A 116,008-nucleotide genomic window follows, 5' to 3' on the forward strand; every position below is an offset into this window, starting at 1 on the left:
TATTATATCACCAAAACTAAAATAGCTCAGTGTATGAGACAGATTTTACACAAGGAATCCCTTGTGAACAAGAGAATGCAAGTTTACAAAACAAAGTAGGACTAGAACACATTTTTATATCGGGGAAAAAGTCCCGTATTTGACACATGAATTTCATCAGATAGATATTTTTATTAAATTTATGGACTGGTCATTTCAAGTCTGTAGTTTCAGTGTAATGATGCAGTGTAGCCAAAGCTCTGGTAACATCACGTCACCACATCATGTGTGTATGTGCACAAATTTGACCACAGAGGGGCAGCAAGGAATCATCTTCTTTTTTTTTTCTTTTTCTTTTTTATATATGAATACATTGTGAGCAAGGTTAATGTCATCAATATAAATGACTACATATTAGTTATTTCTACTCACACTGTCCTTAGCATACTCTCAGAGGCTGGAATCTTAAATTTGAAAACAAAGATATTCTATTATATGTCCTCAGAAAAGTAAGGCCATTTTTTATAATTATAATCACCAATATTCATGGTTGAGGAACTAGTGAAATGTCCATTGCTGTGAATGAAAACAGGAAATCCTTAATGAAACGGACTGAAGTCCGTTTCTCATTTGACTCTCTGTTTTGTTTTTAGGAGATGTGCTAAACCAAACACGGCCAATGAATGTCCCGGCCCACACACACTGCGTAGGTCACGAATTATGAGGCAGTTAACAAAATATACTGTAGCACAAAAGGGAAATGATTTAGACCATAAAGCGTAGCTCAGCCAAGCCGTTAATCAGGCTGTAAACAGGAGTTTCTCGATCAATACCACAAACCTCAGGAGTACTCTCTTATCCCACAGTATCATGGAAATCTCCTTTTTGACTTTTATACATCATGGTATTGTTTTTTTATGGATGAAAAAAACAAAGCTGGAAGGCAGCAAGTACCACATGCTGTAATTTGACAGGCAAATCCACACTTCCATTCACAGAAACAGACGACATGCGACAGATGAAGCCATTCAATCAGGCACTGATTTCTGTATTCTTTTTTTTCCAGATTTGTCTCTCAAATGCATTCATGTGCAACACCACAATGACTTCTACCTGAATGTGTTTTAGCCTAAAGGTTTTCATGTCATAAATCAAATCTGCTTTATAATAATAATAATAATAATACTTATTATAATTCCTGCATATTTTCCTATTGTGGCGGGATTACACATCACTTGGAAATTATGTTCTTATTATTGCAGCCGTCCACTGCATCATAATCTGATCATAGCCTGTGACAAATTATGGCCGCCCTCATCTGTGGAGGAGAATGTGCCGCCCTGGGGTGAAGCGCTGAACATGCTCACACACAAAAACACATTTTGTCATGCTACATTAGGAAATGGTGTAATTTTATTATATTATCCGTGCGAAAGTATTATAAATGAAAAAAATATTTTCAACATGTACAATACAAATATTCATATTTATACAAAAGCAATACAGTATAGAAGATGAAGCCTGTTATGTTTCACTTGTAAAAACAAATGTATGTAATGGTAAATGATCTGTATTTATATTATATTATTAATATAATATAACAATTATTTGAGTCATTAATTGTCAAACAGATTCACTGATCATTGTAGCTCATATGTCGAGAGAGTATTGATTTGGCCTTGTAAACACTCAAACATATTAATGCCAATGTGTTCCTAAAAGGGTTCAAATGCTTGTCACTGGGGGCGCACATTTTTAAAAGAGAACAGAACTGTGTTCCTGTTGGTGAAAATCAGTTTTTGTATCTTATCTTATCTTTATATGGTACAGAAATGTACCAATTAAAAGGGCATGGTTTCTTTTGAAAGAGAAAAATGAACAACAATCTTCCTTTCTGTTTTACCATCATGTGGTAAAAACCATTGCTGTTTCTTTTCTTCTTCTTTTTTTTTTTTACATTTTAAAAGGCATATGTGCATATATGCAGTTATATACATTTTGGTATTGATATAAACTTTCTCTTTCCTCTTGATTTTATTCACTAGTGTTCTTGCCTTGTACCCCTATTTAGAGTGTATAAATATGCACTTGTACATCTCGTGGAACGCTCAGAACAAATATGCAAATAATTATTTAGTAAATTTAGTAATTTGGTCAATTTTGGTTATTGACCTAAAAAGAAAATCCACAGAAATAAAGCTGAAAAGGTCATAGTATATTACCCCAAATCCCTTGGAGCTGGATATTATGAGTATGCTGCATTGTTCACAACACTTTTGTATCTTGACCTTTAGCGATTGTTTTTGGGCCTGAAGGCGACTTTAGATCTAAATACAATTGACTGGCCTAAATTCCTCTCATTTTAACCTTTCACTCATGATTCATCACTGTCACCTCTTAACACATGCATCGATGACACGCATGACATTTAACTCATATTCCAATCAGTTTTCATATTGTGTTTACTGTGTCACTGATCATCGACGGCTGTGGTGTTTTTATTGCATTTTTAATGCTATTTTTAAAATATATCATACGCAGTCTGTGAAAGCATATGTGAATGCATGTGAAAGTATCAAACGTGCAGGTTCGTTTCTGCAAGATCAATGCGTAAGAATTAGGCACATCTAATGGTGAGACAAACATAGGACTCTTTCACAACACAGAACGGCGTAAAGTACATACATAATGTGCATTAGGGTGACAAAAACCCAATTATTATTTTATTGTAAAGCAATGATTCATTCATACAAACACTCTTAAAGGGTAGTATATTCAAATTTGCCAATAAACCCTCTGAAATGTTACTCACTGGACCTTTAGGTTTTGTGCAGAAGCTGATTGGGTCCTGCCTGGTCCCCGGTAATCAAGCTGAATGATGAAAGACTCATCAAAAACCACCCACCACAGCCATTGTCTGACAGACCTACTCCAGCAACTGGGTCTCCCCATGCTCACTGATCTAAAGTCGTCTGAATGTCATTAACTTCCTGATGGACTACTCTGCTACGTGACAGACATCAGGAAAACTCCTAAAGCACACCTTCTTTGTCACAGGGATGGGGGTTTGGAGAGGAGAGGAGGCGAGGTGGGGAGGGGGGGGTGTGATGCATCCTGTGGTGTGGGATCATTTGTGTGTGACTGACGTTCTCGATTCATCATTCACCAACCTTACAGGGTCAGCAAGGATATATAAGCTGGTGCACACCTGCTCTACAGTAACGACTCCAGACCTCCACCAGCTAACCTCAGCCTGTTACCAAAGTTCAGGGTAAGAGTCTTCTCTTTGGAGATTATGCTACTATGCTCTATATAGATATATTTATATTGTTTTATATATAAAATTCTAAAGATTCTAGTAAATGCAAGGCAGTAAGTTAATTAGGTAGATGTTTTATTTGGGACACGCAGTGACAAATGTGTTTATAATGGTCATGATTTTGTTTTGAAGTAAATTTTGTTTTTGTTTGTATTGTTTAAACGGCTTCATGTTTTCATCTCATATGAATAATGTCATGTTTGCACTGTGGGGTTGAGGTGTTTTTATAATTAAATGTTAACATAATTGGACATGTCTTGATTGTCATGATTTATACTGTGGGGAAAATAAACTATGGGAAGTATTTAAAGTGAAAATCTTTACTGATGTAAAATATACAATTATTTGAGAAGAAAATAATCCATCAGTGGACTCCAAAATCACCAACATGTTAGAGACTGATGATTAAGTGTTACCTTGTTTTTTTAGTGTTTCTTTCTTTCTTTCTTTCTTCAGGCTTTCTTTTTCTGACAGTTAGCGGTACCTCTTACTGAATCGTGTCCCTTCATCCTCTTTAGTGCCTTGTTTGACTCCACAGTATGCTGCCTGGGAGAGAGGCTGATGTCCAGCACTGCGTCCTGACGAGCCGCTGGCTGCCCGCAGCGTTGGTGCTGTTCCTCTTCCTCTCCTCCAGTTTCAGCAGTGCTCACAGCACCACAGTGGAGCACGACTTCCACATCGTTCACAATGTGGACAACAGAAGTAAGAATTTAAATGATAATCGAAAATCGTTTTTTGTTTCCTATAAAAGAAACTGCTGGATTTCTTGAATTTGGCAAGGAAATTATGCCACAGGTGTGGAGAAAGAACGTGAAGATCTGAGGAGGACATAGAAAACAGTTTTGAATTGAATCAGTTTTTATACATGTTAATATCTGTTTTGACCTTTCTCATCATCTGTTACATTTGATTTAATATTTAAATGTACAAGTGGATTTGCTCTAAATTTTTGCTCAAGGTTAATTATTCTTTTTTGTATCTTCCTTATATTTTACTTAGTCACAGTGGCTATTGTTGAACTGCTTATCAGTATCAAATTCCCAGTATGTGGTATCAGATATTTAAATGCAAAATGATTGCTAATGACTTATCATTGACAGCTTGTTTTCTTACCATATTATACTTTAATTAACAATTCTGTAATGCATTATAATCTATTTTTGTATTATTCAGAGCTGTTTCAGGATCTCTACAATTATTATATAAATGCCTGAATGGACTAAATCAAACAATTTCTTTTATTAATTTTAAAATTAACTGAAGCAACAAAATCTGTATTAAATCCATAACACAAAGCCCTGAAAATTCATACTGATCATGAGTTAAAATGTCTCAAAATTGTGTAGGACTTCACAAAATATACCGATAGATATTAAACCATCATAAAATATTTGTGTTTATGGCAGTAATTGGTTTTTCAACTGAAAAAAAATTCTTGTCTTTTATTTCCAGCAGTTAGGTTTTTGTTTAGGCACTCGTTTTCTCACAAACATGAATCCTGCTGCTTAACATGGATGTAAATGTTGAAAAATGTACTTGTGTTTGTGCTCCAGGTCCAGAGATAGACCCATTCTGGTACGTGGGGCGTGGGGTGAGACCCATCGGGCGCTTTGGGAAGAGGCACAGCAGTGTGGGTGCTCTGGGAAACGGGGAGATGCACCCTGTCGTCCGGACACTGGAGCTGCTCCTCAACAGCCTCAAAAACAAGCAGAAACTCGAGAAAGTGTTGAATGGAGAGGACAGGGATTGGTTACCGTGACGACGTGTCCTCCATCTGTAGCACATAACTGTTTTTCCCCTGTAATGTCTGTTCTGACGCCTTTGTTGTATCTGTAAATAAAATGTATTCTATATTGATTAAAAAATAAGGATGTGGTGGTAATATTTGTTGAACAAATGTTCTCTTTTACCGGAGGAACTTTTATGTTTGCAAATTTTATTCATTTCATAATACATTATTTTTACTGTGGCACATAGAGAATCTGTATTTTTTGCACATTGATATTTTCTCCAACATCTCATATGGATTGCAACACATAAAAGATGGAGCCGTGCACAGTGGACCTCTTTCTAGTCACTTGCACTGGATTTAAACAGGAACAAAAGTAATATTATCTTTTCTTATTTCTGGGATTAGAAAATAGGACATTCTGTATGAGTCCGACCTCACAAGTCATGACATTTATACATAGTCTCTTGCACACAACACCAAAAGATTGGTCAACTATGATTGGGCAATACACACGTTATTCTATGTCATATCCATCTTTTCACACATAAACATATATTAACAAATTCTTCGATAAGATGCTATTTTTTTTTACAATAGAAAAATACAGGACACTGATGATTGAACCCTTGTGGCTGTGCTTTTTTTAACATCCATTTGATAAAACCAGAAACATGCTGTTAATGTATACATCGACGCCTCTGGAGTACAAGGTCGACAAAAGTACAGGATCAATGTGCAAAACCAGAGATGTACAAGGATGTGATGAAAAGGTCACTATTAGTAGGGGCAGAGCATTCACACTGAACATCATCACACCTTGACATTCAAGCAGTCAAGCAGGCAATCTGACATTTAATCGCTGTGTACGTGGTTAACTAATGCTCTAACTAATATGGTCAAAGCAAAAGAAACAGAAAACAATGTAAGGCAATATTCTCAGATCTAATGTTGCAGAGGTACAAACACAGCACGGACTGTACTAGCCGCTCCTAAAATGCCTGTTGCCATGTGTGCATTTGCAGCATTTATCATTTTCAATACTGTCAGTATATCAAATGGTAAATGACATACACTGAGAGCACTTTGAGTCGCCGCATATGATAGGACTGACCGAGGAGGGCTCCTGTGAGGGGAGAATAAAGCCTTTTCATTTGCAAAAGTACTTCTTTCAATGGTATTGCATAAAAACATTCAGTAAGTAGAAAAATAAATTGTTTGTAACAAAATCATGGTTTTATGGCATTTGTAAAATAGCCCATCAGACTTTGTTATGTAAAAATCTTTACAGGGTTTTTCTGAATGCAACACAAAATTTCAAGGGAAAAACATGAAAATACCTTTTTGTTCCAAAAAGAAAAAAGTTTGAAATGTTTGAGCAAATAAAATGACAAAGAGAACCTAATGACTATGGGATGAAGAATACTGCATGCTAATGCTTGTATGTACTTTTCTGACCCTATAAAATTTTATAATTGTTTACTCGCATTTTAGAATACCAAATACTAATAACACTCTCTTGTCTGTATGCTAAAAATGAAGCTCATATTAGAAGCCTGTTAGCTTAGGTTAGCTTAAACAGCTGCCCAGGCTTTGTTCAAAGAAATCAAAAATCTTTCACAGCAACAACATGAAAAAGTAATAACTGATAAAAGATTTCAGATTTTGATTGATTAACTGTTGTGTTGAGTGTTTAGCATAGTTGTAGAATTTTTTTCACCTTTTAGAACAGATCAAGATGAGCTATCTTCAAGCTAAGCTAACCCGGCAAAGTATAAAAACATGAGAACATGAGATTCTTCATTTAACTCTGAGATTAAATAATATTCAAATCAATTCAAAATATTTGCGCTATTCTGTTAGATACTTTCTTTGTGGGTGACATACTGTAGTTCTCAAATGTGCTTCAACTTCCTTTATTGCCAAGAAGTGTGGCAGGAAAATATAGACTTTATACATTTAAATACTTATTTTGGGTGAGTGAAATCTTTTTTATTTATTTATTTTTTTTAAATATTGATATTCCAGAGGTGGGTTTGTGTATCCTGATAATTAACTAGAAAAAGGGCTGACAGTCAGTATGATGAAATGGTGAGAGAGAACATGCTGTATTAAACATGGCTCCATCTCTTTTTCAGACACTGAATCACATAAAATCTCAGGTGGTTTTGTCACATCTTCATTGAACATTAAATCACAATACTCTTGCAAACAGACAAAGGAGCAAACAGGTTTTTTTTTGTTTTCGTCTATGCCTGTACAGATATTCCTTTGGAGTTGAGTAACGGGGTGTTGCAGGTTTTAAGGCAGATACCAACTGTTGCGTCAACCTTCCTTGACAAAGTATTATGCAGGTGCTAATGAGGAGAAATGGAGGATAAAGTAGGAAAAAGGAAAAGAGACAGTCTTGTGTGAAGTGTTTCACTGACGTGGTACAGTGCCTGGCTTCGGGCTGAGTGCTTGGTGGGTCACACAGGGCAGGTGTTCGTCCCTGCTTGGCTTGGAGCTGGAGGCGGACGCTAGGTCAAGGCACTGGATGAGAATGGCCCCTGTCCCTGGGGCTCTGAAGGGGCCCTGGGGGACTTGATGTGCTGCTAACTGTCACTTTGGCAGACACACTTTCAGTTGCTGCTCTGGCTCCAACTTTTCTGAAATGCAAGAAAAGTACCACTTTAAAGTTGCATTGCGGAGTAATTACCAAAACGGTCTCTTATATGTGTTCCTAAATTACTCTGGTAAGTGTTGTGTTATCTGTATTTTATCGTAGCGTTACTTGTTCAGACTGCAGCCAGGACACTTAACTGGAGCTGCATGGTTGAAATGAACAGCAGCAGCTAGGAATGGTGCTCGTATGCAGGCACGTAGTCAGGCAGCTTTTCAGGGAATGCTTGATTGCTGATGGCGGTGCACACAATTTCAATATCACGTTTGTTACTTAACTTTCAGGTGTATTTTTAGCTGAAGGAACCACTTCTGAAACATTTAATGAACACTTCTTAGTGTTTTCAGCCTGAGTGCTGCTGTATGAAGCTCAGATGTGATAAAAAATGGTGACAACAAATAACAAACTACTACTGAGAAACACAGTCATGTGGAGCTGATGGGCGTTATCAGCATTGTGTGAACTCATTTAACTCAATAGTTTGAATGTAACAGACATTTGTTTATATTTAAATGTTGCATACTGCAGCTTTGAAAAATGTTTTTAACAGTAACACGTGATTCTGATGTACACAGCAGCCTTACTTTAAATATGACCACCTATATAATTTCACGGAAAGTAAGAGTATACTGTGACAGACTGATAAAAAGGACACTCTAAGTTGTGATCAATGATATTATTACATATCTTGGACACTGGTTTTGTCCAACGTGCTGTACTCATGGTCATAAAGCTAGCTGAAAAAGCAACGCTGAATCAGAGTTATTGTGTGAATGCTGATGAAGAAAAAAAAACAAGACCAAAAAATAAAAAAAGAAAGAAAGAAAAAGGCCATTCACTGACATGAAAAGGAACCGACTTCTTGTTGGTTGACAAAACAGCCTTTTCCTCCTGTGCTGTGTGCATTTCTATTTTGGCTGGTTTATGTCTAATGGAGCTTTTCATTTCCCTTTCCAGCAGATGCATTCACTTCTCCATCCATTCAGCAGCCGATCTCTTCTCTCAGGACAAAGCGTGAAATGTGTGATGTTAACTAAGGGTGAATAAAAGTGTCCCCTTGTGTCTGAGCAGGGTTTGTGATAAAGAGCGTATGAATTGATGTGGTATACTGTATGAGTCAGCACAGGTTAGTAGACTCAATTTTCTTTTGTTTAATCTGATGAGTGAAAATTATTAAGCAGGGAGAACATCACAGCAGTAAGTAAAGACCTTACCCATCCTAGAATGATGTAGAAAACTAAATTTTTCCCTTTCAATATATATATCAAAATCTTTCATCGTTTCATCGTCAATGTCTTAAACTGAACAAAATGAAAATTGTGTTGTTTCAGTGCTAATAACAGAATATTTTGCACACCACAAAGTAAGATAATTTATCCTTCTAATACTTTTTTTTTAACTTTTACATTCAATACAACATGTAATACACAGTCTTGCCCTAGCTGTTTAATGGATATATAAGGAATACAAGACATATATAGTATTTTTAAGATTGGTATTTTCTTTTCTTCACCTTTTACAATTTTACAATTGTTACATTTGTGTACTTTTTGGGTCTTTTCTCTGAATTGAGAAGCATTAACTTGTGTGGTGGTGACCTTTCAGAGGAGGTGCTGGAAGCTTCCGTCTTTGATGGCGTGATGAGTCAAGAGTGTGAGCCTGTAAAAAAAAAAAGAATCTGTATTATTCACTTCAACAATGAATCGAGTCCTGGTGGTTCAGAGCAGGTGTATCCATTTCGTTTTCATTCACACACAATCAATACTTGATGATAAAATTGACCTTAGACTAATTAAGATGTATGCATTAGTCATTCGGGAGCATGAAGGGCAGTGAGTTACCTTTGCCTTCGGCTTGCTCTTGGAGAAGCGATTGCAGACTGTCACATTTAACCCAGCTGTTTTCAGAGCTGATATCCTAGCCTCTATGTTTGATATCTAAAAACAAAGGGAAAAATGAGTGCAGTCGTTCAACAATTCTTCTAGTTTTGGAGCAATTAACTACACCCTAATTCTTTACTTCAGTCCAAGCTCTAATATCCTAGAATTTTACTTGGGAAATGTAAAACTGGGGTTCATAAAATGTGACACTGTGCTAGAAGAGTGTGTTAAGTCTCCTTTAGTACCTGTATTTCAGACTCCTGGACCTGAGCAGCAGCAGTAGCTACCTGGTCTTCCAGGAATGCCATCTCTGTGTCCGTTGTACCACTACTTATGCTGCGGGCACACTGCTCCAGGTCTCCCAGTGCCCCCTCAAGGCCATACACAGCACCAGCAGCAAGGTATACCTGCAATGAGAAGATAGACTCACACTGTTAATTCACACCGACACTCATCCAACATGTTGTGCTGTAGCTGCTGCTCACTAACTTACATTCTCCTCCATCTTGGTCAGCCTCTGGTCCAGCCTGCGGGTTTCGGAGCAGCTGGAGATCGGAGACGCGCTCATGGACTCGGTCGGCGTGCAGCTGTCGCCTCCCGCCTCACCGATCAGCTCCTCTGTAGCATTCAAAACCTTCAGCACCTCTGTGGTGATGCTGCAGAGAGAGGCCGCCGAGTACTTCTGCTTCATTTTATGAACAAACACACATACAGTACAAATGTGAGTAGGTGCATCCTGAAGGGCTTAGTGTGAAAGCATTTAATCGTGATGAATAAAAGTCAAGCAGCAGAACAAAATTAAGCAACGTATATAACTATGACAAAGAATTTATAATAAACACCACATTATAGAAAATAAAAAGGACTTAAAGCAGCATAATGACATCAACATCTCAACCTCATGTGTTCAAGCTGCATTTTATTTGCAGGTAAAGCATACATATACTTATATTCACATTTTCTACAAATAATCAGTTGTTTTGTTGAACGCACACCCATCTGCACATACTTGAGCAATTGGCAGCAGAAAATAAATGAGCTCAAGCAGGAAAATGCAGTTGTGAGGGAAGTGGAAGAGGACGCAACAAATTACTCTCTCTATATGTTTCCAATTGATTTCTATTAACAATTATTTATCCCAAATTAATTAGTTCATTTGGGAAAACTACCAGTTGGTCAATGATCAGCGCCCTGTTTGTCTAAATTAAAGCTTGCTTTCAGACTTTCATGAATAATGATCCACAGGTCAACACAGCTTCCTTAAGAACGGTAGCTGCTGTTGGTTTCCAAATAGATGAAAACAAAGCAGGGGAAGGAGCAGTTGTAAAGAGAGACAAATGTAAAGCTTTGATCAGAGGGGTTGTAGGCGTATTGATCCCTCTCAGCCAGACAACGCAAAGACGTCTGAAAGGCCCAGTTTGAGCCGGTGGCTGGAGAGGCAGGTAAGAATAACAGAGAGAGGAGGGTCAGTGCTTTGGTAATTAGGTGACAGATGAGAGGCTGAGGGACAGACCTCTCATCTTTCCTTTTTAATCACCATTCAGTGATCTTAAAAAGACTGCAAAGCATAGATGGATGCTCTTAGACATCGACTTTGTCTGGTCGATGTCTGGAGAAATGGATCTTTGGTGAGAGACTGACGTTCTCATCTCAGGAACATACATCACATTGCCAACTAATATGAAAACAATTGCTTTGTTCCTTCGAGGACAGATATATAATGAAAGTAAGACACATGTCCCCTTGCAATATAGGTGGATTTCTCATAGCTAAAAAGCAGAGGCAGGTTTAGAAACCTTGAAACCTTACAATGGGAAGTACAGACCGGTTTGTTTGGCATGTTTTAAAAAAACAAATATATATACAGTACATACATGGACATACTGTTTTACTTCCATGTTATTACATCTTTGTGGTTGGTTTAAGTCACCCTGTGTGTGTAACATGTTTCTGGTGATTGTGTAACCCTGTGGTTGCACAATCACCAACTCTGTGGTCACTTGTTCCTGTTTCAATGGATTTTTGGTTTGGTGAGTCTGCATAACTTTGTAGTTAAACGTGTTTCTTTCGTGAGCAGTAATGCTTAAGCATGTCTTGAATAAACGTGGCGTAATATATCTTTTTCTCAGTGTATATTTGTTGACATGAATTATCAGAACAAACAGTAACACTGATTAGGGTTTCGCTCCAGGTCACATTAAAGACTTGGTACTTTAACCCGTAGAAGCTGTTTTAGTTTTCTGAAAAATGTGTAAAACTGCATAAATGTTTCCCCATATTTTCTGGATGTGAAATAATTATATTGTATGGTCATTCAAGCATTGTTAACAAAATAATGGTGGCCTACGACCTTTGAACAATACTGCGAATACAAAATAGCCACAGATGTGACGTCATATTGATATAAGTCATTCTAATGAGTTTCTGTGAAAACCAGCGGAACTAGGTCACACTACACCCGTGTCATACGCTTTGTGAGGGACAAGCATTACTCACAGGAGCTCAGTCTGGCATATGACCAACACCTATTCACACACCTCAGATGAAACACTAGCTCATAACCTGAGCCCAGTACAACCCACGCTATGCTCATGAATGGAGTGGATTTAACTATGTGAAAATATCAATACTGTCACATGCTGCTTTTAATCAGTGTGAGCTCATCTGGCTTCAATTTATAATTCAATGAGGTTCGTCCATGATACACGTCGTCCCATATAACTGATGCAAAGCTGTGAAGTGACAGAATTTTATTATCATTTTTACAAAGCCTGAACGTGGCGCTCTTTAAGTGTCTGCATATATGCAAAAAAAATAAAAAACATCACAAATAACATTCAGCCACTATGCAAACAGAAAACTGGGCATGTCATTGAAAAGTATAGGGATGTGTGAATGAATGTGTACTGGGTTGTACGTCATAACGACATCCCAGGATGCCTTTGTTTTCCCGTTCATATCTCACCTGTTGCAAGAGAGAGGAGAGCAACTGAAGCCTCCGCTGTTGCTCCAAGTCATTCTGTCTCTCCTGAGACATAAACACACACGCATACAGACAGACAGCCAGACAGACAGACACGCACGCACACACACACACAGACAGCAGCAAAAAGAAGAAGAGAAGTACAAAGAGGAAAACCCCAGGAGGACGGACAAAGGACATTTGTGATTGGAAAACAAAAGATTGAAAATGAGAAGATGAAGTAGGCAAAACATGAGAGGAATCAGAATAAAATAATCAGTGTACAGACGGATGAACAGTACAGCTCAAGCAAAGCAGTGACAGACGGCATGGACGCACATATCAAATCTTTGATACTTCACATTTCCTCACCTGGTTGTCTGGCAGCACCACCTCGTGGGAAGAAGGTGTAACAGCAGGTGAACTGGCGCTTGAACCACTCCTCCCTCCTCCTCCTTTCTCCTTCTCCACGTCTCTTTTATGTTGTCTCTTACTATGTCTATTTGTCTCTCTCTTATCTCCTCTCATTGGCTCCCTCGCATCCACCCTCTCTTCCAAGCTTTCCACACCTTTCTCTAACCTCCTCTCCCTGACTCGTCCTTGCTCTCTCGTCAAAGGACTCTTAATTAGTCTCTCGCTGCTTTTCAATTCTTGTCCATTCACGTGTTCCACTGTATCACTTGCTGTCTCTCTTAACCTGTCGCTTAACCGCTGTCTCTCTCTTTCTGTGTCTTTTGCCCTTGTCTTCTCTCTCTGTCTGTCACTTGGTTTATCTGCCTGTCTCTCCGCGGGCCACTTCGTGCACTCGTCCTCAGATGAGCTGTTGCCTTTGCTGTTTGTACGTTTGACCAGCTGACTCAGCCTGGACCTTAATTCCTCTTCCAGAGGATCTCCAGGCCCTGAGCTGCTGGCCGAGTGCTGGGACACTGGAGGTAGAGAGTGGGGCTGTGGTGGACTTAGGGCAGCTGAATTTGGGGCAACTGTGTCCAAATCTTCTGGATCTGGTGTCATGGCATCTAATCCAAAAGTGTCCGATGCAGCTGTGGTCATTGGCACAGTGTCTGATGCTGGCTGTTCCTCGCTTAAACCCCTCTTGAGCAGCGCATTAAGCAGGAAACCACTGTTCTCCTTGAATTGACAGACACAGGATTAGATGCAGGGTAAGAAATACAGTCATAGAATATCTACTGTGAAATATACATGTTAAAGCTGAAGAGTGCACAAATGGATATGTGAAAAATATGTCCATCACATTTAATCCACTGTCAAATTAGTTCACGCAATGTTAATTAAGCCTATCAGCTACACACAAGTCTCTGTATTTCTCAGTATAGCTGTGTATATGGCACTTTTCCACTATACAGTACCGGCATGGCACGGCACGGCCTGACACGGCACGGCCTGACACGTAACTGTGACTCGTAAAGCAGTTATTTTCGGTGTACTGAATCATCAGACTCAGTTCATTAAAAATATTTGTTCAGTACGCAAACTCTGTCTGACACAGTTAATGAACTGAAATACGGCAGGTGGGGGTTGTGATGCTTGCTTGCCACTTGTGATCACCTGCTTTCAGTAGTGCCGTCACTAAATACACCAGACTCCTCTGTTAAATGTTGAGATTTTAGACATGCAAACAAGTTGGAGTATGACTGAAAACACCAAGGAAAACCCACTCTAGCACTCTAGTGCTAAAAAACCGCAGTCAATCAGCAGTTTCCTGTCAATCAGCAACATTCCCTCACTCAGGTCTGATAGTATTGTTTGACAGAGCCTGTTTTAAGTCTAAGGACGCAGCATACAAGGGATATAAAAACAAAATCATAAAACAAAATTGACAAAAGTTACGCATTGCAGCTTTAATAAAGGTAAAACAAAACCAAAACAAAATGCTTTAAAGAAAAAGAATATCTTACAACCACAAATATAGGGTTTTATTTTCAAACAAAGAGAATTGTGGTCAACTAAAGGTAATAATGAAGTGTGCTTGTGATAATTTACCTGTACTAATGGATAGATGGACTGTGTGTGGCTCTGGCCTCCAGCCTTGCTCTGCTCCGTTGAGGACTCTCTTTTGCTTTTTCGCCGCCGGCGCGACCTCTTAATGGGGTCGCTCTGACTCTCCTCAGCCTCGCTGCTGTCTCCCATCACCTGGGAACATTAAATGTAAAATGTAAGAGAACTTTTCACAAATGCAGGGCAGCAGTTTTCATTTTCCGAGTACAAACAATTCAATGTTTGTATTAGTCCCTGTGGTATAAAAAACAACGTACCTTAGGGTTGAAGTTCACATCCAGTGCCTCTGAATGTAGAGGATACGGGGAGAAGTTCTGGTGAAGGTGTTGGTGGTACAGTGGTTGGTGATGAGGGTGCAGGTGAGTATCCGGTGGTCCTTTTTTCCTCTGCAAGTGATGAGGAGGTTTGCGGGGACAAGCGGACAGCACAGACGAAGCTTCAGAGTCCGAGTTAAGAGTCTCTGTGTTGGTGTACTGGCCAGAGGACGGTGAGGTCACGGGAAGATGCTGCGTGTACGTCCATTCCGGGTCATGCTGCGAGTCAGTGTAGTAAGTTTCATCGGACAGTTTGCGCCGGAACTGTCTCAGTGCTGCGCCCCAGCCGCCCTCGTCCTCCTCCGAGTCCGATCCCATCTCGTCGTAAGCCGAGACGACGCCGGACTCCTTCTCCAGCACACTGAATACCAAGCTCTTCCTCTTGGTCAGCAGACTGGGCCGAGACAGCTGAGAACTGTGCAGCGCGATCCAGTTACCGTCTGGACTCTGCAGCACTGAGGATGCACCTGAAACATGACCACATGAAATTATGTTAAAATGACTTTTATTTCTATCTGTTCTATTTGATTTCTCAAATTGTGTGTGGTAACCAAAGTGAAAAGCTTCAAAATCCCTTTTTGCTACAGTTTCTTAGATTTCTTTCTGTTCCAGTTTAGTTTAGATCCCTTTGATTTGTTGTTAAGTTGCAAATGCTTAATATTTCTTGATGTTATTGATTATTCTTACCAGTATTTAATCTTTTTTTTCCCCGAATGCTTTTCAGTTAAACTGCCTTAACAGAAAATCCATAATTTCCCTCATTTGCTCATTTTTCTTGAAGGTGTAAAGTGATGCAATTTTTTCCTCTTAATAAAATCCTTAATATAAATGATTTGAAAGGTCCAACAAAAGGTTAAGCAAAAGGCTACAGAGTGCTACATATGTACATTGCAGGGAAACAGTAAATATGAAACAATATGTGAAATATTTTTTCCAATTGTCAATAATTAGTATCCAACAACGACGATAGAATAAATCGATGTTTCTACACAATCATGATGGTACTAGAAGGTTTATTTATATAGTTAATAATCTTGTGACCAAGGAGAGAATTTCTAAGTCATAGGTATAAATCCTACATAAAAGATTAGGAACCAGTCATGGGAACAGATATCTGGACTGCTGCCACATCCTAAACTATTGTAAAGTATTAGCAAGGTATTTGGAGGATGTGCTCCAATCGATCCTTAAATTAATCTTTGGCCAAATGCTTGGAAGACGGAAACTGACATCAGTGACTGCAACAACAGGAGAAATTCAATAACCACTTTGTGACAGCCTTTAGTGATATTTACTAGAGTTGTCCAGGCGATCAACACTCTTCCAGCTCGGTAGAGACGTGGCCTTGGCCTCCCTCTTCAGAGAAGAGTACTCCTGCAGGTCACCGCCTGCTCCTGCGCCCACCGCCTCTGGACCTTTCTCTGGGGAGTCGTCACTGGTGAGGGAAAACGCTGAGCGTGACCTCTGCACACACACACACACACACACACACACAGACACATTATCAGAATAAATAGCCTTCAGGCAGCCTATCAGTCAAAGCAGCCCCTGACTCCGACAAACACTGCAGTGGTGGCACAGCGGGTCATCATCAGATATAGTAATAGACACTTGATCAGTGAAGCGCGTGTGAAACTGTGGCTGTGAGTCTAAATTCTCATCAGCAGATGGCGCTAGTAAACAACAGAAAAACTCGACAGACAGAAGGGCGCTCTGCAAGTGAGAGAAAGAGTGAGGGAGCTTGTGTTATGAATGCAGAACCATTATGTCTTCATAAAGACGTGATGTGATGTGCATTGTTTCAAAAATAATAGAAAAAGAGCCTAAATCTTAGGAATGATCGCTGGAATTTGGATTTAGAGGCTGTTACACTGCTATAAGAGGGTTATTATAAGACATCAAATCTAGTGAACAGTCACTGAATAAGACTGATACACAGTCTATAAATCATACAGTAAATATGTTACCGTTCTATCGTATTACTCCAGAATAATGCAAGAAACAGAGATTCTGACAATAGGATGCATGATTCCAGTTAAAGCGCATTAAATATTGCGGGAATCTTTGAGTACGTATTTGCATACTTTGTGTCTCACTGTGTGTTTTTGCTGCTGTTAGAGCTGTTAAACACAGTTTGTCCCATGGGGCAATTGAGAAGGATGCCCCCGCCCCCTTCTCCCCAACACGCACACGCAAAGAGTTCACAGAACTTTGATCTTCGCCGAGTGAAACAAATGAGAAAAAGTGAGGAGCCCCAGGAAGCGGCGCTTTGATGCTTCCCTCACATCGGATAGAGACAAATCTCCACAAAACACAGCTGCTGCCAAGTGTATGTGCGCGGTGTGTAAGTGTGTGTATCTGAATCAGAGCACACAAACACTGTAAACTGCCCACCACAATGGTATTCAATCGGAAACACCTCGTCTGCCTTATTTTAGTATCTGCCACTTCACAAAGAAGGAAAAACGTGCCAATGTGCATTTGTTTTGGTCCAAGTTGCTGTTGCTACAGCAACATCTAGTGGCAGGAAATTGAAGTCTATAAACTTTAGAAATAAATCCACTGTGAAGTTCTTAGAAAACAGCAGAATAGTTTCATGACTACTTTAAATGGTCCATATTTACATAGCATTTTTCTACACTACACTTTTGTCACTTCCATATTCATGCATGATCTATTTGCAGGGCTTTTTCTACCACATGTCTGTCATATCCATTCACACACTGGCACAGCTGTCAGGAGCAACATGGGCTTAATTGTCTTGCACATGGGGACATAGACTTGCAACGCCAGGGATCAAACCCCCTGACTTTATGGTCAGGGTTTATTTTTTGTGCAAAAATAATAATTGTGGCATTATAGCTTTGCAAAAGGATTAATCCCGAAGTGAGACGGACGTGATCTCAGGCTATCGCTCCAGCAGCTACACAATCCATAAAAATAAATAAATGGGATCACATTGACACATGTGACTGGCGTGTTTGAAAAGTTCAAGTCATTTCCTGTCGACCACAACATTCCTGTGTTTTTCAAACCTGGCAAACACATGGAGACAATGGCTGATCGACACACCAAAACACACACACACAGACAGAGAAGCGTTATATATGTGCTGTGAAATAAAGTGAGGAATGTGCAGTGTGTGTGTGAACACTGGGAAAACAAACCAAACCGAGACCTTCTTTAAACACAAGCTGCAAAATCAAAGACCAAATCCTTCTGGTCAAGAATCAGCAGTTTGCAAACAGTGTTTTTGTTTTGACCTCACTTTAAATGTTTGGCACTTGCTGTGTTACACGTTTTAGTTTTAACAGTTTGAGTGGAAGTAGACACTGACGTTGAGGGAGTAAGAGGTTTTGAGGGGTTCCTGTGGTCCTTGAGAAGAAGTATGAGGTTGAGACGGAGAGGGAAGTTCACTGGTCTGGATCAGAGACTGAGGTTGAGGCCAGACAAAGTCATACTCTGTCTGCATTTCCGAATGCTTCCTCCTCTGGATGATCTGAAGTGAAAAGGAGGAAGGAAGTGAAATAAGACACAAACATGACAGCTGGGAGATATGTGCACACAGAGCAATCTTCATTTAAATAAAGAAGTGTAATAACCAAGGCAAATTGGAACGTTTCAATATAATTCAACAACATAATGTCGCACTTTGCCATGAACAATTTATTGTGATTGAAAAATTATTATTTATTTTTCATGCAAAATTATGCACCATCAACCTTATAAAGTGCAACTCTTTATTTTACTTTTAAAGACCCGACTACCAACACATTTTAAAAGCTAATTCTGTCTTCACTTATTGTTTTATAATTATTATAATAATATTGCACTGCAATATTATTAATAGCAATAATCATAGTGAGAGTAATATCATTTCAAAAGTTACTGAGCTGTTCCTCTACTTGGGAAAGACAAAGACAAGATGAAGATTGGAGCTTGATTTTCCACTCTGCATTTGCATGCGATTGAGGCTGATAACACCCCCCCTCGTACGAAAAAAGGAAAACAAGTCAATGCGCCAAAAATAAGAGGAACTCTGACTCAACCTACTTTTTGTACAATGGTTGTAGCAAGTTCCTCTATGAGCTCCTCTTTGTGGTCCCGCAGATATCGAGCCTCATTCTGCTTCTCCTACACACACACACACACACACACACAGACACAAAATTAGCAAAATGAGTGTCTGAGTCAAACGCCAGGCCTGCGTCCCACTGATACTGGAGAGAGTATGACAGCGGGGAAGAAGGATGAGGAACAGAGGGAGGATTCTCACCAAGCTGTCACTGAACTCCTCTGCCTTCGCGATGGCCTCTTCTATAGCCTCCTCAGCAACACGCAGGGCGACTGTGAGGGTCTCTGCCATACTGTGTCCTGTTATCACACACATACACCAAACATCTGTAAAAAAACATGATACACATCTAGAACACGGCTACACACTTTCCTGAACGTCCTACTTCACCCCGGGAACACGAGGAAGGCTAAAGGACACATGCATTCTGCCATGTGAGCAAAGATCTGTGGAAAGCAGCGTTTCTACAAATATTGGAGACATTTCCATTAAAGCTTGTAAGAGCATTCATTGTTCCCCGAGGATGAATCCTAACGACTTAAGTAATCCCTAACAGTCCCTGGCTTTTCCTCTTGTGCAAGTGGGAAATTTTACATTTGCAGTTATGGGTGAAATTGTTCACTGATTGCCACGTATGGACTGCCATGACATTTGGAAGACATATTTATGTTTCCCTGGGGGTAAAGTGAACGTGATTAGAGACTGGCGTCTGAAAAACAGCTCACGGAGGCAGTCGGAGGAGCTGAAGCAGCAACATGAACCATTTGTGACACGAAGACCACGACAGCATAAAATACGATGAACAGGACATGAAGCTTGGACAAGCGACTCGTCCCAGTTTCATTGTGATACGTAAAAGAAGAGCGAGCAAGTGACAGCATTTCAAGTAACCTCAGTGTTGTCAGTTATCTATTGGCATCTCAGTCCTGAGATAAAAAGTCAGGTTTAGTTAAATCACTTTGCCTCAAAAGGCTTTACAGTAAGTGACACCTTCTATCCTTAGACCCTCACATTGTGCAAAAAAAAAAACTTTTAACAGGGGGGAAAAAAATGGGAGAAACCACCTCTGGGTGGGTTCCTCTTCCAGGATGGACAGACGTGCAGTAGGTGTCACATGTACAGAAACAAGTTCATCATACAAACATATAAATTGACCTCATACTATTTATTTTACCCCTTTTTTTTTAATGTACAAATAATACTTTCGAAATTTTCTTTTGACATTTCAGGCAGACTAAAATGAAATAAAATATGTTTTATGAACTGATTTTAAACAACTAAAACTAGACAGATGCAACATGAGCAAAGTAAATGCAATCAAAGCAAACATTAAGAAGGTAAGAAGAAAAGGGGAAAACCTTGCACAGCTCTGCATGATATGTTTTATAGAACAATATTTATTAAAACATTGTGATTATGTTTGTTTATGACAACACATTTACATTTTACATTATATTTGGAGGAGAAATGTTAAGGTGTTGTCATAAACGATAAAGACATTACTCTTGTTGATATAGTCACAATTAGAGTATAATGAATCATATTTACTCACAAGTTTCACAACATTACCCTTTGAAAGTTAAAGTTGAATCTATTTATTCATTTAAATTGAAGCAGCACAGAATGTTTGATGTCTGTGAAAAAAGAAATCGCACCACAAAGTTGCACTTGGCAATAAAACAAACTTTCTCCGACACAATTACCTTCTCTATTCACTTAATAAGCGGCTGTAAATTACCAAGTCTTACTGCGACTCCCCCACTCATTAAAAATTGTCATTTAGTCCTATAGTGCTGAACCATTAGCTGAAGGAGAAAGAGTTTCTGTTGATACAGTCCATGTAATCACAACAACCTAATGGCAGCATCATTTATTTGTGAGCCTCTGAAGAGCTGCCATTAACGAAATGGCAGATCTCGATCATTGCATAAACAACCCATAATTACTGACGAAGAAATGAAATGAGCTTTATTTTTAGACTGGAGCTATTTCCTTGTTTTGAAAATGTATGTATGTGCATATGGTGTGTGTGTGTGTGTCTGTACGAGAGGTCAGCGCTGTTGTTTCTGTGTATGTGTGTGGATTTCAGTGTGTGCTCAATGTTAATGGGTGCCTCTGTGTGTTTGCCATTAACTTTAGTGTTGTGCTGCACAGAACAGATCCCCCCCACCTCCCCCCACACACTCTCCACCGAGTGGTGTCTATTTGTAAAAGCAGCATTTAATGGGCAATAAACACGAGACATCCTTTTAGGAAAATGGAAAAAGGGATGAATGGTGAAAAGAAAATCAATATTGTAAACATAATAACGGGCGACAGAGTACTATAATGTCACTTATGATTGTCGCTGAAATAAACCACGCGCCCCCCTGTTTTAAAACCCAGCCCTCTCACCTTCGCTCTGTCTGTAGAAGGCAGAGTCACTGCCACAGATGCTGCCATCGTTGTCGTTGCCGGTGCTTCCCTCGTGAACGCTGCTTTCTGCGAGAGAAACATAAAACAAACTGTCAGATAACGGCCTTCAGATAACTGACATATATATGGACTCCCGACTACATTTCGTCATCTTGTGTTGTTGTTTCTTTACTTCTACTTAGAGCCTTCCGTGCATGAAAGTAAAACAAAGTGACACCTGAAAGAAAAGGACAATTCATTTAACAGTGCCCTTTCCTTTCAAATAAGTCACTCGCTGGCACTTAAAACAAGCTCCGTCTCAGAGCACACAAGCGTCACCACAGCTCATTCAGGCTGAATACTCTGTGCATATTCTTCCAAACAAAACCCAGAATCTAGCGTTAACAACAACGAGACATCCATGTGACCCAAAATGGAAATTCTAGTGATTACAATTCTCAGACAAGGCTACTTTAACAGCAGGTGGTGCCCAAAGCAGACAGTGAAAGGCCAGCGAAGGTGTGTAGTGGTTATGACATCCCAGCCTTCTAAAAACTACATATTCCCGTCGAGGCCCATTAACTCTTGTTAGATTCCTCTCCTGCGATTCCCCATTTATTGTGGCTTTCTCATCAGTCCGGCTGTAAAAATGAAGAGGGTGGATGTGGCCATGCAGCTTATTAAGAAGACAAACTGTCAGGGAGCACAGGAGAGGGATTTGCAAGTCTACTGAGGCAGAATATAAAGCTAATGGAAGAGAGAGGCAAGTCCTCTGACTGACCCTTTTTTCTTATCCCCTGGTCATAGCACAGCATTGTCATACTTTGCAATCTGGCTAGTGCCATGTGTGCTATATTCTGCAACAGTGAGTTCAGAGGCGTCACCTACAACCAGGAACCTATGCACCCCGTCAGTCACACTAGCTTTCACTCATATGTGCCATGCTTTGCCTCTATTGACGAAGAATTGATTCATTTTTGTACTGTCGTGGAGTTTGCATATTCTCCCCACTTTTCTCTGGGTTTCCTCCCACAGTCCAAAAAACATGCAGATTTAGGGATTAGGCAAATTGGACACTCTTAATTGGCCGTAGGTCCGAGAGTGTGAGAGTACATGGTTGTCTGTCTCTATGTGGCTCTGTGTTGGATTGGCAACCTGTCCATGGTGTACTCTGCCTTTCACCCTATGTCATGACATGAAACCATCATGTGAGGGATAAAATGGTAGTAAGTGGAGTAAGTGATTTCCCTTTTGCAAACAGTGGAGTGACCCCTTTATATATTCTCACTTCCATTTCGCATGGTTTCAGGAGGCACCCGACATGTACAGTCCGTGATCCAGACAAAACACAAGAGCACCTTGTCTCAATTTCCACCTCTGGTCCGCACTTCACCTCATTTCCATTCACTAACCGGAGTCAAAACAAAACCCAGCCCACACCTCGGCCTCGCTCCAGTGCTTTGGTCCCTGTCCCAGACGAAACACAAGCACAACCAAACTCTCTGACTTCCATCCTTGGCTCGTCTCATCGGCTCCATAATTAATCTACTCAACAGTGTCCTGTTGCTGATCCTGCTGGACAGGCTGTAGACTCTGGTTAAATAAACAGAAACAACAGAACCATCCCAGTGGACTGGGGAAAGCCACAACCACTCACTGGCCTCTGCCATGGCGAAATGCAACTGAGAAACTGCCATTACACTGCCCTTTCTCTGCTACACCACAATGTTACTATTGGATGCAGATTTGCAAACACAAATTGTTTCAAGGAGGGTTTTTTCAAAGTCTAAGCCATTAAAACTCAAATCCAGACAAACAAATATATCAACTCAAATACTTTCCTTTTTTCCCTTGACAGGAGCAGGAAGACAGCCAGGTGTCAGATGAGATATGCAATACAATTTCAGCTTCTCTGCAACATTAAGGGCTGTTTGTCACAGCTCTTGTGGCGTTTTAGTGCCAAGCCTGCAAGCAAGCAATCTCAAACTCTTCCGTTACTTCACTGTGACATGCAGTGACATGCAGTAATATCAAGCAGAAAAGACAACGTTTGACGTGTTTTCTACATATCTAACTGCAGGTTACAATGGCCTCAACGGGAGCAGCACCTCATGTGTCCACTTTGAGCAGTGTGCACTGGTTTTAACGTCCCATTTACAGGCCCAGTCCTCCCAGCCACAGCGTGGTACAAGTCTCCAAACCATTATGCTCTCTGTTCGCATCATCACTTACAGGATTGTCTAACTCTAACTGAAGCAGTGTTCAACAGAGCTGTGGGGTTCTCGCTTGGTTAGAGCTGAATTATGGTTGCTGGCAGTGAGGAAGAGGACAATAGACGGTGAAATAACCTGCAACAGCTCAGGACAATGGAGACACAAAAGGGCTGTTGTCAGGGAAAGGGAGCTGCTTCACAGACATAGACTGACAGGTGGGCAGGTATGACAGTACCCACACATACAGAAGATGATACTAGAGATGCATTTAAAAATATCAATAATCTTGACAGATATTGCAATTCTGATACAATAAAAAATTGGCGTAACTTATCATTTTTACAATTTCCTCCTATACTGGAATCAAACAAAACACATATTCAGATCTGAAGAGCGGGACTTTTAAGGCCAGTCAGTGCCGCTCTGTCACAAATGTAATCTGAAACAAATAATTGCAGTGTCTTATCTTGTGATATTGATAATTTTACAGTTTTACATTCTCATGATAAATCATCCCACATCAGCACCAGCTCAGCACTGCTTATATACCAGGGGTTTAGGAATCTCTCTGTAATCAATTAAAGGTGTTATGTGTCCTTTTTTACGTGCTCCAGTTAAAAGACCCGCAGCAGCAGCATTCTGAACAAGCTAGAGATGTGAGGGGGAAGACTGGCAGACTCTAAAATAAAGTGCATTGCAGTAATCCAGCTGAGACATAATAAAGGCATGGATTATTGTCTGAAAGTGCTGCTTTGAAAGGATATGTTCTACCTGTTCCAACTGTCTTAAATGGAAAAAGCTGGACCTCAATATTGCACCGATTTGATGGTCCAATGAAATTGCTTTAAGAGTACATAAATCTGACTGTGAAAGAAGATACCGAATGTAACCCAAAGGAAGCAGGGACCCTAAAATTGAGCCTTGTGGGACCCCACATGACAGGGAAGCAGAGAAGGATTCACAACCAGCAAGCCTTACACACATAGTTTTATCTGTCAGATAGGACCTGAACCATTCTAGAGCATGACAACAAATGCCCACTAGATGCTGTAAGCGGGATAGTGAATGTCAAAAGTGACAGGAAAAACAGAAACCCCATCATTGTTTTTTTTTTCTCGTCAGTGTTTTCGTCCACGGCTTCTGCTCAAGACCCTGACATACATGAGTCATGGGACCTGTCATACACGGCAGCTACGATACAGTGACTCGTGAGACATAACAGAATGATACACTTCCATTTGCGGGCCCTGAATGGCACAGCTGCATCGTCACTACAGATGAAAGGCCAGTGTGTGTGTGTGTGTGTCATTCAAGTTCATTCATCCTCATGTACAACTTCAGTATATTCTCGCTGTGTCTCACCTTTGCCATTATTGCCTCTCGGAGGAGAAGAGGAAGACATTGTTCGATATCACCATGGTGACCAAGGGGTATGTCTTTTCCTTGTTATCAGTGCAACTGAAATAATTGAGATTTCAGACATTGTCGGTCTTGTTGTTGGTCCTTCCCTGCAGCAGTCTCCTGCATAACAACCCTTTAAAGTCAGGTATAGGGCTAGTTTTTAGAAAAACACTAAAAACTTGTGCTAATTGGCATGCTGCTCTTCGTTGAAACTTTTGTCATGCACACAAAACATACACCTTAGACTACTTCACCCTGACCATAGATAATTCATTTTAAAGGACAACTGTTCTGTCGTAAGCCAACTGTGTCTTATATTTCACTTTTATGAGGCAACAGTTGAGTAAAACCTTTATCTTCCAAAATTAAAGAGACAAATGAACTGGGAGCTAGTTTGTTGACTTTCCTCCCAGCCTGTCGTGATGCAAACAGACATCCTGTCGGTTTAGCCGTTGTTCTGAGGACGTTGTTTATTATGAGACTGTTTGTGCTGCCAGATGCTTCACTGTAATTGAAAGGAAACCGTCTGGACTCTACTTTGTCTTCCTTCTCCTGCTGCTGCTGCTGGCACTTCAGGAACATTTCTACTAAGTGGAGCTTTACAGGATTATTTATTTATCCACTCTGTCTCTCTTCTTTTCTTTTGCTCAAGACATTCTATTTATTTCACTCAAATTATTCCCCATACTGACTGTGCCTCTTTTTGGACAAAACATCAGAACATTTTATGATTTTGTGTACGTACTTGAGTGGTGGAAGATGATGGAGCTAAAAATCTGATTGCGGTTCTAAACTGGAAAGCAGGGCTGCACAATTTGGGTGAAATATCAGACTGAAATGCTTTTTGAACCAGTATGGCGATTACTATTTGATTTGCAATATCATTATTTTAAAGTTTGAGTTTATTAATCACTGTGGAACAGACTTAAAAACAGAAACAGGACCAGTATGTAGGGTTTAGTGGCATCTAAGGGTGGAGATTTATATTGCAACCAACTGTACAATCCCTGCACAACATGGCAGACGACATGGAAGGGGACTAAAAACACAACAACATTGAGCTGAACACCAACATCATTTTATATATTGTATCCAATATGTTCTTTGATGCTCCTAATTTCTACACAATGGAAACAATTTAATGACTTTAATTGCAATTAATTGTTCAGCCCTAAAGTCAAAGAATTGAACAGCTGCCAGAGTTTGTCCCGTGTCCTCCCATATCCGTGAAAGTGCACATAATGTGCGAGTGTGTCAGCATCGCACAGGACCAGCTGTGTCCTTGACAACACTGTGGGCCCTTCGTTAGCCTTATGACGGATTCCGGTTAACATGCCTGCCCTCCAAACACAGCACTGTACCCTGAGTCACCTTTAAGCTCTCAGCTCAGATAGCACATAGACATAGATCAGCCCAAATGTGACAACACACCCGTGAATAAACAATGGGGGCCATAAATACAGAGGTTTATGCTATGAAAAGCCTGAAATGTGTATAAAAAGGTCCATGAAAGGTCACATCAATTCAGTGGCATGGACTGAATCCTGTGATTTCATAGGTCACTGTTTGTGTTGTTTATACACCGACAACAATAAGCACATTTAACCCGGTTAGTGTTGAAGGTAGAAACTGTTTTTTAACTACAAATATTAACACCAGCTCAGTCACTCTGCTTAAAAAGTGTAATTTTCTTCACTTCCTTTTCGATTTTACTATTGTATCCACTATTTTGCAAGAATACTGGTCCCAGTCATAAAAGCATTGTATTAATTTAGCTTTGCTGCAACTGACAGGCGTGAAAATATTTCACTACACTTGAACAATTTAATTAAATTGGAGATTTATTGTCTGAATTTGGCTCTTCTAAATGAAATACAAATTATTGTCTCGCATAGCTATAAAAAATAAAATTGAAAAAACTGAACTTGGATTTTCAAAAGCGAACCGCAGAAAAGCAATCACTGGAGAAACAACCCTCGAAATAACACTGAACAATGATCCCCTTTATAAAGTGCCAGCTTTTCATAACAGTGTTTGTTTAGTTCACCCTGGATTAACGCACACAAAAATCCAAATAACCATTTCATGAGACAACAATAATCTGCCCACCCTTTTATTTTAAAGCTAAAATGACTGTGAAGTCTAAAGCAAATGTATAATCACTTTATTTTAGGTGGGTGCATTAGCTCATCTTTTGTAATTTGCATACTGACTGAGACCATAATTTACTGCAGCTCCATCCGACATACACAGCATACAAAATCAATAATGTAATAAAAATAATAAAGTCTTTTTACACGTATAAATCTCCAGGTTTTTCACTGATTTCTTGGTCACACACTGGTGTCGCTGAAGGTGTTTCTATGAATATTAATGTCAGACGTATAATGCAGACTCGCACACAAGGACGTGAACTTTTCATTTGACACAGAAAGGACAGCAGTGGAAAAAAAAGCTTCAAAACACTTCACATCTTTGCTGCGCTGCTTCTCTCAATTCTCAGACCAGAGAATAGTGTGCACGAGGGTCAAGGACTGGACGGGCAGGGAGCTTCCCACAGGCATGTTGTGAATCATTAATGAACGTCCTCAGATAAACTCTGCAATAGTGAGATCTGATCATATGTGGATCATTTAGTTAGTATAACTGGATAGTTTAGTTAGCTAATAACCACAAAAACAGATGCCTGATCGAGGTTTTCTGCCAGATTATTTCTTGACTTCTGGAGTTCTGTATCACCATGAGACGAGTCGAGCACATGCTCAGATGTATCCTCTTTACACCTTGGTTTAACATGGATAAGGCCAGGATATACATCTTGTTATGATCTCAGAAGTAGCCACAAAGTTTAAAAGTTTTTATCCACAAAATGCAATGATTTAAGTAACAAATGCACTGCTTTATTGTATTTTCAATGCTACAATTACAAGTCCAAGCCACGCAGGAGTGAAGAAATTTAATTTCACACGAAATCTGACCATCGGGCCAGACTGGACATGCCTGTCCTCGAGAGTCCAATAACATGTGTAAAACATGCAGTGTTATGAACTGTTTGTTGGTGCGAAGCTAAGCTGAATGACGACTCAATGAACTTTCATATTTACCACCACACGGACATTAGAGTGGTATAAATCTTTTCACTTCACTCTCTGCGAAAAAAAGCAAATGTCAAGCTATTCCGCACTCATTGCCCCAAGGGAACCTATATTTATATCGATCTGTCAATTCAATTTAATAATAATCTGTGAGACATCTGCTTATTTCACTTAAAATAAGTGTTTTCTCCTTTGACGTAAGTTTATTGTTTGCTCTTCTGCCGTCCAAGGCACGATCACTGATTTCACACATGAATCTGTCCTCGGCATCTGCAACATCTGCTCTCCTCTCACTCTAGTTGTGAAAAAAATGCTCCAAAAAGCAAAGGGATATATACATATATGTATATGTATATATATATATATATATATATGTATGTATATATACTTCTATCCATCCATTTTCTACCACTTTATTGTCCACATGAAGGTCGTGGGGGGTGCTGACAGCGATAGGCGGGGTACACCCTGGACAGTTCGTGATCCCAGGGCCACATAGAGATGAACAACCATCCACTCTTGCAGAAAGGCCCTTGCTCCAACCGGGTCTCAAACCTGAGTCTTCCTGCTGCAAAGGCAAGAGTGCTAACCTCTACACCAACCGTGTGGCCCTACCACCGCTTCATCCAGGTTAAATGTGGGGGCCACAGCTATCATGCAGAGCTACACTCTCACTTCCATTTGTTGCACACACACAGCAGACGGTATGATATTTGTAGCAGGTCACACAGGAACATTTCGTTCCACTAAGGACGATGGACATGTGCAAATGGCTCACTGCACATTGTCTTCCTGAAGGTCACACTTTCTCTCTGGGGATGTGATCGATGTAAAACAGTCACGTATGTGACTTGTCATGTTAGCTGCCATTTCACACTCATATAGAGCTGATTCCGTGGCCTCTTGGTGATAAATAAAAAATATAAACATTCTTTACAAGCACGTGTGTAAAGAGAGACTGTATTTCACATTTATGGGAACTGGTTTATGAGAATGCTTGAAATTTCTGTAGATACATTTTTTTTTTTGAATCAATGAAGAATGGAGATGCATATTAAAATTCCAAGGAGTTTTTGGGCTACAAAATAAAAGCTCTTTATCATAAAGGAAAGTAGATCAAGTGAGATGGCGCAACATAAAGAGTGACAACACTATCTAATTTAATTTACTCTCTGAAATAAAATGCCAAATATATTCTATTAAGCGAAAGCACAAAAGTCAAAATTGCTGAATAAGAAGCATGAAAGTGTAAGACATATAATAAAGCAACAATTATTTTTCGGTGTAATCCATTTATAACATAACATAGTTGAAGGATGAAAGAACTAAAAATTACATTACTCTACACAATGTCTTTCTCAGCTCATAAATCTGAGGTTTTTCCTGAGCAAAAACCAAAATATCTGACAGAAGCTTCCATATCCAGATACACAGGCCTTACACACAAATCACACTATAGTCACATGGCAGGTCAGCATGCCAGGGAGCAGTGATTTGGGAATTGGAACTGGTCTAATCTGCTGAGCTCATGTGAGCCAGAGGACCAGCAGCCAGTTCACAAAATCCCCCCCTCCTCCTCCTCCTCCTCTTCCTCCTCCACAGATGATAGAGGAGAAAGGAGAGGAGAAGAATAGAGAATGAGTGGGAAGGAAATATTAGACGCTTCAGTCACAACAAAAATCATGTTTGTCCAAGAAAAGCTTGCACCACGGGGAATTGCGAAATGTCAAAAAATGCCAAAAAATGCCAGTTGATGGGAAAATCAAAAGTTTGGCTTTCAAACACTGCAAACTACACGTGATTCATACTGCAAACCGATAAACATCTGCTATAGCATTTGATGCACTCTATACTTATAGTATATATGTGTGTGTGTGTGCAGTTTTACCTGACTTTTTTTAAAAACCTTTTATTCTTTGTTTTCAGTTAAAAACAAACAAACAATTGCTGCAGAATTGATTTCCTCTCACACTGTGTCATTAGGCCAGGTTAATCGAAATAAACCAAAGTTTTATTAGGGGTGGGATTTTATATACATAATATATACATATATATCCCTCTTCTCCAATTACGTGACTTGGCCATTTTCCTAATCATCCCCTCATCTCAATATCATCCTTAAATCTGAACTCACTTATTCCCTCTGTCGTGAGCCACAGCAGCACTGTATGCTGCTGCCAGGTTAAAGCAATATTCCAACTTTAAACAAGTATTTCACCAGTAGAAATGTATTAAACTGGCATTTACTGTCAGGTAGCAGCCTCTACAATGCATGATTTTATTGGCTTTGGCTCCGATCGTCATCAGTGGGAACTTACGACCCAGATGAATATGATCATTTCTTCTCTATTTTTGCCAGAGATTAATAACTTCCACTGCAACATGGATTCAACCTCCTGACAGTAGCATAGCCAAAGCCTTTGCTTTTCAAAATTTGGGGGCTGAGACTGAAGTAAACAACGCAAAATAGTAACATTATAATGTGATAAATTTTGCATACGGCACACCCATCGCAGTAAATATATATGTATATATATATATATATATATATACATAGTTGTGTTAAAATCAATTATATATATGTGTATATATATATATATATATATATATATATATAGTTGTGTTAAAATCAATTAAAACCAACATCACCCACACTGAGCTTAGCCTTTGAGAAGAGTGTATGTGGGGAAAAAAACCCTCTTCGCTTCAAAGGAAAAAGTAATTAATTTCAAAAGAACATGATGTGTGAAACAAAGTGACCAATCATTTAACAAAGCAAACTAATGAACAATCAAGTGAGCTTGTCTGTGATTTCACTCGGTTGAAAAAAAAAAAATTCTCAAGAGAGGCCATTTTAGTTGTAAGTGGAGGGAGATTAATATTATGTGTCTCGCTTTAATCACCAAATGACACAATATTGCCAAGAGATGCATCATTAACAAAAAAAACAAACAAAAAAAAAACAGCAAAAACATGACACAAATGTAGTTTGTGGCTGATTTAAAGAAACATTACCTGGGAGATCAGACAGCACACCTCTCTCGATAATGTGCTTTCTGTACAGAGTCTTCAAAACCTTGGCACTGCCAAACCTCTTGAATCGACTCTTCACGTTGTTGTAATACCATTCGAGGGACTGTGTTCTCAAAATCCTGCAGTCAAAAACAAGGAGGGAAGGAGGCAAGGAGGGAGGAGGGAAAGAGGGAAAAACAACAACATTAAGGCAAAAAGAACAGATGGCAAAGTCACTGGCAGAATCAAAACAGGATTTTAAATTCAAATTCAAGTCTTTGATTAGAATTTGCTCAGCGTATTTTAAATGTAACCAGACCTCACTGAGTTTTTCATTCATTTAAGAAAGAATAAAGCCTTTCTGATGTGTCGGGCAGCACAGTGACAACATGTTATTTTAAATGGAGGTTTGTGTTTTGTGTTGAATGTATGACAACTTTTCTAATGTGATGCTACATACTTCCAGGGCTTTTCCACTCATTTCTTCTCCCCTAGGCTGCTTGAATGTCATTTATCAACACAGTACAGATGATTCTATACAGTAACTAAGCAGATATTCACAACAGAGAGAGAGAGAGACGTACGGAAAGCATTAAATAATACATGCTCTCTCTGCAGCAGTGTTATGTCAGATTGCTTGAAACGCTGCCATCTATGTGTTTAGTCTGCCCTTTTTTTTGTTTTTTTCAGTCGTTCACATTAGTCAACACAAACATGTTGTTTATACACTGACAATAGTCATATTGCATTTATATTATTAAGGAGAATGTGTGGGACATTTAAATGTTTCATATTTTAAGTGTGCATTTGCAAATATTACATAGATAGATAGATAGATAGATAGATAGATAGATAGATAGCTAGATAGACAGATAGATAGACAGATAGATAGACAGATAGATAGATAGATAGATAGATAGATAGATAGACTGGTTTTCTTTCTTCAAAAATGTATCCAGACTTCAAGGGTGTATAAGACACAAAAAAAACATTTCAAGTTTGGTTCAAATCAGCGCACATAGGAGGTGTTTTACTTAAAAGCACATGCTTTATGTTTTCATAGATGGGATACAACACAAAAATGAACCCCATTCTCACTTCATCTGAGCTCACACATCAGACACACAGTCCGTGTTCCTCTGGAGTGCCATTAAAACGGCTCGTCTCTGGAGCTAATGGTAAAGTTCCTGAGCATAAAATATGTATAATTACTGCTGCTGTAAACACATTATAGAACAAATATGTATAAATCCACAACTGACAGTAATTTCCAACAAATGGATCATTTGCCTCTCTTTGGTTAAAAGTGTCATTGCCCAACGTAACTATTTTATCATACTTATAGAGAGGAGTCTAAGAGCTGAGGGTCATTCATAACAAAACTCCACGCCACGTACAACATGTCAAAGCGAGAAACTAATCGCACACACACGTCATATGACAGAGTGTGTGTGTGCATGTTAATGCCTCTGCTCAGTGAAAAGACAGGCTATTGAAGTAAGAGGGTGAAAATAGCCCTGATAATAAAGGGATTCTAAGTGTCCCTGAGGCTGCATCGGCTGCCACACTTTCTCAGCAGATTTATTGTCCTCTGCTACTATCAGCTGGCCTGCTCAATGGGCCTAACCTTCTTAGTTTTATGCCACGGGTCAACCTAGTCACTCTAATGGTGGCTGCCAGGCACCAGTGAAGAAGTCTGGCCCATTTTATTTCCCACTCGGCTCGGGGGGGAGTGCAACAATGAATCAGGAAGAGCAATGAAGCTTTGAGGAGACAACATGTAAGGAAGGCATAAATACACAAAATGTCAAATTTGTTCTAAAAATGAGCTCAAGCCACAAAGACAAACAGTGAAGAAGAGGTTACTCTGCATGGCATTTTATTTCCCTTTTAAAATGACTGTGGAATGTTTGCAACACAACCACAACAGGGACACAACGCATATGCCACTGTAGTTCGTGGAGTCGGTAACACACAGTCGTTTTGGCATTTTGATCAATATTTCCAGATTAAACCTTTCAGGATAATGTAAATCAAGTAATCTGAGAACTCGACCTTCTCTTGCTTCCATTTATAGCCTTGGGGAAATGGTCTGTGACAGGAGAATCTGACCAGTCACAAGGGAGTTTTAGTGAGAGAGGGCTTTTTCCAACACAGTTCCACTACAACTCGGCTTGAACACTTGCTTTTCCATTATGGATAGTATGTGGTACCTGCTGCTCTGATAAGGTTTCAAGCGAGCTGAGCCGACACTAAAGTGTGACGTCGACAGACTGCCGGTCACTGATGGGTCAGAGAACGTTGTCACTGGAAGAGTCATGAGAATCAAACCGAACAATGCAGAAGTGTAGATCAGTTAAAAGAAAAAGAAAGAAAGTGCTGAACTAATCTTTTTAATGAACTGATTCTAAGTCAAGACAAGAGTCAGTACACCGAAAATAACTGCTTCCCGCACTACTTTGTGTTTGTGTGTGTCGCATATAAATCAACATCATGGATGTTTTGTGCAGCCTTGCTATGACGACCCCGTCCACACTGAGGAGGTAAAACTAGTCGTACTAGAACAGTATAGTGGAAAAGTGTCATAAGTTGCTCTACATACAGGGCTAAAAAAATAAACTTAAAATAAGAAGACTACAAGATTTGCACAACATTAAAATAGAAATGTATCTGTTCCAAATGCTGAAGGACGACAGGAGGTGGGTGTGATCTGGTGTGCTTAAAACAATATGAGGTTTTACAGAAATTGGCAGTAAAAAGAGTAATAATGTTACATTATAAACAAAATTGCTCTTGTTGCAATTGTGTTTTTTACTGGGTCAGATCAATTGTCATCTTTAGAAGTGCATCCCCGTATTTTAGTAAGTAAGTTTGAGAAACACCGTTATGGGCCAGTTAGCCAGATATGCTAACACTAACACTTGCAATTTAGGTGAGAACATATAATAAACAAAATATTATTAAATGTTAAATTAGAAAATCACTGCAGCCCCATGCTTCTTTAACGCTTTGTCGGCATGCTGTGCCTAGTTACGGTTGCTAAGCTATGATTGGAGAATTACCGTCTGGTATAGTCATGCTTAATTGACAAGCCTATTTATAGTACCAGTACGCACAGCACATGCTCACGTTAAGTGCATTTTTAATGAGCTTAGTTTATACCGCTGTGATGCTCTCATACTGCCTGTCAACCAGAAACAAAAGAGTCAACACAAACTTCACTGCTTCCCTTATTGTCGAACACACACACAAATGGTCTGAAATTAGCCGAGCTTTCCCTCCCAGAAAAACTAAAAACGGAGTGGGATTAAGGACAGTGGGAGAGGCATAATGATGAATGAAGCATGACAATGCTTCCCTAGAGTGATCTGATCTAAAAAGAGAGAAGAAGGGAGGAGAGTCGAGCGGATAAGCACAGGCTTTCAAGCAAAAGCTGTGTGGACTTGGGCAAGTACACATTTCATAATGAGGCTGGGAGATTCCCTGATGTTCGGCTGCTGCATGAATAAGAAGGAGGGATTCCTGGGGATGGTCTCCTGACACTGGATCTATCCACTTCTCCTTCATCTCCTCACTTGCCTTATCGCTCAGCTCTGCATGCAGGCTTCAGGACCAACTCCTCCCTAATTATCCTCTTCTCTTCTCTCCAAACCGTTTGCTCTCTGCACTTCAGAGGACACATTTGCACATCTAAACGAGGTCTAAATAAAATATGTTGATCGTAGAGGAATATGTTGAAGGACTGCACAAAACTGTTCCTGCCTCCGCTGAATGTCCACCTCCCTTGACAGGAAGACATATTATCATATACTTCTTTCTGAACTTGCTGATGAATTGGTTGAGCTTCTGTTGATGCTGCTGTAAAAACACGACAGGAGAGAAAAAAGGGAGAAGAAAGAGAGGTGGGGGCTGACGAGCAGAGGATCAAATAGACTCTTTTCACTTCTAAAGACCTGCAGAGTGACTGCTCTAGTAAGTCGAATAAGGCAAAAAAAAAGTTTTCATTGATCACAGCCGCAGGGTGAGAACAAAGTACCTGATGTTACAACCCTCAAGTCTTAATTAAGAGGCTGGAGAAGTTGAATCGAAGTTGCACTGAACAAATATCTATTTCATGAAAAATTAAGGCTTCAGCTGGAGCCTAAAGGCTTATCTGGTAACTTTAAAGTATTAGTTAAAAGAAAACAATTAGCTAACAAAACATGCGCGGTATTATTCTGATTATTATCACGACATGGCGTGCTGATGAGAACGAGTGCAGTCGTTCGGTCTCTCGGATGCCAGGAGCAGGCCTTTAGATGGAGCAGCGGCTCTGAGTTTGATGCAACACAAGTGAAACACCCAGCATCGGCATAGTATGTACTGTACATGCAGGAAAGACGATAAATATGCAGGAGAAACGATGTGTCTCAAAACCATCAGCTATTTCTTAACCTGGAACAATCTACTGCATGTTTGTGTGTATATTATTTCTTGCTGATTGCAGGCCAGTTATCGCTGGTTATGTCTTCTCGTAAGTGTTGGAACGTGATTCCTCCAATATCAATAACCAGCTGTGTAAAATGAGTTTGCATGTGTTGCTGGAGAGAGAGAATAAATCACACCCTGTGTTTATTTTGTAGACCACAAAAGCTTTGTAAATGTTCCCAGTGAGGCTCATAAACGCTCAGGCTATGAAAAGTACATTAAAAGTGTTGATGATACTTCATGAAGTTGCAAATCCCTGAATACAAATTTGTATCTTCGCGAGCCAAAGGGCCAAAGGGCAGTCACAGGTCAGAGCAGCTAAAAATTCTCCTCAAGCGTCATTTATTGTAATACTGTATGCTTTCCTTTATCAATATTCTACACTGGCATCAGTTACACAAATATTTTCAACTGCTCGCTAAATGTGTCCTTGAAAAAACAAATCCAGCGCACAGTCGGGATGTGATGTTAGTCGTGATTAATTTCTGTTATGAGTACTCAAAGTAGATCCAACGACAAACAGGAATTAATAGCTTCCACGTCTTTTTGTGTGTTTTTTTGGCTGCATTGTGTATTTGTTCATTTTCTGAGCACATTTATGCCAGAGGGAGAAGTTGGGGAAAAAAGACAATTTACTGTATGCATGCTGTGAAAGTTAGTTTTAGGGCAGAACACTGAGATGTGTCTGAGCATTCTACTGGAGTGACACATCCTAATGTTTACTTCCTGCTGAGAATATGCAAATAAAACAAAACTTCATTATACTGCATGCATAAAAACCTCGACATAGCCAAGCCATTGTTTTGTATATTTATTGCAGAGACTGTCACTGAGCTATGCCATCTGTGCTGCTGTACCACAGAGATGCACGCACCGGATATGTATTCAGAAAAGGCTGAAGGACAAATAACAAGGTTGTGGGTCAACTGCTAAAAAGCCTTATGACATTTTTTAGCAAACCTGAGCACAGCCCACCTAACCTGTCGGTGTGATTTAAAACCACGTCTGGTTTGCAGGAGGTTACTCTTTTTACTGCGGCAGAATTGCACATAACCTTTTCCAGGAAGCAGCTGGAATATTGATGACCAGCCTGCTGTGATAGACATTTAGATAGACAGAAGTAAAGGAATACATCAAGAAGTCATCCTGTAATTAGCTGGACTTTCTAACTCTACCCTCTCCTCTCTCCGCTGTCATTTCATCACATTCAAACTTAAATACACGTTAAAGCAGCCAGGTTACTGCTCATTTAGACAAATGGTCTGCATTTCACAGTGCACAACCACAGTCTATAGAGAGCGTCTATTTCTATAACGCAGCAGCTGGCGGACTCTCCCATACAGAGCAGAGGGTCATTAAATGAACAGACCTCTGCGACTGGAGACATATTTACATGCTGCATGTGTTCCATGGCAGTTTAAGTTTGCACTGTAACATTTAACCTGGATAGCTACAACGGGTTCACAGTGAGGGTTTCTGTTAGATTATACCACCTTCCCTACACTAATACCTTCATCTGTAAAAAGCCCAGATTTAGGAGCAGCACAGCTCCAGGCAGTAGACAGGCAATTTACTCCGCTATCTCTCCCTCCTACCAGCTCTTTATCTCAAGACCTTAAGCTGTCATCTTTACTTTCTCCTCCCATCTCTGTCTTTTACCCCATTTCTCTCTACCTTTTTATCACGGCACTCTCTTCAGACCTTCACCAGCCAGGGTGTTACAGATGAGCGTTCATGTGGCACAGTATGGAAGACTGCGGATGAGTTATACAGAGTCGCAGAGCTCTCAGACAGAGCATGGATAGAGGGAATTGCAAACTGCTTCCCCGGTGTCTGGTTTTCTAAAGCAGTGGTTTTAGGAGTCAGACAGTCTGACCTGTACTGTTGCACCATTTCACAACCATTATTAATTATCTACTGTATCAGCTAATCAATGACAATTGAGATTAAATATGACTTTTTCACACCTAGTAGTCTGCTTGACTCTGCTTGGGGACCTTCAGCCGGTCTGAGTTTGCATTCACGCTGCACTAATGAAACAAATTGAAACTTTTGAATAACGTATTCCCCTCCCTGAGAGCTAAAATTTTAGGCGGACTAGAGTTTGCTTCTTAGGTGCATATTAGAGTTTGGTTGCGTGTCAGTGTCAAAGCTTACGATGAGTTGTGCCAACCAACGGCACATTTGAAGCTTTGGCAATCAAAGAAAAATTCAAGATTCAAGACCAAATGGGATCTTAACTCATCTAACATGACCACTGCAGATCAGAACAGTATTTTTCTTCAAATCCATGATTCACCATGCCATCTGCACAATCTGACTTGCCTCACATGATATCATACAACCTGACACATGCTACTTTACAACATTTTTATTTGACTCATCTGTCACCCTGGTGATACGCAGTACATTTATACAAGTGCAGCTGTTTAGACTACAGTTCAAAGTGCAGCTGAAAGTAGCAGTTGTCGTTTCAGTTTTCATTTTGAGCAATTTCGCTGTTTATGAAGTGAAAATAATCCTCAATGGGAATAAAAGGTAAAAACACCCATTAAGGGTTGATGTACACAACTGATGATGTGTCAGGCTGTTGGAAACATCATTATCAATGTCACTTCACCGTAGAACACATCTCCAACCATACTCAAAACTCAAGTGATTGAAACATCAATTCCTATGAAACAATTTGGAATTTGACATGTCCAATCTTTTGACTGCTTTTCATATGTGCCTGCAGTGCAACGCCAACATCTATATTAATTTTACTGTCACTCTGTGCAGAATAGAGTGTAATTAAATTTGAAGTCTTAACAGTATAATCTGGCAGTTGAGAGAATTAGCTGAAGGCGAGGACAACGCTTTGGTTCCACTGACAGCTGGTCAGATGTCACATGTACGTCAATTTCTGAGGAAGGTCTGTTCAAAAACCCTATCAAATATCGGTCACTTGGGATCGCTGAGACAACAAGTGAATGAAAACACACACACACACACACACACACACACACACACTGGCCTCATCTGCTTCTGCACAGCCAGGACATCGCATTTTTGGGGTTTAGCATGCACAGAAGCACAGGTTAGCGTGCAGCAGTGCAGCAATGTGGGAACTGTAGTAAGAGGACGTAATGCAGTCTTTCTCCATCAGGGAAATTCTGTGTGGCTAGTAAAAGCTGCGGCTCCCTGTAGCATTTATCTGAGCAATTATGTGAACCCTAAATCATTCAATATAACTGGAGGCTGGGAGAGGCAAATATCTGTCAACATAATTTATTGGTTGTCTTGTAAAAACAAGAACAACTTTTGTTTTGTATGTTTCTTTAGGTCAAAGTTAAGGTAGTAACCCTTGTTTTATGTCATCAAACCTTGGACAGGAGATGAAATTTCACTGGAATAACGGGATTTACGAGATTACACAACAGGTAAACCAAAATGCTCTATATTATTATTTTTTTTTTTTTTCATTGCACAACATACAAGGTGAGATGACTCATTTTGTGGCTGAGCTGTTGTCGAGATTCTTCTACACATCAAAAAGACCTCTGTGGGGGAATGCTCTTCAGGACACTACGCGTCTACGCGCTCAGTAATCAAAGCACAGCTCAGTGTGATAATGTAACCTGAATGTTTTCACTATGTAAAATATTAAGTGGTCATCGAGTGGAGACTAATACAACAAAGAGAGAGCATGCAGACGCTGCCACAGAATAATGTACTGACCACACCAGAGCACATACTGCTGCTGTCACCTGTTAAAGACTGCTGAGGGGGAAATGAGGACAGATGAGGACATGCAGGAAGGGGAACGAAGGACACGATAAGGATTTTGAGCAAAAAAAGGTTATTGTGTCGACTCGCATGCGGTTCCTTGGGATCTATATTTAGAAGTCTCCTTTCAAAGCACATTCCCGGTCTGTTAAATCTATGTGAATTGATCTTCAATGGAAAAGCGGGGGAAGCAATGAAAGCAACTTTGGCCACAGCTTCTCTTTTAAGAGTGTCTCTCTCTCCCTCTTTCCGTGTTAGTGTGTTTATGTCTGTATTTGATAAGCCAGGACACTGTGAAAGGAGGCTTTTTCAGGTGTTTTGCAGCAGCTCCAGACATCAAGGTTTGATATTTATGGCAATGACATTTACTGTGACCTGGTTGATCGGAATGGAAATGTCAAAGTTCACCTCGCGCAAAGGACATGACTGAAAAACGGGCTACAGATTAAATATTCTTCAGGATGCATTTCTGCTACAGAGAGAGAGCGAGAGGGCAAAGAGATCCTTGGATTTTAAGAAATCTCTCATACCAATGTCATGTACAACATGCACCAGAGTGGCCATTCAGTGCAGATTGTAGCTTGTCGCAGATTAAAACATGTCGATGCTTTGTGTCTGGATTTCAGACACAAGGGAAAAGAAATACTCAGACAGGCAAACAGTTTCAAAATCCATATCCACAGATCTGATCAGTGACACCAGCATATTTGGCTCAATTTAAAAGGGCATTCCATGAATAGTATGAACGGAGTTGCCAGAGAAGATCTCTGGTTTCCCTCTTTTTAATAGCTCACAAAAACAGCTCCTATTGGGATCATGTGTGATCATGCAAGAAGGGACTGTGCATGCTTCCATATTTTGAGTGCGTTTCATTGGCGGAAAGAAGAGGCCAAGCAATTAAGGACCCAGTGAATGGCCCCCTCTTTCCCAACAAGCCTCTGGCTGCCTTCATCCTGGGAGCAGTTCCAATCAAGTTAACCAAACAAGACCAGCTCAAAACTAAGATTATTCTCTGGCTCCGTCCCCCGTCTTTGATTTCCAAAATGATTAAATTCTCACTCGGACTGCCTGCCAAATGTTTCCTTTCACAAATTTGGGTTTATCATGCTGCCTACAAATACTTTAAGTTGCATTTACTTTGTATAAGAACAGGCGCATCGAAAGAATACAGGGGAACCAAAACTGCCTGACATAAAGCAGTTCTATCGTGTACAGGAGAATTACGAATATTTTAATCAAACAGAAAGCAAGTGACTCATAACTGTGGCATTGAAATGTTTCTCTTACAATAACAGCAGTAAGAGCTCCTGGGAACGGAGCTGCAATGTGCATAGTGGCCATGGATGGAACAATAGATTGTCTGAGAGCCGATGTTTGCATAATATATTTAATGCAAAAGAAGCTGCATAAAACATAGATACAGTATATGGGCACAATTAAGATGCAGGCAATCCACTGCTCTTCTGGAGAAGATAACTAATGTGTGTGCATTACAGGCCAAGAATGATTAAACCTCTAAAACCTTTAATGTGGGGTGACTGGATCACCAAATGTTTAGGGCACATTCTCTGTGGCTCTCTCTTGCTCTTGTCCAATTCCAACTTTTTATTCTTCACTGTGTGTGTCTGTTTGCATAAATGCAAAATGCAGGCAGCTCTATAATTAAATTCAAAAAGCGAACTTTCATTTGAATAACAAATGAGAAATTAGAGAGGAGACACAAGAAGTTTCCGAGAGAGAAAATGTGCAAGATTGCTGGAGAGTTCTTTTCACCTCAGAGACGAGATACGGTCGAGGATGCATAAATTAATAGAAATCATAAAGGGGAATCATGGGTAATTAGAAGGTGGTTGTTTTTAAGTAGTAGTTATAACTGCTGTGATGGTTGTTTTCAGTCTGTTGGCTCATCGCACAGCCGCAGTCATTTGTCGTTACTCATAACTTGACCTCGCACAAAGCCAAGGTTTTGAGTTGAAGGCAGCTGTCGATTCAACAGCATATGTTATGCAGTTCTGCTGCACTCACACGGAGTAAGGCCCCTGTAGTATCCCACTTAACCATCGGATGGCGGTACAAATCTGGAGGCAGGGAATAGGACACATCCCTACCACAGAGGAAGAGAATGATGCTACAGCTCCCTTGGACCCGTCAGGTTCGAGTGGCTCACAGCCGAAAGGGCCATCAGGCAGGTGGAGGTTGCCAGATTGAGGCTCGGATGACTATCCTTGGCGACTACATCTCCTGTTGTTGAAAAGTTTTTTCTGCTTGGTGAGCGGGGCTTAATACTCTGCACGCCCAACCTGCGTGTTGATGACGCAATTTGCGTAATTATCCCAGGGCCTTCAGTGGTTAGCAGAGCAGTTTATGTCATGGCTACTCACCACTGTTTGTTGCACTTTGTCCAACAATACATCAGTGACAAGAACAACTATTTCCAAGAGTGTTGAACATTTCTTATTTTGCAACAGACACCACTGCGACTCTTGATGCTGCCTCATTTAAAATGAATGAGAAGCTTCTCAGCTGAGGTGCATTATTGGCCATTGGCCACAGATCAGGAAGCCTGACAGTGTTGTTGTCCAGGCACATCACATGAAAATGATTTTTTTTTGTCATTTACTGGAGCTACAAAGTAATGGATGCCTTTCCTGTTTCAGTGATAAATCCAGTTGACTCACAAATCAGCATCACCATTACTCAGCGCGCTCATTTGCATGGCGAGAAGACACAGAAAAAAAACTGTGTGATGAAAATCAAGGGTAACTATATTCTCGTCGTGACACAACAAACTTCATAACTCCCATACACTTTTTAAAAGATACAATCTGTCGACTCAGGATGTCTTTATTACCTCCGTCTGACATGACATCCATTTCTCCTGCGCTGAATACGGCGCAGCTTCATTGCACTGAGGCCACATGTGACCACAACTTGAGCTCTGGTATCAAGCAAACAACAGCCTACCCGGCTCAGTCTGGCAGGCAGGGTGTGGGAGACGGATGGCTGATGAATCATTGATGCTCAGCACACAGATCACAAACAAAATACACAAGCGGACAAATACGTAAATGTACCAGATGCACGCAGACACGCACACAAACAGGCAAACACACATTCCCCATTAACGGTGTTTGTCTCCGTGCCATCAGTGATTCGGAGTGACAGAGACGGATGACACAGTGAGACTGAGAGGGCGATGGCTCAACAACAGGGGAGGAGGAACTAACTGTGTGTTTTTTTGGCTGTTCTTTGACTTGGAATTCCATTGCTCTTTGCAAGGTTTTTAGGTTTTTGTATCCATTTGTTTTTATTTGCTTTGCCCTTGTTTCTCCATTTTGCACTTTCAAACTGTCATAACACAAGGTTAAAGAACTACATCACATTTTGATGTTGAAACTTTACCGGGCGGACAGAAATGTGAAGAGTTGCAACATTCAAACAACGTTTCTGTTTGACGTATATGATGTTAGTCAGAGTGTAACGGCGTGGTCATGCACAGATGGCTCCTTTATAATCATGCTGGAGATCATAGGAGGGAGACTATGGGAAAAGGGTGATGGTGTAAAGGAGGTGTGAGGATAACAGATTGCACGTGGAGATGGATGCCGCACAGATGAAATACAACGCCATCCATCAACTGATGGCCCTTTTGACAGTCAACTCTACTGTGCATGATTTACAGACCACGATTTCACCCCGGGAGGAGTTTACCTTGGTGTGAGTCGACGAAATATCCCACCATGTGCTTAGATTGTAAGATTTTTACAAACTACACATTAACTGCCATTTTAATTACCCATTTATGACTCATTAGCATCAGAGAAGCCTGAGGCAAAAACATCTCAGGGCAAATAAGCTCCATCATAAACAGTATATAAAACAGAAGCAGAGAATAATAATAATAGTAACGATGATGATGATGGCAGCTAAGACGAAGGATCACACAAGGCTACATGTTGAGGAGATTGTACGAGTTCACAGATTGTCATTCGAACGACCAGTGAGCAGCACGCAGCAGTTTCAGCTGCTGTTTTCATTCCAGGTTGGCTTTGATTCATCGTAACAACCTCTGCTCTCATGTCACTGCACATTCACAGACATCCATACTGTAACACTCCAGGCCAGGGCAAAGGGCCGCTGCATTATTCATACTAATGTTGTCATACGGAGTAAATGAACCCATGAAGGGGAGGAGATAGGGCAGGGTGTGGAAGCCCCCCTCTCTCTCTCTCTCTCTCTCTCTCTCTCTCTCTCTCTCTCTCTCTCTCTCTCTCTCTCTCTCTCTCTCCTCTCTCTCTCTCTCTCTCTCTCTCTCTCTCTCTCTCTCTCTCTCTCTCTCTCTCTCTCTCTCTCTCTCTATCTCTCTCTCTCTCTCTCTCGTTGCCTTTCAGCAGAAATTGTTTGATCATTATCAATGACCTCTGAGTGAGATCAGTGCAGACATCAAGGTGACACTCTCCATCTGAGGGTGAAGCCAACGTCGGAAGAGACCGAGGAACCCAGAGGATGGACACACATGTAGCTGCACTGTTGCTTGTGCCCTTCACTGGAAGACTACATACATTTTAAATCTGAAGAATTACACATTTCTTACATGCTGTTTGACATGTAGTTGTCTAGAAGCACTATCAGAATGGCTAAAATGCAATAAAGGGGAATCAGGTTGTTTATGGGACACATAGCATTTATTTGCAGTGTCCACAGTTTGGATCTTTACCCGAGTTACCTCCCCTTTCTCCCTTCATGTCCTGTCTGTCAATATATAGTTTTAAAAACCACCATTTCCTATTTAAGCAGAGCTGTGGTTTAATGGGCACCATTCAGTAAAATAGGAAATCTCATTAAGGCAGGATGGAGGGAGGTTGTGTGATGTATATTCTGTGCCGTGTGGAGGTGGTGAAGAAAAGGATTAGCAAGCATGACGAGCTTCTCCAAAGATGTGTAGCCAAAGCTCTGAGTCAATCCTTCCCTCGCTCTCTTGTTTGTTTCCTCGTGTTTGTTTCGTTCTGTGTGTGTTCACACTCACATTCCTGTGTCTGTGCACATTTGCTTTTCGCAGTTGATAATTTTGTCCTACATGTTGTGTTATATCTGTGTGTCTGAGAGAGGATGTGTGTGTGTGGATGCAGACTGCAGAGATGTGTTTATCCGCCTGCAGGTGTTTGAGGCACTGACACCAGGCAAAGCCATTACATGGGCGCATGTCCACTGCAGGTAGACAGAGAGTCTAATATCTACCAAAGTGAGAGAGAGGAAGCAGGCAGCTTCAGAGGATGTCAAACTCACTCACTCACTTACTCAGTCCTGGTTGACAAAAAGTGTTTACTGAAACCAATCTACCCGAGATGTGCATATTCCAGAAAGTTTTGGCGTAAACACAAACAGAGGGTGGAGATTTTCATCCTGTGGTTGTTTGGTGGCGTGAAAAATTACCTTAGCTTAAAATGAGTGGGAAAAAAAATCATTGGATGCTTCTCAGAGGAATGCAGATATGAGAGAACGAGAGTAAGAGTGGAGGGTGGGGTGAGGTTAGAGCAGGGGTCGGGAACCTTTTTGACTCAGAGAGCCATGAAAGCAAAATATTTGCAAATTTATTTCAGTGAGAGCCATATAATATATTTTAAGACTGAATTTAACTAAATGTGAGTATAATAAGCCTCTGAATTTATTCTTTTAAATAATGTTGTTATAATACTCACCATTAATGCGACTTCTGGTTCTTGTGGACCCTTTTATTGGCAGAACAGCAAGACTTTCTTCGCGCAGTGTGTCACCAGCAGCATATCTTGCAATCACACTGAACTGCGACAAATGACTTACGTCTGTTGACTCATCCAAAGCCAGGGAATAGAACGGTGCTGCATTTATGTCATTCACTTGCGTTTCCTCCACTTCCAAAATCGATGGATGGATTAAAACAAGTGATAATATTTTATGTTTTATCTGAAAAGCCGAAATCTGCGAGCCAGATGCAATCATCAAAAGAGCCACACCTGGCTCGCGAGCCATAGGTTCCCTACCCCTGGGTTAGGGCAAAGATTCGAAGAGTGTCGTTCAAAACGCATCAATACATGGATCACTAGTGACCCTGCAGGGGCTTCTCTGACTCATCGCTGCAGATACACTTGACACAAATGGCATATAGTGGCAGAATGCATGCAATCACTTAGAATGATGGGATCATATGAAACGTGAAGTGAATTCTACTCATGGTATGATTCCATACAGTAAGTTAATGCACACTGATGCAACTAAGCAGAAGTCTTAAAGGTTTCAGTTAAAGTTAAACACATTGTTGGAGTTAATCAATATGTTTCCATGTACAGGTAAGCTGAGCTACAGTTATTGTTCAATGAACTCCTGCCCTTGTCCCAGGATACAAGCACGAGAGGGGAATGAATCGATTGACTGAAGTGTGTCAGCCTCCTCTCTGCTAGGTGGCAATAAAGTATGCCTTCTTAAAGCTTGTTTGTCAATGGTGGTTTCTGGTTATATAGTTGTTTAGATTTCTTACCATCCATTAATTTAGCACCTTGATATGAGGGTTGCAGCGAGGTACATCCTGGACAGGTCACCAGTCAATCACACTCCCACTCTCACACTCAAACCTACGGTCAATTTAGAGTGTCCAATTTGCCTAATCCCTAGATCAGCATGCATTGATTTACAAATATTCAAATCTGGGTGAGAATGGATTGGATTTAAAACATTTTCAGTCAGAGTAAAATGTTTTTATAGATCTGGTTTTACCTAGATTAAGACAATAATTATAATTTTTCTCTCTAATGTCATGTAAACGTACTGCATGATGCACACACTTATCCAATCAATGCAAATTATACAAAATAAAGATTTACAGAATGAATAACCAGCACAAAAATGTACAGATCGTAAACATAAATTAAGAATATTCTATGGAGGACACCGAGATTGGGCCTGAGCCAAACAACATCCTCTGTATTCTCCAGCAGAAAGTCTACAGAGACTTGAGACACAATGTATTAACAGACAGCAAGATCTTAATGTCAACCAAAGTGCTTTTGTTGCCCCTAGTATTACACTACTTAGTGTTGTGTACTCCTGCTAAAACGGTAATTATGCCATTTCAACATAATTGACAAAGCAATCAGAAGACAATAATCCTTGGGCCTGGAGAATAAGGTACCTCCACAAAATGTCTTTCCACTTTGTGCTCTCAGACTCCCAGACACATTTACACTGCGTGATGCAATCATGCACCAGTATTTGTGCGAGCGTGGACTCAGGGCTTCACTTTGTGTTTGGATGTGTGTGCCAACTGGGTATACATTCATGCATGCATACTATATGCGGCTGCTCTGTCACTTCAATATCTCTCCCATTGGCTGTCTTGGTATGAACGGCTGCTTTGATCCTTTCTGAACCAAACAGCATCACCAGTATCGCTCCCCGGCTGCTGCTGCTGCTGCTGCTGCTCTGAACAAACAGCCCAAAAGACAGAGGGAGGGAAATAATCTAGGATTCTTATTGGTGGATCTGGGTGACTGGGTTCAGAGGAAATGCAGCTACCTGCTGTACGACGCTGCGGGGAATTTCAGCTTCAGAACTCTTAATAATGGTAAAAAGCACGCATTCATCCATCAAGCATATGGATAATTTGGGTAGCATGTTGATGCACATATCCATCATGTCATTCTCTGCAGCAGAAACAGTTTGACGGCAAATGAGTGTTGGAAGGTTGGTGGCTGTTTACTGGAAAACTGACACATGATTTATTCCCAATTTCAGTGCATGAAAATCAAATGTGTCCCCTTTTCTTTCCTGCTTTGACAAACACCACCACAATCCCACAATGTTCAATGATGACAAATGATCGACCAGTGAGTTTTATAAAAAAATAATGAAGGACTGTGTACTGCTACAGTACATGGCAAACAACAGAGCTAGCAAAATATAGCACAAGTAAGGCAATAAAAATATGCAAGACCTTCCCAGGGTGCACTATGATTGTTGCAGACGGGGGCAAGAACTAAAGCAGAGAGAGAGATGGTCAGCACCAACATGCTAATTCAGGAGCCCGGAAGGTACAGACTTAATTACATTACATTACATGTCATTTAGCAGACGCTTTTATCCAAAGCGACTTACAATGGAATTGAGTACAATCAGCCAGGGGTGGAGTCGAACTTGCGACCATGATGTCTTTCGCACACAGGGTACCGGTCTTAACCACTGAGCCACTCCACCCCCGTCATCTAAAGATTTTAAACAAATGAGATCAAACAGCGCTCCTCGCCCAGGTGGGAAATCATGACAAACAAGGTGAGCAGAGTGCAGTCAGCGCTGCAGCAAAGCAACAACTAAGCCTCATTTAAAGCACTGAAAAATGGGAGAGGAGGTGCAATGAGAAGGAGGCCGGGAGCAATGAGCAACCATTGATATGCAGCAGAGCGAGAGAGAGTGGGAGAGGAAGCAATGAGTATATGTACACAAACAGTGTACACCATCATCCGAGGTCCCTGAGAACTCCAGTGGTACAAGGGAAGTGGGATACTGACATTAGCATAATCCGCTAATTTTTATTCATTTACACTGGCTCTATTTTTGAAGATGCTCACTCCATGGGTGAGATATATGCTACGCACATGCAGATGAGGCAAATATGAGCTTGTCAACAGTAACAAACCCTCTTTAAAGGGGTTTTCATACAAAGGTGTTTTGTTTGAAATCCTGGTACTTGACATTGAAATCTTCTCACTACCATGAGTATGGTAATAATTATCAATGTTGGATTTATGCCATTGTGTAATGGTAATTTAAACTTAACCAACCAGTTATGCAATAAAAGAAAGCATTTCAGTAACTATTAATAACGCTGACATATATATGTATATATCTATATATCTATATAGATATATACATATATATATACATATATACTGTATATCTGTACACAACTTCACCTAAATGACAAAGACAATTACAGAACAGTTCATGAAAACTAACCACTAATGAAGAGAGAAATCCAGCTCCTAGACAATCAACATTAGTCCACAACATTTTATATATAAGAGAATATAAGGGAAACTGACTAGGCCAAAAAAAAACAGATTCATAAGTATTAAACAAGTATGAGAAATTAATTTAAAAAAAAATGATGATGAAGTCAGAAAAAAGGGAAAAAAAAAAAAGATACATAAAAACATCAACTAAATAAAGTGCAAGGCACATTAAAATGAGTTATATACATTATTAATACACATAATTATTGCTCTATAAAGAAGAGACATATCTTATTTGAGGGTATTCTACAAATTGGGGAGATTTAAATTAGGAATGTCCTCAATCTTGCATCACAAAAAAATAACCGTAACAAACCCATTGATCCTTCTCAGCAGCTATTAAAAGTTGAATGTTAACAGCATGTGAGGGACTACAAGGGTACTGGAGGACAAAAAAGTAATATATCTCTTTCATAAAAGCAGCCTTGTGGGTTGACAATGAAGGAATGAACAACGAGTATGAAAATCCTGCAGTTCCAATATCGGTGTTCAGCAGCTCAGACTGTGTGATCTGCCCGGGGGAGGCACAAGGGCGCAAGAGACTGAGAGAAAATGTGAGCGGGTTAAAGACATGGAACATTTTAGAAAAGTTACTGTCATGGACCACAGGGACTGCAATTTATTTCATGTTTGTGAAAGACACTAAACATAATTCTTAATTAGAACACAGGCCCACTTCATTGATCTGTCAATCACGCAGTTCACAAGCCTGCACCAGCAAACGTCTCCTGATGTTTTTCCTCCTTCACATGTGCAAAACCAGCCGCATGTAGCCCTGAGCCAACAGTGAAGGGAGGGGAGGATTCACCAGGGAATAGAGATTCACTGTGGACATGAACATTTCTGTTGGAGTAAATCAGTGCAGAATAGTTACTGAGAACACATGTCTTTTACTTAATAAATGTTTGTAGACGGATTAAAAAAGTCATGACCTCTGACGCCACAATTGAAACATAACTGACTTATACGCTCCTGAGCTCCATATTAATCTGCAACAGTTATAAATCTCTTAGAGAATAAATTTGCCATCATTTTAAATATTTATCAACTGCTAACAAACCCCTTTTTTTTGTACGTATCTGTTGCATTTCTAGTGATATCTCTTGCAATTCTTATCCAAACACCACCAACGTTGGCACTGCACACACTGGCGCCCTTAGTAGGTCGCCTGCCAAGTTTAAAGCCAGTCAAGCGACCCGTTGGAGAGTAGTAGTTAGATTAACAGTCAGACGGACAAACGTTCCTTGCTTTTATAGATTTACGTTGTTTTAAAAAGCAGCTACTGCACAGCTCAGTGTTTTCTCCCTTTTATGGTCTGATGGTGACCAAACTGCCGAAACTCCTTGTTTGACAGATTGTTCTGTAACCTCAGGACAATGTTACCGATACAACATCAGATCACGCTGAGAAACAACACAAGGGGGGCTAGATTCATCAGCACAATAGTAGAGAAGAGTTGTAGGTTATCAGGAATAAACTGTACCAAAACACTCACCATCAGTCTCGGAAAGGTTTTTCAAGCTAAATGAGATCTTGACCTCACAATAGAGAACAGGACAGTTGTTACTGTTATGCCAACATAGGCTGCAGACTCAGTCAAGTCTTTTCAGTTGTTAGCTGTGACTAACATTTCCGTCTCCAACCCCACAATAAAAACAACAAGAGCTTTAGCTTCTGCTCTGATACACTTGCCAACTCGATGCATAAACCGATTTAGGAATCATGAGATTTTCCAGTCACTGCTGCGTGACCGCTGAGAGCCACAAATGACTCCATTCACGTGGCAACAGCGGCCAGTTTGCTCAGTCCTGGAACGGCACACGTTACAAAGGTATAGATCACAGAAACCACAGACTGTGCTGCCTCATTGTAACTGAGTTGTCAAGTGCAGTATGGAGTGGTGCTCACGTCAGATGGGAAACTGATTCATTCAAACCCACCAAACATACACGCACACACACACGGAGGAGGCCTGTGAGCTGGAGGCTGACCACTGATGTCAGAGAGACATTAATGACTCGGAGTCGTAACAGCAAAATCACACTTTACAGTATCCCCACGCCTGACAGGAACCAACACATCCACGAGAGTGAACATTCGAGATGCATCCTATGTGTGTGTGTCTGTGTGTGTGTGTGTGTGTGTGTTTGTACTTGCATGTTGCCATGAATTGCAATGATTTATCACCTGCTGTAGAACCTCAGTCCCTACAGAGGAAAATGCTTTCTGGCACACAAAGGTCAAACCATGGGGGGGCAGTTAAAATGCAGGCACACACACACACAATAGGATACAGGTAGATACACTGTGAGCTTGCCTCAAGGCTGGAAAACTCAGCAGTAATTAGATTTGAAGAAAAAAAACCCAGTGCAATAGTTAATTACAAGCATGGTTTCTGGTTTAGGTTTAACTCTGGACCACCTGGAGATGCCTGTACCTAACTCACCACTGTGGTCTGTGTGTGTGTGTGTGTGTGTGTGTGTGTGTGTGCGCAAGATCCTCCATTTGCGTCCGCTGCCACGTCTGACTGTCTATAAAGTGCAAATCACCATCAAGAATTACGACCAACTGCTGGCTTCAGTGTCAGCTGGGCTTTGAGACAAGGACACGAGAGAAGGATGTCGAGAAGTGGGGACGGAAGGAGATGGAGTGATTGGTGGCTTCTCCCTGCTGCACCTGCGACTCTCATGCGTTCTTCGAGCTGAATACATGAAGCGCTTGCTGGAAGCGTGGTTCATGTTCAGACACACCAACACTCTGCGCTCTTTAGAAAGAAATCGCTCTTTATAAAACCCCGAGCATGTTTGCTCTCATACTGTAGTACGACGGGGTATTCAAGAACAAAGTCGTCATTATTATTCAAGCTAAATCTCAGACGATCAGCTGCGACCTGCGTCAAGATGAGGAACACGGAGCATTTCGTGAAGTTCCATTTTAATCTTTTTGTCGCATCAGCACCAGATTATCTTTAGCATCAGGACTTTGAAAAGATTGTGCAAGACACGGAGTTTGTTTGGAAGAAAGAATCACACAGACTTGGAGGAAATCATCTCTTTTGGCTCGTGGTGGTCGACTGCAAGGTTATCGCTGGTTATATCTGCATTTGCATCATGCTTTTTATAATAATAATAATACATTAGATAATGATAAAAAAGAATCTCATAATATTAAGACTTTCTGCTCGTGAAATTACAACTTTATTCTCAAAAAATTACTGACTTTTTTTAATATTAAGACATTATTATCAAAAGATTCAACTGCTAATCACATTATTAGCTAGGAGTGTTGTCTTAGGGTAATAATGTAACAATGCCACGCTGCAAATTATAACAGCACAGCCTTATGACAAATGAGAGCATCATGGAGAAAAAAATGCATAAAAAGAAGCTTCTACGATCCATTTTTCCTTGCAGCTACTAAAACCCTAACAGAAAATGGAGCAAAGAGCAGCAAAGGACACAGAAATGTAAATGTCTTCTGAAAACTAAAAAGCCAGTGACAGTACATACACACACAGGCACACACGCATTTAATCTGCAGCCTGATACTGTAGGGCACATCCCTCCTGTACACTGATAAAAATACCCCCCCGCAAGGAGGACAGAAAAAGAAAACACTGAGACTCTGTGCACCTCCTATACCTGCAGGTGCTTGTCTCGCAGCAGCAGCAGCAGACGAGGTTCACAGAGTTTAGAACAATGGCGTTTTCTTAAACACACACAGTCTACTGCTCCTCTGGGTAAATGCTAATATATTCAAATTAATATAGGAACACATATCATCCACTCAAACCTCAAAGTCAAACAGAATTCTTGAACATGAGGTGTGCAAGCCTGTGTTTGCAACAGAGAAAAATAAAACCATATCGCAGCAGTGGCTACAACTTCATTAACTTTTGAGCGTTGATTAGATTAAAAAATAAATAAATAATATAAATAAAGGGCCACTGGTCAGACAATGTCAACTGAGAAGACGGTCTCTAAATCATCTTCATGCAGCTCAGATACGTGACCACGTTTGTCCTTCAAACCACCTCAGAATGTGGATCTTGTGATCGGATCTGAGGACACGTTCAGGGCCGGACTGTACTGTAGCGTGATCTGTCTGTGATAAGATCACTCAGGAGTCTCAGAGTCCACGCTGTCGGCCCTCTTATTAAACACCAGCTGCGAAAACCAAAATGTTGGCTTCCGCTGCGCACACCCTGCTTATATGCCAACCAATCATTACATGCACTCAGGATTAAACGAAGAAGTACTGTAAGGGCTACGGACGACCCGCTTTTATTATCCTTTCCGTCCACAACAACGTTATTTATTGAAGCCGTCGGTATGTGACGAGGAGTTCAACAAATAAGATATGAAGACGGTCTTTCAAAAATAAAATAGTGGACCTTAGCTTTAATATGGGGACAAGAAGAAAGGGACAGAAGCAACCAGACAGACGTGAGTAAAGGGGTTTTATGGCTGAATAGTTGTGGGACCTATTTTTCCCTCATTTGATTATAACCTTTGTGAACAAAAAAGTAGCAGGAGATTAATTCAACAATGTTAATCAGTTCAATCCATAAAGAGGGGGAGTAGAGGTGCCAGTATGTAACATATTCTGTGTTATATTATGTCGTATGTGGAATACACATCTAAGCTGATGTGCACTTAGTTAAATTGTGACCATATAAAGGGAGGACTTATATGAGACTAGAACTGGCTGTAAATGATGGTGATCACTACCTGGATTATCCTTTCGACTGAACATCCTGCTTGTGTCTGACAATCTGCTGATGCCACACATCCTGTAAATGCTCACATGTACAAAAAACAAAACAAAACCAAGGCGAAGAGTCTGAGAAAGAGACGGGAGCTGCTGCTCGTGACAGTCAGCGGATGTGACATCCATGCGATATGTGTAAACGCGAGTGCGTCTGTGAGCGTGCGCGCGAAACGTACCGGCACCTACATTTCAGAGTGCAAGTACACGCTTGTTTGCCCCCGAGCCAGCCACCTTCTGTTTGGCCTTTAGAAGACGGCAGCAGCAGCATCATCAGCGCAAAGGACCACATAATTAAAAGGTTTGTTTGTGTGCAGCTGTCTGTCAGCTGTGGTAGTTACACCGCCATGAGAGTGTGAGAGATGACCTAGGCTCAGACTGTTAATGTCACAGCTGCGGCTGCAGTGTTTGTGCGTTTGAAGGCCATTCGTCCCACAAGAGCGATAACATACCTCCATGTGTGAAAAATTAAAGCTGCATTTGATCTCCATGAACAGTAATGACGCAACATTGTTCGTATGCCGCGCCCTTCACGTGGAAACAGGCTCAGAGGAGCGATACTAACAGACCTGACATGTTTGTGAGTATGCAGCAGCAGCAGCAGCAGCAGCAGTGATGCACCGGGGCAAGAAGTGATTATCCCTTAAATTGCTGAATGACTGTTTTTTTTTTCTTCTAGTAGAATTGACTATATGCCGCCCATTTCCGGCAAGCTGTCAGCCAAATATGCAGAGATATTCTTACAGCCGGTGTCTGCAGAAGAATATTAAGCGACAAATTATAGAATTTCGAGGGGGCTGTGCACAGAGGGATGCAGCCGTGCTCAGCAGAAATTAAAACGCCCTTTTTACATTAGGCCATATTGAATCGTTCAGGGTTAACTACTGCAACTACTGAAAGACAACGTCAGGGTTTTTTTTTTATCAACATTAGACGATTTGATGCACTAAGGTTGCTTTACAAGGTTTTCCCTTAACCCTTTAACATAGAGCGTGTCGCAGATGACACATTTGCGCAAACACACATTTGCTTTGTGGTTATTACGCTACTGTCACTCACGCTGTTGCAGGAAGCTGACAAATCAGGGTATTTCTCACCAGAGAGGAGAGAGATGGAAAAACGCCTGTGCATAGTTTCTATTTTTTGTCCTGTTTTTGGACATTGAGACAAAAGCTCAAACAAATGTTATTTTAAATATGTTTCATACTGTTGCAATTTCAAATTTAACACGCAACATCTGGTGTTTGTGCACAACTACGGTGGTTTTTCCTCAAAAAAACTTTAGGTTTTCTTCATTCTAAATCATTAATGCACTATTTAATTACTAAATAACTACCAAATATTGAAAGTTATTCTGGAAAAATGGGCAAAAGCACTTTACAGGACATTTTCTGACTCTTTTTTTGGTAAAAATAAGCAAAAGAAAGAGGGAAATTTTGAGGCTTAGGTGTTAAACGGTTAAAGACAACTGGCCAGAAGTTAAGGAGCTGGCTTATATTTGAGCAAAATTGTAAGTGCATACAATCCATTCACTTCTGAAACTTTAATGTGAGGGCTTCTTTGTGTTTTCAGTCATACGCCGTCTCCCTCTGCTACCTTAATGTTGCCTCCATCTGTGACTACGGTACTCTAAATATTACTATGCTGAGAAGCGCTGATAAATGTCATCAGAATAGCATGAACTCATTTGACAATGGTCATATCAATATAAAAAAAAATTAAATACATTTAACTGAATTAAAATGGTGTTTTCTGCATGAAATTGAGATTCCATGTGCATGATCTCTATGCAGTTTGTTTGTATATAAACCTAGTTAAGTATTTTCTGCAGAAGATGCCATAATCTCCTCGCAGTCATACATTAGGATGAGAGTATGAAAGCAGTAAAGAGGTCAGGACAGTTTGTCACTTTGGCGTATTGCTCTTTTTGTGCATGCACATATCTACACGTGCACACACACACAGTGTACATACAATGAGGACTATATAGGGAGGCCACCGTCAATCCATTTCCACAGATTAAGCACAGAGAGGTGCGGTAGCTCGAATGTAAATGTGATGTGGAAAATGGAGACTTCATCAGGTTGAGAGTGGGGTGAGGTGTGTATATGTGTGGGGGGCGGGAGGTTGCCTACGAGAGAGGTAGAGCTGAAATATAAGGAAGGATGGGACGAGGAAAACAAAAAGACAGAGGCAGGAAGACAAGACAAGTGGGAACATAAACGCAGCTAAAGAAAACATTGAGATTACAGAGTGAACACGTACTGGATGTCATTTCCATTGTCAGATAACTGGGACAGGTGCTCTCCTCCTCTGCCATTCCCTGTCCAATACACACCCCCCCCCCACCCCTTCAAATCCACACACCCCCTTTCTCTTTTGACCTTCATCTTCCTTCATCTTTTTTTCTCCTGCTCCCCTTTAACATTCTTTGCACTGCTTCGGCTTTGGAGCCAAAATGGGGGAGAAATATTACTTTTCAGTTTCTGCCAAATTGCTCTGACTGCTATGTTCAACTAAATGTAGGATTAAACTCTATTATGGTATGTGTTCACAAAGAGCAGAGGTTGTGGAGCATAGTCCAGGGAAATTGTCCTGCTGGTCCTACTCACTCACGCTGTGTTTGGTGCATGTATACATGCATATGTATGTGTTTTACAGGACTGGAGAATAGAGCTGCAAGTAACAATTATCTTCATAATCAATTAACATGTCAATTATTCTCTCGATTAATCGCTTGGTCCATAAAATATCAGAAAACCTTAAAAATGACGTTTGTTTTGTCCACAAACCAAAATGATTAACTTTTAATGATTTCTTTGCTATCCAGAACAAAGAAATGAAGAAAATATTCACATTTAAGAAGCTTAAACAATGGAAATCTTGTTTTAATCATGAAAAAAGCTTCAAACCGATTAATTATCAAAATAGTTGTCGATTAATTTAGTAATCGATTAGTAATCGATACATCGATTCATCGTTTCAGCTCTACTGGAGAAGTGTTTCGACAAAGCGGCTATATCGTTACGTATTCTCTCTTCTTATAAGATCAACACTGAGACACAGCATCATGGTTATGTTCACTAACAAAGCGCTCAATGGAGTCTCAAGTACAGTTAACGGTTCAAAAAAATGGCACAAAGGAAACCGACACACACAAAAAGAAGATGATGTGGTATGAGAACTGAAATGTTCCCACTTGTGATTTCATTTCATGTATTCTCCACCACAAGGCCATTAACGAAGAAAAAGATGTGCGGCACAAAGACTCCTCTCTAAATAGAACTGCATTTCTCCCGACTGAAGTTATTTCCCAACAATTAGGCATCCAGCAATTATGCACTCCAGCTATTGCATTTATTTTTTATTTATTTTATAAAAATAATTCTCGTGTGGAAGCTGTATGTAACAATCATTCCAGGACACAACTCCACCAAGAGAGATAGAAATTCATGCTCAACCCAGAGTCGGCTCTGTTTAATACACTAATAAAAAATGATATATTTAAACATGGCTGTTATTCAGCAGTATAGTGACACCAGGCCCATCTGTGACTCAGTCTAAACCCCTAATGAGAACATTACAGAGCCCCAGGCAGAGATACACACAGGCGAAGAAGTGGAGGGATGGGCAAGCTGGGGATCGATGCAAACCTCGCTACCTCTGTTGACTGCCATCATCCCTTTTCTCCCTCCTCCTCCGACTCTCCACACTTTCTCCCGCTCCCACACCTCCCACCTCCTCCCCACTCCTGTCTCCTCACCAGGACTCAAGGCAGCGGGTCTAACTCAAAACAACATGCAGCGAAAATCAATGACAGACAGAAAGAGAGAAAGACTAGTGGCGGGTGATGGGGGGGGAAAACAAGGCCAAGTGGTGGGGACACATTTTTGAACTGCTATGTCAGTCGTGTGTTTGCCTCCATTCACACCTGCATTTTCATCATTAAATATCACACCAAAGCAAAGAAATTGACCTGTCGAGTATTGTACTATCATTTTGCGATTTCAATAGCTTTTAAAATATTTGCATATCCAAGATTCAAATCTGTCAATTAATTGAGTCATTAATCCTCAAACACTCCAGAACCACAGTATTTAAAACACTCCACACTCGCTGTTCAGACAGAGAAAGCTTAATATTCATCCAATGGTGAGTCGGGAGCACTAGAACAATTCCCAGGGCTTTGGACAGACATGCATGCATAAGCAGCCTGAGCAGCCACACGCATGTATGCACACACAACAGAGCTCATTTGCAAATACAACAAGCACTAGCACATTCCCCTGCCTCTTCCACTCCCCGGATTGTATTCTCTCATTCTACAAATCATAGATGTAATGCTCTCATATTCTTAAAATGGTAATGTTTACTTTTGAAGCAGACATGTGTCCAGGGGACTTGAAACAAGCAGGTTGAAATATCAAGTAAACAAACATTTCCCAGAGGTGCTTGGAGAAAATAAAAACTGGCACATGCTTTATTATTCATCTTCCCTTCACTCGTGTACATATATGTTCCCTCAATTTCTTCCCATCCTCTATACGCCCTTTTCATTACTGCCTCCTCTTATTGGACCCATATCTTCTCCCTCCTTTGCTGTGCAGCCAGCATCGATCTTAAAAAGTCAGGGAAAACGAGTTGGAATCCTTAAAAACACCCGTCAGTACATTCATCCTCGCAGCATTGACTCTGTCAAAGTCACTCATTCACTCTTTCCCCCTCACATCTGTCTCCTCCGGTCTACTCCCCACACACTGCTCTCAATTTCTTCCCTTCCCTTCTTTCCACCCATTTTTTATTTCCCTCCCGGGCTGCTGCCGTTTATTTTCTCAATGAATTGAGCAATCTTTTGGTCCATTAAATGTTGAAAAATGTTAATCAGTGTCTCCCAAACATAGAAATAATAGTGTCCACAAACCATAATGATTCAGTTTTAATGATTTTGTTGCGATATAGAGCAAAGAAGCCAGAGAATATTCACATTTAAGAAGCTGAAAACCTGTTTTAAATACAAAAAAAGCCCATCGATATATAAAATGTTGAATTTAGTAACTGATTATTTTCCTTCAATCAACCAATTCAGAGTTTCGACTGTATCTCCCGTCCCCATTCATTTCTCTCTTACTACACTTGTCTCCCAACTGTGTGTGTGTGAAAACACTAACCTGCCCTTCTGGCACACGGAGCAGAGCCAGGCTTTGTCCCTCTTGTCGTAGGCGCAGCAGTTCTTGCAGACGTTGTACTGACAGTCCAGGCACAGACGCTTGGGGTTGAGCAGAAAGGTGAAGGGCGCGCAGCAGCGGATACAGCAGTGCTCGTTGAAACGGTGCTGCTTGGAGAGGATGGAGCATCTGCTGCCCTCCTCCGCCAGCTCCTGCTTCATCTCACTGAAAGGGGGGAGAGAGAGAGAGAGAGAGAGAGAGAGAGAGAGAGAGAGAGAGAGAGAGAGGGAGAGAGTCAGGGGAAGGAGGGGGAGGCAGAGCGGAATGCTGGTGAGCGCCTGGTCGAGAGGTAGAAATGTGAAAACGGTGGCGAACATTGATGTGGAATAATTGAAGAGGCTGTAGCAAATGAAAAATTCAAATAAGGAGGTGGTGGGGGGGTGGTAATAAAAGGAGGACAGACGGGGTCATGGGTTTGGTGAAAACCCGTCCTGATGCCACGCTTCTCTCCCCCTCTCTGTCTCTCTATATCTCTCTTCCACTAATTCTGTGGAATGAATGTGATAGCTGGCATTTCAATTTGGGAGGACCTGTCCATGCCTTGTTTGCCCACATCAGTCACAACACAGCCGAGGAAGAGGACGGCGTGCACATCTCATCTCCCGCGTCTTCCACCGAAAACACATTCATTCTTCATTAAGGGGAGGAGTATAATGACTAAAAATTGACATAAGCCGGGTAAAGTTAAAGGTCAAACGCAGTGTCCAGCAGAGCTGTTTGGGCTCCAGTCCAAAAACGACAGTTTAAAGCTCCCACAGTGAGGGAGGACGACAGAGCAGCGTGGTCTGGATGATTCGATCGCCTCGGAGAACGATGTGAATATGCAGACTCTGTTGAAGAGGGGGGGAAATATATATATGTATGGCTGTAAGCACTGTTTGCTTCCTGTTTCTACTTTGATCAGTCACGTTGAGCTTCAGTTGCCCGCAGGTAAACTGTCTGTATGGAAAGTATAAATATAGACAGAAGTAGAACTGAAATGCATGAAAGCTGATAATATATATGAGCCAAATCTTTACTCCAGTCTTATCTTGCTCGCTGGACTGTGAACAAAATAAGACGAGTTTATTGTCTGTTTAAAAGACGGACAACGCTGTTAATCGCTGTGTTTTAACAGTAAAGCAGCAGTCCTATCCGTAGCATTTATTGACATAAATTATGTATATGGGTTTTATCTGTTGGATTTGTGCTGACCACATCATGTTCTGCACTGATACTACGTTTGCTATGCTTTAAAGTGAAGTACAATGAAGGTGGAAAACCCTTTAAAACACATTTATGCACGTTTGCAGTTGTGGTTACGCGCTGATCGAACCGCTGTTGCTGTGGAGGGTGTGAAAGTGAGTTTGGCTCAAATGGGCAGTGTGTAAATAATTTAGGGCGCTCATTTGTACGCTACACACACAGCCAGAGTGCAGCCTAAAGAAACACACATTAGATGCCATGTGTGGTAAACGCAGTTGACCTCCACTCAAACGTGTCTGAGGGTGTGCGCTGTATTCCTACGTTCAACAAAATTAAAATGCATCGCAATACAACATGCTTAACGCTGTATATTGCAAATGCCCTGTGTGTAATGTGTGTACGTGCTGTTGTGGAGCTGAGGGTGAGGAGGGCATCACAATCTCCCACTTCGCCCAAAGTTATTAACGTTGCTCCTCAAGCAGATCCACTGCTGCTTCACTGATTGCTTTTCATATGCATCATTAGATGCGGCATATTATCAAGATGAACAAACCATTTCATACTCAGTGTCACGTGAGTGTGTGTGCAAGCCCGTGTTAGGGGTTGAAGGGCAGAAATATGCATATTCACAAATATATGCCAGCCTGATCAAAAGTGCATTCATTTGCACGCAAGGCTATTCTGTAGCCGCTGGGAAGTGGTGGCCTTCGGTCAAATTTATTTAAATAAAATAACCTCTCTTTTTATTCAAGCTGCAGCATCTGTTTCCAAAAAAAGACCTGAAACAAATACTATATGCAAAACAGAGCAATGCACACATGCTCAGTGGACGGCACATTTATCTGTGACTTCAGGATCCACCCTTTTCCCCTCTGTGTGTGTGTGTGATTCGGTTTTAATGAACAGCCCGGTTAGACAATGGCTCACTCCAGCCATTTAATTAAACACACAGTTATATCCACAGACAACGGTGCCTCGTCATGCCCGATGTCCCCTCTAATTAACTCACATCTCCGCTATTGACGGACAGAGTGTCTGCACATACACCTGCGGCGTGCTGCGGGGCAATTAGCCCACAAGAAAGATCACGAGTTGCTCTCCTCTCAAGAGGTAATGTGGTTTTTCCCATTACATGAATGTGCAGTGTTAACAAGCCTTTATATGGTTAAGTCGGACTGAGTTAAAATCAATAGAGAATACAAAACTTTAACTGCATATTTTCATATTTCTCGTATTGCTCATTCGACATCCACTTCTGCATTAGTATTTTTTTATCCTCATATGTTTCTAATGCTTATTTTAGTATATTATTGCAGTAGTTTTTGTATTTTGTTACTTCTGACCCATTTGCTGCCGGAACGAGTGAATTTCCCCAGCGTGGAATCAATAAAATCTAATCTAATCATATTCAATCATAACTAATCAGCGTTAGAGTGGAAAAATCTTTGCAGTGTGTAACTTTATGCTACATTAAGATCAGCGACTAAGCGGAGGATCGACAAGGTCAACTATTTCTACGTGGCTGACAAAAGTGCATACAAACGTTATACATGAAACATCTACAGTGAAGAAAAAATAGCTCAGCTGCTGATGAGGAGCATATAAGACGATCAAAGGCTTCAAGAATGACTATGAAATTAAATTATTGAATAATTATACAGCGGGGGAGCAGCAGCAGCAGCCTCACTCACACACCTTGCTAGTGATATAACCCTGCAAAGCATTGCTGCTGTGGAGAACCTGGTTATCAGGTAATTGAAATAACGAATGTGAGCGACTTCATATTCATGCTCTCACTGCAACAAGATTAACCTCCGAATTAAACCAATTTTTTCTGATTCCCGTGAACTGTAATTGAGTAGTTTGATGATGATGATGAGGATGATGATGATGATGATGATGATGTCTTTTAATGAATTATTTAATAATTCTGTTGCTTAAACTGCAGAAATGATCTCCACCAATGGATTGAAATGACTCATTATGTCAGATTAACATTTAATGTCGATTACAATTACCATTGTCATTGCAACTAGACACAATTAGATTTATAAGAAACGGAGAAAAGTAGCAAATACTCACACTGTTCAAGCTGGAAATGCAGACTGGCACATATTTGAAACTTATAAAAAAGGAGAATTAAATGTCAAAATGGTTGCACACGCTAACTTTGTACTGACTAATTAATTAAGTGGTATAATTTCAGCTTCGGATTTGACCATTTTGTCATCGAATCATGGAACATTAGTAAGCACAATGCTGAAATTCCAAAGTTAGAAATATTTTCTGTTCAGAATTCCTATATAATACAACAATTTGTTTCAACAACATTGGCAGATGAGAAAATTGGGACAAAGCTTTATTTTCACCTGTGATCAAAGCCAGTTTTCTCTCTCCTGTGTCGCCACTAATGCTACACAATAACACGGTGTCAGGTTGACTCCAAAATAAAGGCTTTTAAAAACCTTAAAAACAGGCTCCAGGGGCCACATATTTAGCCTTGATACGAAATCTATCATGTTTATCAGACCATTGATTACTCGAGTCTGGCATTAATGCCACAGTGATCTATTGGCACCGCTCTGGATAAATTGTACGCCGTGCACTCAAAGGACTTTGTGTGCTGTATACTCAAAGTTTACAAGAAAACAAACTCTTCAATTAAAAACTATTGATTATGCAAATGACTCACTGCAGTGTATATGAACTGAGGGTTAAAGCAGAGTCAGCAAAAACCACTTTATTTTGTAATTTAACAACAGGACAACGGAACAATATCTGGATTTAATGATGTGCAATGTATTTCTGAAAGCCTGTCAAATGTTAAATATCGTTCATGCTGAAGATCTATTAGACCCCCCCACCCCCACCCACAATTCTCCTGCTGCTGACGCAGGCTGAGTCCTGTTTCTGAGTGAAGTAGAATTATATTACAGCCAGATTTGTAATCAAGATAATCTTGTTTTGAGGTCCAGTTGCAGCCACGGCTTCACAAGGAAAAACAAGTGCAGTTTTATTTTTAAAATTGATGTATTACTCACAGCTTTCAAAACCAATATACTGTACACTACTAGGCAGTGTATGTAGGTTCATGAGACCTAGTTTGGCATTTGTAGTAAATCTAGTTATTTGAATACACACGGCAATATAGATTTTTTAAATTGTGACTTCAACTTCTACCAAAGACATTTTTTGGTAAGATACTTTATACAAGACTGCAAATAACCCCAGAGTAGTATATGAAACTAGCTATTGAAAAATATTGAGGGTCAATTAAAGTGCCATTTCAGCAGCATCTACTGTTTACCAGTACACCAATAATGTATACAGAACAGAGGAGCTGGTTAAGTTTAGGGCCAAGGTTAGGGTTAGATATTAACTGGTTATGGTTAAGAAGAAGAAGAAGAAGCGCAAACCCGCGTGTGTGTGTTGAGTGTCTCTGTGATTGCATTTATTTATCTGGGTCGATGTGCATTTTCAAGCGTACAGTAGCTAAATGCACTTAGGTAATTGTGAATTGATTGTGGGCTTTCCAAGTGCTTAAGGTACTTGTATTTGAACGTGTTAAGATCTTGCCTTCCCACATGTGTGTAGATAAGAGTGTGGGTGTGTCATTTAAATCTGCTGGTCTTCAATCTGATTTTATTTATTAACGTGGCTTGTTTGGTGTGTATGCATTTATATCGTCTCTGTTTGTATTGAAATGTATTCAGTTTTATTTTCCTCAAGAGAGAGAAAAAAAAGAAATTAAAAAAGAGATTAAGAAATTATGGCTCAACTGATGCACAAATTTGCATTTGAGCCCCAGCTAGGTGCAGACAAGTGCCACAGTCATCCAGCTTAAACAACAACATCCAACAGAGAGCGGAGAGCCCGACTGTAGACAACCTCAACCCTCTTTCTCCTCTGCAATGCAGTGGCAGCCTGGGAACTGGGTCATAAATTTCCAGGCAAAGTGTTTCTGATGCTCAGATAACTAAGCTGTTGATTGAGTCACAGGTGTGGGGAGGCTGGAGAGACGAGATGATATTCCTCTCATTAGCATAAAATGCTGCTAAAGATAATAAATTAATATTAATAGTGATAAAATAAACCGAGAAAGGCTCCATGCTGTTGCAGGAGTTAGCAGTGTTGTCTCACAGCATGCAGGTATAGGTTTAGTGGAGACTCTGAGAGGGTATCAACAATGTACTATTCCCCCCCGCCCCACAGACTTTGGTCAGAAAATCACAGCAAGTGTCTCTGTGATGACAGATGAGACGGTTGGTAAATTTCCCCGACCAGTGCTCCATCTGAAGACAGCTCAAGAAGATGAATGATTTAAAAGGAGATACATAATCATCAAAGCATGTCAACTGTGGTTTACATCCAGAGGATCCCTCCACTCTTGCACACTGCAGGTTATTGACTTCAACATCTGGTTCACTTTGATTTAATAATGACCCGAGCGAAAGAGCAGGGTCAGTCGGATTTGAGGATTAATGACACATAATTCTGAATTACCGTGTGCACATTCATCAGCAAACACACAAAACAACATCTGCAATTAAAACCATGAAAGCTCAAAACCAGTAGGCAGTAAAGAGACCGAGATTCCCTTCAGCGATCAATAAATTAATTACAGATAGCCCGTGGTCTTTACGCTTTGGTGTATTATGTGAACATTTGCTCATTAGAAGAAAGCTCAGAGTGCAACTGAGGCTGATGGGAATTATGTTCGTTTTTAAAGATGTTGAAAATAATTTATGACGGCGCTAAAATCGGAATTAGAATTGTTTAAATTATTCAAATTCAGGGAGTGAATCAAAATCAATGTCATCCATCTAATAGTTGTTTTAACATAAGTTTCATCCATTTCTCGAGGAAAGGTCACGCAAGTGTATTACAGTTTTTGGTATCAACATTAATTTAACAGCTATACATCCAGTTGTCATTGACAATTTTATTGTCTGCACAGACGTGATCAACTGACATCAATATTGTGACTATGAGCGATGGGCTCCTCAGTCCATTTGTCTTTGGGTTGTGGAAACTTTAAATTTCTATACTTCACAGGTATAAAACTCAAATTTAAAAACAAACACAACACAAACCTCTTTGTATTTCGAGGACTATCCAATTTAAAACATACATTATCAATCATGTTCATTTTTCAGCGGAGGCCTTGGTGTGATTTATTCATGGGCTGCACGAATAAAAAGAAAACAGTCTGGCTGTCCTTTCTCACGGCACTATGTCTTTTTTCCCCCCACATACATTATCAATCATGTTCATTTTTCAGCGGAGGCCTTGGTGTGATTTATTCATGGGCTGCACGAATAAAAAGAAAACAGTCTGGCTGTCCTTTCTCACGGCACTATGTCTTTTTTCCCCCCATTAATGTTCTTTAAACTTCTCCCATCTCATTCTGCAGGTGGTGTATGTGAGACGCAGAAGAGGGTGACATGAGGCTGCCATCAGTTGAAGCTCTGCCTCCTTTCTCAGTTTACTCAGTTTTTACTTTCACACTAAAATTGGTGGGTATACCGGGGATTCGTGAACGCGGATGAACCCACTGAAAGGGAGTATTAACACGATTCTCATTGCCAGTGGTTGTTCTGTTCTGTGGTGTGTTTTTCCACTGTGTCAAACCTCAGGTTGTTTTTTGTCTTTGACCAGCGTGAATGGGTTATGACGTCCTGATGCGGAGGAGGATGCATGTGGAGGATAAAGTGGTGAGAAGACTTACGGACCAACTATACAGTATGTTTGAGTCTGTGTGCATGTGGAGATTTTCCACAGCATCACCAAGTGCACATATGGACCCACGCCGTCTCTTCACACGCATCACGTCCGCCCTGCAGGCTTTTCCAACCCATTGAGCTAAGAGGCATGTTAGTAAACACACACATCGTCTACATAATGCAGGTTTGCGACCATGAGTGGATGACCGCAGACATGCACACACATACTAAAGACACATGGGCACACTGGACTATTCCGTGATAAAAGGTGAACTCCTGATGGGAAAACTTGGGCTTGGTCTATTTTGATGAATGCCAGAGGAAAGGCGGCAGAAGAGGAGGATTATTAGATTTTTCAATTGATTCACTTCACCTAACATGATATATAGTAAGTGCATATGCCATTTAACTCCACGTTCAGATGAATTGATTTATCTGTGGAGCATTCATGACAGTATTCTCACACAGGTGATGCGTTCCACTTTGAGAAAGTCCCTCACTTTAGAAACTCAAGAGGTAACGATGTTTATGCAGCTGCAGCATGAGTGTTAATATTTATATGACCAGCATGACTTTTTTAATGCCAGCTTTGCTTTATAGCAAAGTCAGATATATGAATCAATTACAAACAGCTTCCAGGCAGAGCAGTGGTTTAAGATAATGCCACACTTATTTCTCAATCTTCTAACTTCAGTCTTCTACCCTTCTCTATACTTTTAAAAATGTAACACCCTCGGTCCAAGGCTGTCAGTGCACATGTCTGTGTCTTATACACTCTCCAACTGTATCTCCTCCACTGAGCTCCAAACACAGCGTCCTAAGCTTCTTTATTCTTCCTTTTACCCATCTCCTCTCCTCTGTGTGAACCTCTGAGCTGAAACAAAGCCACGGGGCGATGGGGCATTTGCTCTGAGCTAACTTTGGCTGGTGACAATTATCCAACAGGGCAATAATGAACCCTCACTTTGGGAAACTGTCCAAGTCAAATGTGTGTGCTCTACGCTGATAGTATTTCCACTCAGAATACTCAGCTTGCATTGCAACTCTGTGGGAAAAAAATGCAGGAGAATGACATGGATATTGTTTATCTCCCAAAGGTGATTATTGACCAACCAGCGGAAAAAAGCCATTTGTATTCAATTTAATCTTCTTTTCTCCGAGGTGCAGCAATGCCCTGGATTAAAGAGAGGAGACAACAGGACAGGACTTTGACGTTGATATGACAAAGTTCGTTGTTAAGAATCCAGATGCATTCACCCATACTTCTGAAGTAGAAGAAGTTAAGGTCAAAAAGCAAATAAAGCCAGCTTGCAGGATATTTATTAACCATGTTGCTTATCCATTTAGGGTTACACCATGACCACCATGTGCCATAGAGAGGTTCGCTTTTCTTTCATTGGGCTGAGAAATAAACAACCATTCATGCTCCCACTCACTTCTATGAGCAATATAGAGTAGTGCCGTCACTCTATAAGCAACATTGGGATAACTGGGAGGCCCAGAAGCACAGCAGACTGTCTGATGTAATTATTCCATGGTCCAGCAGAGGGCGCTGTGAGCACAACTTTGGCCTTATATTATATTTTGCTTGGAAACACAAGTAAGGTAGACCTTGAAATGTGGTGTATGGATGTATTTTGGGTTCTACACCATAGATAGCTGTTAGCTGTGTGTGTGGCAAGGGACAAAATCCACATTTCTCTGAAGAAAATATCTTGTTACATAATATTTTGTTCAAACTTAATTTTCAGGAAAAGGGACTGTTCTAATTTAGAGTTGACAGTCACCTTGAGCTGCATGTCTTAGGGTTGTCGGGGAATTTAGATTACCCAAGCAGCAAGGTGGTGACATGAGTTAAAGCATTTTATATATATATATATATATATTTATATATCAAATTAAAAATGTTGCTGCAAACTGCACGATGCACAGAACTCATGAAAAAATCTGGGTCATGCTAACTTTTCCTCCTTGACCGCACATCTCCGGCTGTTACAGATAATCGGCTGTAGCCCAAACATCGGGTGAATAATCTCTACTCACGCAGGAATATTGAATCCAATGTACCATGAAGGCAGCTTTGTAATTGTCAGCCACACCAAAAGATGTTAAGCGAGGGAGGAAAAGAGAGAGGGAGAGAAAGGGGGAATTGGCAACATCTGAGCACATATTCAACACCAGTGAGGGCGGAATGAAATGTTTGTACTGAATAGGGCAGAGTCAATCTTTTGTTATGCTGCAATAAGGGAACAATAACAGGCAGCAATATGCTGCAAATTGTCTAGACAGCGGAGTCAGGCAGCAGTTACACTAATACATTCTTTGGATCCACATTCCCATGTTTTTATGTGTTGCAGCTTCAGTCACTACAACTCAAGGCCATTTCAAATGAATTTCCATATTTTGGTGTATTTTCATACCTACTCATTTTTGGAACTCAAACACAATGTTTCTCAAAAACATAATCCAAATATGTGCAATATGAGCTTGTAATTAAACAACAGTGTTGTGGTTTTAAGCATGGACTAAGACTGCCAGGTTTATAAAGGATGTGCTGCTCTGTATTAAGGGACATCCGCCAGGGAACAAGTGGCTATTTCTGTGGGAACAAAGACACAAGGCTACAGAAGAACAATGCTCCAATTCCCCCGTGATGGAAAGAGAGCTGCTTGCAGGGGAAAAAATAAAGAGGAATGAAGTAGGGGAGAAAAGACAGACAGGGAGAAATAATTAGGGTCAAACTAAGTGGAAGAGAGGAGGGAGTTATTTTTGGCGATGCCAGTTCAATTACAGGGGAACTGGGTTTGGGTTTTGCTGGCTCTGATTTAATGGAGGCTCCAGGCTGACCAGGACTCCTCAATCCCATTAGACACTGATGGAGCCCCACATCTTCCCTGCTGTACTACTATACATATATACATATACATATATACATATACATATATATATATATATACATATATATATATATATATATATGAGAGAGAAGTGCATCACATCTGACAGATATGATGTTTGTTACATCATACCTCACACACTGTGTGCACACAAACGCACACTTATCAAATTAATCCTTTACACATGGCTTCAACAGCATGTGGGAGGACACGGTGACTCCACATACAAAGATACAGTGACAGAATCTCACACTCACACACACACACACACACAAACACACACACACACACACACACACACACACACACACAGCAAACACACAGCTTTTGTGCAGCTATTCCTGTTAAGACACTGCATTGATTTCCATCCATCATTTGGGCAGCCTTGTCACAATCTTATCGCTAACCATTAACAAAAACCACTTAGGGCCTTTTTTAACCTTAAAGGGGCTAAGATAATGTATGGAACTACATGTTTACCACAACAAAAAACACAACCGTAACATAAGAGTATTTTAAATTCAAATTTAAACTGCAAATAAACTGGCTGCACCATTGTTTTCAGTGGAGCCAGTATTTTAATTGGTCTCTGATGACATAGTGTGGTCATTATTTATGAAACTTTATTATTAATTAATTCACAGTTCCATCAGCATCTTTAGCCTAACCCAATTGATATCTTAATCTTTAACTAGAGCCTCAGGTTCTGCCTCATTAGGACCAGGCTTTGGTAACCATGAACACGACTGGTCCTGGAAAAGTCAGTGCTTATACCACCAAAGGTCCTGAAGAAGCACACACACACACACACACACACACACATCTGCGGAGTGATTGATGGCTGTGTGACATCCACCCCTGTGAGTCATTTTCAGGGTCCGGGAAAGCAGCTATTTGTCAGAGGTGATTTAGGTAAAGACAAGGGAGAATATAGTACCAGCTGAGGAAATCAAGTTATTGATCGCAGCCTGAAAAAGGTGGGTGTTTGTTACAGCATTGCATTTTTGATCTGAGCATCAGTGAGTCCCTCAATTAAACCGCAAAAGCATATTTTCCAATTGGTTATTTATGATGAGGGTGCAATTAAAGCAACACAGTGGGAAGATAAAGATGAAGAGGAAAAAAACAACAAAAAAAGGAGAGCCACTGATCATCCATGAAGCCCTGTTTGCCAACAGATCAGCGCTGATACAAAACTAACAAATCTAATGCACTTCCTGCAGACACGCACAGTGGCTTTATGGTAATACAGTGCAAGGTGCAGGTGGGCAAATCGATAGTATCAATATAACTGAGGCACTCACACTGTGCATTCCAAGCACTGTGAACTTGATTTAGCACATTTCAACCTGCAAGATACAAAGAAACCAAAAAGCAATACCTTTATTTACACTTTTATATTTATCCATCACGTGGAAAAGAAACAAAAACGGTGCTTGAATTGGTTTCATATTCTCAGTCAAACCCACGCCATCAACATGCACCTTTTTCAAGTTTTCAGCTTTTTAAGAAGTATATAATTTGAAAAGCAGAGGACTGAATATATTTGATTGGATTGACAAATAATATGAGAGTGTGGACTCATTCAGCATCTGATACATTTTGCACAAAAGTACCACAGCTTTAACCTTGTACCAAAGCTTTCTTATAATGGTTGCTGAACTCTCTTAATGTTCAAGTGCCCTTTGAAAACCCACACTTAAATACAATTACCTCAGCCCACACACACACACACACACACACACAAACTGTATTCTATTTATGATATCTGGGCAGCTTTACACCAGAGGGGGCCCTGGCCACTGTGGTCGTGTCCTTTCAAGCTACTCACTTTCATTTCCAGAGATTGTTTTCCTTTCTTTTTTTCTTAGATGGACACCGCAGCAGAGAGAGAGAGAGGGAGAGAGAGAGAGAGAGAGAGAGAGAGAGAGAGGGAGGGAGAGGGAGAGAGAGAAAGGCCTACGTGTAATCTTGCACTTAGACAAAAACATGGACAATAAGGCCACCAATTCAATGCATGTGCTCTCACACAGGCAAAACATTTGCAGAGTAAAGCCTCTGGGAGTTAGAGGGAAACATAGAAACAGAGAGTGTAAAAGCTTTATAAATGCACATACTTTGTCCTTGCTTTCATCACCTTGATTTTCATGTAACAGCTGGGATAGAGGGCAAAATAGATAGTGAAAGGGGGTGGGGGAGGAGATTTATTACAGTTTGTCAGGTGTGGCTGAAGCAGAGGTTGATTGAATGGTACCTGGACCGTTCCTGCAACATGAACGCATGACTTCCAAGTGTTTTCTCCAGCAGCGGCTGCATTTTAACTCACCGCACTTCCCTTTACTCAGAGACATGGACTTGATACTCTGATAATGTGCCCAGGTGATGCATGCGTCCTATAGCCTGCGCATCACATACAGTCCTTAAACCACTTTCCATACTGTACTGCAACCACAAGCCACGTAGAATAACAATGATATTGCATTCAGCTGGAGGGAAAATGACTCATTTTTCATGGGATTAGGCCACAGAGGAGGTCTCTTTGCATAAAGCATACGCGCCTGTCAAATTAAAATGCACGTCATCAATAATGTGCAGGGAAAGCAGAGAACTTATATTTTTTTATATCTACTTTATACAACTTATTTCAACCATTTCATATTCATTTGTAAAAGTATCATAACCAATATTTATATCTTCCCAACTCCTACAGTTCTTTCACATGAATATTAGTGATTTTTCAACCCAACATCATTCCCACTGTCAGTGTTTTTTTCTGCCCTGTGGAGCTTTTTCACCCAAGCAAAAATGTTGATACATTTTTGATGCAGAGCACAAAAGAAACTGGAGAAAGAAAAAAAAACAACACCACCACCACGGAGCTCACTGTCAGTGATATAGTGGTTACACCGCGCTGCACCATAAATTATGGAGGAATATGCATCGCTACCAGAAATGAAGCCGCTGAAGGACAAATTAGAAATTTAACCAGGGTCTTGCATTCCCACTAATGACAGTCGGAGCTGGAGAGCTGGATAAAAGGTTGTATAGTGTATGTAAAAGTTCACAGTAAAGAAAAACGTTTGCCCCGAAGTGTCTCAAACACCTCATTTGGAAGTATTTGTTTCAAATTGGAACAGCAGAGCCAATGTCATTGTTGATCAATCAAATATGACTGGACCAGTTGACCAATAAGAGCAGGTTGGGCTTTTTCATAAATTAGCTGCAGTGCCTCACACTGTAAATTAATATGTGTGGTTTAGGTTAAGTCAGTCTTGGACTTGACTGTGGCTTCTTGCTCGTATATCCCTGGACAGTCATCTATTCAATTACTCGATGTAACAACACACTCCAGTGACAGCGATGACAAGGACTGACAATGTCCTGACTCTCACATCCATTTCTTTTCAACGGTAACCTGACATTGACCCATATACGACACACTGTAGCTTACGGCTCCTCACGGGTGCCACTGTGTTTTGGTCAAGAGAGCAGTGTGTACAATGTTAGCAGTCACATAACTCAAATACACATTCTCTCAAGACAGAGCAGCCGAGGCTCTGATGGATGTTATGGTTGAATAATGTACAGCAAGACGTCAAAAAGCCTTAAAAGATCCTTCTGCATCGGCTGAGAAAGTAATAAAAGCTGTAAATATACTGCTGTCAAATTCCAACGCTTGTCATTATACGCATAATGTACTTTAATTGGTGCAATTACATGCATTGAACGTTAAAAGTCACCTCCATCCTTTATCAAGTAACAATTCCTGCTTCATGCAATAATGAACGCCATTACTGGATCTAACTCTTGGGTTTTATAACATTTTGGGCCATTTAAAGTGACATATTTTAAATGTGTTGACAGTCAGTATGAGTGTTACACTTCCTCTTCCCAGAATAATATTATTATAGTAGTTTTCCTCTCTTATACACTTAAATGCTCCATTCATGCTCATATGGCACATCCCTCAAACGCTCTGCTGAGATCCAGCCCTCTCAGATCATAGACTTGGCAGACTGTGCACTGTAGTCTACATGCGAGGACGGACTTTGTGTTTACTTCACCATCAGTGAGTGACAACCTTCACAACCTCAGCATCCAACTGAACAGACAGACTCCATGGCAGCCATTTATCTTCCCATCTAATTGCTGTTCGCCATCTCCCCAATACCACCAACTGATTACAAACTGTAACATAAACAGCTTTTGTAAACCTTTGAACAAGTTGCATATAAACATAAATGATAAAAAGAAACTAAAAAACATGTTTATATAATTAATTCCGCTGCTTTGGATCAGTGACTAATGGATTGGGATGAGAATAAAAATCCAGGCATCATTCAGAGAATTGGGTCGATCAAAGACTTCAGATTAATTTTCTAATTCAGATTTTCATAAAAACACTGTTTCAGTTTCTTGTCTTTGTCTGATGTCATTAACAATACAACCTAATATCTGTTAAAAAGAGGAAACATTCGTATAGTGTGGAGATTTATTTACTGATCTGGGTTTCTGGGTGTTTTACCCCGTAGTGCTCTAAATCACTTATGTTCAAAGAAGAAGAAAGTAGTTGTGATTTACAAAGCTAAATGTCAGCCAACAACAGCGATGAGAGAGCGAAGGAGAATGAAATTTCACACCCACAAAAAGTTGTTAGTCGTTTCAAACCGAGTATTGATCCTTGCTTGTAATAATTCAGCTGTGACCTTCCAAAGTGATAAGAGCCTCTTTTTTTTTTTCCCATTCCTTGTGATCCATTCTGAGAGGAGACAACACAGCTTGCAAAGAGACCGTAACAGTGATAACTGACAGCAAGGGCCTATTTGTTTAGTAGCTGCATTTAATGAGTTTAACTTCATTAAAAATGTAACCTGTAATGATGCGACAGTTCCACCGCCACATGATTAAATTCCTGCCACTTTCTTGTCCCAGCCAGTGCCCATTATATCGGGGAAATGCAGAGCTAATGCAGCTTTAAAAACAAAAGTCGGCTCCTCACCATTAATTTGAAAGATTTCAACTTGACATGTGACCTGCTTTGAACTTAAACAGTGATCCCAATTAGTTTTGCAAAATACATTTTCTTTCAAAGCTGCTACTGTAGATATCGAGCTTGGTTCCCTCACAATCAGCACACATGTACATGACAAAGTGTTCCCTTGAGCGCGATGTAGATTAACCTGGCTGGCATAGGCACAGACCGAGTGAGTTATTAGCCTCTGCGATGCTTAACTTCAAAACGATGTATGGATCAGCCTCTGATTTATCTGGAAAAATGGACACATCTCCTCAAGCATGACTGCAGATAACTCCAGGTCTTATCAGCCATTTAAAAAGCACTTAACTGCTTTGCAATAAAATCAATGTGTTTTCTTGTCGACATCCTTCCTTTTAAAACATTATCCCAATAAAAGTTAATGGATAAAGGAAAAAGACCTGGGCTACATCTTTAGGAACTAGGATTATTACCTTTCCTATTCAGAGTTTGATAAGAAAAATCCACGGTGATGTCAGTTCATAAAGCGACAGTGATGCTTAGGCTGAAATGTGTGCATTTTTAATACTGGAGTAAAAAGCTGCTCTTCATGGTACAAGGAATAAACCCCAGACATTTGCAAATATGATTATAATATTTACTGTGTTACTGACCAGAATGAGTACAGACAGTATAACGCTCCTTTCAAACATCGAGTGAAGTGCAGATATTCCCTGAAATATATGAGAGCACAAATGTCACCGCAGACCTCTTCCTGAAACTTTCCTATAAACCACCTTGTCAAATTGAGTCAAATTGAGCCCATATGTGAATAATATGGTGGGGAAAAAAGAAATTTGACAGCAAACTCGGGCTGCAAGCAGTTTGCATGCCAGTTTTGGAGCAACCAATTATTTGATGTGTCAGAATATAGCAAATGTAGACAACACCCTGAAAGCTTTATGTAAATGTAACAATGTTTGTTACTGAAGGTAACATCCTGGACCAATAGGCCCTAAAATGACGGTGGAAAAGAATAGGGATGGGTTGGAAACTTGCTGTGTACTATTCCTGCAAACTTTTGACCACTACCATGGTTGCCACGGTAACCCAGATCAAGAAAGGTCTGGGTGGAAGTGCCTGACAGTTCAAGTTTATTCTTCTTCCTCTTCTTCCAACAAGTTCCTGCAGGCGGTACACTGAGAGGTGCTGCCCTTCACACCGATCACACTTCTCCTTCTAATCATTTCCGACAGGCTGCGCATCGCCGCCTTCCACAGCTCCAAGTTCTCTATCACATTTGGAAAAACGTCTTTATCACAGTTCCCTTCATTTCCTCAGTCTCATCCTCTCCCCATCACTCTTTATCGCGGTCCAAAGCTCCATAACTAATTTCAAAGTTCTCCATCGCAACTCTCTCCTCTCTTAAGCCTCAATATCACAGTCTGAAGCTCTCCTTCATTCTTATCCTCATTCCTTAATCCCTTTGGATTATTCCTCTCTTCCTCTCTCTCAAAGCTCCTTTCTTCGTCGCTCCAGCTTCATTCCTTCTTCTTCTTCCAATAAGTTCCGGCAGAGTGTCCACTAAGAGGTGCAATGCTGCCCTCCACAGTTTGAAGTTCCCATTCACATATTCACAAATGGGTCCACAATCACAGTTTGAAGACCACATTTTCAAAAGATTTAAGAAGTTTAAGTCCTATTAAGGAAGATAACTCGGCTCCCACTCGTGCTGTTTGCCCGCTGGCTCCTGTTTTGCATCTATTGTCTAAGAGTATGAAAGAAAGGAAATAAATATTCCAGCTGTAAAGGTAATTATGTAAGCTGACCAAGTGACTGATCACTTACATTGTTGCACTGCTGTGAACATGTCGTCTGGGGGCGGAGTGACAGATGATGTGAGGACAACAACACCGCCGCCTTCTTGAGCCACAAACACACTGCAACACACAGAGGATCAGACAATCTCCACGCGGCAGGGAGAGACGGTCGGATTTGCCGAGATAAAAGAAAGTAGACAAGAGAAAGAGTGACTGATGGAGAGGCGAAGCAGAGGGGGAGAAAGGAATAGGCATTTCCAGATGAAAGTGGGTCGAGAACTGAGCAGAAATTGGATTATCATTTGGAAAGACTGTGCACAAAACACACGGATGAGTCATAGCTGGATGCATGCTGCTATATTCAGTGGAGAGGAAACACACTCACATTTTTGCATTGGGTTCAATTCAGGATTAAAGGAGACTGCCATAAAGGAGAGTGTGTACATTCAATATTTTTAATGTATAGCCTATCCTCTTTAAGCCACACCCTTTCAAAAACACGTGCATCTGTGTACATGTGTACACGGAGTTGGGATCTCATGCAGAGATGGAGCATCAGTGCACTGTGGCTTAATACTGAACAAATCGTTATCTAGACATTAATCCCCCTAGACGGGTTAAGCTGCTGTGTAATGATACCTTTCTGGGTATGAGCATAATATCGAGTGTCATTTCAGGCTCACGAGTCAACAGAGATTTTAGTTTCAACAGGTTATTTCTGTGTGAAAAATGCCATAAACTGTAGTATCCAATACAAGAAGGATAACCACAAATATCAATGTGGTGTTTGTGACAGAGGGCACGAAGACTTCATTAGCACCGGAAATGCAACAGCAGTTCATTGTGTCACTGTCGTTATAAGTTCACACGTGTCGACCATGCTGATGAATCTTTATCTTAAATCTACTGACGCACACACAAAAACCAAGCTTAATCTTATTCGTGGGTACAACTGTCGTTATGGCAACAGGATATGACTGACAAGATGGAGGTGAAGGGAGGGTAATTAAGGAGGGTGCTCTTAAAACACACACACACAGGATTGTGCAGCTATTCTTCTTAGGCCACCGCACTGACAGCCTTAACCTAAACCATAACCAGTTCATGCATAACCCTCATCTTAACCTAACCACAATCCAAATCCTAGCCCTAAATGACCTAAAAATGAAATTCTGAAACCAGGTTTTGGTCTCCATGAGGACTACTGGTCCTGACAAGGTCAGTGTTTATGCCAGAAGAATGTCCTAACAAGGTAACACACACACACACATACACACTTATTCTTTAAGCCTGAAACTCCACACAGTGGTGGGCTGTTATTACCCCATGAATCACTGCTGCTGTAGCTACACTCGTGTCCCACACAGTTCAGTTCAGACAGAGCTACAAGCCGTATCCCCCACAGCCCTCTACACCAAACTGCTACATCTAAATTTATTCTGTCTTCTTGCTGAGCCAACGAGGACCACTTTATCACCGTGGTTCAACATTTTAGGATATGTACTCATTCACTTTTATACTGAGAATTTTAATAAAGGATCAATACCACTCCCTTGATGTCCCTTTACGACCACATACTCATACCCAAAAAGAGTGAGAAAACCTTAGCCTGGCTTTGGTTTAGTGCATCACAGGCCAGACTTTTGCTTATTTTAACCATAAAAGGACCAGAAAATGTCCCGTAACTAAGTGCTTTTGCCCATTTTTCCAAAATATTAATGCATGTTTAAATGGTGTATTAACAATTCAAAAGGTTTTATTTAAAAAAACACTGCGGTTGTACATGTTAAATCTGAAATTTGAACAGGATAAAACATATTTTGTCCAAAAAATGGAAACTATGTACTATAAGAAGATATTATATTATGTATTATATTAACCTTTAACTCGTTTTGACACATTCTAATGTTAAGAAAACACATCATTTTTGTCCATCAATGCAGAAACTCTACTACCTTTGAACCACTTAGATTCAGCTACCATGTCTTTAAGGTTGACTCTCACTCTCGCTTTACCTCTCTAGCCATGAAATATGTTGTCCAGTGGGATGTCATAATGTCTGTCAACTGGGATAAAAGCATGAAACTGATTTGAAGGGGACTGCCAATGTCGTCGCATTATCAGAGTAATGCAGTAAATAGCCACATTAAACAAACAAGAAGTCACTAAAGCAGCGATTAAAAAAACAAATTCTCAGCCGAGGATCAAAATATTCTGGGGATCCATTCATGTATTTCCCTTGTTTGCCGATAAATGGTTCGATTAGGAAGTAACTTATGAACTATTTGAGATGACATAATGAACATTTATTTACCATAATTGGACCCTGATTTAAGAACCACAGCTCCAAAGCACAATCAAGCCTTTCCCTAAACTCTCTTACCACGTTTGTTTGACTTGATCCTGAAGCATTCAAGTGTGGTGACAAAGTATCAATAACACTGTAGTGCAGCTTACAATAGCCAAAGGTTGTAATAAAGGTTATGACCCATAATGCAAAGTCACTGTGAGACTCACAGAAACTCACGGTTAATTCAATTTGTGTCCCCGCAGCTACGGGCAAGCACAAAACAATCAAGCATTGGCACTTAGTCCAAACTGAAGTCATTACATACGACTGTAATGTCGGAAAATGATTTAAGAGGACAAAAGAGACACCAACAGGTGTAATGAGAGAGAGTGGACACATGTCATGAGTTTTAGTTATTATGCATTCCATCTGTGTCAAGACATCTCTTCATATCCAGTAAATGCCGGATCAAGCGCATCAGTCAGTCAGCTTCACGTCTTCGGCTGCACAAAGTTTATTTTTATCGCGTTTCAGTTATCAATCAGCGTTTGTTACTTCATCCGCAAATGTTCCGTAAATCACCGCACGCCACGTTTCTCATTACAAGGAGCTCATAAATATATCCAAGTTGAACTGCACGGGGATGGTGGAGTGAGAATAATAATTGCTGCCTCAACACCAACTGAAGCACTATGGATAATAAAGTGTCTGAAATACAAAGTGGGGTCATAAATTAGTGTAGCCCAGTTATCTGAGCCTCTGCAGCAAGATTTCTCACCGGCGGAGGACGTACATACATAACTTTGCTCAGCGTTACCTTGGGAACTGGCACAGTAGAATTACAACTTCATTCATCGGTCACATGAAGAGTAAGCACAAACAAGATCCGTGAATCAAGATGAATTAAATAGTCTGTACAGAAAAACACCTTTTACATAATGTTGTTTTAACAGATTGAATCAACGTTCATGTCAAGCTGTCATCATGTCTCGTTCAAAGTTTGTTTTGCTCGTCTAATTTAAAACCTGTTTTATATTATGCACCACTTATTAAAGCGCTTCTCCAAAGTAGTTGTTGTTTTTCCAGGAAATCCCAATGCAACCTAAAAGGCACAAGATAATCCACGAGAATGAACTGCGAAAGGGAATAAAACTCACTCAGTGCAAGCAATGAAAGCAATTTGTAGGGAAACATCCCGTCTTTCGTAAATTGCATTTGCAGACACACTGAGTTAATACAAAAGTGTAATCTATGCTTCCATGAAAAAACAACAACAACAACGACACCAAAATCCAGTTAAAAGCATATAAAAATGGAGCTAAAATTGATTCAGAACATCCTTGGCACCACTGATATTGACTTTTAAACAGCTTAAAAACACAAACAAATAACTTTGCTTCAAGGCAAATTAAAAATCAATGTCAACATATAGTGCTTACTTACTTTGAAGCAGCTTAACTTGCTATTGTCTTCTGAAATAGTTGTACAGGACAACAGCAATCTAATTTATCTGGACTTGTGCTGGTGGGCGCATGATAGCTGTTTGGGCTCAGAACAGCTTCCTGCTGTTGCAGCCAAAATAAAACTGATGAGAGCAGCAGTCTGGTTCATTTTTAGTTTTTATAGCACTATAGGAAGCCAAAAACAATGAGCTAAAAGAGACCATAACACTGCAGAGGGTGATATAAGTCCAGTCAGGTGACTGATTTCTGTCAAGTTGTCATGATGAGGGACAATCATGACGTAAACTGTATTATATGTAAGTCATAATTAAACTCGACATGAATCACAAACTACACCCTGTCACTAATTTTTTGTTTATTTATCAGAAATGATAAGGTTTCATAAGGTTTGCTCCATTTGTCATTAAATGTCCGAACACACTGAAGACAGCGTCCATCTGTGCGTAAAAAAAAAACATGACATGGTTCTTAAATGCACCAGGAGGACGGTGCATTGTCAACTGAACACCAATCCTCATGCATAAAATAAAAGTACAAAATATGCACACAATTAGAGGGGGAATTAAATATTAAAACTAAGGAGCAGTTGATTTACTGCCCTCCTGTAATATGCGTCAGTGCAGCTGTTTAGTATAAGGGTAAAGGTTCTTGTTTTCAGAGTTGCATATTGCTTCAAGCATGGGTAGAAAAGAAAAGCATAGAATGAAATGTCAGTATTTATTAATGTGAACATTATAAGGGCTTATTTAATAGCAAAACGAGATGGTATTATTATCCACAGAGACTATCAAGGCACATTACTCACTGGTGCGTGTAGCCTGTGGCTACAAACAAACACATGAACTTTTCATATTTACTTTCAAGGGAAACCAGCGAGACCGTTTTAGCAGCATGTAAAGAAAGTGTTTTGTTGTGTCGTGTACGACCTGAAGGGTTGCCAGTTAGAGTCCGTGTCAGGTTGGGGCGCCCCTGAGCAAGGTTTCCAATCTCCATTGTTCATTGTTAATTGGACACTTTGTGTACTGGTCACAAATATCTGCCAAATCAAATGTGCGGATCATCCGCTGTGGGAGAGAAATTAAAAAAAAAATGGAATTGGGCAAACTGTTCAGGGGCAAACTCATCTGTAGCCGCATGACTTTCCTGCTCTTTGAGGCAACAGGGTTCAGGTTCTGACGGGCCTTCAGCAGGAACATGAAATCCCACTGTAATCCCTTATGACATACGGTATGCACTCAAAATCTGATGGCTGTTCATAGCTTTTTGCTTCCCTCTCTATTGTGGTTGTTGTGTTGGCCCCGCCCCTGTCTGTTCCGGTGGGCCAATACATTTCAAGTACAGAGAAAACCAGGACTCACGACCCGGTCGGCACTAGGGCCTTTCTCCCCGTTTGTGCATGGGTTTCCTCCAGGTTGTCTTCTCACAGTCCAGAACACATTCAGATTTGAGGAAATTGGACTCTCTAAATTGACCTAGGTTCAGTGTAAGAGTAAATAGTTGTTTGTCTCTATGTGGCCCTGTGATGGACTGGCCAACCTCCAGACTCCACACCACAGTGTATCCCACGCCTTCGCCTTATGTCAGCTGGGATTGGCGGCCCCTGTGGCCCTCATGTGGAGGATAAAGCCGTGGAAGATGGATGAATAAAAGTACAGATTTGACTCCCTCCTGTGCAAACACAAATCTGTCTGACACCATAAGGAATCCAGTCAAACCAAACTGCCTGCCTAGGTCTCTGAACAGGACAGGTTAAATACAATTTCAGTGTGATTTATTTGGAGGCAGTGCTGCTGCATTGCAGCACAGTGACCCAGACCTCACATGTCACATCTCCGCTAACAGAAATGCAGCCAATTTAACTCTACACATCCACAGAGCATGCTTCTAAATCAGTGTTTAATCACTGGTATGACAAGCTCAGCTAATTATTGCTCCCCTCCTCCTCCTCACCCACATCCTTCGCTCTCTCTTCCTCATTCTGCATCACGCCGTCATCCCCCCGTGCTCAGGCAACGGCTGGCCCTATTTTGAGCGACACCGTCGTCTGGAGCTATGTTACAGTGTCTTTTTTCAGACTGCTAATTATTACGATCACAAAGATATGAATCACTGCCTACAGTATGTGTGTTGGAGCAAAACAAACAGCCTGTCTGTGCAGCGCGAGCTTACGGAAAGTGAAAACACGGTCGAGCTTTAACACCGAAGTGAACGCAGCATTAGTATTCCGAGAGCATTTCCAATCTTTCCAATAGCAAACTGAAATTCTCCACAGATTTACAAATCCGTCTGTCTTACCACAAGAAAAGCACACAGGCTTAGACTTGCATGAGCCCAGGAAAACCTTAACCAAGAAATGTGTATGTAATGTATGTGTATCCGGAAATTAAAGTACTGAGACATCATCCGTCTTTACAAACACAAAAACCACCACAAGCCGTGGTGTGACTCCCTTAACACACATACATAATCACATATGAGTGTGCCAGAGCATAAAAAAGCAAGTTATTTAATTTTTCAGGTTGACCTCTCACATGAAATTGCCATAAACACACTTTTAAATCTATACACATGCAGAAGTCATCTCTCATTTCTCACACGTGAGTGATAAAATGACGCCAACTACAACAAATAATCCCAAATATGAATAAACATCAAGCTAATGAGGACTGAAATGTGCAGTGACATATGACTCCAAAGGAGGGCACCAAAAGCAGCAGCGATTATAAATGATCACTGAATAGAATTAGGCATTTAAATGAGGATATATAATATAGTATATATATGATAGCAAACTTCTGACAGAGGAATCAACTAAAAACCTTAGTTATTGACCTTTTATACCTCAAAAAGGGAACAAATACATAAGGAGGAACCTCAATTAACAAAAACTAAATACTCAAAAATATAGACAATTATAAATTCTCATATAATTCAACATCTGAAAAACAGCTTTGTCAGCAAAGTTCAGCAGCGTCTGCGGACTTGGACTGTCCTCTAGGGTTTGAGCAGAGCTTTTAAAACTCTGATTTGAGCCTGTGGTTTAAAGAAAGACTGGTGGACGTGTTGTGTGTCAGTCCGTCTGGTCTGAGGCCTGTGGTCAGCCAGAGGGACCAACAAAGTGCAGCCATGTGTAAACGGTGCAGCCCAGTCCTGACAACGTGGACAACAGTGCTCCCTATGGGCCCAACAGAGAAGGTCATTTTCCAAGACTGATCACAGATGAAGGAGTGTTTTCAATATTTTACTTTTCCTGTTTGCGTTTGCTTGATTTGGGAAACTTTAGAGATCAGGGAAGGAAAGTATTTTGGAAATAAACCAGGGCCACTTTTGGTTTTGCATAAGACAGTGATGTGTTTTCACTACTCCTGGCTCAGCACACAGGATTTCATAACAAACAATGGCTTTAAAGTGCTGACTCTCAGCTTTAAGGGTGTTTGTGGGTATTCACATCTACATTGGCTAAAAATTGGTGCTCATGTTTCGTTATGTGACGGCAGGAAAACAGGCACATTATTTTTTCCTTCCAAATCCAGCGCACTGGAGTGTGGAACAGCGTTGTCTGCAATATTTGCACGCAGAATCATATGTTATTGTTCCATGTTATTTTAAGATCGCAGCCCCACTCACCGAACATATTTCCCTACTATTCTATTTTCACTATTCAGCCTGCGGTCAGACCTGGCAACTGCGTGAAAGAACAGTGGCAGGGCCCTGTGAGCATATTTGTATTAGCTTCTCACAACCTGGCAACTGAGGAGTGCAGCTGTGCAAAGTCCTAAATACGGACGACACAGCCATAAAACACTTAAACGGAGGGAAGTGACCAGTTTAACTCCGACACTCTAATAATAACAACAACAATAAAACTTGCTGCATATGTACTTGCAAGGAAGGACGAATGTCAAGTTTCCATAAATGACAACAAGAATTCTAATGTACTCTACATGTCTCCAGATGTCCTTGACTAGCCCACTGCTCTATTTCTCCCGACCACAGCTGTAATTGCAGATGTACAGCTTGCAGGGTTCCACCACACGATGTAATGTGCTTCAGAAGATGAGAAGCACTTCCAGGCATAATCCATGCACGCCGTGATATACCGCACAACACAGCCAAGCGTTTGCGATGACGAGAGTGATGGACTACGGAGGCGAGAGTGAGATATTTTGGCCGGAATTCAGCGCGTCCGCCTTTAAAATAACTGAAATATATGTAAGGCGAAGGTGCCAGCAGTGCTGCCAAAAACCCACCGTCATCATCATCATAAAGAGAAATGGACAGAGTGAAAACAGGAAAACAGGAGAGAAACTACAGTGATCAGACATTCACCAAAAGTGTGCAGCGTCATCACAAAACACACTCAGCTGCAGCCTGAGTGTTTTTGTTTTGTTTTTTTAATCAACTGTAACTGACACAGCAAGTAACTGGAGGTGAGTGTGGTCCTCTACGCTTATTGTTCCGCATGCAGGAGTCACATGGGTTACGAGACTTTGTTTCAGTCATGCATAACTGTTTATTGTGCTATTTCACCACATGGTTATATTAGGAAGGAAGGAAGGAAGAAGAGCAATGTCTGCAGGCTCCTAAGGCTGCTCCACTGAGTGTATACAGAGGACACATAATGAAGTAGCAGGAGTGGCCGCCTGCTGCTGTAGCTCGTCTGCTTCAAGGTTTCGAAATGTTCAAAGATGGTGTTCTGCATACCTACCTTGTAATGAGTGGTTATTTGAGTTCCTGTTGCCTTTCTATCATTTTGAACCAGTCTGGCTATTCTCCCCTGACCACACAGTATTTTGGTCAAAACAAACCCTTGTTTCCATAAACTGTGTATAAAAATGGAAGTAGTCTTCCCTTCAGGAAGTAGCAGGAGTGACTCTGCTGGCTGCAAAAAGAACTCAGTTTGAATCCAACTCTGTGGGAAAATGAACCTCGTTCTCTCTTGATTTATAACGTCAGGAAATATTCGCTTGAGGAGTTAATGATCTCAATCGATTGAGTTCTTCTCCAATAGATGATGTCAATTTTGTAAATTATGCTCCCATTTAGAGGGAAACAGATAATAAAGTAGGGCACTTGTGAGTGCACACAAGTGGATCTTAGAGCTATAGTAGCTGCCTGGTCGCAGGTGAAGTCTGTGATTTTCTGGTTTTAAAAGCTGACATGGTGATGGTCAAATACTGACACTTCAACTTGAAGACTATGTCCAATTTTCCAGTAGATCAGCAGTTTCTTAAACATTCAAACCAAACCCATCTGGCACCGACACAATGGCACATTCAAATGAACCTAATTCGCCTTTCTTTCCCATTATGATGCTCGGCTTGAACTTGAACAGGTTGTCCTGATCATCTCATGCGTTGGGGCTTTTCCTTAAAGCCCCAATTGCTTGTGTCCGAGACAAACCAGGCCCGTTAACGCAAAGCCCTGTCCACAGACACACAGACACCAAAAGAATAAAGTGAATACTTGCAAACATTTATATGCAAAAATAAACAGCAGTTGTAAGTTTTTGTTCCTATACTCACAGTAGATAACATTTTTCTTGTGCTTACATAAAATCAAAACCAAGGAAACACTTGAGATATTGCCTTGTTTTCTTTTAAATATCATAAGTTTTTGGTACTTTAAAGTTTTTTAGAGATGATAATTCGTTGTACAGATGCTGACAATAGGAACACAATCAGGTTTAGCTGCAAAGTCAAGTGAGAGCAGACGACCTCAAACCTCAGATCAGAACAAAGCTCTGCACCCCCATGTGATCTCTGGTGCCCCCTTGAGGGAGGTTGGAGCCCAGGTTGGGAACAATGGGGTTAGATGTTAATGTTACCAAGCAGTGGAAGAGGACAGGTGTAGCTAATAAAGTTGCCAGTGAGACGCAGCTTTAATGAAATACGGCTGTGCATATTAATCAGAGTTAAGCGAGCCATTTTTCATCGTCATGATGACGTCATGCTTCACCTGTTCAGTGGATTTCTCGCTGAGCATTTAAAAAAGATGCAGTTTGCACAAGAACAGATTTGATCAGAAACTCTTCTTCTCTTTCGTCCAAATGCACGGCAGCTGCTGTGACAAGCCAGCAGCAACCTCAGCTAATGAGGCAGAGCTCGCAGCATCTGCCTCTCCTGTCTCATCAAGGACGAGTAAAAAACATCCTCCAACAGTTTGTCTTTTCTCTCCTTTCTATCAACTCTCTCAACCCCCAATCCAGCACCCGAACCTTCTCGCTCCAACTCTTAAGTGCCGGGACCCTCCTCCTGGCCTCCTTTTCAGTCGCCACATCCTCCTCAACAAACCACACATCACAGGCAGACTTCACTTTTCAGCTGCAGCTTATCTCCAGTCCTCCAGTGGCAGTCTCATACAGACAGCAGAGTGGAAAGGGATGGAAAGTCTATACTTGCAGTTGAATGCTTCAAGCATATACATTACCAAACATTAAGAAGGGGATTTAATAGAGTGGAAAATGTCTGACGACATAAATGGCATCTAATAGGTTTTAAACCCTCCTTTCATGAGATATGAAACGCAGGGAATATCATTTAAAGGGAAGATGGTGCATGTCGTACTGTACAGGCGCTCCCATAATAGCTACTGAGTGATGATAACAGCAGCTGGATTTGTGATAAATTTCTTAAGAGCACTGGAGAGCATGTGGCTTTGGTATTTTGCACGGCACAAATTGATAATGGAATCACTTCTGCCGAGGTCAAGTCATCCTTTTGGGGTTTGTTTTACAAGCTCCCAAAAAAGTATGGATCACACTTGTATACAAACGCTTAACAGCACTGTGGCTGTCTTGCAATTTTGTAGCTACATATTCTAAATGGATGAGGGGATTTATTTATTGGACGTCTGTAACTAAAAGCTGCAGCGTGTAACTATTGGTGATTTTATTATTCTGTCTTCATCTGATATTATTGTCTATGTCAAGCAATACTATCAGACCTGACTGAGGGAGCATTTGTGTGTATACTGCAGATTACCAAATTAAGGCACTCTATAGTAAACAGTCCCTGCCAGTTTCACTCGCCTGCTCAAATAAATGAGAGAAACTTGAAAACTCAAAGCAGAGGGAGTTTGCAGCAGGATAATGGCGGAGAAAGCTACGTTAAGAGATGCCTCATCCACGTTAAATACATGGACTTTATGTACTTTGTTCTCCTTATTGTGAATAATAGAGAAATCCTGCACTTTTAACTTTTCACAGATCGTATCATGAGGTACCCTGTGATTCCCATCCCTTAAAGACTTTTTTTTTTTACACTACACTCTAGTTAGACTACAGTTTTAAGTCACACAAACACTTAGTTCGGCTCACAGCTCCTCTAAGGGTGTCATCTAACAGCATCAGATAAATAAATCACAAAACACAGAAGGAATCCACACTGGGAGAAACCGAATGATCCCGTCCCACTTCACAGGAGCAAGACTGAGAAACATGAAAAGACAGAAAACCAGATCAATCCGATGTGATCAGATTAATGGAGGTGTGTTGTTCGCAGACTTCACAGCATGTGATGTGGGGTAAAGGTTAATAAGGCTCGGAAAACGGCAATGAACTGAATTCCAATAAACCACCATTGGCAAACACTAGAAAAAGGAGGACCTGTGTTTAGTTTGCAGGTTTATCACCAAAGCAACAGTTTTATCAGAACACACGACTCCTGCAGTCATTAACAGAGGAGGGCGAAGCCAACCGCAGCCACAGCTGTGACTCATAACTTTCACAAACCAGCGAGTCGACCAGTGATGGTTCCTCTGGGAAATGCACACTATTTGATAAACAACCGCAGAAGCACCCACAAAAATGATCATGCAATAGACGGCCACTCCACCGTGTTCAGTTCTATTCAATTCAGCGGAGCATGTGCAAGAATTATCCAGATCGAGAGAGGATGAAAACTGAAATCTGATCAGATCGTCATCTTTAACCAGTGTGAAATTTAGAATTTGGAAGGCAACTTTAAAATCATAAAACAATGAATTAATCTAATGTATACTTTAAATACATCTCCACGAAAAAGACAATGCCGTCTGGCTTAACCTATCATATCCTGCCACAGCAGTCGGCGCCGGCTCCTCTCACCTCAGACCGCAGTAATGCTTAATGTTGGTGATGTAGATACTTTTGGACGACTTTAAACTGTTATTATTGGGTTGTTCTGATTACAAGTCATGGGTAAAGTCTTCATGGATGTCTGGCCAAATTAAGTCCAAATCCATGTTGTTTACTGCATCTCGATGCGTTTCTGGTTTGCTGAATGTGACTGAATACTGTAAATATGACGGTTCATTAAATCTATAAAATCTAGATTCATACATATTCTAAACATTTCTTGAAATTGGAGGGTTTTTTTAGTCTGATTAGAGGGCAAGACGGCGGTTAGTGAAGTTTCTAACAATAACACTTTACTTAGGACATCTTTAATTTGGATGCGCTGGAGGTAGCAATGATCTGGGATGTCCTGTCTGTATTTATTCTGATTGTGGCTGACAGGTCACGAGAAGTGTTTGAGAGAGTTCGGTCTTTCACTGGGGCTGTTTCAGCTCGATTTTATTCACACACACACACACGTTTGAAGGGTAAACAAATACCAAGAGACTCCAAGGTTTTCTAGCTTCTGTCAAAAATATCAACCATCACACGTCAAAGGAGCACAGTTCGCCGAGTGCACACAGTTATGGGTGAGGACACACACAAGACACTCCACTAAATGGTTTCTTTTTACTCTAAGATGTGTATTTCATTACTTTTTTGTAGTAAAAACGATTTGGGTTTAACAGCTTCTCATCATCGCACACATAAGGTGCACTATAAGAAGAACTTCAAAATAGTACACTGTACAATGCTTTACAGGATGGCGTATGAAACGCACAGAGAGCTAATAATAAGCACATGCAAAGAAAGCGGCAATAATAATAAAACAGGATTAACAAGAGGCACAAAATAAAAATTCGCTTTAAAGGAGCGACACCAGAAGGAAAGTGGGAAGGATCAAAAACCGTAAGATAAAAGCAAAATCATAAAAACGTCCACAGTACGTATGATGAGAAAGTAGAAAAACAAGTGGCTTTGGTTTCATTTAAAAGTGTTTCATGTGGTTCTCGCTGCAAGTAATGAGCTTTAATACAAAGGAGGGAGCGCAATGCTCCTCACCAAAAGCATATGAGCATGTATTAGCTACAAAAGGCCATTACCTCGACCTGTAAACGCGGAGAAGAGAGAGCGGCGGCTGCTGCTGCTGCACAAACGCTGTACACAAACATGCAGCGCTGCCATGACAATATTGATTTTCTTATGTGACAAATGGGGAGAAAATGCAAGGACGTTCGCTAAATGGGTCGAGGCAGCGAAAGATGACGAGAGGCAGGCCGACAAAAAGAAAAGAAAATGAAATTAAACACACACCGATCAGCTGAGCAGAAGTAAACCAGACATCTTTAATAAGAGGCAAAACATCCCCGACCCAACCTTCTGTCAGCACTCATCTGTTTGCACGCTCACAACCTCTTCCAATATGCCAACCTCATCATCAGCTCCAGGATCGATGTTACACATGAGCTGCACCGTCTCATACACTATATTGAGGGCAATCTCACATATTAAAGCTCCTGAGGTTTATGACGGTCAAAGATGCTGAATGAAGCACAGCACTCGGGTTAAAGCTCAACACTAATGTCATTTTGTGCGTTAGCGCGTGTCTCCTAGCATTTTAGCGGCGTCCCCCGCGCTGCCTCCATTATCGACGATGATTACCTCTGCTGCTCAACAAGCCTCAGCTGACGTATAAAGCTGACGTTCAGGAGCCTTCACAGGGAATTAGGCATTTCGTGGTTAATTGGTCTGCAAACTCAGGCATGCCAGTAAGCCCTGTTTGTAAAGGCGATGCCTCTTAATCTTTTCAAATCTGCAGCACACTTACGTACATGCAAAGAGTAAAACCCTACTTCTGTCTCATTAACATTTACAAGGTGGCTGCCAGAGATTACACACACATTTACAAAGTCATCCTAGACTGTGAAAGGGCATGAAACGTAAAAAAAAAAAGACTGCTGATACTAATCCAAAAAGGAATTCATTAGAAAATACCAAATGAAAATGGGCTCTGTCAAGCAATACTATCAGACGTGAATGTGTATACAGCAGCAGGTTGGAGGAAAGTGCAGTAGAATTCACCTCTTAAACATTTTGTGGGCGTTTCAATCATACACAGAGATGGGATGAGCAGCGTTAAAACACTGCGTTACTAAAGGTGTTATTTTTTTTCAGTTTCCATCGTTACAGTGCCGTTACAATAAAATGTGGCGTGTTACGATGATAGTTGCAGCCTGTTGAGGTGCCATAAATATCAAAAACATCTATTTTGTTGTTCTACTATTATAAACATAGTAATGAGGCAACATTAATAGAGCGTAGATGAGTGTACAATGAATTCTGTTAATAATTTATTATATTAAGTGTCAATATGAGAGGATTCAAATTCTTTGACATATGTGATCATTAAAAAAAGTAATGCAATAGTTACTTCCCATGGAATCGTCATGTGATACACGTCATTTTACAACTGTTTGAACCTGACAGACATTTATATTTAAAAGGTACATGCGAGCTAGATGAGGCAACACATTATCTACCGCTTTCCTCGTTACCAGTGAGGTCAGACAAGGTGGGATATTGTCTCCTGTTCTTTCTTATTTTTTTGTGGATCATTTGTCTCAGAAATTACAAGAGCGTAAGACTGGATGTATGGTGGAGGACAGGCTTGTTAATCATCTGATGTATGCTGATGATTTAATTATGTTGCCAAACAGGGCTGACCACCAGTTAGTTCTAATTATGGAATGAAGTATGACATCAAATTTAATCCCAAAAAGAATGTTTAGAATGTTTCTGCCAATTTATGATTGGCAGAACAAAAGAGAATAGGATGTTTTCCCCTTTTTTTTATTTAACTGAGCAAGAGCTGCCTGTTGTAACAAAGGTAAAATACATCCCATCATCAGGAATGACTTATGTGAAGATGATGATGATGATGATGTGATGTTGTAAATTGTATGCTCATGTGAATATGCTGTTCATGTGCACAAATGAAGTCAAAACAGCTGTTTTCAGAACATAGTGTACTCAACTCTACACTGCTCACCTACAGTGTAGTTATAGCAGAGCAAAGATTAATAAGATGAAGGTATCCAAGGTGGGGGCTATATATCTATAGCAGGTGCTATAGTTATATGTTGTTCTAATGTTCCCATTGTTCAGGCTATACTCAGGTACTTTATGTATACATGTATGTGTAAGTTAACTGAGTCAAGGAGTGGAATTATAATGTCCTTGACTGACCCGATGCAAAGTGACACACGATTCTCCTTGGACCTTGAGTCTGTGAATAAATTAAGTCACATACTACAGTTTTAAACCGGTGACGATATAAAGCTGGATGACATGTCTACACTAACTCCCACTGAACAAATAAGAGCTGCAGTATCAAGTCCACCGAGATACACCCACCTGACCATTAGAGCATCTCAATGACACACGAGCAGGATATGAAGTATCTAAAAAAGACAAAAATCACGTCTGTGTTATCTCATTTAATTTGCCTTTTTAGTTTTCCTCATCTTCTAACAGAAGGACGATGGGACTTGAAAGCTATGTAGCAGCCAACCACCGGGGTCCAATTGAGATTTTTTTCTTTTTCGAAACCTCACTTTTTGTGGATCTATATTGTGGTTTTTTTGTACGCAACACTTAGGTCGTTTTCACACCTAAGAGTCCTTGGTACGATTGGGGGTTGCAACATTCAGCCGGTCCGAGTTTGCGTTCACACTGCACTTCAGTGAAACGAACCAAACCTTTTGAATAAAGTATTATTGAGACGGCGCTGCATCAACAACTACTGAAGGAGAACTTCTATTGTCTATTTCTTCATACCGTGGAAACCTGTCCTTTCTATCTCCTGAACTACCACTAAGCACTAAGCAATACATGTCACGTATTTCTATATAATGTTGGTGTAGTTCTTTCCACCTGTGTGCGGCACTGCTCTACTGTGCGGGCAAATCCCAGAGCCTCCATTTTCCCGCTAATTACTTTAAAAACGTTGTCGTTCTTGTGGGTCCTTATAAGCAGTTGTGATATATTACAAACTCTTTGGAGTGCATCAGAGTTCAGTTGCGCATTCACGCCTCCCCAAACGAACCGGACTTTCCGACCAAACGAACTCGGGTTCGATTAAGAAGGGCTGGTGTGAATGCGATTCTTTTGCCAGCCTCTTAAGGACAACATGAAAAAAAGAATTCCAACTGCCATCACCCTCTCACGTCATCATTTACTGCTGCATACTACATTGAAATGCTTAAGGCTGGATGATGGCAGAAAAGACACCTCAGGGGAAGAACAAGACAACTGGAACGGAGAGAGAACATCGCCTGAATACAGAGAGTTTTTTAAGAACACCAGAGTGCAGCAGTTATACAAAGGGAAGAGGAGGATCCATTGTCTGTAAATGAGCCAGACTGCACCTTGTACAGAGTGTGCTGTCTGTCTCCCTCTCCTCACTGTAATCCCTCAGAGGATCCTTCACTCCTCACACAGAACTCTCACTCTAACTGACTGTGTCCGAACATTTGAACCTTGCTGCTAAACAAGCGAGCAAAACAGTAGCAACCCTCCCAAATTAACACGGCTGCAAAAGTTCAATCGCTTCAATGATCGCGCACGAGGTAAGGTTAATGGGAAGTAAATGAGTCGTGTGCTCCTCAGTAGACTGGATTGTGAAGTGTGTAAATTATTCAGACGAACCATCATCATTCATGAAGAGCCGCTCATCCATTAATGAGCTCAAGTTCAACAAAACCCCGCTACTGCTAATGAGGATCAACACAGGAAGGAATATGACAAATAAATGGAAATATGAGAGGGAGGTGAGAACATTTCTAAGGGGGTGAGGTAGAAAAATAGAACCATTCAAGAAAAACTGTGCTATCTTTTCCGTCTGCTTGCCACTGCATACCTGGACAAAAAAGTGCTCTGAGTCAGTGTGCAATTTAAAATTAGAAGTTAGAATAAAGACAAAAACCTGAATCTTTATTCTTTAATCTGCAAAGATGCAGCTTATGCTTCTAATATAATGTTAGCTTTACTGGAAAGTGGTCCCTGTTCAGTGTTCAGAGATAAATGGAACACTCCAAAGGTGGAATGGTGAACAGATTCATCTAAACAGAAGCTTTGACCTTCACCTGACCCCTCAGTGTGCAGGTGCTAAATGCCATCATAGACATAGACATTTGTACAGGCAAGGTTATAGAGGAGGAACTATTCAGTCAGCAGGTACATGAACTAGCGAGAATGCCACAAGTAGCCAGGACGGATTATTTTTCAGCAGTGCCAGACGACGGCAGCGCCGTGCAGCTCAGGGGAAATCAGGGACTTCCTCATTCAGATGCATAAAGCATTGTGTGTTTAGGACTTTTACTGTGGCTCTAGAGAGAGGCTGATAACTCACACACGCACACAAACTGAAGTGAAACATAACAAACAAACCCACGAGTCCTCCACCATCCAAATGAGATTTGAAGGTCCAGAATGTAATCTGTCCTGACACTCATTGGTGAGACAAAAGGTCTTTGCACACCAGATAAAAGTGCAAATGAACTATGGCTATGAAACCCAACAATTTTAATTTTAAAGCGATTATAATCTTCCACAAAGACAGGGTGAGTATATTCTACCTCTGCCAATGAACTCCTCTCAAAGTTAAACACTGGACATGTAGTGCGAAGTAGAGACTTCAGAAGTCTAGTTATTTTACACAGTAGTTGTAAAAGCTGTGAAATAAGAATATGTAGATTTTAATACGTGGATATAAAAAAGGATAGTTGACCTTTCTAACTTTTATTGCTATGACGTCAAGCTCTCTCCTTTGAGAAACAGCTGCTGCACCTGAGAGAGAGAGAGGAAGATGATGGAGACACTGAACACAATATGCATAAGCATGCCCATGTATAATTGCCATGGTCAGCGGGGCTATATTTCTGTCTGCTAATTAAGTTTAATTAGATTTAACATCATCGACTAAGGGCCATATTAAAATCTAATTTGAAATCTCAGAGTCAATGGTGGCTGTACGCATCACCTCATCAGACACAGACGCATGGAAGCAAATGAAAGCGTAACTGTGTTAAGCAGAAGTCGGCTTTCAAACCTTCTTTGCAAAAACAAAAAACACATTTACTTCGCTTAAATTGTCAGTGTCAATTTATTATTTAGTATCAAACATGCTAACAACTTGAAATAAGCAATTTCAAACGCAGGTTATTTACACTTTGACCTTTCTAGGCTTTTATCTGCTCGTCTTCCTGTCCGCCATGGTCATGTCTCATAGGAGGTTGACATTATGAAACAACACTGCGTAAAAGTCAAGCCAGCAGCTCAGATGGGAATAAAACATCTACTTGGTGGCGTTGCACTGACACAGCAGCGAGTCAACATATGACTTGTATGAATTGGATTTTTTAAATAAAAACATGACAAATAAGGTAAAAAAAAAAAGAAAATGTGTGCAGCCATTTTTAACAGTTCAAATCATTGTTGTTGTTATCACCAGCAGACTGAGAAAAAGGATGACTCACAAAACTACACTGGTAATACACCTGCCAATGTGATGAGATACAGAAAAAAGGTCAGAAAGATTTGTCCTTCCTGCTCGCTCTCCACACACACACACACACACACACACACACGCGTGCACTCAGTGATGATGAGATCGATATGTACATACACAGCACTTCCACCTCAAAAACAATCCACATCAACATGACTCAGACACATAATCACGCCGTAACACAACGAGAGAGAGAACACAACTGCCACAACAGCAGGCGGAATGAAAATAACTATCCAGACCTGCTTTCCTGGCTTTTACAAAAAAGCACATTTATCATTATTCTGCATCCTCAGTGAGTGTGTGATGTTGCACCCCTGCAGCTCTATAGGCTGAAACATGTAGAAGAATGTCACATGTTAAAATATCACTGTATGATTGCGCAGAATAAACACCTTTGACACTGAGAAGAAAGGAGTCATTTAAGTCTGTTCAACACAATGGAGGCTTTGAAGCACCTGCAAAGCTGCACTGGACTAGTTACACAATTTGTGGGTCAGTAGTTCACTCGTCTGGGAAAACAACTTCATTAGAGAAACAAATTATCAATACAACACAAAAGTTAGAGACAACAGGAGACAATCATGTATTTAGAGAAGCAACGGCACATGAATTAAACTATATACTGAAATTTGAGCAGGACACAACGAGGCCTGAGAGTGGAAGTTGTTTGGTCACCATTTAGTGCTATTTTAATAGAGGGGCTGGCAGTGCAGCCCAAAGGGACTGCCCTGCAGCAGAGTGCAATGTCCTCCAATTGCTTCTGCTGTGAAATCCAATTACTCCAATTTATCGATTGCCATCAATAAAGAGCCATTTGGGCTGAGCAGAGGCTGCAGACCGACTTTGATCCGGGCTCAAAAACAAAACACTTTGTCCTGTCTTTTTATTCGGCCACAGCTCCACGTGTGACTGGACTTGTGTGTCGTGTCCAGACAGAGAGGCAAGAGGACAAACAGGGGAGGAAAATAGAGGTCGGCTCCATTTGTGACAGAGTGACATTCACTTTCAAAAAGAAGCCTGACCTTCCTGCATGACTCCTGCCCCCTGTACCTGCACACCTGTCACACTCTCCCACATCTAAAACAAACAGCACACGGCACCATGACAGACAAAGAGATGCTAAGGAGACAAATTAAACCAAGGAGTCCAAAAGTGGAATCTATACACGAGCCGACATTGTGATAAAAGCGACAACTAGCTTGATTAAAACAAAGTCAAACAACAATAACCGCTTTCTAATTATCTCCATCGCTGTACGCCAGACTCACAACCTCATTACAGCACATTCAAGATTTTCCTGACAGATTAAAACTGCCAATTCATCACCCGATAAGAAGCCGTTACGACAAAGAGGACCGCATTCTAAATACCTTCACAAAAAAGAACGCACCAAAGATAAGAGTGATTACCAGGTGCACCGGTCCTCAGCTTCAAAAAAATAATTGAGACTTATCTACAGATCATTGTTCACTTTGCATATCCTCTTCTCTTTTTTTGGCTTATTCAACACTCATAAAGAAGCCGAGCAAATGCAGAGGCTTTCATAACAAAAATAAAAATGCCTGTCACAGCTGAAAACGAAATGAGTTTTGGGGCTGAGCATTTCAGCTACTGTAAATGGTTTATTCATACAAGGACCTGCCAGACAGACATGTAAAGTAGATGCTTCCTAACAATGAAAGCAAATGACTTATAAGAGTCACTAGCAGCTGGAGCTGCAGCCATCTTGTCACTGCTCACACAGACACACTAGTAAAAGACCATAATAATTTCTCCCTCAGGAGAGTGGTTGTAAGCCCCCGCCCGTGCTCCCCTGAGCTTCCTGTTGCCTAATAATGAGCCTCTCCAGCTGGATGGCTACTGAGACAGCGGAGGCCAGAGGTTGAGCCGCTCACCTTCTCTAATTGGCTGAATCACACGTTCACTCAGAGCACACAGAGCAGGAGTAAACAGAAGTTCCTAAAGATTGATTTTGTTTGATTTATTTATTTTTTTTGAACATTGCAAAACAAAACCTGTGCAGTCATTCACAGTTTAAGCCGTTAGGAGAAAACAAAAAAAGAAAGAAAGAGACGTGACCCGGAGAATATGTAACAGCAACATAACAACACGCAACACCTATGGAGGTACAAAAAAAAGGTGCCGCTTTTCTCACTTCAGAAAGAAAAGAGAGTCCTTTTTCATTTTAGTGGGCATCTGAAAGGTGGAAATGAGTCGCCCTGTGAGTGATCTGAGAGGTGATTACCCAGACTTAATGATTTATTCTGCACTCCGACATTATAGCTACATGCTGTGAAATGTTTCTTTATTATCACCGCCTCACTTTCACCAAGATTTCAGATCGCAGCTTAAAGGGAAAAGGTGCAGAGTCAGACCAGTGCAGACTCTGCAACTCTGCCAAAATAACATAGTCGATGGTGAATTTGTGGCTCGCCCTCGTGGTGTGTTTTTATCACTGCCAATCAGATCAGAGTGCAGAGAAAATTAATTAGTGGGTGTTGCAGTGGATTTTTTGACCAGTGGAAAAGTGGCTTAAATGTGGCCTGTGAAGTAAACCATTACACAACATCATACAACTCATCATTTGAGACCAATAATTCTCAGCTATAGAAGAAAGTGACCCAGCACAAGATGCTAACAAAATGGGAACCTGCTGAAATGACATGACATTTTTACAGGAAGCCTTTAACAGTAAGATTCTGCTGACATTTGACATTTGAGTGCCGGGCATGGAGCTCCTGAAAATCTCCAAAGTTTGTTTATCTGTGGTCTTATCCAGTTTCCACTTCACATGTTAATTTGTCCCAGAGAAACATGTGTTGTCATTAATAGTGGCGGTGTTCTACTTAAGTGTCCCAGTGAGCCGTGACAGTGAATCAGCACACACTCGGAAACTGAGGTGGCTGAAAGGAATTCAGGCGTCATTCATTTTATCATTTAGACCTGCACTCTCCCTACCGTGACATTAAAATGTACTTTCAGGCTCCAGTGGCTTTTGACCAGTGGAGAGGTGGCTTATATGTCAAATTCAATGTGAGGTACACCATACTTAAGTAAAGCAACATCACACAACTCTAATAATCTTCATCGGTTTGACCTAAAACCTCAACTACAGACAGATTAAACCGGACAATTGTCTCAAAACTACTTGCCCTGTTAATGTAGACACAACACTTAAAGAGCTGATTTAACACTGTGTCCAAGTGTATTTTGGTCCTTGGTGTTAAATTAAATCTTACCTAGAGGGACTTCTACTCAATCTGTTGCTGTAGTAAATCCGAAAGAGTCAATGAACTTTGACAGTGCAAAATTTACTGTGTATGGTATCAAATATGATTATTGCAGTTTATGTACAGTTTGAGATAATAACAATAAAAACAATAAAAAAAATAATAATAATAATAATAATAATAATAATAATAATAAACATGATAATCAGTGATACAAAACATTCTGGTGCGGACAACAAGCTTCAGCTGACCACCCTTAGGCTTAAAGTGGATTTCTTAAGTGTAGGTTGTCATTAATAAGTCCTCTGCGCATAATTTTACTCACAATTTTATGACGGTAAGGTATTTGCAAGAATTAAGGTAATATCATTTAAGTGTTTCAACAATTTTTATTATTCAGCATGGGGTTATAATGGCACATTTAAAACGCCAGCTGAGGCTTATAAATTATCCCATGAATCCTTCAATATGGTAATTTACAACTCTGCAGGGCTGACTTCAATTCAGGAAGAAAACAAATGTCAGCCATGCGTGGAAGAGAAAACTCGCAGGGGGAAGAGCTACCTGCTGAAACACTCGCCTACCATCTGCTGTAAACAAGCTTCCATATTCTTACTCATATGCCAGCGACTGCAAGGAACTTTGCACATTCCATATGGAGGACAAATGGGATTTTGTTCTCTTACTGTAACCTCAAACGATCAACGAGAAATGAATAATCAACAGTTTGCTCAGACAATGAATTGAATCTATACTACTTTAAATTTGACACAAGATAATAGTATCTTATGCAGAATTTATTTGAGGCAGATGTTTTTTTCTGTACTTTTATTAAATCAGCTTAAGTGACTCGTTCACAAGCTGCTTTACTTCATTAAGGAGTTGTGTCATTCTGAATAAATGAATAAAAAAACTAAATCCCAGCGAAATATGACAACTGATAATGAGAAAGCAGACACATCGAAAAGGTTTGCGCGAGGACACAAACAAATTCAAACGGCGACAGTAATAAAGACTAATTAAAACAGAAAGGGGAGGAACAAATGTGTGATTGCATTAAACGCATCAACAGTTTTAAACAGATAAAACAAGCTTTCCGACTGTCACTCTACATCTAATGTCTGCTTTTAAAGCATCTGACAAATCATAATAACGTAACAGAGCTGCACACAAAGGGCACGATTGTTGCTGTCGCATAAATATTTGCCTGTGATTAGATCTACATGAATCTTTCTGTAGTAAACAACAGTAATAACAGCCTCCAGAGACGTGCGTTTATGTTTGATCGTTCATGACAGCTTGGTGGGGGGAACATTTTCCAGCGCAGTCATTTTGGAACACACACATTTCTTGGAGAATAAAAAAAGTTTAGTGATTTCGAGCACCGCGGGCCTACGGCTGCTTTCTGGTTTGCGATGGAACCGTGTTTTGCTCCTCAGACTGCAGCTTAAGATGTTTGGAGCTCACAGGAAAGCAGCCTAATTACACCTGGCATCCAGTCAAGGACAAAAACCCAGCAAGGATCATCGTTCTAGTCTGAACAAAGACACTGGAGCCTGGTACGAAGTCAAAAGGAGCATACATGTGTTTGCAAAATCATAGGGAACCCTTGAATTTTGTTGTGATATTAGGAGGACTGGAGGCTTTCGTACTTATATACTTTAATACTCGATGTGGTCCTGCTAAAACAACACAAAACAGACTCACTGAGCTGAGCTGATCTGACCACACGATTGATGGCCAAACCCCCACAGAGGCTTGTCACAACCAATCTGATTTCCCTCCGACTACGAGCTTTCACATGGGGGTGGGAGGGTGACAGACGGGAGGTGAGCAGGGGGAAGCGGGCCGGCACTTGTCGAATGCTAAGTAAGAAGCTTTGACACGGAAGCATAAAGAGGCATCCTGAGGCTCGTGCCCACCTGACCTTCACACAACATCCTACAACCTGAAACCGTCTTTCTTTCAGCTTCACTGCAGCTCAAAACAATAGAGCCAATTTAAATTGATGTTTGAATGAGATGTCACAACAACAGAGTACACGAGCAAGCTCTGAAATAAATAGCTGAACTGCTGCAGATTATAAATGGCAACCAAGAAGATACAAGATACATATAATAATTGTAAAGTGGATGGTTTTGACTTGTTGAAACCTCGACTGCAAACACATAGCAATGTCACTCACATTTGTTTATGTGAGACCCTGATCGGACCTGGTCTTAACATCTAACCTCAGTGATCTGATCACAACCAGGTTGAGGTCTAAACACCCTCAAATTCGTCCTAAATGTGTCCTCAGATCTTATCACAGAAAACAATATAAACACTGACAGCCTTATGAGTTAAATATATATATACTGTATATATGTATATATATATATATATATATATACACATATATATACACACACATATATATACATATATACATGTATATGTGTATAGAGCCCCGGAAATGACACCAGTGTGTATTTGAATGAAAGTCAGGGTGGAAGTCAGATCCGATCATGCGTGTTCACAGGAGACACATCCAGGTGTGAACAGCCGCGCTAAGCACAACCTGCCTCATGTCAGATGTTAACACCAGGTCTGAATGGGGACCTAAAAAAGCATGTGCAAGTAAAGTCACTCCTTTTTCAATGCTGCATGATTTCAGTTACCACTATGCATGGTGTACAAAATAGCAAATTCTGGACTTACTCTGCTCACGACTCTCTTTCCCAAGTGTGTCGGGGAACTACGGTGGCATTTACATTCCAGAGAGGAGGTTGCTCTTTATTTGCATAGTAAGGTTCTGCTTCAGAATATTCGGGCTGCTGTAGAAACGTGGCAGCACGAGATAAAGCGAAGCCTGTATGTACAAGACTTAATTTCCACATTCCTCAGACAATTTTAATGCAAAAATAAATTAGGGATGAGCCGATATGATACTGGTCAAAATCACTGGATCGGTAATATGATTAAAAAATCCTATATCATCGCATGCTTCACTATGCACAGACTGTAAAAATGTAAATAAGAAATCAGCAACAGCTACAATTATGTCCTGATTTAGCCTAATGGTTTAAAAAGTCTAAAATGACTGTATGTACTTGAGACTCAAACAAGTGACAACCCTACAACAAATTGTCAACTAACATGACATAGTATCCTAATCTATTTTATATTTCTATATTCCAAGACATGCTATAATACATGACATGATATGATATGATGCTGTGCACCACTGATATTAAGTGGTCATTCTTGCTCAGAGGTGTATGTCATCGCCTCTTTATTATCTCCTCTCAAATCACTGTGTGACAGGTGTGTAAAAGAAAATGCTGTGAAAAAAAAAAAAAAGTGAGAATATTCCCCACTAACCTCAGCCTGTCTTCCTCCTTCTTTCGCAGCTTCATGTCCCGTTGGACCACCTTCAGGATGTGCTCCGCTTCATCATCCGTCAGCCCCGTCAGGTCCAGTTTCCTCCCCATCCTCCCTGGCCTCGCCACAGTGAGCTGCTGCTGCTGGTCCAACACAGGAGGAGAAGAAGGTGGAGGAGGAGGTGGAGGAGGAGGAGGAGGGGCCGAGGCAGGAAAAACCCTGGAGAAATAGACACATATAGAAAGAGTGTATTGGTGTAAACAATAATAGAGCTTAAATCAACTCGTTGGTGAACATGAAAACCTCTGGCAGTCAGTAACTCTCACCGACCGACAGAGCTCTGACATAAAGATCCAGTGAAAAGCCACTATCGTACTACTGTATGTAAATCATGCAGCAACGTTTGCTTTTAACAAACGTTGAAACAAATCTATCGCGGCGCCATGCAGTTGTTTGAATAAAACTTCATCTCTGAGCAGCTGAGAGTTGAATGAGTGTTTCCAAACCAAAGTGTTGTGGCTGGAAAGATTCTTCTTTTTACTGTTTTTAGGTCTTTGCCAGACTGATATTTGAACTAGAAAGGGGAAAAGAATCCTCTTCTCTGTCCACAATGTGCTTGTATAATGCTATATGTTGTAAACAGTAACTATGATATTTAAAATGTGATATGCACATAGACACAATTGCCATTTTCATTATTACACCTTGCAGAGAAAAGTCGACGACAACAACCTGCAATTAGTCATAATGAGCGTTATTATAATGATCAGTTTTGTTGGATCTGTTTGAGAGAAAGACAGTTTTTGAGTGACTATAATCATCATTTTATTGCAATATATCACATGAGATCTCAGACATCGGAAATCATCTGCATCCACATTTTCTTGGTGTTAAAATATGAAATAGGTGTGAAAATATGAACTGTATACACTTGGCTGTGAACCTGTGGCACATATTGCAGCCTTAATTAGTGTATTTTCCTCATCCATATGATTTACTCATTTAAATAACACATCGTGTTGGATTTTCACTTTTAATTAAACTGCACTTCAGTCTGGCTCATCGTCTAAAAAGGACGGATTAGTTTCAAAACTTGAAAAAAACAAACCCGACACTTGTTATTTGTAGGATGCAACAGACATGAGTAAATCCAGACACAGAGGCAAGACAGAAAGAAAGAGGGATGGAGAGGCAAGACGGCAGAGTGACCCAAGGGAATAAAACAGAGGGATGAAGAGAAAAACAGAAGCAGAGACAGATGAGGAGATGGACAGAAGGAGAAGGTCCATTAACCGCAGAGTCTAAACAAGATAGGAGAGCACCGGCAGTGCAGTGAGCAACGATGACTCAGAAGCCCAGAAAATGATGTGCGTTCTATCATTGGGAGAATAGCTTCATCGACAGTGCACCTCTCCTCTCGCTTCGATTATCACTCATTCCCTCATTTCAGCTAAGAGCCTGTGGACTGCTGTTCAGTTTGGTTAAATGTCATATATAATAGAAAGAGAAAACAAAAATCCAGCCTTTTTTTCACATACGTGAACGTATCAATTGTTGTATTTGTGACACAGCTCTGTTTATACTGTAAATCCAACTTCATTTCTTTTGTCATGTTGTCATCAGTAACCAGAAGAATGCTGGTCGTCATTTACTTTCATTAACTGCTCATAGTTATTTAAATGAGTATAGGAATATGTGACTCATGAGGGCAAATGCAACCGTGCACACACACACAAGTGTGAAAAATAGCTATTGTCACATTCTCAGCAACAGGGTAAAAGAAAAAGATATAAAATCTCTCAGACATCTGCTATCACACAGTAAATACAGACGACTCCATTCACAAACGCTCCTCCTTCTGGTATAATGTCTACAACGCACATTTATTTCTATGGTGGTGCTTTATCTCTTCCTCCTGATCATTTAAAAAAATCATGGGTATACCCGCTAATATTGGTGAGAAAGAGAGGAATGCTTAGTAACGAACAGGGAGTTAACAAATGATCACAGGAAGCACCTTGAATTATTTTCTACCAGCTGTGACACCTTATTTTGCGAGTGTGGGGAGACGAGGTGTAAAAGAGCACATTGCTTCAAGGAAAATGAAATAACACTTCCAAATGAACATGGAAACTCAATGTTTAGGCTTTAACGTTTGCCTAAATGTTGTTGATGCCTGTCATTTTATTTGTCATGTGGGCCATTGCTGCTTTTTATTATCAGCTAAACTACGCTTTGCTGCCAGCTTCAGTTTTATGTCGTTTATACGGAAAAAAAACCCTAAGCAACTGCAGTGCCATTCTATCTGGACTAATATACAGGATTTTTGTTACATTCAAAATGTATAAAGGAGATAAATGCACCATTACCATACGTCCATTACTGTATAGCCACAAGGGAAGGAAAGGCAATTATTCAGGCCTTCTTTTTATAGTGAGTGGTGTCAAGGACAGGCATGGAGCATCATTTATGTCTGCAAGAGTGTCTGCCTATGAAGCTTTGCTGACGCACAGACTTGGGGGCAGAAACAGACGCTGAAAACACAGTAAATCCATTTTCACTTGCAACAGTTTGTAACACACGGACATATTCACAAGCAAACATCAGTCACATGTCCTCTTTGATTCCAGCAGCACACTATCCTGCATCAACAGTCCCTGAGCCAGCAGTCACAGTAGAGATGAGCGTGGACTATTCCAACTGAAAAGCCCTCTTTTAATTGACCCTGGCTGAATCTGCCTCAGTTGTTCAATATTTTACCAGTTAGCTCAGGCTGCAGCGTGGAAACAGGTTGTGAGCTTAACTGAACAATGTTGGGTAAACGATGCGAAAGTGAACATTTGCCTCTCAGAGTTGAAAGATAGCTCATGCAGTGCATGATAGCCAAACAGCCATAATCTAGCTTCATATGTCTTGTTAGACAAAGACAAACAGCCTGGATTGATGCATACACACATTCAACTGCTTTTTAAAATATAAATTTTGGCTAATTTTGCTTTAGCTTCAGTAATTAAACTGTTGCTATGGCATTGTGAGTAATGTAGGTGCCAGGTGTGATGCCAATCTCTGGTCTCGTCAGATTATAAAAGGGAATGTAAGTGCTTTTATTTGCTTTCTGAATTCCTAGTCAGACATTCATGAAAATCAGCCAGATGACTGGAAGTCAGAATTATGAAATCCTTTTTTTTTTGTTAATCTAGCCATAACCTTTGCATGAGCTTTGTTGCATGTTGACCTGGCTTGAAAACACATAGAAATACCACGTCCGACACCGCACTGCCAACAACGTAGATCTGCTGCTGTCTATAACCTCAGAGAGGAGGCGGAGGACGGGTAAGCTGTGGACAAGGCCCTGTTGGGGCACAAAAAGGGCAGGTGCAGCCAAGCGCTAAATGAACCGCCTGCTTAAGACACTCGACATTGGGTCAGCATTTTGTCACAGCCAGAGGAAAAGAAATTTGAGAACGACTTCACTGAAGGTTGCAGTGAACTGACTTTGCAAGTGAAGCTATTAGTGGTTTTCTGGCATTAAACATTCATGTGTGGGATTTTATTTTATTTAGGCTGTCCAACGTTGTGGTTTAAAAATATGTGGATTTTTTTTTTGATTGAATGGTCATTTGTCTTCCTATAACCTCATGGCAGCAGAAACATACATAAGTGCACAATTTGTTCTTGCAACCCAGGATATGACCACAATCTGTCAAGATGACATCAAACTGCATTGTATGAGAGTAAAGTTAAGAGCCCATGTACTGCACTTTGTATTCTATTCCTCCTAAAGCTCCACTGCCTCAACAAGGAGCTGCAAAGACAGCGCGGAGTGTGGACAGGACTGTCATTAATGATCAATTTAGGGGTGTAACAATCAACCAAGGAGCCTAATTCATCCATAACATCCCTGAGGGAAGAGCAGTCTTTGCATAATAATATCTGATATCACTTTGACAGCGAGTGTGTATGAGTGCCTTATTTACACAAATTGCGATGTCACATACATGCACTTACGACTGGGTGACATGTCCCAACAATTAACATGTCAACAAGACAATTTCAAATCAGTTAAAAATGATAAAATGACGGATAGCTGAAGACTAAGTTTTGCTGCTTAGAGAATATTGAGAATATAGAGAAAACCCTGCAGTTAATGGGGGTTTTACATGTATTAATAGACAGAAAACAACATTTATTTTACATAGAAAGCTTTAGCAAAATTGAGGGAAACATTCAATGCCCTTATTTATGTATTTGTCTTTTGCAAAATGTTTCTATGTTTTGTGTCTGTTAAAAATTCTAAAACCAGAATGAATTGGTTTCTTCAACATTTTGTCGTAATAATAATCAATACCAACAGATATGAAACATTTTGGCCATATTGCCCAGCCCAAACTCAAATATAAAGACAGTTATTGATTGACAGGAAAGATCATGCATGCAGGTGCAAGCCAGCAGGTTCATGCCAAGTCAAAATAAACATACATAAACTATAACCCCTGCACCAAAAAACAACAAAAACAACAAAAAGCGACAGATAACGTATTTGATATAGATTTGCCTCCAAATAAAGGCTTTCTCTTATGCTACTGAACCCACATATTAGACAGTGGGAGGCAGTTACTGGACACTTTGTGGGGTCTTCCGCACCCCTTAATCATTTGTCACTGTTTGCCATCTACAGTACATGCTGTGTCACATCCATCACTACCTGGCAAATTACCACTCTGTGCAGGGCAACAGAGGTGAGACTGCCACACACACACACACACACTCACTGCAGATGCTCAGCACATGCTGTGCACGCAGACACACATTTAAAACGGATGCTAATTGAATCTGCCTCTGAGTCATCACGCATGTGACAAAATGTTGAGACGACTACTGTAACACAAACATTGAGAAATGGGGGCAGCGACGTCGGCTCGATGATCTCCCATCTCCTTGAATGGATTACTCAGAATAGCAATGACTGATTCATGCAGCGTGTGGGGTGAATGGATTCCTGGGGTCTTGCTAAAAAAGCTTTGGAGGGATTACCGAGGATCAACAGGTGACAGTGTGATCGGCACAGAACAAAAAGAGTTGTTGCGTGGGCCACGTGGGCCATAAAAACTTTCCAGATTCATCCATTACTATATTGGCCTGTATCACCTCAACCAAAGAGGTAATGTTTGGTGTGTCTATTTGACTGTTTGAGAGCAGCAGAATTCAAAAAGTTAAGAATTGATTTTATTGACATTACAGGGAGGATGAAGGTTTTGGCCCAAGTGAGATATGATTGGATTTTGGATCCAGAGTCAGGATTCTTTTTGTTTACCTTTGTATGATAGGGGGCGTGTACTGACTCTTTTTAACCGATTAGTGCTCTCCAAGTGCTTTCTCTCTCTCTTTTTTCAACACAATAAGCTTCAGACCATGAACTAGTTTAAAGATTACATTCCAATTGAATAATTTATCATCAAATCCATGAGAAACTGTGCTGAACACAACAAAGCACATGCAAAGAATCAGAGTTCAGGACTAATCAGGATTTTCAGCTAGCATTCCTTTGCCTCAACCATGACTTTGAGGGGGGGTAAGAACAAACTTTATTTGCAACATCTCATATTCACTGAATCTCAACGTCTGTGCACATGGACGAGCTGCACCACATGAACCAGAACTCAGCAACAACAACACCACCACCACAGCACAAATGTAGCCACCTCTTCCACATCCAGAAACAAGCACCTACACAGTCTTTATCCTCGGGCTGCCACGCTTGACAACATCTGTGTGCGGCACCTTCTTCATCAGCCACATGGGCAGAGAATTGGGAGAGCTGATCAAAGACACCTCACGTGCATTTGTTTAGAGTAAAGCGCGCAAACACGCAGACATCCACGCATGTAAAGCAGCAGCAGCAGGCATCTGACTGTGTTTCCATCCCCATTCATTCATTCACTCACTCACACACTCACTCAGCAGAACAGGCTACACAGTCACCTATATTCGCAGCGAGTTGATGTGGAAAAATCACTTACACAGGAGGATCAGTAGGAGCCGGGTGACCGGCAGTGACAGCCTCTCTCTCCCACGTTATTCCAAATGATGCTCAAAATAAATAAATACATAGATAAAGAGGGGGGGGGAGAGAAGACGCGGAGGGATGCGTCTCTGCAAGTGTAAACTTCCGCGACACCTGCCTGCTTGTTTTTTTTCCCACCACAGCAGCAGCAGCAGCAGACGCAGGCACCGCTGAATGGGCGATCACGAGGTTTGTATTACAAGCGAGAGAGGAGGAGGAGGAGGAGGAGGAGAGGGAGGAGGAAGGCGCATGGCGAGCGAGGTGAGGCACTGGCACCTTCAGTCCTCCTGTGTTCACGGTGGCACACGCACACATACACACAGAGAGAGAGAGCGTTTGCATGATGGGGGTGTGTATATGAGAGGAAATCTGATATAGCTTCTGTGCTTGTCTAATCTAATATCTAATCCCATTTTTCTTGCTGTTGACACCTGCGATTCAGTTTGGCACTGCTGCTCCAGGAGGAGGAGCAGGGACTGGCTCCTCCATTCACAGACAGTCACAGTGCAATTAACCCCAGACACAAATGAAAACATCCATGTTAATCCAGCATCTAATCTCTTACATCCTTGTGTCTCTATCACTTCACTGTTATATCTTAGCCTAATAAGAAATCTAATTCTACAAGAGTCAGTATTTCATCTATCCAACGTCACGTGGATTTTGACACCTGAATCAATGTGAGCAAACCAACCTCAAATCACTGAAACTGCAGGTGAAGACCCAAACTCTCCCTGAGCTGTGGTTTGGCAGAGAATCACAGATGATTCAGATCAGAGAGGAAAGACTTGGCCGTTTGTTCCCTTTACTGCCGCACACAGTGTTGCACAGTAAAACAAGCTGACTGTGGTGTATTGCAAAAACACTGTCTAGGATTTTTGTGCTTGCTCAGCAAGGTACAAATTCTGGCAAAGATAAAGAGCTCTCCTCACATTGCAATTAGAGGCCACTTTGTAGAGATTCTAAATCAGACTGAGCGGATGCTTCCTTTATCTTGGGTTTAATTAAATACATCATTTACCAAAGATGCTGGTGGGAAAAAAAGCATTGCATGTGAGACTATGTTTTTAATGACATATTACAATTTTGACTGACACTGACTGAGCACAAGTATCTTCAGATGCAGTGTACTTCTACTACTACTAATAATAATATAAGTAGGCGTAGAAGTCCTTCTCATCATTGCTGTTACTCAGGGAAATTTAATTGCAGTGTGGAGAAGCATCATCATATAAAACATCAAGTTAATAATGCAAAACAATGAAAAACACATGGCAGACAGACGAATAAATGCAAATGGAAGATCATTCAAAATGAAAACCAAGCCAGGGACAAAACCAGGCAAGTGCTAACATGCTGAATAAAAGTAGACTCATGTAAAAATATGTACTATACTTAAAAAAATGATATGACACGTATGAGGCAGTGCAACGGCAAAATGTACAAATTCAACATTTCCTCTGGGTTGAAGCAAGTGAAATAGTAACTTTTTCTGAGAAATGATTTCATCACCTTTCACTCTTGAATGTGGACTATTTATTTATTTATTCTGAGTAAATTCCATCTTTTAAAAATACCCATGTGACGATATATCATTTGAAACTGTATAGAAATAAATTATATTCTGCTGTATATACTGCTCCATCTACAGTGCAATGAGTGAAGATATCTATATGCAACAACAGTGATGCATTTCGAGGATAGAAATGGGACTTTTCTCCTTTGGTTTACTCAGATTTACTCAGGCATAGTAACAGACATAATATTTCTATCACTGGATATACATGCCACAGACCGAAGTTACATACTGGAGCTGAATGCACTTTAAAAATGAGCTTGCTTATCATGGCTCAATACTCATTGCTTAAATAACTCATTGTTTGTTATATTGCAGATTTACTAGCTTTGTTTGCAAGCTGGAGTTGTCGCTGCCATTGGACCCAAAACAAACCCGAATGGAAACTCTAAAGTGACAGTTTCCACTTAGACTTAACTAATCAACTAATGTGTACTTGATTGAGTGCAGCTGCTTCACGGAACAGAAAGGAAAGAGTGAAGTCCTAGTTTAGCCCCCAGTACAAATCCCAGTCATTTTCTCCAGAGTTTCACATGGTCACATGCACATTTAAGGCAACTGCTGGTCACACACATGTCGGAGTAAAGCTTATTAAAGGCTTCATGCTCCAGTAATTCTGGTGTTTATGCTTTTACTCAATGCTGCTGAGTCACTTGCAGCACGACCCCGCATTTACATCTGCAGCTCTGAGGTGAATAAAAATCCTCAAATCAAATCCTCAAAGCCTGCCAGGGAGTTATGATTGCTAAATTGGAATATTTAGAGTGGCTAAGTATCCCGGAACCTTCTATCCATGTCACATGCTGGGGCTACAGTGGTCTTGTGCTTCGTGTGTGCGGACATTGTCTGTCGCTGACATTCAGTTCTCTCGGCGCGTTTGGAGACGGATTAGAGCTCCTGTACGTTGGCATTTGAGTTTCCCTTTGTCTTTGGGCTTTGCTGCACACTATATGATCTCGTCCATCAACCAAATGTCAGCCCTCACAAGCATATAAATGGTCAATGAATCATAACCGCATGTTAGCAGCCGTGTACCGTGACATTATGCACGGGGGCGTTTGACAGGGAAATGTGAACCGATGATTCTGAAAAGAAAACAATATGTGCCATTCCTGGAACTTCACTCAGGCACCAAACACCAGTCGGTCAGGAATGTGTGCTTTCTGGACAATGAACAGGCAAACTGACAAGGTATGAGCAAATCTCAACCACCAGGGGGCGTCTAAAATATTGACTATCTATCAGAATCAAAGACAGCGTGGCATATTCTCTGGTGCATTTAAGGTTTTTCACCTGCAGCACTCAACACTGAGTTACTCTTCACTGATCCATGATCTGTACTGAGCTGCCTGTGTGGTCATTTTCCCCTTTGTGTGCTGCTGTGATTTCAGACTGTGTAGAGCTTTTCCAAAACACACTGTTCTGTGTGTAAAATATGTGCTCACACATGTGTTAGGGCGCTAATTTTCCACCGTAGAAAAAGACTGACGTCAGTAAGAGCCTTATAATGCAAGTGGTTTAAAGGGGTGAGTCAGATGTAAACAGCCTGTGAACAATGTTGTTTCTCACTCGTTTGAGCACAGTGAGTAACAAACGCCGTGATTCGTTGTATTTCATTAATGAAGCAAAATATCAAAGGCCTGAGTTACCACAGACCTCAGAGGTCAGAGAGTTGATTTTTGATTGAAGTATCTGCTGTAATGTGTGAACAAGAGAAACTATTTAGAAAATATTTCTCTCCCTCCGCTGATGTCGGCTCGTTCAGTCTTCACTGGCTTCAGCTTCTTCCATTTAAACATACATTGTCTTGTGTTTGTCATTGACGAGGTGGAGGTGAAGCCTCTGCCTACTCAGCATGACTAATTGCCCATAAGTGGCCATTGCAGTGTTGGAAACAAAGCATCACAGATAGCAAACAAACACAGTGAGTCACTCCGAGCATTATTCTGTTATTTACAGTTAGGGGTAAAGGGGAATTGCCATTAATTTCATATGGACAGAGGTGGGGCTTATTTCACATTTGATGTTTGTCACGTTTTGGCAACAGCTAAATTTGACTTAATTTTTTTTACATTTTATTAAAGGATTTTCAGAGGGTGGGAAAGTCTTGAAGCCGCTTAGTTGGAGTTGCATGTAAATAAAAGGAAAAGCAACCTCCTAATCTCCCATACAGAACTGCAACTGTGTGTTAGTAAAGACTGGGAAGATCTGGCCACTTTGCTCAGGTGCTGGAAAAACAGCCTCAGGGAAGATGTTAATGTGGAGTCATTTTATTAAGACATAAACAGAAATGTAATAAATGAGGACAGTGTGTGGAAAATGAAGACTAACTGTCTGGACGGCCAGGGAGCTCCTTTGGCTGCGAGTGCTGTTCTGGTCAGTCGCCATTTGAGAGTGTTTTTTTTTTGTTTATTCTGCAAAGCTTTTTATACTTTAAAAATGTTCCTTTGAGCCTCCGCTGCCTCCCAAACAATTCTTCTCTCTCTCTTTCAGTGTTTGGAAACCACAACATACTGGCAGTCTGGTCAATCTCCTCGCAGACAGCATTAGTCAAACAGCACAGAAGCCTGTTATGCCTCTTCCTTTTCCTGACATGTGGATGAGTGAGAGTAAATTTGCCAGCTTATTCCACTTCCCGCTTTGGCTGCCAGTCGTTTGTTTCCAGCCAAGTTTCGCCACAGCTGTTTACATTTGTGTTGCAAGTCACTCAGCTCCGTTTAAATATTTCTATAAAAGATCTGAGATTTAATTTAACTTCTTCACTCACACCACCAGCGAGGAAGCACTTACCCCCACAGCACGAATGCACAATGCAGCAAAGGTGAATGAATTAATGAAATGGCTCACCTTATTATAGGTTTTCTCTCAGTTCTACGGATCATGAGAACGTCTTGTGATAAATGGGTTGGATTTAATAGCCCACACATTTACTGTTTAGTTTCAAATCGTCGCAAAGCTCTGTAAAACACTACACAACATATAACCTGCTGAGCACCACGCAGCAGACAAATAAACATTAGGGAGTAGCTAGTCAACCTAGCGGATTTATTATTTAGCCAATAAAGAGCCAGCTGCATCTCAGGAGGTGGCAGAGGAAACCAGAAACAGAGCTGAGCATGGCCAGATTTATAAGCTAATTCTAAGAATTCTAGCCAGCCAATATTTGCTTATACAACCATTATTTGATGTATTATTTAGTCACTAAAGAGACAGATATGTGTCTCAGAAGGTGGCAGTGCAGAGCTGAGCGGGCTGACTGACAGTGAACACACCAGTGACTACAAAAGAATCTAGAATCTAGTCTAAGGGACTATAAACTTAAATTAACAGCTTCGACTGCATCGACATATTTACATGTGTATATTTACTTTATAAAGCCCACATTGTCATGAAATGAGAATATTGTGCTGTCCCAAAATATTATTTGATACAACCATATAACATTTACACATTATAGTAGTCATTTAGAAACATCTTTCTCACTCTGGGGAACCAGTTGTTTTGTTGCTGCTTGTGTCAAGTCCTGGCATTGACACAAAGTTATTAGATTTGTTGACTCTCGTTGTTGCATCATACGATTTCAGCTTCATTTTATGCCAAATATTCACAAAGACAAAATGGAACAATTCCCTTCCTATCTTTTATCTCTGAAAAATCCACGCCTGAATTAGATATTTCACATGTTTTGTACTATTACTGGAGTTTTAATCATCATCCATGACAGAGTGAGCTTGTCCATACCTTGTCTCGCCGCGGCAGGCTCTCATCTCTCATCAATGGCTTCAGCCCTCTGTGGCATTGTTTGAATCCAACTCATTGCTGCCATGGAAACCGGAGCAGAGAAAGGATGGGATAGAAATGAGACATAGTAAGGCCGTGACCTGTACTACCTGTGACACTCTTTCATGTTATTATGTTTCGTGTGGCTGCATGAACACGGTGGTGTGTGGAGATAAGGACTTGACAAGTTGGGTGTGATTTCCAATTTCCTTAACCGTAATTACATCAATAAAGAGACAATCAATACCATACGTGGTGTTTTTCTATACAACAGCAGATTTTCTGAAATAACTCCTGGTGCAGGGGGATTTGTTCATTTCCACACATTGTTATATTGCATTTTCAAAACATGTCGGCACTGAAAAAGGTAATCAATAAACATCAAACGCACTGCGGTGCATATTTTACAGGTGTGCAGCAGTCGGTGGACAGGACTTTTGGAGAAGATCAAAGAAACGCTGACACGTCTGAGCTCTGTGTGAGATGACAAACTAAGTGGAATCTATTCAGCTTTACAGCTTTTTCATGGCCACAGTTGCAAGAAAGAAAATCTATTACACGCAGTGTTATGGTACGCAGTCAGCCTAAGTGACTCTGCATCAGCACAGAAAACCATCTAAAGGATTCAGGTAAATTCAAGTGCATATAAGCTGCTCTACATACATCTGTAAATTCTAGGTAATGACTGAGAACAGACATTTTACCTCATTTCCATGAGTAATATCCGTTTTGTCAGTTCAATTTGGGGAGTTCGTGAGAAATTAGCTGCTGTAATTCATTTCAACATAAATGTGTGTAATCCAATAAATCATAATGTAAGCATGGACAGGAGAAATAGAAAAATCTTCATGTGTGTTTGTGTTGATTCATTTGAGATGCCACTGAAGTCCCAGCCACACTGACGTCTGGTTTAACTGATCATCTACAGATCTTCATCTTCCTGGGTGCTCACATGTCCACATTGATAATTTATGGTAAATTGCAGATGGATCAGGCTGCAGTTTAAATACATATATATATTTTATCCGTTTAGTGTGGAAAAATGAAAGCCGTCACCGCCCGAGTGCCTTTTCATCCCCTAAAATACTGCGGAGGAAGGAGGACCAGCAGACGGGGTACAGATGTGAAATTAAAGACAACTCAAGTGATGATATATTTAAATTTCATTTTTTGAGCCTAATGAGCTCTTTCTTCTGTTGAAGCAGCCAAGGACACGTACATTGAAAGTGAATACAATTACTCTTCATTCAGTGTTTACCACAGAAATTGCAGCAGTGTTTTTCCCTCAGCCTCCTCCTTGCCTTCCTCTGTTGTTTTCACCTGAGGGGACTGGATGGGAGTCTTGATGACTTTCTCTCCTTGGCACCTTCCTGTCAACAAAGAAGAGGACAGTGCGTTGTAAGAAGAAGAAGAAGTATTGATTCACATTCAGACCTATAAGCCTGTTCATTTGTACGGGCTTGACCTGACACACGGCACCGCGTGCAGTAACACAAAGACGAGATTGACAAATGGTATTTGGAGCTTGACTGAGTTTAGTTTGACCATTTCGACGTGGATAATGTGTCTGCTTTATTTTATCTGGATGCATCATCTATGGCCTCCAACGTAACGGTTGTGTCTGCTTTATTGTTAATGTACACACATAATTGCATAAAGTGCTGTGAGTCATGTGTATCATAGCAACAGAGACGCAGCGAGATGTATGGCGACAGGAGGATTCCACTCAGGCAGGGGGGAAAAAAGAAGATTGCAAAAATATAATTACATTATATTGATTTTTAAACTCATATGTGGTTGATAGAAAGTTGCATACATAGAAATACTATTGCAAAACAGCAAAACTGCATCTTTTACTCAACTGGGAAAGTGTGTAGTGTGTGGGGAAATACTGTATGTAAACAGTATAACCCTTAGCAACCCTAAGCTTTAATAAGCATTTCTTTCTGCATGAACTCCTTAAAAAAAGGCTTCAGATACCATTAAACATAGTCAAATATTAACAGTTTACTGTTGAACTTTGTAAATGCACTACATTTCACTTGGATCACAAGCAAAAACAAGCAGACCTCCATCTGGCTCTGTTTCAGAAGTGGATATCACACAACCCTCAAAAGTATCTGCATGGAAAGAGGCCAATTACGTGAGAACACTATATTTTTTCCCCGCAATTTGGGTAAACCACCACTAAAAGGTGGAGCAGTAAGGAGTTAATGTTGCGCTTACATAGTCCAAAATGTCCATCACTTTATGAGTCACGTCTCCTAATCCAGATGTTTACTCCAAAGGCATGTTTCTTGTTTTCTTTCATGCTGTTGACAAACATCTCTGTTGCTTTGCTCTCAGACATGTGTGTGTTTGTTACGCCGCTGCAGACGACTCCACTCTGCATATCTGGTCAGAGCAGACACTGCTTCAAGACATAAGTGTGTTGTTTGGCATTTTGTTGTTTCCGAAGATCCTCAGTTTTCTGACCATGCGGCGTCGTCCTCAGATGCAGCAGCTAAAAGCACAGCAGGGCAATTTTATATATATATGTAGCAATTTTGTACAGTTACTTCTGTGAGATGCTTTACAAAGTCACTGTAAACTTGAAACAATCCCAGCTGTCAATATGTCAACGTCACCACATTGTGGTTTCTGACGTAAATGAAAACTTGTAACCTTGGCAACATGATTTTTGACAAGGCTTATTAGAAGTCATTTGATGTTTTGCTAAACGACAGCACAGAAACTCAAAAGGAGTGACCAGGGCCGTTTCTAGCTTTGTGGGGGCCCTATGCAAGATGCTGTTGGGGGGGGGGGCCGAGTTAGCCAAACTATGATGGAGATATTCCTAACCCTTTAGATGATCCACGAGAAAAACAGACTACAGTCATGATAACCTCTTATATTAAAATTAAACCTTAATTTGAGCCACCGAAGCAAGTTAAACTGCTAAAAACTGATACAAGGAAAACAAATGAGAAAATAATTTTGGCTGTTTCTGAGAGTAAAAACACAGTGAGCCAGCATTCATATCAATGTGCAAACAATAAAGACAAAACACTTATGAATAATACTAATGTTGGATACTCATCAGTGGAGTAAGTGTTATTTATAAAGTCTATTTAGAGGCCTATAAATATATTAAACTTAATAAAATAATCATGAGTAATACTAAAGTAATGTTAAATGGCAAATATCTGAGAGACAACTGCCACTGGATGATGACACAGCAGACAGGTCATTTTAATTATCCTCAGATGAGACTGAACACACAGATTTGGGGCCCCCTGGTGGCCTGGAGGTCCCGCATACAGCAAGAAACAGCGATGGGAATGACAGTGAAAAAATAAACCCAGGGTCAGTCTGGTCAAATGGCTGACATGTTTGTGTACACGTCCATCTTGGACTGGCTGCCAAAGTAAAGCTGGTCTTGCAGTTTTGAGGTCACCCCCCCCACTAATAAGCCCCCTCCATCATTTCACATCATATCATTAGCTTGCAGCTGTCTACTCACTGGGTCCCAAACCACGGAGGAGGTGACTTTCGCAACAACCATTTCTATACGCAGTGTCAGGCGCAGCTCAGAAAACGAGATGATGAGGATGATGATGATGATGATGATGAAGAAAAATAAAAAAATGTAATTCTCCAAACTCAAAAATGTGACTCTCACACCTTTTCACTTTTTCTTCGGGGTTTGATGAGTCGCCTCGAGGGACACATCTTTCAGTTACATGCCAGAGGATAGGAAAGTGGTATATGGGCAGTTTGGACCGGAAATGAAACCCACTTATTTCCACAACTTTTACAGCAGTGCTAGTTTCCAGGCTTTGTGGTAGACAATGTCTCTGTAACCAAGAGCCTCAGGCACAAAGATATTAGACTAGATTCTCCCGCCCTCACCCACTCTCACTCATTCTTTCCATCCTGTAATACACCTTGAGACAGGGTGCCTATTCATGTGCAACTCACCCCATGAGGAGATGCAGTCTTAATAGTGTGCTACATTTTAAAAGCCATATAAAGTCGTCACAGTGGTACACTACCCCCTCCCCTTGTTTGCCGGATACTATAAAACATACATTTAAAAATGTAGGAAGGTTACAAAAACCCATAAAGGCTACTGGACAAACTTCCTACACGTCTGTTTGGTCTAATGTATGTTGTGTGTATTAATTGCAGGGCTGTTTGTTCATGTTGTGTTAACTCTCAGTTACTTCTTATTGTTAATTGTTAATCAACCTGCCAGAGACTGGTGAAACTGATGAACTGTTTCAGGGGACGGCAGATGAAGAGGAGCTTTCATAGCTAAATCTGGTACATTTACAGTATATGCCTTTTGTCATTTTATTTCTCAAGCGTTCACGATTTATCTCTCTAAACCTCAGTACACATGACTTTTATCTGTATCGGAAACATCTGACAGCAGGCTGAGAGATGAGTTGACAGTGCTGGTATATCCACTGAGAAGTCTACTGAGGAATAATTACTGTAATTCCAACAAGTGAAGTGCACAACTGTATAAATAGTCGCTGCACATAAACATTTTTGAAGGAAATAGAATAATCAGCGCTGAGCCAGGAGAAAAATTCATGGCATAATCCTCAATCCATGACATGGAGCAAGCCACAAATGTCTCATGTGTTATGCGCAGACATTTGACAACACA

General features: G+C 40.7%; 2 protein-coding genes across 8 annotated transcripts; one reads left to right on the forward strand and one right to left on the reverse strand.

The window, feature by feature from the left end:
• Positions 1–3,110: 3,110 nt before the first annotated feature.
• prlh2 (prolactin releasing hormone 2) lies at positions 3,111–5,183 on the forward strand. Its single transcript, XM_044038703.1, has 3 exons — positions 3,111–3,250; positions 3,817–4,000; positions 4,852–5,183. The coding sequence occupies exons 2-3, from the start codon at positions 3,838–3,840 to the stop codon at positions 5,055–5,057; spliced, it is 369 nt and encodes a 122-aa protein (XP_043894638.1). The 5' UTR covers positions 3,111–3,250; positions 3,817–3,837; the 3' UTR covers positions 5,058–5,183.
• Positions 5,184–5,214: 31 nt separating this feature from the next.
• myripb (myosin VIIA and Rab interacting protein b) lies at positions 5,215–100,083 on the reverse strand. 7 transcript variants are annotated; one of them, XM_044038650.1, is made up of 17 exons: positions 99,932–100,083; positions 58,263–58,484; positions 31,055–31,191; positions 21,331–21,417; positions 19,138–19,235; positions 18,915–18,995; positions 18,199–18,360; positions 16,157–16,325; positions 14,805–15,328; positions 14,533–14,682; positions 12,904–13,659; positions 12,535–12,597; positions 10,063–10,251; positions 9,815–9,976; positions 9,531–9,626; positions 9,288–9,348; positions 5,215–7,670 (listed from the first exon to the last, which is right to left on the reverse strand). In XM_044038650.1, exons 1-17 carry the CDS (start codon positions 100,039–100,041, stop codon positions 7,552–7,554), a joined length of 3,186 nt encoding a protein of 1,061 aa, XP_043894585.1. In that variant the 5' UTR covers positions 100,042–100,083; the 3' UTR covers positions 5,215–7,551. The 7 variants fall into 7 exon arrangements, with proteins under 7 accessions (XP_043894585.1, XP_043894575.1, XP_043894599.1 ...); XM_044038640.1 differs by having other exon boundaries at positions 10,063–10,254; XM_044038672.1 differs by having other exon boundaries at positions 7,557–7,675; positions 10,063–10,254.
• Positions 100,084–116,008: the final 15,925 nt, after the last annotated feature.

The sequence above is a fragment of the Solea senegalensis genome, linkage group LG1, assembly GCF_019176455.1.
Source record: "Solea senegalensis isolate Sse05_10M linkage group LG1, IFAPA_SoseM_1, whole genome shotgun sequence".
NCBI classification, from domain to species: domain Eukaryota; kingdom Metazoa; phylum Chordata; class Actinopteri; order Pleuronectiformes; family Soleidae; genus Solea; species Solea senegalensis.

What these genes read in the sequence shown, in the direction of transcription:
- prlh2 (XM_044038703.1), top strand. Translation starts at nt 3,838, where the DNA reads ATGCTGCCTGGGAGAGAGGCTGATGTCCAGCACTGCGTCCTGACGAGC. An exon ending in TCACAATGTGGACAACAGAA is followed by an intron (nt 4,001 to 4,851) that starts GTAAGAATTTAA and finishes TTTGTGCTCCAG; the next exon opens with GTCCAGAGATAGACCCATTC.
- myripb (XM_044038640.1), bottom strand. Translation starts at nt 100,041, where the DNA reads ATGGGGAGGAAACTGGACCTGACGGGGCTGACGGATGATGAAGCGGAG. An exon ending in CTACAACCATTGTACAAAAA is followed by an intron (nt 18,361 to 18,914) that starts GTAGGTTGAGTC and finishes TTTTCACTTCAG; the next exon opens with ATCATCCAGAGGAGGAAGCA. An exon ending in TCCAGGAGTCTGAAATACAG is followed by an intron (nt 9,627 to 9,814) that starts GTACTAAAGGAG and finishes CTTTGTTTTTAG; the next exon opens with ATATCAAACATAGAGGCTAG.